This window comes from Rattus rattus, chromosome 12 (assembly GCF_011064425.1).
Source record: "Rattus rattus isolate New Zealand chromosome 12, Rrattus_CSIRO_v1, whole genome shotgun sequence".
NCBI classification, from domain to species: Eukaryota; Metazoa; Chordata; class Mammalia; order Rodentia; family Muridae; genus Rattus; species Rattus rattus.
The window spans coordinates 60,435,214-60,552,723 of NC_046165.1; the positions used below are offsets into that span (position 1 = coordinate 60,435,214).

The 117,510-nt window shown below is 46.5% G+C and overlaps 2 protein-coding genes across 2 annotated transcripts; both read right to left on the reverse strand.

Moving 5' to 3' along the window:
- Positions 1-21,276: 21,276 nt before the first annotated feature.
- Sox7 (SRY-box transcription factor 7) lies at positions 21,277-28,221 on the reverse strand. The gene is made up of 2 exons (XM_032917712.1): positions 27,903-28,221; positions 21,277-24,260 (listed from the first exon to the last, which is right to left on the reverse strand). Exons 1-2 carry the CDS (start codon positions 28,138-28,140, stop codon positions 23,347-23,349), a joined length of 1,152 nt encoding a protein of 383 aa, XP_032773603.1. The 5' UTR covers positions 28,141-28,221; the 3' UTR covers positions 21,277-23,346.
- A 23,021-nt stretch (positions 28,222-51,242) lies between these two features.
- On the reverse strand, positions 51,243-109,666 carry Pinx1 (PIN2 (TERF1) interacting telomerase inhibitor 1). The gene is given in 8 exon segments (XM_032918318.1): positions 51,243-51,728; positions 51,731-52,007; positions 92,045-92,121; positions 97,951-98,043; positions 101,756-101,834; positions 103,707-103,799; positions 105,674-105,783; positions 109,527-109,666. Coding segments are annotated over 8 exon segments (996 nt in total). The 5' UTR covers positions 109,546-109,666; the 3' UTR covers positions 51,243-51,480.
- Positions 109,667-117,510: the final 7,844 nt, after the last annotated feature.

The window sequence follows — 117,510 nt, forward strand, 5'->3', positions numbered from 1 at the left end:
ACAGCTGGGCAGGAGAAAGTAGTTCTCGAGGTCCCAAGTTGACAAAGCAGTGACAGAATATTTTAACTCTCTGGGGCTCCCTTCCCTCACCCAGAAAGAGCGGGGTTCCACTAGAGTTTCAGCCACACTTTAGGTGGGATGTTAAAGAATGGTGTGCAGCAATGGGGTTATTGCTCTGTTGGTAGAATGCTTGCCTAGTGTCTTAGGGCTTCTATTCCTGAACAAACATCATGACCAAGAAGCAGGTTGGGGAGGAAAGGGTTTATTCAGCTCACACTGCCACATTGCTGTTCATCACCAAAGGAAGTCAGGACTGGAATTCAAGAGGGTCAGGAAGCAGGATCTGATGCAGAGGCCATGAGGGATGTTTCTTACTGGCTTGCTTCCCCTGGCTTGATCAGCTTGCTTTCTTATAGAACCCAAGACCACCAGCCCAGGGACAGCACCACCCACCATGGGATGGGTCCTCCCCACTTGACCACTAGTTGAGAAAATGCCTTACAGCTGGGTCTCATGGAGGCATTTCCACATCTGAGGCTCCTCTTCTGTGATAACTCCAGCTTGTGTCAAGTTGACACACAAAACCAGCCAGTACACCTAGCATGCATGCGGCCCTAGGGTTGATTCCCAGCACTGTATAAACTGGGCATGGTGGTGCACACCTGCTATCCTGGCATTTGAGAGGCACAGACAGAAGACCAGAAGCTCGAGGTCATCCTTGGCTACCTAGAAAGTCTGAGGTCAGCCTTGGATACATGAAATCCTGTCTCATAAAAACAATGGATGGATGGGAGGAAGAAGGAATAAGATAAGAATCTTCCTTTGTCCCTAGAGATTGAGAAGGACATGGACCATTTTGAGGGCAAATGCTTTTCACCGTGGCCTGTGGTGAGCCAGTATCTTCATCACATCAGGGGAAGCTGTATCACTTTGCTCTGGAAGCTTCTTCTATATAAGTTTCATACTTGGGGGAGGGGACTGGCATGCCCACCCTGGCTGACTTCCACAGGCAAAGTAGGCACTAGGGATGGCATCTCTGAAGCAGGTTTCAGGTCCAGGTTCTTTCTGGACCTGTGATCAGAGCAAACAGAGGGCTTAGGTGTTAGATTCTGGCAATGGACCCCGAGTTTCCTGGGACGCAGCCCCAAGTAGGCTTTTCCAGCATGGTAGGTGGACACTTACCAGACAGTGGACCGAGGGCTTCCTCCCTGAGCACCACACACATGCAAAGTTGTGAGAAAGGAGCCTGAGAAAAGAGCTGCCCCATACCAGTATGAACCTGGAACAGTATCAGGGTCTGAGGATGGAGTGGTGACAGATTCCGCTTTGTTGGGGACAGTCCTGGGTGACAGCTGCTGGGCCAGCGTAGTGGAAGTCAGGAGATTTGCTTTAGAAGATGACAGGCTTGGTTTAGGAATCTTCTACCTGTTCCAGGTCCTGTCCCAGGTTCAGCCATCATATCCTTGGTGGAGGCATTGTTATGATCTAAATCTAGCCATGCCCCTTCCAGGCTTCTGTTATGAACTCTTGTTACCCAGGAAGTAGCACTAATTTAGAGGGGCTATGGAACCTTTGGGTAGCAGGGCCTCGGTGACAGAAGTATGTCCCTAGAGATAGGCTTTTAAACCAGATGTCTAGTCCCTGTTCCCGATTTGGCTTTCAGCATGCTGTCGTCACCATGACCTACACTGCTAAATAAACCTTACAACCCTGAAGTTGTCTTGCAGGTATATTTGGTCACCGTGGTGCAAGTAACTAACAGACGTGAGAGCATTCATGGCATGCAGTGAGTGAGCGCTCACCTGGTCTCAGTCTACATGAGAAAACACAGAAGGCCTCTCCTCCCAAGCCTTCCATAACTCAGTGGAGCTTCCATGGATAGAAGTACCTGAGGCCTCCCTGGCTTATCAAGAGCCAACACAGGCAAGCAAAGATATCCAGCTCCTCCCCCTTAGGGTGGAGCCCAGAGAAGGCTCAGGGGCCTTCCTCCTGCCAGCTGCTTAGTCCCCAAGCCACCGTGCATTGTAGGTGTGGGAAGCCACCAACCAGCAGGCTCCAGAGCCTGTGGGAAGGGTGGAGAGATGAGCCAGGTGCTTGTGTAGAAGGTGCAGACGTGGAAGGAAGGACTTGGCCCTGGACCAGGGTGGGGGTGGCATGATAAACCCACAGCCATCCACTTACCTCATTGTTTGCCATGACACTCGACTTTTCAGTAGAGTCTTTGGCAGCAAGAGATTTGACCAAAGAAGAACCCATGATTGGTTTTGAGTCAGAAACTCTAGGTGGCCCTAGCTATCCTGGGATTTCCTATGTAGACTAGGCTGTTCTCAAACTTGTGGTGATCCTCCTGCCTCAGTTCCTTGAATTCTGTAATTAGAGGCATTCTTCACCACGCCTAGTCCAAATGTGATTATCTCGTCTTGGCTTCTTTCTAGAAAGGTAGCGGCAATACCACAACAGGAACAAACAAACTGGGTATTAGGTACACCAGGAAAGCCACAACGATACCCACAGTACGGAACTTGGGGGTGCTAAGCTCCCAAAGAAAGCTCAGGCATCTCAGGAGGTCAGCAGGATTTTAAGGCCACCTGGAACTTGACATACAAGGAGCAAGTGACCACGGGGCGGCTCTGGAGTGACTCGCTCTCTGTGAATTCCTAAGATGTCTTATGCAAGCTGCTCAACGGACAGCACTGACCCAAAAGACCTTCACTCTTAGTCAAGGATGCCAGTTTTCTGTACTGGTAGCAGATTCAACAGAAAGCACAGGCAGCTCCAAGATCAGTTTTGTAGTTCCACAGAACCGAGGCAGAGCAGAGCCTCAGGGAGATTCATTCCACCGTATGTGGAATGCTTTCAGTACTGTGAACGGTGTCAGAAATTCAACCAAAGTCCAACATCCAGGGCTGCAGCAGATGGCTCGGTAAAGTGCTTATTGTACAAACGTGATATGAGGCTGAGTATGGCTTGTAATCTCAACACCAAGAAGGCAGAGACAGGAGGCTCCCTGGGGGTCCCTGGCCAGCCAGCCTAGTCTACTTGGTAAGTTTCAGGACAGTAGACACCCTGTCTCAAACCAACCAATCAACAGCCAATCAACCAACCACCCAACCAACCAAACAAACAAAAACCCCCAAACCAGAAGATGCCTGAGGCTGAAGTTGACCTCTGCTCTCCACAGGTACATGTATCCTACTCTACATACACAAACATGAACCCCCATTATATTTTATATAAATTCAGCATTTACTAATGATAAAAGCACTTGTTTTGGGATGTGCTCATCAGTTATAGCCACAGGAACAGAAAGTAGAATTAAGAGAGAAGAGGAGCCGGAAGCCGGAAGCTTCCAAAGACACTGGCAGAGGCTGTCTGCAGCCCCTCATCCTCTTCAGCAGTATTAACTGACCACTTATTACTGCCAGACACTTAGGGCCTGGGGAGTCAACAGTAAACAAACACAGCTTTCTTACTTTTGAGGGGCTTGAAGTCTAAAGCAGGAAATTAATGATTAAATTAGATTCCTGGAGGTGCCTGGGGCTGTTCACACTGTGGCAGATCAGGAAAGAGAGAAAGCAGGACCAAGGCTAAGCCCAGCAGCCAGGTCTCCTCTTCAAAGTTCAGCCTCTAGCAGCCAACTTCATCTAGCCAGGCCCTGCCTCCCAACAGCCGTAAACAGATACACACACCAGTGTAATCTTGGGTGTCTGTGTTCACAGCCAAGGCTGTTCAAGTCCTGCTGTATGCCAGACATTGGGGTGTGTCTTACACATAAACAGAAATGTCCCTAGGGGGGACGGTCACTGTAATGCTCGTGGGAGCTCTTCATCAAGGTTCCCCCTCCCACAGGATGAGAGAATTTCCCAAGTGGACCAGTCAAAATAGTCCACTACTGTGGGCCACAGTGATTGGACCAGGCAGGGGAACAGGACCCAAACTAGACCAATTAACAACACCTCATCCTCACCCAGCCACCATGCCACCAGACATGGTGATGGACCCAGAGATTCTGCTGCCTAAAACTGACAGGACACATTTCCTCTCAGTTGTGAGCCTGCGAGGATTGTAGGGCCAAGCTGGCTGGTGACTGAGACTCTAGCTGGAGAGAGGAAAGACAAGAGTCCAGGATGAGCAAGAGAGAGAAGGGAGAGCTCTGGCTGAGAGATTACATCTTTAATCCCCCACGCTGGGGGAAGTTCCACCCTGTTGCTCAGTGGTTTGGCTGTGTGAGCCAAGGCACACACACACCCATTATCTGACTGAGGTCAGTGGGAAGGGCTGGGAAGCATGCAACGGGGACAGATAAGGAAACTGAGGCTCACAGGTGAGATGATTGCTCAAAGTCACTTGGCTAATAGAGGGTGAAGCTCTGCAAGGAGCAGCCAAACCTCCCACTTGCCTGGATGACAGCTCCTGGGCTGCTGGCAGCCTCGCAAATGGGCCCTGTAACCAGGACCACCAGCCTCCCAACAGGAGCCATAGGCCCTATGGCAGGGACCATAGATTGTTTCTGTGGAAGTAGAAAACCATCCAGGCTCAGGGGCAGCTCCTCTCCTCTGGAACATGTGCACACAAAGTCGAAAGGAGGTCAGAACAAATGGAACAGGGTTTGTCTACACCCAGATAGCAGAGCTCATTCTCTAGCAAACACAGAAGTCCTAGCTTACGTGGACCGCTGATGTTCCTCACAGAGTCCCTGAGCAACGTCTAAGAAGTTCCCAACACTGTCTGAACGGTTCTTTTCTATCCCAAGAGGTGAAGCACAGCATCTATTGACAGTGCCCAGCCTTGAACTAAGGAGTTGGGGAACCCAGGTCTCTCCCAAAACTCCTCCTGCTCTGACATTTAAAGAACATGGTTCCCAGCCGTTGCTCCATGAGAACTGGGCCATGGGGTTTCTAAACCTCACCCAAGTCTCAGATATGATGACACTGTGGTATTCAGGCCCCACCATTTCAGAGCGGGCTCTTGGGTTGTCCTTCCTGTAGGTTTCAGATTTCAAGCAGAGCCTGGAAATACTGTTTCCGTTGGCCCTCCATACAGGAAGTGGCACAGCTGAGATTGCCCAGAGCCTAGTGCCTTTGTGACTCTCTCTCTCTCTCTCTCTCTCTCTCTCTCTCTCTCTCTCCTCTCTCCTGTGTGTGTGTGTGTGTGTGTGTGTGTGTGTGTGTGTGTGTGTGAGAGAGAGAGAGAGAGAGAGAGAGAGAGAGAGAGAGAGAGAGAGAGAGCGCAGCACTGGCTGTGTATTGCACTTTGTGTTCCCACCAGTGTTGCCTGGCAAACGATTCCAGACCTCAGTGGTTTTCAACAAGCATCATGACTACACAGTATAGTAGGAGTTAGTGTGCACAGCTTGCCTCTGCTCCCAACATCTGCCGGGACAGGTGAACAGGGGCCAAAGCATGCACTTCTGTTCTGTGTGGCTGATCTCAATAGCTGGCAAGGTGGGCAGCTTGTATTCCTATCCCTAGGGCTTCCTCACAGCATGGGGCTGGATTCCAGGAGGAGAAAGAGGTTAGCAGACTTTCCCTTGGGCAGAGGCAGGTACACACACACACACACACACACACACACACACACACACACACACACACACACACACACACACCCCTGCTTCTACAGAGCTTCATTCCTCTTAGTTGCTTTTGTCATTGCTATGCCAAAACACCCTGATGCAAGCAACTTAAGGAAGGGTCTATTTTGGCACACGGTTTAAGGGTCCATCAGGACAGAGAAACAGCGGCAGCAGCAGCAGAAGCAGCAGCAGCGGAGTGTGGCAGATCCACATTGGATCCACACTCAGGAAGCAGAAGAGCAGGTGTACTCAGCTAGCTTCGTCTCTTTTATTCACTCTGGGACCCCCAGCCCATGGAATGGCACCATCTACATTTTGGGTGTATCTTCCCACCTAAATCAACGTAATCCTGAAACTCCTTTTCCAGACATGCCCAGAGGTTTGTTTCTAAATCCCATTAAGCTGACAGTCCAGATGAACCATCCCAATTCCTGAAGTAGTTTCAGGCCAGCCAAGACTCAAGGGGGCAGGCAAACAGACACAGGCCTCAGTGCAGGGTGTGCCGATCATATCGAGCCATCTGTAATCTGCCAGGCTGGCACAGACACTGGATAAGCGAGGAAGCAAATTAGTAACCAATTGAGCAAGCAAATCTGTGAATGGGAGCCATGGAGGGTTCCATGCACGGCCTCCTCACTGAGCTCGTGTTCTGCTTGGACTCTTGGGCTTTAGTGCTAATTTGTTTAAGACCAGGCGATCTCCTTTTTTAAATCTCAGAATTAGGAAATATCAAAACTAAAGGGATCCTCAGGGTGTAGAAATTTACTTTCAGTCACCTCCTAGCTGAGTAAAATGAAGAGGGGAAAGGATTTGCCTAAGGCATCCATGGTGGCCGTTGGCCCATGTCTGGGATCCTACAAAGGCTTTCACCAGGAGTCTGTTGTTTACTGGAACACGGGAGTCTGCCCTACCAGTCCCTGGTGGAGATTCACTTCCAGAAATGTCCCTCAGTGCCCTGTTGGGAACAGTTATCGAAACATCTTTAGAACCCAAACACAGGAGAAGCCAAGGATGTCATGGATGGAGCTCAGAGCAGGAACTCATGAAGCCCCTCTGTTTGCAATGCTCTGCATTTATTCCAATGGTGGCCCACTTGGTTGCCAATCTCATAGCCACATGGCTTCAATAGTCAAACCTATGGTGACCACCCACGCACTGTGTTGTACCATGTTCCACAGTCCAGGGGCATTCGTTCGTTTGGGCCCATGAGCATCATGGGAAAATCATGTAATAAAAATAAGCTCTGGCTTACCTTGAGCGCCTACTAAGCAAGGTTCTGATTTAGCCTCCTCAATTTATCGATGACAAAACCAGATCCAGAGATGTTGGGTAATCCTGGCTCTGTCTCCTTAGTTAATACTTCATCTGTTGGGACCAAACCAGACCGCCTACTCCTTTCCCTCAATCAGCCAACCTGGATGTCCCAGTCTGCTCTACGAGGAGATCTCGGGGAGCTCTGATACCTTCCATTCGATCCATGAGGAGGCAGAGCTGAGGGAATGCTGGTCACAGAAGCAGGACTCTGAACAAGAGAGACGTAGTGAGCAGGGGTGGAAATGTCTGGGGGCTGAGGGGCTTGAGGGAAGGTTAGGAGGACCTGCATCGTGTGCAACCACATGCTGAGCCAGCCACATGCTGTTGTGAGGATTTCTGGAGAGATGTTCTAATCAGTCCAGATGGAAATGGCATTGACCAACAAAAGAAACGATGCCATTCAAGTTAGGTGAGCCCTTGAGTTTCCTTGAGTTATGTATAGGCACATACGGGCAAAGGGTTACGTGCAGGGATGTGGATGACTCAGAGGCAGCTTTTCCATTGGAAAAGCCACCCTAGCATGAGTGACCACACTAGAAAGCTGTGTCCCTGGAGCCTCCAGCTACACCACTGAAGTGTCTCCTCTCCCACAGCAACTATGTACTGTTTGTGGAAGCTCCGAGAGAACATTATAACCCTTAGAGATTTCTCAGGAGTTTTATGAGCCTTCTGGACCTTCTGTCCTCCAGGAAGGACTGTTTGAACCTAGGGGAAACAGCCACAAGACACAGGCTTGCTCTATGATGGATGGAGTAGAGAGTTCCGTGAAAGCTGGGTGGTGGAATCCAGGGGGAGCAGAATTTGTGACTGGGGAATTCTATATTCCAACTTCATGGTCCAGGGGATCCATCTGGAAGACCTACTCTTTTCCAACTCACACACTTCTGGAGGTGCCCTCTGACCCCTACCTAGGTTACTACAGGTGTCTAGGAGAAAAAATTCACATCCTACAAAGTCACAGTCCAGCTGGCAGACAGACAAGAGACACACAGGACAAGTACCCTGTACTGGCTGGTGTTGTGTGTCAACTTGACACAAGCTGGAGTTATCACAGAGAAAGGAGCCTCCCTTGAGGAAATGCCTCCATGAGATCCAGCTGTAAGGCATTTTCCCAATTCCCCAATCAAGGGGGAGGACCCAGCCCATTGTGGGTGGTGCCATCCCTGGGCTGGTAGTTTTGGGTTCTATAAGAAAGTAAGCTGAGCAAGCCAGGGGAAGCAAGCCAGTAAGTAATATCCCTTTCATGGCCTCTGCATCAGCTCCTGCTTCCTGACCTGCTTGAGTTCCAGTCCTGACTTCCTTTGGTGATGAGGCAGCAATGTGGAAGTGTAAGCTGAATAAACCCTTTCCTCCCCAACCTGCTTCTTGGTCATGATGTTTGTGCAGGAATAGAAACCCTGACTAAGACATACCCCATGTGGTTTACTGAAAACAGAGACACCTCCAAGCTCAGGAACCCCAGGGCCTTTGTTCCTCCTCCCAGGAAAAGAGGTTTCCATGTTAAGCAAGTTAGTACAAGTCAGAGGCTGAGCCTGGCCATCCTGGCCCAGGCTTATTCCCAGCACTGTGGGGCATTGGGGCCAAATTACTGACTCACCCTGCAACCCTCCACACAGTCACTTCCCTTCAGGGCAGTGGTCCAAGCTTGAAAGTGGGCATCCCTGCAGTCCCGGCCACTAGGGCCTAGGCCTGGAGCCCAGACAGGCCTTCCCAGCATTTCTGAACAGGACTGACTTGCTGCTGGCAATTGTGTTATATCCTGGCAGGAAAACTCCAGAACTTCTTGATGGTGGGAACCATTCAGGAAGTCTCCCAGAGGAGTCTATGCTAGTGAGAGCACTCGGCTAGAGGCTGAGAAAGGTGGCTAAGGTCCTGTGCTTGCCAGGGCTCTGCGGTAGAGGAAATAAGACCCGATTCCAGTTCCTTCAGCAGATCCAGGGCATCCTGGGATGCAGTGACATGGAAAAGAGCCTGTGGAAGGTTCACACTGCAGGGTGTCCAGTCACCACAGAAGTATAGGCAGTGGTGAGGAAGACACTCAGGCTCATATTCATTTAAAAGCAAGTTCCCAGCCTGCTCTGGGGACGCTGGGAATAAGCTGAAGACTGTGAGGCAGGCAGATCACAAATTCCAGGCTGTCCTGTGCCACAGTCTCAAAAAAGCCTATTTCCAAGAACTGGGATGTAGCTTAGTAGTAAAGAACTACCCCCCACCCCCAACTTGTGTGAAAAGCTCTGTGTTCAATCCCCAGAACCATCCAGAAATAAAGCAGCATGTCTCCAAAGAATCCCAACATTCTAAAAAGACATTGGGTGAGCATAACCTTTGACTGTAGAAACATCTAGAAGTAACATAGTGAAATATCAACAGACAGATCACTGCATATGGAGCTTATGGGGAGCTCCCCTGTCCCAAAGGCATCAATGGGAGAACAAGATTTAGAGACCTGAGAATGTGTGTATGTGTACATGCGTGTGTTATATGTGCATCTGTATCCATATGTGAATGTGTATGTGTGTGTGCATGCACATGTATATATGTGCATGTTTATATGTATATGTGCATTCATGTATACATATATGTAATGCATAATGTACGTGTGTATATTATATATAGCTATATGTATGTATGTGTGTATCTATATAATCTGTGTGCCTATGTGAATATACATATATATGTATAATGCATACATGTCTATATGTGTGTTTGTATATATGTGTGTATGCATATGTTTATATGTATGTGTATTCACATATACATATGTGTAATGCATGTATACATGTATGTATGTAAATTTTATGTAGAGGTATGTATATATGTATCTATATAATCTGTGTGTCTATGTGTATATGTATGTATATGTATAATGCATGTATGTGCAATATGTAGATACATGTATATATATTGTGTGTCTGTATATGTGTGTATGCATACATGTATATGCATGGGTGTGCATGTGTATGTGTGTCTGTCCCCATGTAGCATTTCCTGCCTGGCCATACCCTGGTGAGAACAGCATTCCAAAGCACTTTTACTCATGCATGATGCCAAGGTGGGGTGTGGCTTCAGCCAGGAAGGGACAGAATTCAGAATAGAATTAGATTGTTCCAGGATCATTAGAGGGTGACATTACTGGGAAGCTATTTCTTACCATGGCCCACACCAGCTACTCCAGCTGATTCTGTGCTACCTCTGCTGTCCAGAAATACCACCTTGCAGAGAGAAATATTGATATAAAGAAGTAAAGCCACTGGGCTAGGGTAGAGCACTGGACTGGGGTAGAGCTCTAAACTGGGATGAAACCCAGGTCCAAGGCAAAGCAACAGAACTCTCAGGCCGGAGCAGCTCTTATCCACTCTGCAACCAACACAGGGTGCCTTCTTTGTGCCTGCCACAGAGATCAATGCAATGCCCTTTCCAGATAAACACATTCCAAACTGCTGAGAAGAGACCCTTACAGAGAGGGCATCAACACAGTATACCGCCATGTGCAAAAGACTGTGGAAATCACAGACCTAGGGCCAGTCAGCTCCAGTGGGGACTGTGAGAGAGCAAGCCCTGGGGAGTGGAGGTCATGTTGATGATGCTTTCAAAGGTGGAAACATTTGAACCGGTGTCCTGACACATACTGGGAATCTTCTACGTGAGACGTGGAGGAGGGAAACTCAGCATGTGAGAACCACATATGCTAAGGTATGGGGTATGAAGGAACGAATGTCCTATTTGTACATTTGCTGTGGATCCCAGCTCTGGCTAAAAGAATTGGTGAGACCTCACAGAAATGACCCTCAGAGAGGGTCAAGCTTCATTTTGTTAGCAGAACTGAGTCAGCAGATGTTTAAAGGTAGAAAACTGCCTCCTAAGATTGTCTAAAATCTTCTGGCTAACGGGGAGAAGGAAAGGCCCGGGGCAACAGGAATAAGCAGGACAGAATCCAGATCAGAAGCCCAGGTCCCGCACAGCAGGAGGAGCTGTGGCCAGGATTCAGATCATCGAGGCCTCTTGTCCCATCCTGTTCAGCTGACCCAGGCTGGTGAGAGAATCAGATGTGGGCGAGGTGGGGCCCTGTTTGTGGGAGATGGGGGCCAGGCTGGTGGTGCATGGGAATAGAGCCAGGCCAGGTGTCTGGGGGACTCATGCCATGCCCTGGTGACAGAAGGCTGGGTGGCAGCCAGGATGCTGACTGAGCTGCACTCAGGGCTAGGACACAGCTACTCTGGTTCCAGCCCAGCTGCGTGTAGCTCCTAAGCCTCACATGGCTGAGCTCTTGCCCAGAGACCCCATGCCCCACCAGAGATCACCCTAATACAGAGGCCAGGGCAGAGCAGGGAGGGACCAGAGAGGGCTTCCCACAGCTCAGAAATCTCAGGTGTTTTAGCACCAGGACACTGTGAGTCCTGCCTCCTAATTTAGGGAGGCGCAGGAAGAATGAAACTGGTCCAAAGTCACACAGCAATTGGATGGCTGAGCTGGACTGGCAGAGCACTAAAGAAAAAGGCCTTGACCCTGCTCTGCCTCCCACACTAAAGAACTTGAGCTGTACTCTGGCCCTGTGCCATCCATCCGCCTTGTTTCCCAGGGAATTTCCCTCCTTCCTCTGGTAGCCCACCAGCTGCTTGAGAACCCAGGCTTTGCTACTTGGGAGGAGGCTCACTCCAGGATCAAAGTAGACCCAAAGCCAATGGAGCAGAGACTGGTAAAAAGGAGTGAGGGCCTGGCCTCCACTGCCCAGGGTCAGTCTACAGCCAGCTTTGTGGATGTGGCCCCCCGTTATCCAGCTGGGTGACATTCACAACCATCAGCACCATCTTCCCATCTGAGCAGGGCACACGGGTCATGATGGCTGGGTTGAAAAGACACCAGCAAGTGCAACAAGGTCCAGCACATACAACGGCACACACTCACCTCCTCACATGTGCACAAGACCAAGATGCAAATATGTCCCTTCAAGCTGAGCACACCTGCTCAGGGCAGTAAGCAAGCCTTATGGATGGTAGGGGAGGCACACACATGTGTATGTTCATGTATAGAGGAGTACATACTTGTACAAGAGGAGTATATGCAGAAGAACAGAGGACAGTCTCAGATGTCATTTTGCCATCCACTTGGTTTATTTTTTTTATTTAAAAGACTTGTTTATTGTATGTATATGAGTACACTGTATCTGTCTTCAGACACACCAGAAGAGGGGATCGGATCCCATTACAGATGGTTGAGAGCCACCAGGTGGTTGCTGGGAATTGAACTCAGGACCTCTGGGAGAGCAGCCAGTGCTCTTAACCACCAAGCCATCTCTCTAGCCCCTTGTTTTTATTATTTTAAACAGAATTCACTGGGTAGTCCAGGCTGGCCTGGAACTCACAAAGATCTACCTGCCTCTGTTTCCAGAATTCTGGGATTAAAGGCGCATGTCACAATACCCAGCCGCTTTTTGTTTTTAGATCAGATTGTTTACTGGCTTAGACCGCCACATGTAGGCTAGGCCAGGTGGCTAGTGAGCTCCAGGGATCCTCTGGCCTCTGCTTCCCCAGAACTAAGATTATAACCCTGTGCCACTGCCAAACATGTTTTTGACATGCGTTATGGGGAATTGAACTCAGGCCTTTCTGTCTCACGGACTCAGCCATCTTCCAAGTTCTTTGGCAAATCTTTTTTACAAGGAGTCAACTCTGAACCAGGAGAGGAGTGGTCAGGCTATAAGGATGAGAAACTCACCCACTCTGGGGAGATGTTCTAACCAGGAATGGGCCTGGGGAAGGAGGAGGGGTGTGAAACAGGAAGCTCACCTGGAAGTTTGTGAGCACAATGGCCTCAGCCCTCACAGAAACCAATCCTCCTTCATTCACTCTCCGCTGCGCTTTGAGCTGCAGGCCCTTCTCTATAGCTTATACTTATTGTACCCCTAAATGTCCTACTCCAAAGAGCAGAGACTGGTCTGGCACCACGGCAGGTGAGTAGGAGAAGGATCCAGTGTTTCCCCTGTAGGAAGAGGAGCTGGGGTCAGTCAGAGAGAACACTGGAAACAAGAGGCCCCTCCTCTGGTCACTCACCTGTCTGTTCTTCCTCAGGGTATGGGTTAGGGGGAGGCACTGAACAAGCATTCCTGCTGCTCCTGAAGGTGTCTCTCTCAAATCTAGCGAGGGGTTCGCTCCTAGAACCTTGTGGTTTGCTTTCTAAGAATAAAAGGCAGCTCAATGAAGGACGAGGCCAGACCACAGAGCTGTCAGATAAAGTGGGGCTACGAGCCTGCACCCAGAGCCCAAGGCTGCCTCTCCTGGGATATCCCTTGGAGATGACCAATTAGGAAGTTGGGGAGGACACAGGCTCCTGAAAAACTGAGCAGTATGAGTGGTTTCTGAGTCCCAAATTCCAGAAGTGGGGTCTGATTGGCTTCTTCTAGGGGAAACTCTGCCACCCTGAAAACAGTTGGCTCAGGGGACAGGCTTTCTGTTCTCTGGGGATACAGAAGGTGGGACCCCGAGACAGGCGGAGCCCCTAGGTGGGAGCCCTGGGTTTGCAGATCCCTGCATTTCCTGTGGCTGCTGGGGACACTCAGGCAGACAGAGAGGAAGGCACAGACCCCTGCTAATCTGGAGAAGAGATTTTCCTCCTAGGAGGCCCTTCCTTGGGCAGGGCTCTCTTGGTGGCGGCCGTGGCGGCTGGCCTGAAGGTGGTGGCCAGGCTCTATAGGGAGAGGCTGCCTTATCAGACAGGAAACACTGGGCTCTGGTCACTTCCTCCACTCCTGGTCACAGCAGTTCTCAAGGCAGGAAAAGCTCAGCAGCTACTACTACTCATTGGGTTCTCCTGCCTGCCCAACCCTCTGAGCTGTTCTCCAAGCATAAAAGAGGCTTACTGAGGTGCTGTGTGCCCCTGGTGCATGCACACTGTGTGTGTGTGTGTGTGTGTGTGTGTGTGTGTGTGTGTGTATGCTGTGTGCATGTTCAATGCACATGTATGTGTGCTAAATTCGTAGGCTCTGTGTGTGTTGCATGATGTATGTGCATGATGTATGTATGCTTTATGTATGTACCATGCCCATGCATGTCACATATGCATAGGCTCTATGTGTGTGCTGTATGCTGTATGTATACTGTTTATGTATGCTATGTACATGTACTCCTATGTGCTTTTTGTGTGCACATGTGCACGTGTGTGTTGCATGCTGTGTGTGTATATACATATACACTTGCTGTGTGGTGCTGCAGGTAGTGTGTACTGTGGTGTGTGTGTACATTTGCAATGTGGTGCTGCATGTGTAACTCTGTGCCGAGTGTGTTATGTGTGCTGTCTGTTGTGCATGCACTCTAATTACTGTGAGTGCTGTGTGTTCTGTTCAACTTCTCTGAGCCTCATCCCAGCCTAGAGCTCGGCATCTCGGCAACCCCCTGAACATATGTTTGATATGACCTCACCTCCTCTCACCTGCCTTGGGTCCCTTTTCCCAGGAGTCTGAACTACAGCCACTGCTATCTGCTGCCACCTCTGAGGCAGGAGCTCTTGCAAGGGGGTGTCCTGGAGACCTGTGTGGAACATCTAGGCATCTTCCCTCCCTCCAGCCCCTTGCCCTCTTTTCCTCTACCCTTCAGCTGCTCAGCCAGGGGATGTTTTTCCCAAGATTTCAGAGCTGGGGTGAGAGTTTCCTAATTTCAAGCCCCTTCCATTAAAAGTGCGATAGCAGCTTTAAGTGTAATAGCCAGAAACTGGAAACAACCCAGACACCCGTCAACTGAAGAGTACACAGAAAATGTGGCTCATTTACACCACAAAGTACTACTCAGCTACTAAATACAAGGGCATCGTGAAATTGGCAGGCAAACGGATAGAAGTAGAAAATACCATCCTGAGTGAGGTAACCCAGACCCAAAAAGGCATGCATGGTATATACTCACTTAGAAGTGGATATTGGGCCATAAAGGGCAGGAATACAATGCTGCACAGATCCAGAAAAGCTAAATAACAAGGAGGGCCCAAGGGAGAATGCTTGAATCTCACTGAGAAGGGGAAATGATTTTCCACTGGACTTAGAAAGATGGATGGAACTGAGTGGGGGAGGGGATGGTTAGTGGAAAGGGGGAATCAGATGTAAGGAGAGCTGGACAGAGAGGGCTGGGAGAGTGAATGGAGGTCAGTGGGGGAAGGCATCTCTAGGGCTTGCAAAAGACCCAGGATGGGGAGGCTCCAGGGAATCTATAAGGCTGACTCTAGCTGAGGCTCCTAGCAGTGGGGATATGGATCCTGAAGTGGCCACCTCCTATAGCCAGGCAAGACTCCCAATGGAGAGATAAGGACACCAACCCACCCACAAAACTTTCCACCCAAATTTGTCCTACCTACAAGAAGTGCAGGGACAAAGATATCACAGGGACTGAGGGAATGGCCAACCAGTGACTGGCCCAACTTGAAGTCCATCCCATGGGGAAGAACCAAGCCCTGACATTGTTGATGCTCTGTTATGTTTGCAGACAGGAGCCTAGGCATCACTGTCCTCCGAGAGGCCCCACCCAGCAGCTGACTGAAACAGATGGAACCCCACAGCCAAATGTTAGTCGGAGCTCAGCTGGGGAAGTCTTGCAGAAGATTTTGGGGAAAGATTGAGGGACCCAGAGGGGCTAGGAACTCCACAGGAAGACCAACAATCAACTAACCAGGACCCTTTGGGTCTCCCAGAGACTAAACCGCCAACCAAAGGACTGGGGCTGGGCCTAGGCCTCCTGCACATGTGTAGCATCTGCAGCTTGGTCTTCATATGGGTCTCCCAACTGGAGCAGGGGCTTGCACTGGTTCTGTTGCCTGCCTGTGGATCTCGTTCCCCTAACTGGGCTGTTTTTGGCTGGCCTCAGCAGGAGAGGATGTTCCTAGTCCTGCAGTTACTTGAGGTGTCAGGGTGAGTTGGTGCCCAAGGAGAACCTCACCCTTCTCAGACATGAAGGGGAGGGGGAAATGGGAGCAAGGGCCATGGAAGGGAAGGTCTGGGAGGGGAGTGACGCTGCAATTGGGATGTAAATCAGATTTAAAACTAATGAAAAAATTTTAAATAAAAAAATGTAATCACAGCCAGGCTTTGGCAATCAAGTGTTCCATATTGCAGACTTGGTTACTCAGACTGAAAGGACTCATACATAGTATCGCGGTTGTGAACTGTGCAGCTCTACCCAGGACAGTCACTCAGCACTGAGCCTGGGTATGCTTTGCTCTCAGTCATTTATTCATCATTCTCCAAAGACTGGCATAAAGAGGGGTTGCGTAGTAGAGCTTTCTGTTAGGTGTCATAAGTCATCTGACGTAAAATCTCTGAAGGTGTACTCAGGCCAACTGTGGACTGCACCCTTTTATATATCGAGCCTGAACACGGGGGATTTGAGTATCCACAGGGACGCCTATGCATACCAAGAGCTCTAAATTAAAATGGCTGAGGAGGGGGTTGGGGGTTTAGCTCGGTGGTAGAGCGCTTGCCTAGCAAGCGCAAGGTCCTGGGTTCGGTCCTCAGCTCCGAAAAAAAAAAAGGAAAAAAAAAAAAAAGAGAGAGAGAGAGAAGAAAGAACTACACAGTGAAACCCTGTCTCAAACAAATAAAATGGCTGAGGAGGTGACAGTGGGATGGAACACTTCTCCTCTCTTCTCTCTTGCACAGTTCAGAATGTTACATATGTTCTCTGGCCTTCCCAGCATCCTGAGATGGGGTGGCAGGACCGGTATCCCTGTCTTTCCAAAAATTAGATAGATGGATGGATAGATAGATAGATAGATAGATAGATAGATAGATAGATAGATAGATAGATAGATAGATGTTGCGGAAGTCCTGGTGCTGTTTGTATTTTGATGTTAATTCCACCTAGGACAAGGAGTGAATCACACACTCAGGTGACTTCCTGTGAACCTTCCCCTAATGAATAAAGATTTCTAGGAACCAATCACTTGGGCGAGGAGTAGGCGGGACCTCCGGGACAGAGAGGGGAAGAGGAGAAACAGAAAGAGATAGATAGATAGATAGATAGATAGATAGATAGATAGATAGATAGATAGTAGATAGATAGATAGATAGATAGATAGATAGATAGATAGATAGATAGCTTGCTTCTTGAGATCTGTTGGAGAGCTGTGAGATTTTCCCAGTTTCTGTGATAAGAACCAATGGGATAAAGAGACATGGGCAAGTGTACTTCTTTAGTCGCTCACCCTTGTGACCTTGAAGTCACCCCCTTACCATGCAGAACTAGCCTTCTTGGGGCCTCTGGAATGTCCATGGCATCTGAAAAGGAAGGCAGCAAGGGCCTGGTCACACAAAGCTGGTGAAAAAGGGGTTTCCAGTCTTCCCATAGGATCTGCTCTTCTTAGCGGGATCCACAGGAACATTTCAGATTCTTTGTACCAGGAACTGAAGGTGATGTCCAACTCAAGCTATACACTAGCAAGCATATCTATAAATGCAGGCCAATAGATAATCATAAAGCTACTTAAAATATTATAAATTGTTTTTGCGACTTTTTAAGGTCCTGAGGTATTGCTTTTGTAAATGACATTCTGCTTCAAGGTCAACAGGTTGAACAATCCAATTACAGGAGAATGATAGGGTGGCCAAGTGAAATATGTAAGCTGTGATGTCAGTTCACTGAAGTTCTGTGAAGCCACAGAGGAGGCCAATATGAAGACGTGTCATTGACCAACGCCTACCCTAGGGTGTTGAATGGAACAAGCTATTACCAGTAGGTTGTGTGTGTGTCCACATGATCACAACCACATACAACTGTATAAGCTGGGAAAGGACAGGAAATGCCACACATAAAAACGACCATAGGGAAGTAGGTACAGCAAGAAGGAAACTTCTTTCTCAATTTTTTTCTATGACTTTCTCCTTTTCTTTTTCTTTCTCTTACTGTTTCTTTCTCTCTTCTTCTCTCTTCTTTCTTCTTTTACCCAGAGTCTCACTGTGTAGTCTAGAATGGCATCAAACCTGTAATCTTCTGTCCTCCTGTCTCAGCCTTAGTGCTACTGGCTACCTGGAAGGGTGGATGATGCGCCGCATCCAAGGCTCTCAATGTTCTTATTAGGTTTTTATCAAGCAGGAAGAAAACAGCTTTTGTAGAAGAACTAAGCTAATGATATAGGGAAAGTTTAACAGTAAAAAGTAAAATAACTGTCGTAAAAGACATATGAAAATATATATCTAGAGGTTGGGGATTTAGCTCAGTGGTAGAGCGCTTGACTAGGAAGCGCAAGGCCCTGGGTTCGGTCCCCAGCTCCGAAAAAAAAAAAAAAGCCTGTACAAGCTTTATTACCTACATCCTCTAAATTTCTGTGACATAGCATAGAAACCATAAAAAAAAAAGAAAATATATATCTAGACCAAAAATGTTTAAAGCAAGATGAATATATGTCAAAAAAGACAAAATCAAAAAACCAACAACTCTAGTGATGACTCTAAGTTTTGGATGACAGATAACTTCTTTCCTTATGATATTATTTTCCTAAATTCGCTGTAAAGACTAAGTCTATATTTAGAATTAAAAAATAGATAACAGACTGACAGGAGGTTGAATAGGGGTGTGTGTATGTGTGTGTGTGTGTGTGTGTGTGTGTGTGTGTGTACAGATGAGTGAATGCAACAAATAGAGGAAGAGAGGAGACATAAAGGGAGAGAGAAATGGGAAAAGATGATACATACAGATCACATGGCTGATTGATAGATAATTGATAGATCACAGATTCTAGAAGATGGTGGGTGGATGGATGGATAGATAGATAGATAGATAGATAGATAGATAGATAGATAGATAGATGTTTGCTAGGTATTGTGATTTTATTGTTGTTGATGTTACTTTTCATCTTCTAGACTCAGATTAGAGTCACCTGGGAGGAGGGAACTTACAGTGAGGAATTGCCTATGGGTGTTTTCTTGATAAATGATTGATGTAGAAGGGCCCGGCCGGCTGTGGGTGCTACCACCCCGGGCAGGCGGTCCTAGGGTGTATAAGAAAGCAAACTAAGCAAGCTGTGCAAAGCAAGCCAATAAGTAACACTCCTCCATGGCTTCTGCTTCAGTTCCTGCCTCAAGGTCCCTGCTTTGATGGACTATGATGTTGGTGTGTAAGTCAAATAAACCCTTTTCTCCCCAAGCTACTTTTGGTCACTTTTTGCTCTGGGTCAGTCCCAGAAGCAAATGGGACAGAGTGAATATGTCCTTTTTCAGTTCTCTTCCTTTTCCATTGGGAAGAAAGCAGAAAAGGCTATTTATTCAGAAAGGAAGGCTCATGTTCCATCTCTGACCTATCTCTCCATTCCAGACTGCAGCAGATGCAGGCCAACCTCAGCCACAAGAACCCAAGAGGCACACACCCAGAGGTCTTAGGAACATAGTTCCAAGGAGGATGGACCCAGAAGATAGGGTCTTTCACCACCACTCAACCCAACTAGGGTTCTCAAACCGACTCTGGGTCTGGCAATGGAGAACACACAATCCAGCTGAATCCATTGCTGGCCAGTCACTGTAGCTACCAGGGTCCGTGGAAAATAAGGACCTACCATTTGGACATTGTATGAGGTCTCACAGGACAGGCAATAGTGTGAGGGTATCCAGAGAAGGTGCTGCCATGGTTAATCATGGATACATGGGAAGGACGGCATTCTCAGGGACCTGTAGGTATTCCTGCAGCAAGAGCCACTGGAAGAAAGGAGAAGCCAAGAGAGAAACTTCTGGAAAGAAGAGCATTGGCCATTGGGGAACTAACATTGGGCAGATGTGACAGGCCTGAGGTTTGCATAGTTGGCAGGAGATGTAGTGGTGGGGGTGTGTCTTAGAGAAAAGAACACACGTGTTTCCCTTTCTACAACATTTGTGAAAATAAAGACTGCCCTGGACAGAAGCAAGTGAGAGTTGACATACTGGGCTCCTCAGCCACAAGGTGAGTCTCCTTGACTGTTCACTGTTTAAGGAAGAGATCTGAAGGCAAAGAGTGACATGGGAATATCAGCATTTTAGAAAAACAACTTGTCATGCCTTGTCATCCTATGAGATGACATCACTCACATAGTAACCTGAGTACCGCGGGCAGAGTGTACAGCTGGCTGGAACCCACAGAGACCTTGGTTCCCACACTGTCCTACTTGGAGCAGAGCACCCTCCTGCCTGCTTCACGTCATCTCATGGGCATGGCCAGTGTAACCACACCGCGTGTTACAATAAGGCACGCCCATTTGGCAGTGCCATGGGGCACATCTTGACCAGATATTGCCAATTCAGAGCTCTGTATAGACGAGGATACTACTTCATTAGAGCCCTTCGTACTGCCACCACTGGCCAGGTGCAATGACAGGCCAGATCAGCACGGCTCTGTGTCATCTCAGTTGTTACCCACAATTCTTTTCATCTTCTTTGGCCTGAGATGGCCATGGATTGAGGAGCAGTTGATTCCATGCTCTAGTGAAGCACAGAAAACAGAACCCGGGAGGCTGAAGAAGGTCTCCACAAGTTCAAGGCTAGTCTGGGTTCTAGGCTACCTAGTGAGTTCTAGGTCAGTTTGAGCCACAACATGAGGACACATCTCGAACACCAAAACCAAAAAGGAGCAGCACTAAGCTCTTAGCCATGAATGCTACCATGTGAATGTGCCTCATGGGTACTGAGGCCATCTCCCACGCCATCTCCCACTGGGGACTTTAGTGTGCTTGGCTGTGTAATGATGTGGGAATGACTAGCCCCACGCTGTGGTGGGAAACAGTTCAGCAAGCTTCTGTCACACTCCCTGCAACTGTGCAGTGCTACTAAATAATGACTGTCAGTCATAGTCAGCAAAGAGGATGTGCAGAAGCGCAGGAGGGCCCTCCTAAGACCCCCTCGTTGGCCCAGAGGAGCATGGGAAGGAGCATGGCTATCTTTGACTTAAAAAGTTCCTTCTTTACATGAAGAGAGGCTAGCAGGAGGTGCCATACATGGGAGCTTTTCGACTGGGGGTGTGTCCTGGAATGTCCCGGCTGTCTCACCCTTGACTCCGGGCTGTGCACCTGCCTCCTGGACAACATGCTGCCTAGTCCAGAGGACCAGTGCGTACTGCTACACCACTCAAGTAGGGGAGAGAGCGAAATAGTCATTTGCTTAGACTTGGGAAGCATGCAGTTACTGAACAGGGGTAGGAAAACTGCTCACGTGGGTCGCCATGGATTTCCTCTTCCAATGTCAACAAAAACAGCGCCATTACTAACATGTGGAATCGAAGTTCATCTTTTCGGCATGACTCATAAAAAGATTTAAAACCATATATAACAGAAACTCCTTAAACTAAAAAAGTCGATTCAGAAAATAAATAAATAAAATACAAACAGTATTACAGGCAGCACTGAAACCTAGTATGAGAACTGTCTTCTCAAAACTACTTCAAAGGACAGAATGGTCAAGGTACAAAAAAATTTATTTAAATTAAACATTTTCAACAAATTGATATTCATAACTGTTCCATGCATATGACGTTTCCTTGAAAAAAAATGGAACAGAGTAGCTTAATGTCTGTGATACTGTTTCACGAGATTATTAATATACATCTGGGACTGGGCACCAGTCAATCATATCAACAATTCACTATTTATCACCAAATGGTATATACAGCAATAGCATAAAGATTAAGTATATCTTATAAGTGATTTTATAATAAGACTTCTTGGGTGGGGAATCTGTCAACAATACAAAATATAAGGTGGACATAATGGCAGAATATAAAAACACATTTCATAGAGGCAATAATACACACATGTCCAAGGACAGGCAAGAGCCTGTTAGCTCAGCGTTAGGCATCTTCCTTCAAAGGAGCTGCAGGGGATGGAAATGTCTGGGGTGGGACCAAAGCTCAGAGACATCTTTGGGTGTCACAGTATGTTTGTTTGGGACAGCCAAAGGGCAGTGGGGTAGGTGAATTGTTCTGCTGCATCCACTTGAGGAACAAGAACCAAGTTCCCTTCATGGCCAGGGGAATCATGTCTGGGATTCCGAGTGAAGGGCCCTTTGAATTAGGGGCCAGTTTGGACGGAGGGGCAGCAGACAGCGGGAAGGGAGTCATCCTTTGCATCTGTAGATAAGGGTGTGCTACAGAGAAATCAGCACACCCCAAAGATGCTGCTTTGTGGACAGACTTTTTAGGTTCCTAGCTCTTTAGTTCATCCTGCAGGGAGGTGGTGAGACATTGCTACAGTTGAGAAGACTCTAAATCAGGTTACCCACCTTGGGGCGTGGGAGCAGGGGCATGCCTGCATAAGGACATTTCTCCCACACTGTAGTCTCCTGAGATGTAACAAAAATAATGTATCTAAAGTATATATTTAAAAAATAATCCCATACTGGGCGGCGGTGGCCCTTGCCTTTAATCCCAGCGCCCAGGAGGCAGGGGCAGGCTTAAACTATGAGTTTGAGGTCAGCCTGATCTACACAGTGAGATCTAGGACAGCCAGGGCTACACAGAGAAACCCTGTCTCAGGACAAAAGAAAGCAAAACAACAAGTTTGAATCTAATTTGCTTTCAGTGATGCAGCTGAACATACTAATTAATTTCCTGAACCAGGGACCATGTTTTCCTTTGGAAAAAAAATTACATTTAGTGTGTGTGTGTGTGTGTGTGTGTGTGTGTGTGTGTGTGTGTGTGTGTGTGTGTGTGTAGGTTCAATCACACATATAATGTAGGGGCACACGTGCGTTCAGAGGTGAGAATACAACGTGCAGGAGTCAGTTCTCTTCTTCCACCACGTCGGTTCCAGGGACAGAGCGTAGGCCATCAGGCTAGGCAGCAGGCACTTTTACCCACTGAGCCATCCCACGCCATCTTGCCAGCCCAAAGGTGAATCCTTTTCTCAACTGGAGGAGTTCCTTTGGAATTCTAGAGTGGCTGTGGACGGGGTTATGGGAAAGCAGAAAACCCGGGTCCTTGGGCAGTTGGTTCACATGAAGTCCCTGCGAAGCTGCCCATTACTGAGGTCACACTTTCCTTGGCCTTGAGCAGGCTGTAACTTGGAGACCCATAGAGCAAGGGCTTGGCTATGAAGCCAGTCCTCACTGTATGGGAGATTCGAACAGTCAGGGCCAGTCAAGCCAGAATGGGGTTTTGCCCATTAGAGACTGAACAAAAGATGGACCCCAGGCCCAGGGTCCTTCTCACTGGGAGCACCACAGATCAGAAGCAGCTACACCAAAAGCAGGAGCTCCATTGCATTGGGCTTCTCCCTACCAGCTACACTGATGGTATAAAGTGTCTAGGAAACCCTACTGCAGACAGCCCCAAGGCTGTACTTCCTGGGTGAAGCCAACACATTTGAAGAGACAGAAGGGGTGCTGGATCCTGGCTTTGGACTGAAGACTCTGGGACAGCAGTTCTGACCTCCTGCCACCAAAGAGTGGTAACGCTACAGTTTCTGCTCTGCTCAGTGCTTCATAGGGAGGAGAGGGTGGAAAGGCTGGGCCAGCCTCCATTCCTCCAGCTCTATGACACGCTGTAGCTGTTGTAATACGTGGCTGTGGCATCAGCCAGGACGGAGATGAGGCTGGTCTCTGTAGGGCCTGTTGGAGTCCCCTGGGAGAGAGGGGCATGCCCAGTGAGGGTTCCAACCCCTGAAGTAGAGTCAGGGTGGCCAGGAGTGTTCAAATACTGGTCAAACTCATTGCGGTCCATGTCCCCCAGAAGTTCCACCTGGCTTAGCTGATCCAAGGTGTCAAAGCCAGGGTGCTCGGGGGGTGGGGACAGCTGGCCCAGGTGGGCCTGGAGGTTGGGGTGGAGAGGGTGGTAGGTGGCATGGGAGTAGTAGGCTGGAGATGGGGGACATCCAGGAACAGAGGACATCATAGAAACCCCTGGGGATTGACCAAGGGCCAAAGAACCTAGAGGGTGACTGCAGTGAAGGGGACTAGGTGTGAACTCAGGTGAGTAAGGGGGCCCTGGTAGATGGGGAATGTGATGGGGGTGGCCATGCTCCTCCTGACATGAGGACGAGAAGAAGGTCTGCTCCGGCTCCAGCGCATCCAGGGGCGACATCTCTGGGGGTGTGGGCAGCCCGTAGGGATATGTGTCCACACTGCCAGGGGCAGCAGCTGCACCTTCCCGGTAGCAGCTGTGCAGTCCAGGCAAGGTGGCACCTGGGGCGTACTCACCCCTGTCCTCCTTCTCCCCCAGGGGCCCCCTGCCAATGCTGTTTTTCTCAGGCAGCGTGTTCTGGTCACGAGAGAGGGAGCTCAGGAGGAAGCCAGGGTCCACGCGCTTGCAGAGACGCTTGCCTTGTTTCTTCCTGCGGGGTCGGTACTTGTAGTTGGGGTAATCCTGCATGTGCTGCAGGCGCAGCCGCTCTGCCTCATCCACATAGGGCCTCTTCTGTGACAGTGTCAGCGCCTTCCATGACTTTCCTGATTGCACAAACCAGAGAAAAGGCAAGGTCAGACCCCAAACTGCTGGTTCAGCCTCTGCACCTGCTTCAGCCTTGTGCTTCTTAGCATCCCATGTGCAAACACCTCTGACCACTGCCCCACCCACTGGACCCCTCTTACAGCCACAAAGGACACCGCTTGCCTCTAGTCTCCTTTCATCCCAGATCTCTCTCTCTCTCTCTCTCTCTCTCTCTCTCTCTCTCTCTCTCTCTCTCACACACACACACACACACACCACACCACACACACACACACACACACCACACCACACACCACACACACCACACACACACACACACACACACACACACACCCACACCACACACACACACACACACACACACACACACACCACACACCACACACACACACACACACACACACACACACCACACACACACACTTAAGGGGCTGAACAAACTTCCTGTTTGCACCACACCATGTTAGCATCATGGAGAAACGTGCTTAGAAATCATCTCATTCCAAACCACCGGACTGGCCAACCATTCCAACCGGTGAGAGTCCCAGGGAGGTTCCACCCGACCTAAGCATCAGCAACAGAGAAAGGAAATCTAAAGACTGAAACATTGGCTGGGGTTCTTATAGCCTTTAGGGTTCAGTTGTGTTTATTTGTGCCTTTTAATGAAAGTCCCCTGCCACTTATGAAGGGATATCACACTGTTTAGTAATGTCTGTCTCTCACAGCTCTCGTGGGAGGTAATCTAGCTCCAGCCAGAGTAGATTGAAGAATCTCATGTAGGCTCATAAATTCCTTACCTCTGAGGGTCAAATAGACACTACTATGAAAAGATGTAGATATGGCCTGCAAGCTAACATTTACACAGAGACAGACAGACAGAGACAGATGCACGCAAGTATGTGTGCACACTACCACTTTCTCTCATGGAATTAGGACCCTTCTTAATAGCAGGACAGTTGCTCAGCCATAACTTTCCACAGAGGCAAACTCCTTAACTTCCCTGGGTCGCCATCTTCCTTACTATTACATGTGCTGCTTCCAACTCAGGGCTAGGCTCTCTCCTTCTGTGTATCCTCTCTGTGCATCCCCATCGGTGCTAAAAATGCTACCTGCACTTGGCTTTCTACTCATCATTCCCTACCTGTCTGTTCCTTTGCAATTGCAAGCCACCTTGGTAGCCCTCTTCTAGCTTTCAGTGGACTGCAGTCCTGCTCCAGAGAGTTCCAAGGATGACTTCTGGAGCATTTAAATGGCTACTGGCTAAAATGGAGGTGGTCATCTGCAAATGTAGCATGCTCTCCTATGATTCTAATGTACCCTGAAGTTTCAGACCCTCTAGTGAAGAGGACAAGGCGTCTGGCTGTGTAAGCCCTGTAAAGGAAGAGACCTTGTCTCCCTACTGGGTACAATCCACTTGTGGCTAAGCACAGGGTTATGTATGCCCTGGCCCTGTTCCCACTGCCCTTGCCTTTGCCCACAGTGGCTGGCTCCACGGGTCAGGATATCATAGGCCACTGAAGGCTCAGAGGCAGAAACTATCACTATCCGCAATTGTTGCAATTAGCTGTCACTTAGAAGCATGTCTTGAAGAGTGTCCACAGCACCAGATGTAGAGATGACACTGGTTTCCAGCCTATGACCAAGGCTACCAGGCACTTGCAAGATATCCAGGATCCAGACACACCCCATACTCTATCCATGGCCTGACTATAAAATGTGTCTCTGGTCCCCAAATGTACACAGATGTCCTAGTCTTAATAAAACCTAATTTCCACTTTAAATGCTAACAAATGTCTAATTTGTGATATACTTTCTCATTCGTCATGTACTAGGCACGGCCCACTTAATGTATTCATGGTATACTAAAACACTTCACTTTCACCTGTGCTAAAAATCCTCTACCTGGGTTTTAAGGTTAAAGTTTGGGAAGACTATAGTGGCAAAAGTTGGGAGTCTCTCATCTATGCCTTCCTTCTCATGACCAGAAAGGGCAGAAAGTTCTCAGGAAGAAAGAGCACAGGGAGGCTGCAGCTGCCCCTGTTAGTGCCGCGGGGTCTCTAACAAGCAGGGAAGTGCTGCTGTTTCCCCCTCGTCTTCTGAGCTGTGCTTTTAAAGGAGAAAAGACAGTCTTCCGCAAGATGAACTGCACACTCTCCTAAAGCCTAGAGTTGTATCCCAGGTAGAATTAGTCCAAAGGAAGGTTTGTCTCCCACACCTCTGTCCCTGTCCTTACTCCCAAAACGGGTAGCCTGGATTCTTCTGTAGGCTCCCACCCTACTTCTCCTCCCACCCGGGCCGGCATCAGAAACCTGGCCAAAAGTAGGAACGTTCTCTCCCCAACTGGGACTGAGCCACAGATGTATTCATAAAATTCGTTTTAAAAAGAGAAAGCAATATAAGCTTTCAGATACAAAATTTGTTTCAGATATTAGTCTATTTCTTGTTATACTAACCAGGTGGGGAGTATACAGGGGTATTATTCAGTTCGGACGAAGGAGCCAACTGCAATGCTCACCAATACATGCTGGACACAGAGGGCACAAGGTTGGATAAGAGGTGCTTGGAACCCCACAACTCTCACCAACTGCTTTTTGGGGCCTTCAGACAGCCAGAGGGCTGGGCCATCTCTCTAGGCCCAGGCCTTTGACAAGCAGAAAGCCAGCCCTTGCTCTGTGACTCTGAAAAGGAAAGAGCCCAGGCTCCTACGGAAAAGGGAAGGGCTTCCATCCCAGCGGGGTGGGGTCGAGGGGCCTGTATGCCTCTCACGGCAGGCCTTGGTGCCCTCTGCAAACACAAAATATTTTGAAGGGATTTTATTGGTTAAAATAAATAAGAAACACGTTGAAGAGTAAAGAGATTTGAAGTAAGGTGAGGTTCAAAGTTGTTTGGCTTCAAGACTAGTGAGGAGGCGATTCAGTGGGTAAAGGCATTTGCCACCGAGCCTGAAGATGTGAACGTCTAATTCCTGGACCCCTCATGGTGGGAAGAAAGAATGTACTCCCCACCTTCCAGATGTCTTCTGATCCCTGCACACTCAGGCAGCACGCGCATGCATACATACATACACTAACACAAACACGTTTAATATATATGTATAAATATATGTATATATATAATATATATATTAGCCCACCCAACCCTGCTCCGAGAACTCGAGAGAATAGAAAAATCCAACAAAAACTCGGATTTCTTGGAACCGTTTTAGCATTTTCATCCCTAATTCTCTGGCCTGTCGGATTCCAGTCAGAATTATCTGCGGACAGCCTCAGTTGACGCACATTCGTTATCTTTCCCTCCGTGACAGTATCTCTTTCTGACTTTCCTAGTCTTACAACGTGGGGAGTGGAGTCTCCTCAGTCTTCCAGCAAAGGCCGGTTCCACCCAGGCTGAATGTATCCGCCCGTCTGAGTCCTTGAGCTCGAGTTCCAGTTTCCAGGACCCGCTTCGTGTCGCGCCCGCCCCTGGAACCCGGTATCTCTCCGCGACTCCGAGAAGGGACCAGTCCAGAGCCCCGCGCTGGTCCTACGGTTTTACTGTGGCTCGCTTGGGCCCCGGTGGTGTCAGTGCTCAAATCCCCCGCCCCCGGGACGGCGTTGTTACCCGCACCACCCTCGCACCAGCTTCGCGCCCCGTGCACTCACCCAGCATCTTGCTAAGCTCCGCGTTGTGCAGGTCCGGGTTCTGCACTGCCAGACGTTTCCTCTCATCCTTGGCCCACACCATGAAGGCATTCATGGGCCGCCGGATCCGGCTCTCTGAACCCTTGTCCCCTGAAGGTCGGGGGACGGCGGGCGGCGACAGCCCATCGGACAGCTCTGCTTCCAGGGCAGGACACTCCAGTCCCTCGGTCCACGGGTAAGCGCCCAGCAACGAGGCCATGGCCGAACGCGGGTCACTTGGCTTCGCCTCGTGGGGCCGGCGTTGACCTGGCCCTCACTCGGGTCGCGACGTCCAACTTGGCCAGCAGCCTCGGGCCGGGCCCTTATTTATCAGCTTCGGGCCACCGGGTCTGCCAATGACTCTCCGGGGCGGCGCGGCCCCTCCCGGCTGCCCCGCCGCGGCGTCCCCGCTGCGACCTGCCGGCAGGGGGAGGGAGGGGCCGGGCCTGTCCCGGTGCCCGCCCCCGTCCGCCCCTCCGCCTCCGGAGCCTGCCCCGGATCGGCGCTCGGATGCAGGTGCTGCAGGGCCAGGAGGAGCGCGCCCACGGCCCGCAGTCACCACTGCTTGGCGCAGGAGTCAGGTCCAGTCCATGTTCTGCTGTTGGGCCGCCCTCCGCGCTGGGACCAGACTCCACTAAAACTCCAGCAAGGGAAAACTGAACTCAAACAGCTTACGTCGGGATACCCGAGGAGGAAAGACACTATCAGTGTCCCTAGATCGGCCAATATGCTGTTGTGGACAGATCACACCTATGACTTGGGTCAGCTCGCCCCAATAAACGTGGGCGGCCACCAAGGGTCTTAGGTGGATGTGGGGTCCACCGGACTTCAGGGTCTGCCCAGTGACCTCCCTAAACTGGCACTCTGGATCTCTAGAGGGGCGTCAGTCTTCCGGTTCTTTGCTATCCGATTTTCCTCTTCTTGTCTATGCCCCAACCCACTCTTTGCCGCTGCCTCCCCGCAGTCGGAGTCTGCATCTTTTGCTAGTAGCCCTTTCTCAGAATTCATTCCTGCTGCTTCTTCCGACTCCAGAGAACGGCTTTTACGTTCCTATGTCCCCCAACTACTTCCTTGCAGTGGAGCCTTCTCCCTTTCCCGCACCCTGAACGAGCTGCGGCCCGGGAACTTGAGACCCTAATGCATACCGCGGCTGCTTTGGCTGAAACACCAGTGGCCACACACAGTAGGCATTCAAGAACTGTCGAACGAATGAATGAACTCACGAATGAAATAACGAGTCGATGTGGCTTGGACACACCCCACTGTAGAAACTACAGCGGGGGGTGGGGGCTAGTTCCCGGAATTAGACCCACAAATATTTATGGCGCGCCACCCCATGTGGAGGCTCCACAGAGGTGAGCTTCGAAAGAGGCAGTCTGAGCGGAAGGCAGTGGTGTTGGGTGTTAGACTCTGCCTTGAGTTACTGAAGGCGTGACAGCAGGTCCGGTATCTCCCAAGACCTTTCTTAATCCTAAAACACGACGACCGATAAGGCTGACCTCACAGGCGGTGATGAGGGAAATACAGTGAGCTCTGGCTGTGTAATCTTTGATGGAGATGCCTCTCTAGTCTCAAAGTCCCAGTGCGGTGACTGAATTCGCTTACAACGTGCGAGTCGGCCACCGCTGAGACGCTGTAAATGTCCGGAGAACTGCAACTTCTCCGAGTTTAAGACCTAATTTTGCCCTCCGGGACCCCAGATAAAATTCATCAGGGCATGAACTTTCGGCATAAAATAGACTGGCATTTCCCATCTCCTCGGGTCAGGGTCCAGCAGCAGCGCTCTAAGACTGGTGTCCCTTCAAGCCGGTGGTCTCTCCCCTCCCCCGCTCCTGTGCATTTGTGATTTTTTTTTCCGCAGCTGGGGACCGAACCCAGGGCTTTGCGCTTGCTAGGCAAGCGCTCTACCACTGAGCTAAATCCCCAAACACCCCCCCCCCCACCCGGGCTCCTGTGCAAAGCCAGGACAGCTACCAGCCAGGGGTGGTGCAGCGGGGAGCTGGTCTGGAAGGAGGTGTCCTGAGGTACAGGCAGTAGAGCCACCAGGCACCGGCACTAGACTGGGAGGCTTGATCAGAGTATCCACCATGGAGGCAGAAGTCCCCATGCGGCTGGGGGCTGGGGGTGGGGGCGCCAGGGCATTTGCAGTGCCGGGCTTCACTGACATGATTGCTCCCAGAAGTGCTTCTCCTTGAGTCTCCTTGAGAGGGATGACTCTTTGAGAAAATGGGATGGGTCCACAGCGGATCACTAGGGGGCCCTTAATTTGACCCTATCTCTGCTCTAGGGCCAGGTTGTTTTTAATGCAGCTTCAGAGAGGCCAGCATAGTACAGCGCTGGGAACCTCACTTGAAGGCCCTAGTCCTTCATTTCTCCCTAAGTGGAAATTGGGCAGCTGTGCATAGAGCACCTAGGAGCTGAGCGATGTGCCGGTTTGTGAAAATGCTGGGCTCGCAGTGGAGAGCCCTTCGGGGAGGCTGTAGATACATTCATTGGCAACCCTAGGGCAAAGAGAGATCTGGTTCAGAGAATACAGGTTGGGAACGTTGCTTCCAAGTGATTAGTTTCATTCATTGCTGTTGGTGATAGTTGTAAGTCTGGAGTGAGGCTCCATCAACGGCCCGACCCAACCCACAGCTTGGGAGCCATCTGTAGGCTGGAACCTGGGCTGGTTCGCTTGATCACTTTCGTTATTTCATCTTTGTATTAGTGAGGCTGCTGCTGCTGCTGTTGCTGCCCCCGTCCCTGCCCCTGCCCTGCCCCTGCCCCTGCCTCTGCCCCCTGCCCCCTGCCCCTGCCCCTGCTGCTTCTTCCTCTTCTTCTTCCTCCTCCTCCTCTTCCTCCTCTCCTTCTTAATTCACTTTATATCTCTAATCACAGCCCCCTCCCTCCTCTCTTCCCAGTCCTACCCTTACAAATCCCTCCCCTATTGTCCCCACCCCTTCTCTCCAGAGAAGGGGAACCCCCTTTGGGTACCACCCCACCCTGGGGCATCTAGTTCCAGCAGGTCTAGGCACATTCTCTCCCACTGAAGTTCATCCAGACAGTCCAAGTAGCAGGAAGAGACCCAGGAGCATGCTCTGCGGCCAGTGGGAAAGCTGGAAAAGGGTGGAGGAGATGCCAAAGGACACGGAGTTGCAGTGACCCTGTCCCTCTCAGGTCTCTGCAAAAGTCAGGCTTTGCAGAAGTATTGATCAGCCCTGGAGAGTCTAAAGACCACTGCACTACAGCAGCTACAGTGCCCCACCCACCCCAGGCATTCAGACGCCCGATTTTGCCAGTGCTGGCCCAGGCCGTGTCCATGTATTGGACTCCTGCGAGAGCTGCAAGTACTGACCTCCGGCAGGCAATACACCAGTGTCAAGGCACAGGAGCTGCAGCTGGTCATATTAGGGCATAAACCCAAAGTGGCAAGGGACCCCCGCTCCATGCAGGATATCAGAATCAAATATGCAGTGTCTGAGAGGTGACCTGGCACACTGGAGCCTGTGTGTGGACCATGCTTCAGGTTTATCTAACCAAAATCAGGGCCGACTCACACAGGCTAACCCTCCTCTCTGCTCATCTTAAATGACCTCTGCTTTTCCCTCTCCCCCTTCTTCTTTCCCTCTGCCTCTCTTCCTCACCCCCACCCTTTTCCTTCTCCCTCCATCTCTCTACGTTTTACCTCTCTAGTTCTCTAGCCCTGGTTTTTCGACATAACCTGACACAGAGACCCTGAGATTCAGTTTCTCGCGATGTGTCAGTGTTGTGTTCACTTGCTGGATTCCAGCCTGCGTGTCTCTATATGTAAACTGAAGACTAAACGGGGTTGCATGTGCACGTCAATGACCTGTGAAACAATAGAACGGACACATGGGGAACGTCTAAAAGGCTTAAAAGGTCAGGTCTTCAAAATGCTCCCCATTCCATGGCTCTGGGAGCCTGGGGAGAGGGAGACAGACAAAAAGGGCCGAAGCTGGCTCTCAGGTTCCCACTTCACCAAGGCAGCAGCGCCCACCATGAGCTGGCTGCAGAGACTGAGCAGGCGCTAAGCACAGCAGCTTCTCAGCCGGGACAGACAGGTGCTGGCGGCTGTGGTGCAGTCACTCAGAGCAAACGTCTCTTGTCGTTCCTTATCCCTTGATCTAAGCTAGAGGTGGAAATGATTCCTCAGCATCTTTGTTTACACTGATACGTCTGCATTTGATTGGCAGTTCCCAAGCTGGTTGCAGTTGTCTTGCCCCACTCTGCTTCCACACCACCTCTGGGAGGTCCACAATGAGCTTAGTACATTTCCTAGAGGAGGGAGGCCAGGCTGTGCCTACAAGGGAAGAAGCTGAGACCCCGCCTGGCATCTCTTGCTGTCTTACCTTAGCTCCCTGGTTCTCATCCACCCAGAGGAGGGCGTTTCACCAACCTCTGAGATTCACTCTCCTTGCCCCTTCCCCTTAGCTCCCTAACTTCAGGAAGTCTCAGCAGAACTTTTTTTCACAGTCACACCCAGAGGTCAAGCCTTGGATGCTGGAATCAAACAGGCCAAGAGCAGCTGGAGCTAGCCCAGTCCTACGTGCTTGCCATGCTCACCACTCATCTCTGGTGACTTCTAATTTCTCTTTTCCCTTTGTCCTTCTGTCTTCTCCCTTCCTTTCCTCTACCCCCATACCTCCTTCCTCCCTCTCCCATACTTTTCTCCATTCCCCTCAATGGGTTCCTCACCCGTAATTGGTCCAGAGTGAGCAGCCCCATTTCCCTACAATTCACTGCCCTAGAGAGTTCCTCCTTTTCAACCCATAGGAAATCTTTTCAAAGCCATTGATGATAAAGCCATCGAGGTTCCTAATTTAGAATAACTTTAGGGATGGAAACTAACAACTAGGATCTGAAACAGTCTGTAACTGAGCAGACTGGAGCAAGCAGAGCACAAGGTCACCCCTACGGATCTCACAGGTCATGGGATCAAAGGTCCTCTCCATGGAAAGGAATTGTTCCTGGGTGTGAATAAAGTGGACATTGATAACTCTTCTGTAATATAGTAGAATATCAAAACAATATGTTCTTAAAGTTCCAGACACCCCTGGTTCCTATGGCACCCCCCGCCACCCAGCCCCCAAGCATCAGCTCCAGTCACTTGCCTGACTAATCCTGCCTCCCAATAGATGCTGAGAGATGCACAGGAGGAGGATCGCCATGTACAACTGGCCACTGCTCGTTATAGACGTCTTAACCATGGAGCCTGGTTGGTTCCAGCCAGGTCCAGGGGCTCATCTGTGAGATGAAGAATCTCACAGACCCCTGAAATGAAGGCTCTTGTTCTGTGACTCTGCAGGTGGCTGAGGAGGATCAGGAGAGGCCCTGGACAGGAACTTTTTTTTTTATTTATTCATTTATTTCATATATATGAGTACACTGTAGCTGTCTTCAGACACACCAGAAGAGGGCATCAGATCCCATTACAGATGGTTGTGAGCCACCATGTGGTTGCTGGGAATTGAACTCAGGACCTCTGGAAGAACAACCAGTGCTCTTAACCACTGAGCCATCTCTCCAGCCCCATTTTTTTTTTAACTTAACCTGCTTCTTCCACTCAGGACGTTTGCTACTTCTTCCTGACAGACGCGTGCTGCCACACCGATCCCTGGAGATGCTGTACTTAACCGGTTACTACTAAACCCTTGAATTCTGACAAAGGCATCAACAAATCAGCTGGGTGTGGTGGCTCATGCATGTAATTCTAGCATTCCAAAGGCAGAGGCAGGAGGATCAGGAATTTGAGGCCAGCCTCAGCCACGTAGTGAGTTCAAGATTATTCTGAACTACAAGAAACTCAGAAGGAAGAGAGAGAGACCTGGAGCGAGAGCAAGAGAGCGAGAGAGTGAGAGAGCAAAACGTCATCCTGTTCAAAACGCCTAGATAGGGTGGAAGTGAGTAGGAATCGTGAAGTAATAACACAGCATGGAAAATAAGCGCTTGCTGAGGTAAGTACACCTGAGTCCTGGGTGAGGAGTGTCAGGCTGATGATGGCAATGGTGACATTCAGCCTGATAGAGATCTGATCTCAGAGCTTTGTCACCAGCCAGCAATCCCAGCTTGAGCCAGCTGAGGACACTTCTTGTTTGTTTAGCTTATGGGATTGCCTTAGTGGGTGGACTCAAAATTACTATTCTTTTGCATTCTGTTTTCTTTCTTTTTTTAATTGAGGCATTTCACATCTGCAGAAAGGTCGAGGTGCATGCTGACTGTTTCATAGGATGACCAAACCTCATGGTGTTCAGATTAGGAAATGTAAGGTTCCTAATCCTGCTGCTTTTAGTTGCCTGCCCGGCCCCCATCTTAAGATTGCCAGTTTCCATAGAATAAGGCCTTTCCTTCTGTTCCCACAGAGCCTGACAACCTGAGCTTGGTTCCTGAAGCACATGTGGTCAAAGGAGAGAACTGACACCACTGGTTTGTGTTCTCTCTCTCTCTCTCTCTCTCTCTCTCTCTCTCTCTCTCACACACACACACACACAGAGAGAGAGAGAGAGAGAGAGAGAGAGAGAGAGAGAGGCAAATGAACATTTACAATTCTTTAATAATACAGTGCTTAATAAAACATTTGAGCTATAGTAAAGCCATCAGTGCAGAAGACAGCTTGTTATTCTTGGTGAGGAGTGAAGGGAACATTATGCCAGGAAGAGTCTAGGGGAGGCCTTTGAAACCAAAGGAAGAATGGACTAGCTATGGGCAAGGGACTCCACCATCAACAAAGGAGGGAACAGGTAGGGGAAGTAGGCTCTAGGGTTGGGTAGTAGGAATGGTGTCTGGGCATAAGGAACTGTCCCTGTGTGCAGTGGGGGTGTGGATGGGGTGGGGGACCAGGTCCTGAGTTAATAAGGAGAGGTGGATAGTGACCTGGAGTGTGGGGGCTCACAAAGGAGGTGATTAAGATTGAGTTTGGGGAAGGTTTGCATATGAAACGTACGTCACGGGCAAGCTGTCTGTTCTCTCTAGGAATTAGCTAACTGTGGAATTGCTCCGGAATCTGCAAGGCCCTAGAACTCAAAGCATTCGTGTAAATGAAATGCAAAGTATATTAATATGCATCTATCTTTGGCTCCCTAGGGCCTAAAAGAACAATTTGCCATATGGGGACTGTGAAGGGAAGGTGGGAGGAAACAGTGAACAGTGGATGGGTCAAGTGGGTGAGAAGAGGGTTCTCTCAGTGGCCTTGCTTCCTGCTGCTGTTCATTTACCCAGAGCAAATCAAGGGCTTGCCTGAACCCTACTTCCGTCATACTTGCTGTGCACAGGGTTGCTAATCAGAAAGCCGGCTTCTTAGCAGTTTTAGAGGAGCCTTTACAGACAGACCCCATGGGAAATGCGTCCCTCACTCAACATGTCTGCTTAGACCACCTGCCTCGATTGGTCCTGGAACCATTTACTCCTCAGTTCTGCTGGGCCTAGCAGGGGCTTTGGAAGGGGTGCACTCCCGCTGTTTACCTCTGAACACAGTGGTACAGTGCTGCGATGGTGTCCACAGAAGCTTCTTTGCCCACATGTTTAGCACCAGTGTTTGCTCTGGGGCAGCCAGGCTGTACCTGCTGACTAGAGCGTCTGTGTGTAGATTCTCCCCGTGGAGAATCTTGCAGCATGGCTTCAGAGAAGATGGGATTCAGGAAGGAGTAAACGTGCGTGTGTATACACACACACACACACACACACACACACACACACACAGGCACAAGCAGCATGGCCTTTGCTGACAGGCTCAGAAAGCACCTGTTGTCACCACATACCTCCAAGCTGACCCCCTATCAGCTGAAGCAGTCCCAAGTCTGGCCAGATTTAGGGAAAGGAACACAGATCTTAAGTCTCCAAATGGCGTGTCAAAGTCATATAGACACTATGACTCTTCAATGGCGTGTGGGAGATGGCAGGATTCAGAAGATAGAAAGTCTGTGAAGCAGTACTGTGATACCTGGTGGGCTTCCCTACCCCCAGGCCAAGGTGAAGGCAGAGGAGAGTGTCCTCCTCCTCTTCACATCTGCCTTCCACTCACATTTAAGGCAACACTTCCCAGTGCTACACCTTTAAGTGGGGCTCAGAGGAGAACACTGATTCCGTCTTAAGGTGAAGGATATGCAGGTGACGAGGTTGCTGGAGAAAAGCGACAGCTGAATGCGGAAAAGACTCAGTGTTCCAAATGTCCGGTCACTGTCCAGTTCTTCACAGCACACAGGGCTGAATGCAGTGAGGCTTGATCCACTCAAACAACATCCTATAGAAAGACAGAATCCTCCTTCTGCCCATGATAAAGACTTGAAGACTTGAGGATCATAGCTATCCTCCTGCCTCACATGCCTACAGAGCTGGAAAAGAAATAAAGGAACAAAGGTCTTTCGCAACAGAGCACAGGATGCTAAAAGGGACACCCTCCTGTGCTACTGAGATTTCTAAGTGCAGCCTGGGGTGGGGGTGGGGGGCTGGAACCACAGAGACTAAGGGGCTCAGTGAGCTGAGAGGGTTTCCAGCCAGGAAAGGAGCCTAACCAGAGGCAGGCAGGGTTGAGGGCGTGGGGGTGGGATTTGAAGTTCTTCTGCAGTACCAGCTGAGCATGAATGCCAGTGTGTGTGTGTGTGTGTGTGTGTGTGTGTGTGTGTGTGTGTGTGTGTGTGTGTGTGGCGAGCACTGGAGAAGGCAGGAGAATGGTTGTTGGTCTCCTGAACTCTCACAGGGACAGAAAGGTTCTGCTCTCAGCAGCCAGACTAAGAAGGCCTCCTAAGACATGCAAGTAGCCTGAGGGGTAAAAACAAGAACACACAACCTACAGTCAGAAAAAACATCAATCAATAGAAACAACCAGAAATGGCAGGCCCGATGAGACTGATAACACTGAGCTCCTTGTCCTCCGGTTCCTTCCCCTCCTCCTCACTCCGGGAGGAAAGGGAGAACGTGAAGAGAGAGGAGGAAATCTTTAAAAGACCCAACGTGAAGACATAAAGCCACAAAGGCAGCGTGGAGAGACAAATACACAGGAGAGGAGCAGCAGTTGGCCGGATACCGCGGGAGGAGGCTATAGCAAGCCCAGGGTGAGCCAACACGAACTCTCCTAAGGGACAGACTACAAGCAAACAGGAACAGCAACCTTGAAGGCAACACCAAGTGCAGAACTTAAAAGCAGCCAGGGTCTCAGAAGAGAATAATGGCTGGAGACTTCTGAATGAAACAGAAGCACACAATTTCAAATAGTTCAAGATCCCCAACCAGAGGCAACACAAAGACAGCACACTGGGCACACCAGGCACACTGGCCAGGTTTCTGATAACTGTTTTACATATTAATTAATTCTGTTCTGTGTGTATATGCATAGGCGAGGGCAATGCTCCTGTGAGTATGTGGAGGCCTGAGGAGGGCATCGGGTGCCCTGCTTACTCCCTTGAGACAGGGTCTCTCACTGAATGGAGTGAGGTGGTGACAGCTATCCTCCTGTCTCCATCCCCACAGCACTGGGGTTACAGGCTCAGGTGCGTGGTTGTTTTTGTTTTTGTTTTTGTTTTTAAATAGGGTGTTGAGAACTTGAACTCAGATCCCCATGGTTGTACACCAAGCAGAGACTCTTTCTTACCTGCTGAGCCTTCTTGGCTGTTAGTATTCGAAAAGATTAAAAAAAACCATCTAGAAGCCCCGTGGCATATTAGTCCCATTGTAGAGGACGTTCAATGGCAGAGGATGTCCCATAGCAATGGTGTATATACAGTAGCGAGTGGCAGACTCTGAGGAGGCCGGACACGTGGGATGGCCTCTTTTCATACCATCTCCTTCTTGTAGTAACTAAGCCAGGCCCCTGAGACCTAACCCACTCCCGCAGGACGAGTTTATTCTGGGCACTGTTCTAATCGTTCACCTTGCCTCGCCTTTACTACAGGTCAAACTTCCAGCACATGAATCTTTGGGGGACATGACATACTCAATCCAGAGCACCCAGAAAAACTATCTTTTAAAATGCAGGCAAACAAAAGACTTTTCAACATGCGAAGGTTGAGGGAATGTCACTCAGCAGGCAAGCCCTGCATTGGATATTGAAGGAGGTTAGTCTCAAGGCCAAAGGATTTCACTGCCCTACAGACATCTGGGTCAACACAAAAGAATGGCAATATATGGGAGGCATAAGATATCACTGAAAGATAACTGTATAAAAATAAACCCAGCTTCCTATGGAATTGAAAACAACATTTAAGTAGAATGGCATGATAACAATACACAAAGACCAACTAGAGGGGCAAAAAAGTGCACTGTAAAGGCTTTTGAATGCTTGTATATGCAATGCGCAACTTTATTTCATGGGAGACACTGATCAGCAATGTAGACTATAAACACTATAGCAACCGCTTTAAAGAATAGGTAATTAATGTATGCCAAACTGAATAACGGAAAGTAGTGATTTTAACTTATCCAACACAGGAAAATGAAATGAAAAACAAGCAAGCAAACGAACAACAAAAACCAAAGGGCTGGTGGGGGGGAGTCACTTGGCAGACACAGAGCGTTAACCACAAAAGCCTGGCTACCTGAATCCAACCCCAAGGACCCAAGTGGAAGGAAAGAACCACTGGCTCTTCAAAGTTATTCTCTGAACACCACACGTACTCTGTGGCAAGCAAGTGCCTGTGCTTTCATACATACAACACACACACACACACACACACACACACACACACACACACACAATTTAAATAAAAACCAAAGCAGATGCATAAGACGAACCAGTAAGATGTTATATTAAATACAGCCACACTCGTAATCAAGTGAAATATTTATGGGAAAAAAAATCCAACCAGACTAGTTCCATAGAAATAGCCTATGAAATAGTGTTAGAAAGAAAGCCTTAGACTAAATGGAAAGAATAGAGGTCCTGAGTCAGGCTGGCATGCAGAGTACAGTAGGCACCAGAGTCAAACTCACTCAGGGAGGGCAAAGGCATTGGAATGACAAGAGTAGGGAATTCAATGACTACCACTGTAATGCTAAGAAAACAGAGATGGCCTTCAATGGCAGATAGCAACATTAGCAGAGAAATTATATTTCTAAGAAAAAATTCAGCAATTGGTAGACTGGACATGCTTAAGCCTGTGCCAGTGATCTCGAGAGTATGTCATACTAGTCTCCTAAACTATAGGAAAGGGGGGAGTGGGTCGAATGTCCAGGACTGTGGGGACAGCAAAAGGTGACTCACATAACCTGGGGAAAACGAAAGGTAAGACACGCATGGGGGAGGAGCAGAGGGAAAGGGAGAGGAATGGAAGCGTTGGAAGCAACGTGATAACTCCCAAGCCAAGGAGGCAGGAACCCAGAACACAGCAGCTAAACAGGACAGCAGCAGCGAACTGCAGAGAGCCAAACCGAGCCTCGTGAGAGAAGCTGAGGATCAGTCATCGCAGCATAGGAGGGGGCGGGCCCCAGGGTCTCTCCAGAATCTACACGAACCAGGAGACAGCAAGAGGAAACATTTCAGTGTGTTGAAAGTAAAAAAAAAAAAAAAATACAAAACTCAAACTAAACAACCCCTCCAATACAAAACCCAACCAAACAACAAAACTCGCAATTCTGTTTCAAGCACAGAAAAGACAGAGACAGAGACAGAGAAACAGAGACAGAGAGAGAGACAAAAAGAGACAGAAACTTTTCTGAATAAACAAAATTTGTTTGTGACCTACCCTGAAAGAAATGTTTGATAGAAGTTCTTCCGGGTCTGGAGAGATGTAGGCTCATCTGTCAAGAGTGATGGCTGCTGCTCTTGCAGACTTCCCAGTACCCACACCCTGAAACTCACAAACACCTACTAAACCTCCAACTCCAGATCCTATGCCCTCTCCTGACCTTCCCAGAACCAGCACATACATGTATGTGTAGGCATGTGAGCATGAGCAAACACGCACACACACACACACAAGAAATCTTCATTAAAAAAAATGTTCTTCAGAGAGAAGAAAATTCCATAGGTCAGCAACTTGGATCTATATAAAGAAAGGTCTTTAAAGAAGGGGAAAAAAGGACAAAATTTTTGTGTATAACCTGAAGAGGATGAACTCGGAGACTTGTGTGTATTTGTGTATTAGGCAAGTGCTAAATATGGTGCCACTGAATTACAGCTCTAGTCCAAAATGATTAATTGGTTTTTTATTATCCTTTGATACAAACAGTGCACTCAATCATAACTTATCCATAAGTAAAATGGATGACAGCGGAGGCAAGAAACTTGAGAGAGAAATCAGAGTGCGCTGGTACCAAGCACTTGCACTAGCTCTGATGTTGGACAGTGTTCTTTGGAAGCACACTTGAGTTAGTTGTAAAATGTATATTGTAAATCCTTGGGTGACTTCTAAAAGGGTAAAGAACTGATACGCTAATAACATGCTAAGAAAGGAGCACAATGGAATTTTAAAAGAATGCTCAATGAAGCTGTGTGGTAAAAAAGAAAGGAAAGAAAGAGAGAAAGGGAAGAGAGAAGTGATAGCGGACAGTGTGCATAATTCAGTTTCGCTATGACTGTCAGACTGTGTTTCCAGTATATGGGCTAAAGAGCCAAAGTCCGATGGATACATCCTAGGCCAAAGGTATAGAAAATATTTTTTTATATAATCATAGAAAGTCCTCAAGTCTAGGAAAAAAGGAGTCTCATTTGTGTACAAGATGTATACAGAACACCAAGTAGGAAAAGAAAAGAAACTCCCACATCATATCATCATGAAAACGCTAAACATGCAGAACAGAGAAAATACATTGAGAGATGGAAACCCCAAGAGAGTGGCTAAGTCATGCGGGAAGTACCCTCCTGCCCGGCTCCGGCAGCAGCTGACTTTTCAACGGAAACTTCAAAAGCCAGGCCTTGACTGAAGGTGAGGACAGCATGCAATGGAAGAGCATGCATCAGGAGTCCTGGGCTTTTACTTTTCCACGGAAGCACATAGTTTCAGTATTTTGCTCCAATCGGTTTGTCTTTTATAGCAATTAAAATATGACACAAGCATTTATTTTTAAAAAGTAAATGGTTAAAGAAAAGTGGTGGTATTAATCCAAAGAAATCTGAGCCAAGCCTGGTGGTGCACACCTATAATCTCAGCTGTGCGATTCAGTCAGACCCTGACTGAATGTGCAAAGAGGGCTGGGCCTCAGCTCCGAGGGAGAGCGCCCGCCTTCCTGCTCAGCTCAGCGTATAGGGGTCTGTGCTGACTACTTCCTCTTTTTCCTTCTATGCATCTATTTTCTTTATGCCTATGCGGGGATTAAATCTAACATTGAAAAGTTAGAATAATCTACCACAGACTGTTCTAACGTCAACCGCACAACAACACACAAAACTCCACGCCTTTACGGTTCCCATCTCTCTGTGTCGGAACTCACATCTCTATACAGTCTATATTCATTAATGTACACATAGCTGTTTTAATTAACTCACATGTATATGGTCTGTTCATTGCTTATTCATTAAAGTATAGATTGCCTATTCATTAAAGTAGATGTATCTATTTGATCAGTGTACATCTCTGTATATTCTTATTTTTTATGGTAGATGTAAATTTCTCATAATAAAGTTATCTTTCAAATTCCACACCAAGAGGTGGGGCTGCAAAGAAAGCCACAGCGATGCATTCTAAAGCTTATGCGATGGTAAGACTGTTTGCTTGCGTGTGTGCAGGTGAGCCGCGTGTGTGCAGCACCTTGTGGGGAAGAGGAGAGGGTTGGCCTCCCTAGAACTAGAGTTACAATAGCTCGTTAGCTGTCATGTGGGCACTGGGGTGCTGAGAGAGCCTGGGTCCTCTGCAAGAGGAGCAAGTCCTCTTAACCACAGAACCACTTTCTCTCCAGCCCGCTTTGCCCACATTTCAGGACTCAGGGAACATCTGGGAGGCTGTAGAGAATAGAAGGTGTAGTAACAACTTTGGAACCAGGTACACACGGGCTCCTGTCCTGGCTTCAGTGTTTGCTAGTTGAATGATCTTGAGGAACTGTCAACCAAGCAGTGTCCTGCTTTCCACATCTAGAATCAGAGTGGTCACAACCACCTGTGGGTGCCATGAGAATAAATGAAAATGTACTTACAGAGCATCGAGTCTACAGAGGGTGATGGTGAGACGGGTCGACTGTCTTTCTGGCAGCCATAACTTGGGCACAGAAGGCAGAACTGAAGTCCAAAGTATGATGATCGACGTGAGTGCAGAGAGCTGGCTTAGAGGGTATGAGTGTTCATCACGCAAGTATGAGAATCTAAGTTCAAATCCCTGGCACCTACAAAAACATCTGGGCATAGTGGCACATGCTTGTAACCATAGTACTGGGAGGATGGGGTGAAGACAGGTGGATTCTGAGAAGTTCCCTGGCCAGTAAGTCTAACAGAAATGGGAAGCTCTGTTCAGTGAGAGACCCTGTCTCAAAGGAATAAGGCAGGGCACAATAGTGGTACCCAACTTCTTTCTCTGGCCTACATATATGTGCATGGATGGGTTTGTGCAAACACACACACACACACAAAGAGAGAGAGAGAGAGAGAGAGAGAGAGAGAGAGAGAGAGAGAGAGAGAGAGAGAGAGAGAGAGAGGGGGGGGAGAGAGGGGGAGGGCATGAGAGGGAGAGAGAAGCTAGAAGATCCCAGTGTAGAAGAGGTCCCTCTCCAGTCTGTAGTGATCTTGCAACAAATTAACAAATTGTTGCCCTGACTTACACTTCTCTGTGAATTTTCACAGGTTTCTTCCATTTCTAGAATCCAGGACCCATGAAGGAAGTTCACACCAAAGCCTAGTTCCAGCGAAGGAGTTCAAGGTCTCCATTTCCATCAGAAGAGCACAAATCATGCTGGCACGGACGGCCTACTCCCACCTATTCACCTACACTGGCCCTACTGCCCAAGGTGCACACAGATACTCCTTGGCTTGCAAAATCTTTAAAGGTTGACAGCTTCCTCTTGACTCTGGATACACGAAATCAAGAACGCTCAATTTCTGTGATCCAGTTAACTGAACTGTGAGTATCCGAGGGCTGGGGCTAGGTCTCTGTCAGCATGTCTGCCATCTCTGGAAATGCTGTCTCCTGCAGCCTAGTGGAATGGCTAAGTAAGCACTGTGCTGGGATCATCTTCCCACAGTATTCTGCACTCCCCCCTTCCTTGTGAATGGAGCTGTGTTGGTATGCAAGCACTTGAACAGGAACCACAAAACAGGAACCTGTATAGTGAAGGCCAACAAAATATACCACAGGAATAAAGGAATATACCACAGGACTAAATTCAGTGATGAAAAATAAAAGCAAGGGGCTGAGATGATGGAGTGGGTGGAGTGGGCTGGAGGGTAGAGTGGGGAGGGGGAGGATGGTTTCCCAGCAAGCATGAGGCCCTGGGCTTGGATCCCCAACGCTCACATACCAAAGGCAGCACATCTGTGATCCATTGCTGGGGAGGTGGAGACAGACCAACCAGCCAGGCCAGGCGAACTGGTTAGTTCCAGGTTTGGTAAGAGACCCTGTCTCAAAGCATCAGGTGGAGAGCTGAAGAAGTGACCTAGTGGTTGAGAGTGCTAACCCTGCAGACACACGGAAACCAGAGTTTGGAGCCCTGAAAACGCTTGTAGCTTGGGCTTCTAGGGAGAGCGGAGACAGGAGGCTTCCTGAAGCTTGTGGCTTTCAGCCTTGCTGAGAAGGTAGGAGCCCTGGTTCAGAGAGAGGCCCTAACTCAAAGGAATGGGCAGCGAGTGGTAGAGGAAGGATGTTTAATGCTTTATTTTGGCCTCTGCACACACATACACACAAGTAGATAGATAGATAGATAGATAGATAGATAGATAGATAGATAGATAGATAGATCGATCTTTAAAGTAATAAGCCGGACAGTGATTGAATACACTCACGTACATATGCACCCACATAACTACATATATAATAATAGAAAAAAAACCTAAAACATAAAAAAACAAAGCATAGTGTCCTAAGTTTTCACACGCTCAGGAAGAGATGAGCGCCTGGGGACACAGTCTGTGTGACAGAGGCCACTTCAGGTACTGGTGGCCGCTGTCCTCATTTGTTGGGTGTGGAGTGAGCAGCTCTCATTTTAGGGCTGGAGTTGTGGACGGATCCTGATTTGGAAGATCCCCAGCTGTGTCTCTCCCTCTTCCAGCTCACTTAGCATCATTTGTTCGCCTCAGATGGGCAGAGCCTTGCCTCAGCACAGCAGAGTTTTGCAATCCCTCCCAGCTAAATTGCAACAACTTGCTCGACTTGGGGCTGCCTTGGAGTCCCTGGCAAGGTAAGGATCCCAAAGCATGTCACCTGAGAAGTCTGAGTCAATGTAAGCCCTTCCCAGCCCTGCCCCAGGGCCTGCTCACAGGTTACCACCTCCAGTGGCCAGCCCTAAGCCTTCCTGGGACTCGGCCGGCTTCAGGATGACCTGACCACGCCTTTCAGTGTCTCATGCTGAGCTTGTCAGGCCTGCAGGACCATCATCCGAGTTTGAGAGCTTGAGAGCCCTGGTAATGACCTAGCACTGTCCTGTTCTAGGCCTTGTGTGACGAGGGGATGGCTGCCACCTTGCCTGTGACTGGGCTCCCACGAGGAGTTTCTACTTTTAAAGATGGTTTTCTTAGAGCACAACTAAGTTCACAGAAAGTTTAAGAAGAAGGTAGGGATTTCCCATGTGTCCCTGCGCCCCTCGACCCCCTGCTCATCCCATTGCTCCCAGAATCCACTTCCTATACAGGGTGAGGTGGTGGCTACAGGAAGTGGATATCTCCTGGCGTCCACAGTGGATGTGGGATCCTCTCAGGGCTCACTCAGTCTTGCTTTAGATGGTGTGTGCTGTATCCTTGTCACAGTAAGCACTGGCCTTGCATTTTCTCCTTTGGCCAGTTGGAATAGAGAGTACCACCTTCCAGTACCAACTGTTGGGTATTTTGCTAGGCCCCTCTTACCCTTACTCTCTTCCCCCCCTGTGAAGAAAGGAGACTTGGAAGAAAAGGCCCTGTGAGGAGTGATATGAGGGTCTAGAGGTCAGGTGAGTCACAAGGAAGGTCCTCTGGGAGAGGTGGGTCTCATATGTACTGAGCGTATGTAAGTTACATGTCTACATGACCAAAGGCAATTTATATGCGAAGGTATTTGTTTTGGCTATGATTGTAGAGGGATAAAAGTTCATCATGGCACCAGGAACAGGAAGCTGAGAGGTTACATCTGGACTGCAAACAGGAAGCAGAGAGAACAAACCGGAGGTGGGGTGAGGCTGTAAACTCTCAATGTCCACCCCCAGTAACACACCTCCTCCAGCAAGGCTCCACGTCCTAAAGGTTTCATAATCCCCCAAGCAGCACTACCAACTGTGCTCAGACACATGAACCTATGGGGAACTTTTCTCATTCAAACTACCATAGCCAATTCCCTGGACCCCAGAGGTTCATGGCCATATCAATGCAAGACATTAGTCTATCTTCAAAAGTCCCCTTAGTCTTTCACAGTCTCAACACTGTTTAAACAGCCAGAGCCTCTTTTGAGAGTCAGGGCAATCTCTTAGCTGTAAGCCCATGTAAAAGAAAAACAAATTACATATTATCAACACACAATGGCACAAACCATGCTTTCTCATCCCAGAGGGGAAGAGGAGAGAGCACAGTGAGGAAACAGTGGACCAAAACAAGACAGGAGTCCATCAGGAAGGACACCAAGTCCTACAGCACCTTGCCCGTTGTCTGTGACTTTAATTTCAAAGGGTTTAAATGGTGTTGCAACATCAGCTTTGCTGAATATAACTTCCATTTATTTTGGGCTGGTTCCACTTCCTGGATACATCTCCCTTTGGTAGATCTCTCACAGCTCTGGATCTCCAAACATCTTGGGGTCTCCCCCAAAACTCAGGCTTCACTTTACAGCTTCCCACCCTGGTCTCTCTGGGCCTTCAGGCAGTGACTCCAGCCAGAACTAAGGCGCCATGGCCCAGGGGAGCATGTCCCAGAGATTTGAGAGTGGAAAGGAAGGCCAGATGCACGCAGGCAGTGCCCACAGGTACAGCGGTCCAGTAGGAGTGCTAAGCTATGAGTTCAAGGAGGACAGGCCTGCTTCATCCACACATTGTCTGACCATGGCCAGTGTTCAGATATATATGCCCATGGAGGACATATGTCAGGCTGGGAACTCAGGGAACCTTAGGGAGGGGGTACCTAGGGGTGAAACTTTATTCCTGTGGTGTATTTTGTTGGCCTCCACTATACAGGTTCCTGTTTCATTGTGGTCTGTTTGGTATTGATGAAGAATCCTGGAGTGGAGAGTATATCTCAGTGGTGAGGAACTTGCCTAGAATACACAAAGTCTGGGGTTCATTCCCAAACATTGCAAACAATTTATAATATTTGGGTTGTCAGGATGTCTTAGCAGGTAAGCATGCTTGCCACCCAACCTGAAGACCTGAGTTTCATCTTTGGGATCCACATGGTGGAGGGAGCGAAATGAGTGAAAATGCATCTTACTCATGCATACTCGAGATACATGTGTTCAAATGTGTAAACCTTAAAGAGCCCTCCTATACTACTGTGTTTAAGGCATCATCCTGGGTGTGACAAGGACACAGATAATCACCTTCAGAGCAGAATGGTGAAAGCAACACATAAATACAAATGGATTTTGTTGGGCGCGGAAGTATAACGACTAGAGATAGGAGACTGTCTTTGGAGTCTGGAACAGAAAGGGCTGCAGAAGTCATGGAGGCTTATGGGTAGAGAAGTCAAGCTCTTTGGGTTAAAAAGAAAGTCTGTAGCAGGCAGCCAGAGCTAAGGATCTCCAAGGCACAGGAAAGAATGTCCAGAGATCAGAATCGAAGGGAAGGCCAGATGCATGCAGGGCAGTGCCCATTGGTAGAGGGGTCTCGTAGGAGTGCTAAGCTGTGAGCCCTGGGAGGACAGGCCTGCTTCATTCACACTGGTGGGGACAGGGGAGAAAATCTCTGCACCTGAGTTGCTATCTGTGAGGGGCATGCGGTTCCCATGACAACAGCAGGTCCAAAGGGCAGCCAGGGAAGATGAGCTAGAGCTCCCCCTGATGACACCTAGGATTTGAGAAAGCCCCCTGGAGAGGCACTTGAAAGCTTGGTATCATGGAGGTGCAGACAGACCTGGGAACTATCCAGGATGCAGCAGAAACATACGTCAGGAGCATCAGTACAGAGGGAGAGGGAAGAAGAGCACAAGGTGGAGGGCAGGAAGAGCCAAGGAGTGGAGAGGAGACTGGGGAGGACATTATGGCATGGCTGGAGGAGAGGAGGTGAAGGAGAGTAGACACGTTTGTCACACTCCTTGGTCATGAGCTCCCAGACTAATCGCCACCTAACTGCATCACATTTTAAAGCTGAGTTGGACATTTTAACAGACCGTTCAGTGGTTGACTTGGTCCCTTCCGGGCTAAAGGGTTATCTCTGGCACTGAGTGGAGTAGGCTGTCTCCCCGGCTCCTTCCGTCTTTGTCCCCTCGGCAGACCTGCTATGGCACAGCCACTGGAGGGTAGCTGGCTCTGGCATTCACATGGCCTCCAGGGTGGGCAAAACCCACACCTATGGCAAAATGTGTGAAGGAACACATAGAGAACGATCAATCATCGATAGTTAATCGGCGAGAAATGCTGTTGATAGGGAGTGTGACAAATTCACTCTAGGATCAGGTTTAATAATGGGCTCGCAAAGAATTTTGGGAAGCTTCTGGCCCAACAGGAGCACTGACAAGGATGTTCTCAAGATGAAATAGTGGTTGGGTGGAGGGGAGGGGGCTTGAGCCTGGGCTCCTGCAAAGACAAACCGGGAACGTGGGTATATGTTCATGGGTCAGCTCTTCCCCCGTGAAGCCTAAGATTGGTGATCAAGACATGTTTTTACAATAACTGCTTTTTGGCATCTATGTTCACTTTCCCAAGGAAATCCAGTGTGGAAAATTCCAGATGTAATTAGTTACAAAGTCCTTCCCTCAGTTAAAGAACTCGCTGCAGGCTTCCTTACACGGTGACTGTTAACTTTACACGAAAATTTAACTCAGGCTCTCAGTCCATTCCCTGCAAGAATCAAGTATCACCTCTACATGAACTCTGGAGTGGCCCGCTTTCTCTAGTCCCTTCTCTACACAATGTCTCTGTCTGCCTTTCCCTCCTTTTGCTGGATCCAGAAGGGCTTGTGCGAGTCATTTTAATATATTCAGTATTTCCTAAACAGACTGCTTGTGTGCAAGGCTAGTCACCTCCTTTATTAGGACATGGTACTAATTTGCTCACAAATAACCGCACACCATAAAAGCACACACCGGGCACCCGATCTGACCTCTTCCACTCCATACCAGCACAACAGGCTCTAAACTGCAGCGGTTGCAGAAGCTGAGAGAGATAAACAGGGCGGCGGGTGGGGAGGAAGTTCTTACTCAAATCTAAATACAGCCGCTGCTTGCTGATCCAAGAGCTGAGATCACTGGGAGAGATTGCAAGGCAACTTCTCTGGTGCTGATTCTTCTGAGCAAACAGGTCTCGGCCTGCTCCTGCCACTCAAGGGACAGGTGAAGAGAGAAACAGAGGCATGGCCTGTGTACGAAAACAAATGCTAGTTTGGGTTTTATCTTCCAAAAGCATCGATATTTACTACAAAACAGAAGATTCTTTTAACCAGTCTCCAACACAGGTTGTAAGAAGCTGAGTTAGTCAAGTTCCCAACAACTGCAGGGCCAAGGTGGAGAGGAGGCCCCTTCGGGGATTTCCAACTCACCCAAGGGCACGTTCGTGTACAGGTAAGACCAACGTGGGTTAGCTGTAGAGCTTGCCAGCTGCTTCCCTGAGCAGGTAAGTAATCAAACTATGGGGCGATGCAACCCAAGGGCCTACAAGGCAGGGGAAGCTGGAATTGAGGGTCAAGGGGGCCCAGGGTGGTGTGGAGAGGGCGCTGGGGCATCATGGGGCTTTAGGGTAGCATAAATCTCCAGCCATCACAAAAGGCCCCTCTGTGAAGGGGAGAGGAATGAGGTTACCTCACAGGGCTGAATGACAATTTAACACGTTGATTTATTTAAAGTGCTTGGAATAGGGCCCAGCACATAAGACTGTGCTTAGTGATAATTGTCTATTAAAATCCACAGAAAGGGTTGCTGCAAGACAACACGGGGGCATCCTGTCAGAGGGCTGCTCTTCTTCTGGGAACCGAATGAGGCTGCCGAGGAAAGCAATGAAGGATGCAGCATTGCTGCATTTTTATCTGGTGGAGTAACCCAGGCAAAGGCGAGGCTTGTGTGCTAATGATTTTATAAGTATCCAGACGATCACACGCAGTTCCCTGTGTGCTTATCTTATTATTCCAACTTCCCCTCTGACCCACGGTCTCAGAGGGAGACCAGCAGGAAAACACGAAAACGGAGGCTTCTGGAGAAAGCGTTCTGTCTCTTTCAAGGCCAAGCGCCTCTCAGTTAATTAAGCACATGCCCTATCCCCCCAGCTACCTATTTAAGACCACTGAGTGGGGGTTACGAGGCATAGCAACTTGCTTTATCCTCAGCACACAAAGATCACCCAGCTCATTAAAACTACAATCATATTCTATATCCCTCTCTGGAGGGTGACCTGAGGCCACTTGCATGTGGCTGCTGGGGATTCATCTCCCCAGTTAGCCTAGATGGATCTCACAGGTTCCTGATCATGCAAACAAGTCTGTTCTCTTCTCTCCTCCCTCCTTCCCCTTACCGCAGGGATGGAGCCAGGCAAACTCTACCACTGAGCTCCAGCCCTTGCCTCTCCCATTTTACTAACCTAGGGAACTAAATTCAATATAACTGGGGCTGGAGAGCTGGCTCATCTGTTAAGAACACTTACTACTCTTGGTGAGAACCCCCTCTGGGTTCCCAGCATCTACATGGCAGCCCACAACCATCTATAACTTCAGGGGATATGATGCCCTCGTCTCACTTCTTTGGGCACCAGACACACACACAGAGTACATACACACATGCAGGGAAAACACCCATGCACATAAACAAATAAACAAGTCTTTAAACTCAATATCACAAAAGGTAAAAGAAGGTAGCCTACGTGTACTGTTAAGTTAGGGGTTCCTTAGCTTTCACACAGCTGTTCTCCGGTCTGCAAACAAGCAAACAAAGAAACCATGAAGAAAATGACTTTAAAAACCTTTGGGGCTTTATTGGCTTGGGATTCTAATATCCAGGGAACTGGATATTAGATACTATTTCAGGCTCCATGTCTAGGATCATCTCTGAGGTCCTAGTGGGCTGGCTGTCTTTTGAAGCCACTGACACTGTTCGATGTTCTTAGAGGCTAGATCTACTCCATGGATTATTTTTTATATCAAGACTTTCTGAACCAAATTTCCTATGTAACATGTGACCCCAGGAATTAAAATCAAGGGCAAAGTGTCACAGTGTGGGCATAGGCCTACTTGGGTGGTCCCTGCTATTAAACAGTTCTGTGAAAAATATGGCCATTAGCACAAGACTGCCCCAGAAGGATTCGAAACAAACAGGGAAACCAGGAACTAGAAATACAAGGAGAGCTAGAAAGAAGAAATGAAGGAAGGCAGAGGGGAAAAAGCAAAGTGGCAGAGAGACACAGGCTGAGGGATCAGGCTATACCACACACAGCAGGGCTGGCTGGCTCACAGAGGCACCTGGAAGGCGTGTGGATGTGTGGCTAGGGGAGGGAGTGTGGATATGAGGCAACAGCACCCGGCTTGAGTTTCTTGGATACCCACAAATATCTATACTTACAAAAACTTCCTTGTGGCAGTCCTAATGCAGAGCCTGCCTTTAAGGGGGCATAAGTTTTGTGCCTCAGTTTCTCCATCCATCCAACTTTCTGTGGACTTAATGATCATTATACACAAATAAGCCCACTCCAGGGGATTTGGTCAAGGAATATGAGACAGAAATAAGGCTGACGCTACACTGAGGAATCTCTGGTGACCTATGAGAGCTAGGGACTCACTGTCCCCAGTTGATGCTGTCATCAAGGGAGGCCTGTGATGCCTGGTGGCCAGCAGTCAGCAGAAGAAACAGCCACCCACCAACTGAAGCACAGTGTAGCAAAACACTCACTGGGGAATGCAGTCATGTAATTCCCACTTGGCAGAAATGTATGGCTGGCTACAGAACAAAAGGAACCATCTGCATCCAAGCCACTGCCTCTTAATCCCTTAATTAGACTAAGTCCTGCAGAAGGAAGCAGCAGTCAGTTACTGAAGGAAACCAGAGCAAACACACACACACACACACACACACACACACACACACACACACACACACACACACACACACACACACCTGTATTTGTATGGATATGAATAAATACTCATGTGAAAGGCTCAGAATTTAAAAAAGAATCTATTTGTTTATTAAAAGTTATTTTATTTATTGAAAGTCACGATCTGGAACATTCAAATCAGTTCTCCTAGGAAGGTGACTTGGGGGAGATGTGGTGCATAGAGCCAGCAACCTGTGGGCAGTTGAAAGATGCTGAGCTGCTGGGGCTCGCTGCGCTCGGACCAGGCCAGGGCGTTCTGCCCTGCGGTGTGCTGAGTGGTTGGAGACCCTGCTAGCCACTCGCTATCTGGAAACTTTCTTCTTCTTCCTCTTCACCGGTGCACTGTCCGGTGCAGTGTCTACTGCCACTCCTCCTGGCCTCTGCAGCGTCTTCTTTGCTCTTCTCTTCCTGGGCTTTGGGACATCATCCTGGGTGTCTGGTGTCTGCACACGATCCTCTGCAGCCTCCACAGAGGCATCAGAACACTCGTCCCCACTGGGGCCTCCAGGCTGCAGCTCGGCTTGGTCTCTCTTCTTGGCCGCAGGCCCCTCTCTGCTTCCACTCGCTTCTTCATTTTATGCCGCTTAGTCTTGTGTTGGGGAGAGTTCTCTACATCTGTGCCTGCTGCCTCTTTGGTTTTTTTCTTTCCCTTTTTCCATTCAATGGGGGTCTCTGAAAGGTCAGACCCTGGAGCTGCGGCCTGTGGCTTGCTCTTTAACTGGGCCATCCTCTTGGCAAAATATTCCTGGATGGTGAAGGCACTGGTTGTGGTCGTGGTCGTGGTCAGGGAGGTGTCCGCCTCATCCGCAGTGGAGTTGCTGCAGCCATCCTGGGGGACAAGAGTGAGAAGTGATTATTAACACTCATTCATCCCACGGAGCAGCCAGGAGGAGCCACCTGAACCCACTCACGATGAACTTGAGCTGCAGAACCTAGAACAAGGGGATCACAGAGAACCGTGTGGGAGAAGGCCAGACAGATCTCATCTGGTAAGTGGCTTCACAGACTTTGGAAGAAACATTCTCCTAGAAACAACAATACACATGAGGATTAATCCCAGAGTCTTCTGCAGACACAGGGACGCGCATGACCTAGAGCTCTGTGATTCTGCAGGTTCTTCTGTGCTCATCTAGAAACTTGGATGCTGTGCATTTCAGCACTCGTGGCTGGGCATGCTCTGCCACTGCAGTTCAATTACAAAGCAGCACATCGGACTCTACATTTTCCTGACACGGTAGCCCTCAGAACCTTCAGTGAAAGTAAAATGACTTCTGTTTGAAATTCTAGCAGAACCAACGTCCTCCTGAATGACGACTGGGCTTTGAGTTCCACTGCAGCTCAGAGCTCCATCACAGGGCATCAACTCCAGGGCGTATCAAATCAACACTGGCTGTACATTTGCCAGCCCATGGCTCAAAAACAAATCCATGCAGTTAACTTCGAGATTTAAAACAATAAAATTCAGAACTAATGAGATAAATGGTGGATAAGTTTAAATACTCTCGAGGGTGGCTAAGAAATCAACTCGGTTGCTGAACAAGCAGGAAGACCTTAGCTCAGAGCACAGCAGGCCAATTGTGTGCACCTGGAATTCCAGATGGGGACGTCAAAACAGGCCGACCACCCAATCAACGAGCTCCACGTCCAATGAGACCCTGGTTCAAACAATGACTGTGGAGAGCTACTGAAGAGGACACCTAACACTGACCTTCTAGTCTCCTTAAAGACCAGTGCTTCTCAACCTTCCTAATGCTTCGACTCTTTAACACAGTTCTTCATTGTGATGACCCCCAATTATAAAATTATTTTCATTGTGACTTCATAATTGCAAATTTTCCACTGTTATGATTTACAATATAAATATCTGATGATCTTGGGCAACCCCTGTGAAAATGCTGTTGGACACCCCCAAAGGAATTGCGACTCATAGGTAGAGAACTATAATAGACTAATACTGAAGGAAACCAGAGAGTGCATGTGCACACACACACACACACACACACACACACACACACACACACACACATACACACATGCATACACGTACACATGCATGCACGCACACACATATACATGTTCTCACACACACACATACACATGTTCTCACACACACATACACATGCATGCACACACACACACACACACACACACACACACACACACACACACAGACACCTGTCAGTCAGCAAATGCTGCTGGTATCTCATCAGGTTATTTGAAAATAAATAGAAATTAGCAGCCTTAGGTCTCCAAAATCAGGCCACTTAGTCTTTTTGTTTCTCAAATGTTGAGTGAGGACTGGAATTCTGCATGACAGAATGAAACACCTTCTTAAGGCTCTCAGTACTTGCCAATGCTAGACTGATGGACAAGAAAGATCTTGCCTCCCATGTAAGGGCACACACCCATAGCCATGCAGAGACACGGGCACTGGGAAGGTGGCCCACTAATGTAGCAGAGGTCTCATTGGTGGCTGGGTGCCAGGTTTGAGGTTGGGCCTTGTGTTCAGGTCGTATAACCCTGGCTCCCTGTCCTTTGGCTTATTACCTCAGAATTCCTGTTCTCAATAGGTTAATAGCAGGAACTGGCTGCTGGTATTAATCATCCTTAGTTATTAGGAAACATAGGCCATTTCTGAGTCACTTACTCAATCTCCCGGGTCTCTAATCCCCCGGAAGCACGGGCCTGAGCAATTCCTATGGTGGGGAGGTTCTGCGGACTCAGGCTCACCACTCAGCTCAGCAGGGGAGGAGAGAAGTGCTGAGTACCAGCACCCCCCCCCCCAGACAGGAGAGTGGACAAAGCTCCTGTGGGGAGAGCTGTCCAGCAGGAGGGCCTCCTTGCCTCATCATTGGAAAGCTACCTTTTGGTAAGGCTTTTCTTTCTAATAGCTGGCAATCTGATTCCTGAGGGAGCAATGCTCAGGACTCTCATTCTACACACTGACAAGCAGAAACCAGTTTCACTACAGTTTAACCCTAGTTCTGTAAAACACAAAAAACATATATACCTTTATAAGAAAATGAATATTTTCAAATCTTGTCTAATTTCAAAGCAAGCAGTTACCTTCTGAAAAAGCATTTAGAAACGTTTCTAATATATGATACAACCTCAAAGAAAATCTATCATACTTAAATGTGACTTTTCTACTCTGTACATGTGGAGAATGTCTTGGGTTCATAGCGGTGTCTTAGAAACTAGTAAAACCTGACACCTTCGGGTTTTATGTAAACATCACAATGGGAGGAATGACCAATAATTTTGCCAAACATTTCAGTTACATTCAAGGGTTTAGGATCTCTGTCTCTGTGTCTGTGTCTGTATCTGTCTCTCTCTGTCTCTCTGTCTCTGTCTCTCTGTCTCTGTCTCTCTGTCTCTGTCTCTGTCTCTGTCTCTGTCTCTGTCTCTCTCTCTCTCTCTCTCTCTCTCTCTCAAAGGCCTGTTGGGGTTTCAGCTACTAATCCTGTTGGGGGCGCTGAGGATGAGCTCCCAGGTCCCTTGTGTGCTGGCAGCTGCTCTGTGCAGAGTGCTGGGGCCAGACCAAAACCAGGAAGTTCACAGCAAACTTACTCTGACCACCAGATCAAGCCAGGCCAACAGGAAGGTCAGCTTAGTGCATCCATAGAACAAAACAAACAGATCCACCACCTCGGAGATGCATTCCTCATGACACACTGTCCTCAGAGGGCTACAAGAGCCACCCACACGCCAGGCCCTGGAGGGAATGGTACTATGCAGACACTCACAGATCTATTTTAACTCGGTGGAAAATAATCTCAAGGCTTTGTCTTCTAGGAACAGGCAAGAAGGTGGGAGCCTAGATTCCGATGGTCACTTCTGAGGTTCTCTTTGAGGAACAACGGCTTGGAAGTGTGTACCAATTCTTTGTATCCCTGAGGGTTTGTCCAAGAAGGGCAGGTTGTGGTGGGAAACTGTGGCGTCTGGAAGTGTGGCCAGCACTCTGAGTTGCAATGCAAGATTCTCACAGTTCCACTCTAACATCAGCAGCAGTAAAGACAAATGCAGGGAGATGTGTAAGCTTTCTCCTGGGCCCACGGAGGGAAAAGGTGGGAGAGCATGGGTATCTCCAGCTTTCTGCATGGCCACAAGCCTCCCTTATGTGGTTGTGGCTGAGCTTCTGTAATGGGCACATGTCCTGTGTAACTATTAAGGCAATTTTCTAAAGAAAGGGCTCAGGAGTGAGGGGATGGCCACAGAATTAACAGTCTGTCCATTGTCCCATCTTCTGTTTCATTGACTATTAGGAAGAAATGCCTGCACACAGGCCAGTGCAGAAGCCTGATGTTTTCTATGTATTTCTGAAGTGGCTTCTGTTTTTGAAATAGTGCATGAGGCAGGTTCCTGTTAACATGGATATTCACAGAGCCTCTGATTTTCTCACTTTGGTTAGAGGTGCTGAGTACAGTGTGTGTTTAAAAGCCCTAATGGCAGGTTTCCCCCAAGAATAACTAGGGTTTCACTTCTACCCAATCAATAGTGTACTGTGGGTCGGAGCAGACCACTCAGGGGAGCCTGCTCTTCACTTTATCAAGTTGAAAATTTAAGGACAAAAGAACTCTGTGAGATAGCTGCACTGACACACACGAGAGGAAATTGTAGCCAGAGTGCCCATATCCACTGAAGAGGGCAGCCACCTCAGTGTGCCAGACACTTAGCTCCATGAGTGGCTCACGGCATGATCAGAACAAGCTCTGTCCATTACAGGGGCCCAAGAGACTCGGGGCATAGGGACCCTATCAACAGGATGGAAGGAGTAGGATCCGATGCCATGCTATGGAGTGCTGAGCCCTTGCTCCCCACCACAGCGCCCCGACTTCTAACCTGCATAAGGGTCACGTGCTGTGTTAGCTTTTCTCTTCAGAATATCCTGACATTAAAGTATATCTACTGTTGTGTAACCTACAGACAAGGCTTCAAGCTCAGTTCCGAGGACAGATTATTAGCTGAGGCATCAGCTTACTGTAGAAAAACAAGCAAGCAAGCAAACAAACACTCATCTTTAAGATGAGGAAAACCTGATTATTAAGCTTACAGTTCACAAATATGATTTTGAAAAATGCCCTGAAGCCAGGCCTAATAGGATTGTAATTTGACAAATTAACATGTAAATTTCCTTTATAGAAGCTTCCCTTTATACTGGCTCTTGTTCAGGCTGGCTTTGAACTTGCTGTGTAGCCTGGGCTAGCCTTCAACTCCCAATTCTCCTGCCTTTCAGAAGTCCCGTCCTCACCTGGGCATCTGTGGAGCTGCCTAGTCCACATCAGTCAGCTTGTACTCTTGGTTTCCTCATCAGCAATGAGCAAATACAGGCACTCGAAGGGTGCACAGTGTGAGGACCTCAATGACATCAAAGAAAGGACAGCAATGCAAAGGACAGCAATGCAAAGGAAAATAAGAACCCTAACATGATCTACAGTGGGAGCTGTGAGTTGCCACCGTCTGCAGCCTGGAGCTGAAAAGTATGCGCACCAATCTGCTGTCATTCCTAGAACAGGTACCCTGCCGGAGGCCTGGTGGCTCAGTAGCCTCTGCAGAGCAGAAGCTCTACTGGACTATAAAGAACTCTGCTTGTGCACCACTTATACATGCACACTGAGATGGATGGCCAGGAAAATGCCCCAGAGAGTTTTCTTCTTAATACTCTCAAAATAGTCAGCTTGTTAGGGGGCAGGGAAAGCAAACAGTTGGAAGGGGACTTTGGGAGGTGTTTTGGAGTTGATGCTCTGGACGAACACCAGACACTACTGTGCAAAGATGTGTGTCAGAGGCAAACCTTTCAGCTCACCAACCCTTTTCACACATCATTGCTCACCTAAGTGACAGGAGGCCAGCATCTTTGGACTTGCCCGTTAAGACACAGGTCAGGTGCAACAGTAATCTCCAGCGAGCTTTTCTCACTGAAAAAGACATAGACCCCAGAGCTCAAGGGTAACAGACACTCAAGGGTAAGAGCCTATTACTTCATTGCTATTGCCCATGATAAACCAACTCTTGCTTCCACAACAGCCTGTCTGTCACCAACTTGTGCTGGATTAGTCTGTGGAAAGTTGAAGAGGCTTGGCAAGGGAGAGGTCTATAGAATCAGGACATCCTGTATGTCTCCCAGGCTCTTCCACACAATAAACCCACATGAGGTTGGAGTGGATCTCTGCAAGGCAGAAACCACATCTGTGCACTGTAGACAGAGATAAGCATGTAGGAAGTGACTCTGTGTGACTGCCCAGGATAAAGACAAGGCTGAGACCCACTGCATGTCACATAGGCTTCACGCCTTCCAACAGAAGGGGCAGAATGGACTGATTGGTTACTTGCTCCAGAGCCTAGATATGGTCTCTGCTCTACACAACTTAGAACTTCTAGGTCCCTCACAGCTACGTGTATCAAATCAGTGATGTGACCTAGAATCAGCACAGAGACAAATGTCCACAAGTACCTCTGAAGGATTATCTAGATTAGGTTAATTGAGGTGGGGAGATCCACTATAAATGTGGATAGTACAATTCTTTGCACTGGGATCTCCTTAATAAAAAGGAGAAATGAACCAAGCACAAACATTCATCATTATGCTTCTTGACTATGGGGGCAGTGTGACCAGCCACTTCCTGTTCTACCATGCATCTTCCCTGCTACATGGACTGTATCTGGTAGAGAACAAACCTTCCTTTAAGCTGCCCATTTTTTTTTCTGGTATTATCCAAGCAATAAAACAAAATAACTGTAGCCACTTCTCTGAAGGTCATGTGCAAGTCTCAGGCATGGCTGACCTCGCAGGGCTACCTCCTTGCTTATTACCCACACGAGCAACTAGGTGCTTTTATTTTTCATTTTTGATTACTTACTTGCTTTGTAAATATCTTGAGGAAATTCTAAGCTTCTTGACAATAGGGGCCATTTTTACTCTGCTTGTATTCTGCATACTCTCTACTGAGAAGGGCATGGACAGTGTTCAACAAAAGCATCAGATAAAAATACACTGCAGAGAGGTGGGGAAGAGCTTCTGTCACCACCCACCCACCTGTTGGGCAGGCTGGTACCAGAAGGGGCGTGAAAGGGCAGGAAGCAAAGGGACCAGCACTTGCAGAGCCCTGTCTTCCATCCTTTCAGTCAAAACCCTGCCCTACAATAAGCACTGCTTGTAAGGAACAAGGGTTCTGTCTGGTGCCGTGAACCAATTATGATGATCCTTAGCAATACACTGACCTCAGCTAAATGGCCTGAGTATTTCGCCCAGTGCTCCGTTATCTCAGGTTACCACTGCTACTTTCCAGGGGAAATGTCAATTGGGAAAATGAACAGTGGTATGGGAACTGTCACACTTCCTTTGGGATTAGCTGGACACATCAATGGCCTACCTGAACTGAACTGTTCTTGATGGAGTGTACAGCAAGAGATTCTAAAGCCCAAGAAAGCCAGCTCTTTGGACAGCAATTTAAGTTCCCTTACAGCCCCTGGCCTGAGACCAAGGGGTTGGAGAGGCAGCAATCCAAATAGCTTCAGCTCAAAGTAGGTACCAAGCTTCTGGGGCATCTCTGTGGTTTTATCCATCCCCTTCATGGTTTCAATGTAATTGAAAGAGTGCATTCACTTACAAAGAATTACTTTTGTACTCACAAAGCTTGTTCAAGCATAAAACCCTGTACTTTTTCTGTGTGACATCCATCACATACATTTAGAATTAGGCTAAACACATAAAGCCTCAGTAGCAGTTAGTCTAAGGAATTTGCTTAAAAACCTCAATCACTTTCAACATCAGGGAGTACATAAAGGAATCAGAACAACCCAAAAGCCTCTTATGGAAGATAAGTTTTGATATCAAGCAATGAAAACTTAGGGCTACCATTACTAGAATGGAAATTGTGCCATGACTTAACAGGCATGATGTATGTGCATGTGTGCAAAAAGGTATAGAACCCAGTCACAGGTAAGACGCCCGCTGTGCAGAGATTCCGAGACGGCGCTCCCTAAGACAGCGACTGAGAACTTACTCTTGTGGGCCTACATGTTCACCTCCTAGGGAGATTTATTTTCACGTTTCTGAGAAGTTGGGCAAGAGAATCAAATGAAGACTATTTCATAGCATGTGAAACTACATGAATTTCAAATGACTATAAAGCCTGAATCTCCTTCTCTTTCCTTACACAAGTACTACTTATGGGTGCTGACTGAACTCTGGCTAATGGAACATTTAAAATGCAATCTACTTCTACAACCACTGGGCTGACTGACAATTTCTGGGATTACCAGATGTTTTCTTTCTTTCTTTCTTTCTTTCTTTCTCCCTCCCTTCCTCCCCCCACCCACATATCCTCCCCTCTATCCTTGGTTTCTTCTTGGTATTAAGGTTTGAATGTGTTCCTTGACAGTTCACATGTTGGAAACTAAACCCTAAAATGCACAGCTTAAGAATATTTGGAGGCAGAGCCTTTGGAGGTAGTGAAGGGCGACAGGCTCAGATGAGTGACTGCTCTCCAAGAAGACTAAGAGACATGAGCTCACAGGTTTGCTCTGTGTGTGTGTGTGTGTGTGTGTGTGTGTGTGTGTGTGTGTGTGTGTGTGTGTGTGTGTGTGTGTGATACCTCCCAGACACAGGAGGAAGGCCCTCATCAGATACTGGTACCTTGCTATCAAAATTCCCAGCCTCTAGATCTCTAAGAGATAAATCTTTGTTCTTTATAATTTGCCTCAGGTATTCTGCTAAAATGGCAGAAAATAAACTAAGTGGAAAATTCTAGTAAATCACTTGCCATTCTGAATCAGTGAATGAAGCCTTGCCTATCTGCCTAGATCATGACTCATCCTTTGTCCAGTGAATCTATACTGTATATGCTGTCTGCACTTTCGTCATTTTAATGGCTGCCTGTGCAATCAGATGTTGTGATACTGTAGTACTGTGTTCAGGGATCCTCCTCCTCCTTCTCTTCTTTCTCCCTTTCTCTTCATTTTTCTTCTTGGGTAAGATCTCACGGAGTCTAGGTTGGCCTCCCTTCCTGTGAAACAGAGGGTAGCCTTGAACTTCTGATCCTCCTGCTTGCTGGAATTACCAGTGTGTACTACAATGTCGGGTTTATGTAATGGAGTGGGGGGTGTGGAGTCCAGGCGCTGTCTATTCTAAACAAGCACTCTAGCAACTGAGTTACATTCTCTAGCCCAGCCCCCTTGTTTCCTTCAATACTTCTCTGAATTTTAAAGTCTAAAGCACAGGAAAAGCAATGCTAGCAACTTGAGTATGCCAAAACTGTAAAGTGTATCCTCTAAGTGAAAGGCAGAAGAAGATGAATCATATGCTGGCGCTGCTAAGGTCTATAGTCAAATGAAACTTCTACCAAAATTGTGACTATGGAGAAAAAAAATTCATGGTAGTTTTCTGTTGCACTTTAGGCAGTAGGAATGACTCCTTCCACCCATGGTTGCAGGCACTTCCAAGGTCTCAGGAACACATCCACCGTGAGCCATGGGAGACAGCTGAAAAGGCTTGGAACTGGAGGGCTTTAGCTATTGTCCTTTGCTAATGACAAAGGCTAACCTTGCAGGACTGCTGGAAAATGCAGTGATCTGCCATGAAAGAGAACTCTGGACCCGCCTGGAGGCCTGCAGAGGTTTCTTTTGAGTTAGGCACTGAATTTCTCCTTGGAATTCATACACAGACAAACGACCCTCTGTGAGGTGATAGGAAGGAAGCAAACTGCAGACCGAGCTCCTCACGTGAACGCCAATGTTAACAAAGCTGCGCGTTCCTGTCTTTACTTCTTCCCCACTTGCCTGTCAGCTGCTTAGGCTACCTCTCATTAGGAAAAGCCAACATAAACATAAACATGTTTTAGAAGGACCATTCTCCATGGCAACAACTTTTCAAGTCATGACATCAGAATCACTGACAAGTCATGCCACCTCTGGGGAAAAGAAAGGAAGGAATAGAGCAGCTTCTGGCCTCCCTGAAAGGTCCTCAGGCGTAGAAACTGCAGTGACTCACATGGCAGCATCTCATCTCACACTGGCCACAAGATAAACGAGGCTCTTCCAGAGCAGACGTGATCAATGTGACATAGGCACCAACTTCTTTGAATGAACTCTAAAAATAATCCAAATTGACTGTTGTTTATAATTCTAGGTCAACTGGTTCTCCCCCAGAAGCAGGACACACAGCTTCCATTAACAGCTGTGTAGGGCTCCATCTCCAAAGCAGAGGCTTCCAGGGGTCCTGACTCCTCCATTTCTCCTCTACAGGAGACTGAAAAAGTCATGCAGAAATTTTGACAACTCAAATTTGGGTACTTTTTTCTAAAAAAGCAAAGTAGTTTAGAAAGACATTAGACTGTTGTAAAATATTTTAAAATCACCCCATAAGGTATCCGGACTTATTAAGGTACGAGACTCTTTAGAGAGCGGGGCCTTGAGAGCAAAGATCTTTGTAGAGTACAACACCTTCAAAGACGTAATTGGTCAGGGTGCTACTCAAGTATATTAGTTTAAGATAATAAAATTGAAAAGAGCCAAGGTCCTTCTCACTTCTTGTATACTATTTAAAGCTACGACCTTCATGGACTCTACTCTGTAGAAGCCAGTCTAGGGAATCATTTAAAAATATATTCTTAGGAATAAATGTGACACGGAAAAATCACTTAGAATTTACTAAAAATGGATTAAAATTTTGACTCCAGTTACTCTGACTAAGCGGACCATAGCTCCCTTCCCTTCTTGTAGGCAGCTGGGGCTCCTAGGGCACCACAGAACCCAACTGGAAAACAGCAGCTAAGCTTGACAGCCTAGACGATTTCACAGCCTTACAAGTATCTAAGAAGCTTTCAAGAAGAAAGCGGGATCTTTAAAATTATGTAGTAGGTACACCTTTGACGTTTATACAACCTGAACTTTAGGCAGATACTCATTAAAACTCTTCAAGCAATCACTTCTTCCAAAGACAGTAACACGTATCAACCCTTGACTCCTCAACACTCAAGTCTGAGGTTGCAAACCCATCGGAGGAGGAACTCAAGGCTGGGCTGCAGGGAGGACAGTGATGACCTATTAACCCTCCTCCCATCAGATGGCCATGCCAGCAGCATGTCCTCTCTGCCTGCTTTTCCCATGCTCTACAGGAAGGTTCCTGGTCACCCTATTTTTATGATGTCAGAGGCTGAAAATCTACGAGAGATGTCACAGCCGCCTTCCCAGCAGAGGTAAGGACAGAGGACACATGAGCTGGCATTTCACTCTTCTGCTCTGCCAACCAGGCCCTCTGGATGACACTTTCTCATTATCACAAAGGCCCTGAAAAACAGTTTGACTTATCAACAAACCCAAACTCAAATCTAATCCTTTCAGACTCAACCTGTGTCCTGACAAAGCTCTAACCAAAGCAATCCTTGACCTAGAGCATGGGCGCCTGGCGGGCCCTCCTCATGCTTGCTGCTTCCGTGTGCCTGTCTAAAGTGTTTTGCTGTGCAAAAGCTACATGTGCCCACCAGGAAGGCAGCTCCCTCCTCAGTGGCGCTGAGCAACTTTGCAGACGGCGGCTACAACCCACTTTCTCCTCCTAGGCTCCTCCAGAGTGAGGCCAGCCCAATCCTGTTTGAAGTTCTGGCTGCCAGGAGATGGCCGTTTATGTCCCCTGTCTGAGGACAGGAAAAGGACTGAGCCGTGTGCGAGGGAGAGATAAGAGCTGAGATTTCTGTCCTCAGCCCCTTATCAGCCCTTCCTGCAACTTTCCAGAGCAGACGGCAACATGACAGGCACTGAGCTGAGTTAGCTTGGAAGGCCTGGGCTCCCATAGCTTCTGATGAGGATCAAGGTAGGGAGGGCATGCAATGAGCTAAGAGAAAGTTTTTCCTTTATCTTAAAATAGTTTGGCTGAAACGAAATTGCCCTTTTCTCTGTTTAGACACACAGATATTGCATCTGCTTGTTAAAGTGCAGGACAGATATGGGTTTTCATAACTTCCTTTCCGGGTGGAATGAAGCATTGCTTTCCTTGTATAGATCCCTGCCCAGTTTTGTGTTACCAGCTCTTGGGCACGTAGCACAGGGCCAGTCCAGTGGGGATCCTCAGGCTGGTGCCTGTAAAGTCCTTGCTGCAGAGCCAATGTCTTCCACATGCGTGTGAGCCTCCCCACCCCCATCCTGGCTTTCTCTGGCCAGTACACACTTACAGAGGGCTGACAATTCCAGCCCCATGCTGAAACAGGCCTAATGAGGCCATGGGATACTGATCTGAAACACGTCACACCAACGATAACAAGGATTACACCCTTGGGACCTAGGCTTTCTGAGGAAAGATGGAAGTGCAACCATAGCTGATGAAGAGAAATCTAGATTAAGCAGTAAATATGCATAAACTGAATGGTTCCCTTGACTGAGTATTGTTGCTAAATCTTAAATTTTCCTATTTTGTTCACAGCGGCAGGTTCTTACCCAAGAACAATACACTACACAGAACACCAGGAGAAAAACAGCAGTGAGACCTGGTGTTGCACACAGCTGGCCGCTGGGAAGCCGTGGGGTAAGAACGCATCCCCAGTCACCCTGGCATTAGAAACGGGAGCATCTGTTCCCTGGCATAGCTGGAAAATCAATCCTCCACTGGAATGGAATGCAGCAGGGGACAGCATGTCAGGCAGACTGCCTAGAACCCGACCACCTTGAAGGACCTCGAGCAGGGAGCAGGTGCAGTTCATGCCACAGGCAGACAGCTACTGCAAAGACAAGAGATCGGGGTTGCCTTTCCCTTACAGCCTACTACAACTCCAAACTATGGAACAGTGAGTAAGAGACTGAAAAACCAGGAGAAACAGAGCAGACAAGCGGGAGTCAACAGATACAACTGATTTGATTTAAACAATTCTTAAAAATAAAATGAAGCAATCTTGATTCTGCAATCAGCTGTCTGAATGCTGCACATAAAGATTCTATATGACTTTAAATCATCGTGATTTGTACACACCCACAAAGTATTCTTTAAGATCAAGGAGTGCCCATCCCACCTTAGCAGCCCACCACTTGCCTTCTCACCTTTGGTACTCTGTGACACTGAACATGGGATGGGGGACAAGAGAAGGACAAGTTATATGGCACTGGGATGTGTGAGTAAAGATAAGAGATGACTAAGTACAAGTCCTTGAGTCCTAAATCTGAACAGGCAGTCCTATGATAAACTCTTATTTCAGCATAAAAACAAACAAAGCTTTAACATGTGACAAGAAGTTGAGGCTAGGATCTAGAACACACGATTACCAAAATCCCTGGACTGTGGTCCCCAAGCATCACTTAGGGAATCTGGACATGGGACAGCACATGTTCAAAATCTTAGGTCAGAATAAAAGGAAGCTACCCAGGACCACTTACTGCCATATAAAAGTACCAGGTCATTATCTTCATACAGAAACATCACAGATTTCCACATTGACTCTTCAACTTCGCTGAAATTTTTCATCTCAGTATTTTAGTGAAATCATTGGTGTTTTATACATATATATAGGCTATGTTATCGTCAAAGAGATAATTTTATTTCTCTTTCAGTTTGGAGCTTTCATTTCTTTTTCTTCTCTGAATGCCCTTGACAGGATTTCCAGCACTACGCTGAGCAGGTGTGATGATGGTGAGTGGGACAAGTGCCTGCACCAGACCTTAGAAGAGTGGTTCTCAACCGTGTGTGGGTCGAATACCAAATATTTACATTATGATTCATAACGGTAGACAAAATTACAGTTATGAAGTAGCAACAAAAATAATATTATGGTTTGGGGTCACCGCAACAGGAGAATGAAAGGGTGGTGGAGCCATTAAACTGTATTAGGAAGGTGGAGAGCCACTGTTTGAAGGTAAGGCTTTCTGTGCCTCCTGTTGACTGGTTTGTTAGCCATAGATTTTTTTCATAAATGGCTTTTTTTTAATATTGAGGAATTTTTCTCCTATTTCTAAACAATTGAAACTTTCCATCAAGAAAGGATGCAAGACTTTCTCAAGTGCCTTTTTTTCTTTTTGGAATCAACCAAGATGATCATATAATGTCTGCCTTCCCATCTGTTATTGGGCTATACCACACTGATTATTTAGTCTATGTTTAATAAATGGATCCAGAAAACTAGATTTCCATATGCAGTCTTCCTATCTTCCACAAAATAGGAAACTTAGAAATCATAAAATGTAGAAGATACACAAAAAAAGTGCTTTGTCTTTGGGCTTGACAGTGCTCTCTTGGACACTGTATTTTAAACTCAAGTTATAAAAGCAAAAACAAATGGGACTACAGCAAACTAAAAGCCCTCACACGGGAAAGAAGAGCCCCCCCCCCCAAGAGAGAAAAACACTGCAAACAATGCTAAACAGAAATGCAGTTTGTATCGTTTGAAGGAAAGAAAACACCACTTCATTACAACAGGCAAATACAAACAGATGCTTCTCTGAAAGGCCAGCATCTGTGCGACATCCACACAAAAGGTATCACTCATCATCAAGGAAAGGCAAATCCAAGGCTGCTATAAAATCGGACCTTAAAAAGATAGGAGATAACATCAGAGAGGAGTAAAGAAATAGTATGGCCATTCTGGAAGATGATATGAAGTAAAAATGACTACCATATGACCCATCAATCTTTCCATGAAGGAAATAAAGTCTTCATCTCAGAAGACCTGCATTCCAGTGTTCATTGCAAGATTATTAAGTCTTTCACTGAACATAACTCAAAAGACATTAGACTGTAAGAAAGACACTAAAATAGAAATACAGCATGTCCTCACTTATATGTAGATTTTTAAAAAAGCTAATATGGAGCTGAAAAGATGGTTTAGCAGCTAAGAGTACCAGCTGCTTTTGCAGCTCCCACTATCTGTTAACTTCAGTTTTAGGAGATCTGAAGCCATTTTCTGGTCTCCATGGGCACCAGGCATATGGTGCACTTTCATACATGCAAGAGGTACACATACATGCATGCAAGCAAACATTCACACACAAAAATAAAGCAAAAACATCTTTAAAGCAATGAAAACCTAAGATTCAGAAACAGAGAAAAAGTAAGGGTTACCTGGGATGTAATGAGGGAAATGAAGGCCCAAAGACACAGAGTAGCAGGCTGTGGGATGTTAAAGAGAGCTGTGAGGACCAGGTTAAGAATTAGACGGTGAGGCCTCCTGCTAAGTGACTCATAGCTGCTTTTGCCATGGAGGTGCATAACTGTGGCCCTGAGGAGGGCACTGATGACATGTTCACTTGCTTTACCATCAAAATCAGTTTGCTCCATATATGCATCACATAACACCACATCTACACTCTTCACATACCTCCAATAAAACGTGTTTACAATACAAGGAAGTACCTGGGAACTAACCTGGAAGGTTCTCATTAGGTAAAGACAGGAAGTTTGCTCATTAGCAAAGACGGTAGCTAAGACGTGCTGGTACAAATAAATGTATTCCAATGTGCGGATAATCCAGAACTGGAAAATCTGTCAGTTACCTTTGAGGGACTGGAGAACGCCATAATCATTCCAAAAGTTCCTAGATCAAGGAGCTGAACAAAAGATCCATCCTATTTTCCTATAGAAACAAGGCCTCAGGACACTCTAAAAGTAGACATATGAGAAATATTGATTCTAAAGGAGGTAGAAAAGAGATGTAGGCAGATTGCTCATATACAATTATTATCTACTTCTATACAGTATAAAAATGCTAATAGACTTACAGATTTCTATCCCTTCCTTTTATGTGTTTGTGTGTGTGCATGTCGGTATGTGTGTGCATGACCTGTGTCCACATAGGCCAGAGGAAAACTATCCACCTTTCCTTTTGTTGAGACAGGGTCGCTCACTGGCATGGGACTTGCCAAGAAAGCCAAGCTAGTGGCTATTAACACTCAAGGATCCTCTTCCTGCCACCCCAGCACTGAGATTACAGTACTGTAATACTACATCCACCCAGCTTTCTACATGGCTTCAGGTCCTCATACTTAGGAAACAAGTACTGTATCAACTGAAACATCACCCCGATGAGTCGTTATCTTTTAAGATAATTACTTAAGTGCTACAATATTTAGGGGTAAAATTTTGGTTTCTCAGATGGCTGCTTCAAAGCACCACATGGGGGGAAGTGTCACAGTCCTTGCCCCTCGATGGCCATGACCCAGGCATACCTTAATGGGTTTCCCTAAGGCCCTGCTTCTCCGGGTCTGTGTCTTTGCTGGTATGGTATTCTTTTCCTCTATAGGGTTCTCCAGCTGGCCAGCTCCTGTGACGACTCCATCCTTGGCCTCTGTGAGCCAAGTCTCTCCCAAACATACCTGCCAGAGCCCTTCAACATCACACTCCAGGCTTTTGTCCCAGCTGACAGTGTGTGCTTGGACTTCCTGACCATATTGTAAGTGGGACTATGTCTCACTCATTTCATAATCTGTCATCAACAGGGTTAGTGTGCGACAAGGAAAAAACATTTGAGAAAGAACTAGATGGAGGGAGGAATCTAGCTTGAAAGAAAATGATTACAGCAATGGTAAGAGAATGAAGAAGTAAAAAGATTATACGAAGACCACAAAAACTGCACAAAGCTTCTCATGGCCTATCACTGTGGTCTGAAATGCAAATGATTAGATAGTATGCCTGGTTTTGGCTCTCTGATAACATCAACATATAGAGCTGATTTTATTCATTAATTTAAAGAAAGTGCTCCAAATCTTACCCTAGAAGTTCTAAATCCACATTAGGACTGCCAAAATGAAGTCTGAAACAACTGGAACCGACAATGATACTGTGCCATGCACCATGATTAGTCCTATTCCACATAGCTGAAGTCCACACAGAACCAATCTGTCGGAGGCTGTGCTTCTGCCCCTACCCTAACATCTGCTTCTCCTAAGAGTGGGAGTGAGGTGCTCATATGAACTTAAAGCACTGATGTAACTCAATGAATAAAATCTCTTGAACTGTAGACATTATTCTTTGTTTACATGATCACAAGGAGGTAGCCTAAGACATTCAGGCTCAGAGTTTTTATGTTAAAACTTTTTAACAATTTAGGAATAAGACTTGTTCACAGGTCTAAAGCACACACTCTATTTATAAGGTTCAGCAATTCAGGACATAAAAGAAACTAACTCACTGCTTCCCAGCGTTACTCAGCCACTTCCTGTCCAGCTTTCCTGTGGAACGCTTGCTGACATTAGCACCCAGGCTGATGGTAAGTGGCTGTCAGCTTTTCTGTGGGTAGGCAGCAATCCCATGGCATCCATCTAATGCACTGAACTCAGTGTGATCTAAGCTCATGTAGTGATTAGAAAGCTACCGGGGCAGGGGGCAGAGTCAAGTCCACAATCCCTGCACTGGCACTACGAGGGCTGAGGCAGGAGAAATACCAGACTGTAGACTAAGATCCTGTCAAGAAACCCCAGTGGTTTGGAGTTCAGGTTCACAAACTGCTTCAAAGTCCAGCATGTGAAACCCGGGCTCAACGTCATGATGCTGTCACAATTAGAAGAACAGAAGGTCTGAACAACTCAGGACAGATGACCACAGCTGGACACCACTGCAGCTATTTTGTTCAGGAAAAATGTTCTGCTATGGCAAAGATGAGCCTGTCAAAAAGTGACAGCTCAAAGCAGTCCAAGCCACCTTAGCCCTGCTATTGCTCCAAGAGACTGACTCGGGGTGAACTCCCCAGACATTCAGTCTGCTCAGAAAGGAAGGAGCAGAAACGTCACAAACGGAAGACCCACCAGCCGTTTGGCTCCTAATAAAACAGACTTAAATCTTTCAGAGGAAGCAAGTTATGTGCTTCCTCTAACCTAAAACTTAACATTTGGAACAAGAGGTTTTAGGTTAAAGACCAAGTTTCAAACAAAGTTTTTTTCACTGTTATAAATTGGTTCTAATGAAACTGTGCAAGATTACAGCTTAAAGACTGATAGAAACCAAGAAGCACAAAGCCACACTCAAGGAGGTCTTATTAATTTAAGCTAAATTTAACCTGCTCCTAAACTATTCTGTGGAGGGAAATTATCAAGCAGGTCTCTCACGGAAATGCCTTACTTTAGAATGCAAACCTATGTAGGATGCTTAGACTCCACCTAACAGAGTCCAGGTGAGAAACTACCTAATGACTTAATTACAGTTTGAATCGTGAAGAACTCCTAAGGCAGAGGGGAGCTTCACTTACATCACTTAAAAGGAAGCTTTTCAGGTAGCTGTGAACAGTTTAATGACGCTTGCTTATGTACAAACATTTGCTGTACTAATTACAATCTGGTCTTAGAATAGCAATCCCACTGGGACAGTTTAAACAATAAGCTGGGGTTGAAGCTGTTTTTTCCTCTAGAGCAAAGGTTCTTAAACCCCAAACTCAGGTTAAAAGAAAAGCCTGAATACAAAGGCTTTCCAGGACAGTGACCAACACTGTCGAAGGACCTTCTGGAGTACCTGTTGTGAGTATGCGCAGTCCAGTGTGGGCAGGGTGCCTGTGCCTATAAATGTGTCTGTCTGTCTGTGTGCATGCACACGGTTTGCACTCTCCCTGGAATGGAAGGTGTCCAGCTGTTTCTGAAGCAATGAGCCAAAGATGGTTTTCTCTTCTTTAGTATTTAGGTTTGTTGCCATGAAAAATCAAACCAAACTCATGTCAGGATTGGCTACCATTTAGAACATTAATGGATTCTCTGTGACTAGCAAGATGAAGCAGTAACTTTTATTTCTGAAGGTGTCTAAGGTGTCTATCTCATATATATGTGGTTTGGTTCAGTCTTTTTTTTTTTTTAACATTTTCATTGATCCAAAAAGCCTTGTAAGCCTGTAGAATTATTTATAAAAATATGTTTGTACCTCTGTTAATGATCAATGATTCTCTAATCATTAAAGGTAACCTGGGAAGCTGAGCTTTGGTGATCTTCTGAAGTGACTATCACTTGTTGATAGGGTGAGTGTTTATTAATGTGTGCTAGGGAAAGAGAACCTTACAGTTAGGCAGACTGCTTGGGGCCATTAGACCTGATGACTGAATGCCAAGGCCCTATCTATAACGTGGGACCCAACTCTTCTCTCACATGGTCGGCTTTTGACTTCTGCTTCTATCACACACCAAACCGCTCTGCCTTCTTGGTAAACACAGGATCTGTGTTGTAAGGTAGGAAACAGTCTAGGCAAGAGGGGCCAGGGAAGTGTGAGCAGGGTGGTCCTCAGAAGAGATCCCGTCCTCCAGGTCTCTTGGCTTGCCCACCGCATGGACGGGCCGCCAGCCTGCTGCACTGGAGGTTTACTCACTAGAGCGCACACCGTTCAGCTGGCAGAGCTGTTTGGGAATAGACCCCTGGTAGAGGCCTGCTTCGATTCCTGGGGACAGGAACCACTGCGGGGACACAAGGGACAGGCTCATTTAGCTATCTGGCGAGTTCTGAAGAGCTTCCTGTGGAACCAGATGAGGACTTGTCTCCACAGCAGCCACTTCTCCCTGCCCAGTTATGCCTCCACCCTCCATCCCCATTACACTTTGGACTACACCATCTGGACGCATTCTGAGACCAACCAAGAGCCAGCTGCAACTAACTGTCCACCAGGGCGCGCAGCTAGATGCCGGACCTTCACCCCAGCCCCTTACTAATGAGGGCCTCACTGGCTCAGCACCAGGACCCAGTAAGTCCTTTCTACGCTGATCATAAGACTGGTAAAAAGGAATTATCTCTCAAAGCAACAGTCACTTTGCAAGTGTTTGTGGTGATGACAGAAGCAATACATATGTATAGCGGTGACAAAACTGTACAGATTTTAACACTTACCAATCATTACCTAAATGCTGTTAGTAAAAAAAAAAAAAAGAATCTAAAATATTAATTACTATGTGTGCGTGTGTATGGGTGTGCATGTGGAGGTCAGAAAAAGGGAACTGGTTTTCTTCCGTCATGTGGGTGCCACGAACCAATCTCAGGTCATCAGGCTTGGCAGTAAGCACCTTTACCCGCTGAGCCACCTCACTGGCCCCAGTTACATTATCTGACATTATTACTTCAGAAGAAACCATACCAGTTACTAGCTATCACCAGCTCTGATTACTTTTTCAGTTAATAGATGGCAAAGAGCCACATAAAGAAGATTAACAATAAATGGATATGACAGGGATGTTAGCTTGTGTCATGGGTTCAACATAGGATTTCTTCAGAAAGTAACGGTATTAAAGGGCACTATGGAGATGGACCCAACAAAATCCAGAATGTGGGGAATTCCTGAAGACAGAACCTTCACAGCCTTTAACAATCAATTCCAAAGGAAAGAGAAGACTATGACATCACCATCACTAAGCAGCTTACTCCAGCTGAACTATAGGCAGACTGTGCCCACCTGTCTTTGCCCCGTCTTTGCAGGAGTTCTGTGAATTAAAAATCCAGTCTTTATGCTTGCATGTGCAAGGGCTTTGACCACTGAGCAATCTCCCCACCCACACGTCTGTATCTTAATAGACATCAACAAGGAGCTATGGTATGTGGCCATAGCTTCAAATGATGAGGAGTGAGACAAGCTGTAAGGAGAGTGGCTAAGCTGGGGAATGTGGTATGCTACACATTACTCTCCCTCTGTGGCAGTGACCAGAGTCTGGTAGGACAGCACAGGGGAAGAAAGCACCATGGTGCCCACATCAAAGTTGCTCCTGGCCGTTGGACCTGTCAGTGTAGTGGACCCCAACCCTCTGAGGAGTACAGACACAGAAGAAAGAAGGCCTCTGGAGCCACCAGCACAAAGGTGGCCCCATCTGTGCGCTGACTCAGACAGGAACGGCGAGGCCGGTGGAGGACTACATTTCCGCTATGAGATCATGCACTGGCCACTGTAGCTTCAACTGAAGCCAGCCTGGGGGTTTTCCCTGAAAGAGTCACAATTCCTCTCCCCAGCAAAACAGGAACTGATCCTAACAGGAATATTATGTAATGCCAGGGAACCAGGAGACTGGGAAAAGCAAGGTTGGGGGAGAAGCACCACAGGATAAAGGCAGAGATGGGGTGGAAAAGCAGAGCCACTCTGAGCAGCCTTGGGGACAGGGGACAAGGGGCAGGAGACAGACCCAGTAGTCAGTCAGCCCCTTCCAGCTTAGTGGAGATACTTTCCAGGGGTAACCAGGTAACCTTCAGACAGTCAGAGCATGAAGGGGAAGTGAGCAAGGGCAGCATCTCCCCATCTGAGAGAGGGACTGCAAGGACCTGATAGAGAAGGCAGAGCTGACACTGGGGTAGCTGTGCTACACCACTGTGAGCCTTTGCATCCAGATCCATTGAGGTGCAAATATTGTAAATATTTAGGGTAAATAGGCATTTTACTCTATGTATATGCTGCAATGATGGCACTGCCCAGCTAGGTAGTAGCCTCACATAGCAGTGGTCTTGTGTGTGGTGAGGGCATGGCAAATTCTCACTGCAACACTTTACAGTGATGACAAGCACCAGGATGAACCTACTCATCTTATAACGTTGCCCAAGCTACCCAAGCTACAGTGGGCAAGCAAGGAACATGCTAGGGGTGGAGTCAAAAGAGCATGGGGAGCATAAAGAACATGTCTCAGCTCAGTGACAGAGCCTAGAGACAGATGTTCAACAGCGTGTCAGTGTTGACTCTACTTCTAGACAGACAGGTGCCCGCCATCACTGCTACACATGCCTGGTAATGCACCAACCTTCTTACCATTGTCTCTGCTATGGGCATCATGAAAATTTTTCTTCTTCTTTCTCATGAACTGGTACAGCTTGTGACTTTTCTAGGTGGACATTCACTGTTTTAATGGTATCAGAGTACTTGATATTAAGACTCGTAGAGAAGACCCAGTAAGTAGTTAGAAACCTGACACCAAGCCTGACAACCTGAGCTCAACTCTAGTAAGAAAGAACCAACTCCTGCAGGTTGTCATCTGACTTCTGTGCTTGTGGCATGGTGCTTGAACATGGTCATACATATGCACACACTCCCACACACAAAATAAATAAAAATACTATCAGTAGGGCTGAAGAACTGGCTCGTCGCTTACAAGTGCTCGCTGTTTTTCCAGAGCATTTGAAGTTCCCAGCACCCGCTGGGTGATTAGAACTGCCAGTAACTCTAGTCTCACACCATCTCCTGGACTCCACGGATAACTGCAAGCATGTGGCATTCATGCACAAACACACATGCATAAAATAATAATTAACACATGTATGCACACATACACAGAGTGAGACAAAGAGAGCAAAACATAAAACCCTACAAGCCTAAGAGCCATCCCCCTCTCCAGTGGACATCTGCCTTTAGGTGTAGGCAGTGGCAGGTGCCAACCCTTGTGCCTGGGCTGGCTAAAGGCAGCCGCTCCCTTCACCCCTCACACAGATACTGCTGGTATTGCACTTTCAGAAGGTTCCAGTGTCTCTCTCAATGTGTTCCCCCACTCAGCTCATGTCTTCAGGGGGCAACAAAGGTTACGTGATGTCTTTCAGCATGGCTCAGGACAGAAAAAAGTTCTCAAGTAAGACAGAGGTGGCTCACCTGGAAGACACAACACCATAAGAGAGGGCTCTGGCAGACATGGCCTTGTACAGGAAAACATTAGGAAAAGCCTCCCTTACCTTATCCTCAGTCAAGTGAAACGTAAAAATTCAAACTCAACAGCAAAGTCAACAGTCAACAAACATACTAGAACGACAGGCCAGCCGAGGTCCCCAAGCGCCTGGCAGTATGTTAGGAGGCTGAAGTTCCCTCCCGAGAGCCCCCACCTGTGTGCAATCGAGGCCCAGCTGCTATCAGTCAGGATCTCCCCAGGGTCCCCCAATTTGCTCTTTCTCCAACTCAGTGCTACAGCCTTGACTCAGGCTTCTAACACCTCTCTGGAATTTTCTTCTGCCTGTACCTTTAGCATTTTCTCTTCCCACTGCTGCAAACAAAAAACCTTCCTTAGATGCAAAACAATCATGCCATTCTGACACTTTAACCCCTCCATAGCTCCTTTACCTGCAAGCAAAGAAGGTGGTCTAAACTTCTTCACAGAAGTCTTACGTTTCTCCACAGCACCACTCTTCTCTTAGTGTCTACACTCACCTTGCAACACCCATTCCTATAGACAAAACTATGGGGAACAAGTGTAACAACAACCTTCCTCTCCAGGTCCCAAATCATATAGTGGATTCTCGTCCTTCTCACAGTATATGCAAAGTGCATACAGCCTTCTGGACAGCATCCAGCAGGTTCTGGTGGTGGTTACAGATGACCAGGCAGGGATATGAGGTGCTCCAGGCTCTAGCCAGCCATTCTGGGGGTTGAGATTAATATCTCAACACACCTACAATTCAACTCATGCCTGCTGTGCCAGCTGGCAAACTAGACCCAAGAATACAGGTGACTGGTGTCAGTCAAGTTACAGTTAGGATCCAGGCTTGAGGCTGATGCTGGAAACACTCTTCTTTTTAAAAAAGCTGAGAGCTATTTCTGCTCAGGAGGCCTTAGCTCCACTCCTGTGGTTGTCCCTGATGGGCTTAGGACCTGCTAGCCCCACATAACTCAAGTATAGGTTCTGAAACAAGGGAAGGGTGGTAGCACCTCTCTCTGGTACTGCCCAGGAAAAGGATCTCGCCTGGCCAGCTCTGTGCTGACAGCTCTGCCTAGGACCGTGTAAGTCTAGGTTGACTAGAAGATTCTAGCCTTTGGAGGCTCCATGGCTCTCATGGACACCTACCCTTTCCTCAGCTTCTACAACACAGGATTCTATAAATGCTGTTTTGTGGAGAAACTGCACTATCTACTCTGATACAACAACAGAAGGAGTACAGACACTGGCTAATATCTTCTCTTGTGGGTTGAGCTTCTGAATTAAGGCCAACTAACTTGGATACCTAGAAAATTAGACTTGGCAGATGCGTTCCATCCTTCCATGGCCTTTCCTGGTTCTCAGAACCTTGGGTGGGTAGACTTGGCCACTGCAGTCTCTTCAAGAATCTTTCTACTCTCTGATACACGGGGCTTTTGTTCTTTCTGGGTGGTCTGGAGCAATGCCTGCCTGTGAAGAAGGGGCCTGGACCCAAGCACTGTGGTATGGCAGCATGAGGGCTACTGTCTCATTGCATCTGGCAGCACCATGGCTTCTACCTCTTCTTGCTGGGCTCCTCACATTCCTGTAGAAAGCTGACATGATCCATGACATAGCCCAGTTTGGACCATCCAGGCAGCTTCATCCCCCATACAGCTGCCACATGTGCCTCCACCCTCACCTGCATCCTGGGTGCCCCCTGCATGCTGACATTTTGCTAGGGATAAGATAAAAGTGAGGATAATGATAGCAAGGCCTCTGCCCTTCAGAAACCTCTTAGTAGTTCCTGACCTCGCATCTGTACCTCAGAGTATCTGCCTGCACTGCTTTAATGAGCATGCACATTATTTACACACTCCTCTGTTAGCTGGTCTACAAGAGACTTTCCAATGAATTATTATCATGTCAAGAGCCAAAAGGTGGGGCTCTACGCTCAGTCTGCTTAACAGTTTTGTCCAGATCATTACCTTTTCTACTCAAAACTTCAAACAAGCTGATGCAAGGGAAAGGCTGCATGCGTCCTTTGGAGTAAAGGCGTCTATTTCCTTTCATTTGAATTGTGAAAGATCATTAGTATTAGCTATATCAGAAATAGCCAACTTTTAAAGGGGAAAGGAAGAATAGGGCCTAAGTCATTCAGCCTCGGGCATCACCCTCTCAGCAGTGCCATCTCATGGCAATGCCATGAACACAGTTAATGCCACTACAAGTCACTGGAACATGAGTCATGCATGGGCACTTTCTCTATATTCCTTATTACTTGTACAGATTTAGCTTCAGATAATCTTTAAACAAACATTATTGCAGTAAGTATCTGTAACAGATTCAGACGAAAACAGGTTCAAAAAAAAGAGGCAAATAACTCAGCTGGGTGTGTAAAGCAATCTGACAAAGAGAAGGTGACCAGAGTCAAAGACACAGGAATGGCTTTAAATCGGGGCAAATGAATGTAAGTTAAAAATGGAGACTGCATAGTTGCTTAGCAATTCTTTATTGATTTTCTCTTTGCGAGTGGGAAAGCTGTGCTGAGGAGATGGCTCAGTCAGTAAGACGCCTAACACGTAAGTAGAAGAAGCTGGGTTTGAATCTCTGTCATCAAGGAAGACACACAATGTACACACACACACACACACACACACACACACACACACACGAACACAAACTCAAATTCACACATGAATTGCAGACACAAACAAGTAAGCTCCTAAGAACTATGAATTTTCAACTCATGGTTATGTATCACAATTCACTGCTTATTATTTATTTTTCTAATAATTTAAATTTTAATTGTAAATATAACAAAATAAAGATTCTGGGTTGGCAAGATGGTCTGTGGCTAAGGGCACTTAGAGTTAGGCCTGAGGACCAAAGTATAATCCCCAGGAAATGAAGGAAGGAGAAAATCAACTCCTCCCAGTTCTCCTCTGAGCTCTACATCACACCACGGTTCCTGTGCCCTCACCACAAACAAACAAACGTAATGAACTGAAGAATTAAAATGAAGAGCCTCTGAATCCCCACACAGATGGCTCCTTTGGCCTACAAAGAGTGGTGCTATTCACAAAGTTAGCATTAGTCTAGGTAGACTCAGGGCTAAAACAATCAGAACATACAAAGAATGTTTCCGGTTGGTACAACCTTAAATTATTAGCATGTTGCCTTCAAATTGGACTTGGCAGTACAAGCCCTGATCTTAGTGCAACAACTTTGTAAAGATGGTGCTTTTTAACACCACCATATAAAAGGTGCTCTGAATTCTTCCCAGCAACAGAGACTGTTGTCTACTGTATTCATGGAGAAGCTTCCTGTCCAAGGCACAGGACTTCAACACCACTGAGGAGGGGTGGTGACAAAGAGGGGAAATAGACATGGAACATGTTTCTAGTTAACTCGCTGTGAAGACTGGTGCCCGTTAAATTAGGAAAATAAAATTCAAGAGTGTGTTGACTTCCTTTTCTTTCTTTCCTTCCTTCCTTCTTACTTTCTAAGATTTATCTGTTTATTCTAGGCATATGAATGCTCTATTTGCCTGTACACCTGCATGCCAGAGGAGGGCATTATCATATTACAGACGGTCGGAAGCCACTGCATACTTGCTTAGAATCGAACTCAGGACCTCTGGAAGAGCAGCCAGTGTCCTTAATCACTGAGCCATCTCTCCAGCTCACATGTTGAATTTCTAAATGTAAAACTCTAAGATTATGGACTAGTGAGATGGCTCAGCAGTTAGGGGAACTGGCTGCTCTTCCAGAGGACCTGAGTTCAATCCCCAGCAACCACATGATGGTTCTCAACCATCTGTAAGAAGATCAGATGCCCTCTTCTGGCCTGCAGATGTATACATTAAATAAATATAAATTGTTTTTTAAAAAACACAAAAAAAAAAAGATTTAGAAAACTCTTAAGATTAATTTGCTACAAAAAGTCATTTTGGCTAGGTGAAATTTTAATATAAAAAATCTATTGGATCTATAGGTGAAAAAACAAAACAAACAAACACAAACCCATACCTCAAGCCAAGCCTACACCTGGTGGTGCAATCAGGAGGCAAAGGATACCTGGGAGTGAGTTCCAGGCCAGACAGGGCCACACAGGAAACTTGCTTGTTGTTGATGCTTCTTAAATCTCTAGGGCTAAAGGTTATCGAACCTCCATCTCAAACAAGTAAGTGCAGACATTTCTCTAGCTTAGCTACAAAGGCTTGGCTCAGGTCCCACCCCAACACTCCTATAATCAAAGCAAAAGTGCCCTTCGGAAGCTATCAACCAAAATCTCCAGCAATTAATGTCACTTTATGGAAAACTAAGCATTTACCTCAGAACTTCATGACTTACTCGCTGCTTATAGGCAAACAAAATGAATCTCCAAGACTTGCAGCAAAACACACTGTGTCACTGAAGTTGGTCAGCATTAAAAATCAAAGTGACCTCACTTTTAATATTAAGGTCTACGCTAGAGAGTTCCAAATATGACAGCCACTGTGAACCAATAACCACAAAAAGGCTCTCACATGTCCCTCATGGTATCTAAGCTTCCACTCCATTCATCTGAACAAAGAATTTGTACAGTAAAGCCAAGCAGAACAATTGCTTTAAGTGCCTAAAGGAGGCTTACGATTAACTTTCAATGGCAGAAGAGTCTCAGGTTCTTTCAGAGGGAAGTAGCCGGGGATGCTGACAGCCCTGTGGTGGCAAAGCTGGAGTGGTAGAGTACCAGTAGCATCACTCGGGAATGTGATGAAGATGGGTGGAGCTGGAACTGGTTACAGAAGCACACAGTGACACACAGGAATGACTCATTTGCTTGGATGAGAGGCTTCTCTGCACTCTGGGGAAAACTTGAACAATGGGCAGTCTAGGAAGTCTTTGACTTCACCATGAAGTCAAAGAACCAAGGACTGAAGGCACAGGTCCCCCTAGGCCATGTAGAACACAAAGGAATTTTAACCAGGGTAGAGACTGATGTGCAAAACTCTGACATGAGCCCTGTACTGACTGATGACGCTGCATTTCCGCCTTTATCTCTTATTCAGGTGGCATCAGTCTGTCTTCTGGAGGACAGACTCACAAAAACCATGACAACAATTCTCTACTGTATGGATAACCCAGCTCACTAGGCATGCTTTCCAGATTGTTATTCTATTTCTTTAGTTCTAAAATTTCCTCAAACTATGTAAAATAATCTTCTTTCTTATGACTTCGGTTGATAAGTTTCCAAGCTTAAACTTCTAATAAGTGTGATAACATCTGACATAATTGGGACTGGACAGGAACTGTCTTTTTGTTCAGTCTGTTCATGGTACATATGCTGCTCACCTGCTAGTCACTGGTAATAACTTCTGTTATCTGATCAAATGCCTAGTGTTACAGCTCTTGTGTTTAAGGAACCCTTATTTTACTTAATAATGACTCTTAAGGATAGGCAGAGGGTTACAAATGTTACTTCAGGGCATGGAACCTGGGACAGACTATTCCAGGACTATCTGGCAATGCTGCAGTTCATAGAAGAAGGGCATAGTATACATTGCACAGGACTCAGTACTATTCAAGGTTTAAACCCACTGGTGTCCTAGAATATAGTCAGATATGGGGATGGCTGGACCACACAAGGATGTGGAAAGCTCTAGGAAACAAGTCAGCTTACTCCAGTCTTCGTCTGGCAAAGTTGCTCTGCCTGCATTTCTTTTTCTTGATCAGTGGTTTCTTCTTAGTCGTCCAGAACATCTGTCTACAATTCAATTCTAGGAGCCTAAATAAATAATAGGTTCCACACTCAGATAACTAACTGATGTTTAGGAGAAGGGCCATATTCATTAACACAGAAAAGGCTCTAAGAAGGCTGTAATATAGCTTTGCTAATTGACCGCATGCTTACAAATATCTATCATCCATAGGATACTTGGGGACTGGGTGGGGTGAAAGCCTGTCAAGGTTGACAGGAAGAACTAAAGTGACACTGACCACAATTTTAACTGAAGCTGATCATGGAGAAAAAGGAATTATTTTGAATTTGTGCCTCTGCAGTCACACTTCAGTTTCCTTGAAATTGGTTAAAAATGCCAACCAGTCCACTTAAAGCAGAGACTGAATATTTAAGTATCTTTAGTCATGAACTGGATGGAGGCAGTGAACCTTACTACTCAGTAGCTCCACCTGGTGTCAGCTTTCCAAAAGACACCCTAAACCACACAAGGACAAATGGCCTGTAGGAAACAGCCATCACCCACAAGGTCAAAGAGCCATCCTCTTTCCAGCAGGCCCTCCAGGGGAAGAACATTTTTACCTCTTACTTAGTGGTTATGATCAATGATGGCTCCACACTGCAGCTCACTCTGCCTCAAAAGATTCCCATGCAGTTCCCTCAACACCCACTTAGCTTTAACAGGAAGGAGATCGGAGGAAAAAGACTCCAGAGAAGGCAGAACAGGTGGCCAAATCCAAGGGAGAGCGCTTTACAGCTGTCTCTCTCAACTGTGCTTTACCAGACAAAAGTGAGACCCATGCATGTGATGAGGTACAGAAGCCTGTTACCTGCTACAGTCACAGCACACTTAGCAGGAGGCCAAGGGAAGACACTATTTTCCAAGACAGATGGGAACATGGGGCACAGAAACACTATTGGGTAAAGAAGTTTTCTCTGATTAGTGTGACTTTCTACCAATGCTTGAATGAGGACCTCAATCCCATTCCTGGGATAGTGTTTCTGGCTGACCAGTGAAGCTCAGAAGGGTTGAATTCCTGCTGGAAGTCACATGACTAGAAGGGCAGAGGACTTCATCGCAGGTCTGTGAAATGATAACAGCCCTACTTTTGCTCATTTCTGTTTGCTACTGCTGGTCTGTAAGATTCAGTTACCTGGTTTTTATTCGCTTTACCTTCTTCTACCTCTGCTGTCACTTCCATAAAGTGAGATCTTCCACAGGACTGGAACCTAGTAAAGGCCTGAAACACAGGATTTGGTGCTGCTCTGAGGGTTTGGTGACTGTAGACTGTAGACTGTAGACATAGAAACAAGCCTGTGCAGCTGAAGCATGCCAGTGTGATCCAAAGCCACCACAGGGTGTCACCCAGGGAGCACTGCTCCACTGTTCTTCTACTGAACCATTTACTAGGAACAGCTAACTATAACAGAATGGCATCAGTGTACACGATCTGGCTGAGAACCAGTAGGAATTTTTTTAGTGCTATGCTAGCCTCGAAAGCAAAGGGAACCACTCTCACCCCAGCCTTCCCACAGCCAAGAAAATGGACCCTGGTATAGGACCTGTACTACTCAGTGCAGGGACCACAGGCCTGGCCAAGGCTAAGTTTAATAAGACAACTGCATCTTATAGGATCCTAAGAAAGGTTTCTTCTTTGGATTTATTGTCTTTGCTTAGGAGGATTGAGATAATACATTTATAAAAACACTGCTTCTGAAAAATAGAACCCTAGAGTTAAAAACCCTTAGCAAGGACAGGCAGAGGTGTACACTTAAAATCTAGCACTCAGGAGGGGGAAAGCAAGGAGATTCCAAGTTTGAGGGCAGTCTAGGTTACATTATGAGCTCAAAGCTGGCATGAGTTGCATAGGGAGACCCTGACTCAAAAATAAATGGACAAATACACAACCCAAACTATGCTGGGATGTGGCTCACAGACAGATCCTCTGCCTAACACACAATTCTGCAGGGTGGGGAAAAGAAAGCAAATCCAGAACAACACTCAACTAAAACCCAAATAACTAAAGGGAGCCCCCCTCTCCCCCAAAAAAACAACAGCAACAGCAGCAGCAGCAACAACAGTGACTTCTTCCTAGATCATAAAGCAACCATGGCTCATCCTGCAGAGGAAAACAGCGCAGAGAACAAGCAAGAAAACCAGATAGTTCACTGAGGGTTTGCTAAGCACAGACTGAACTCACCTTGCCTCTACTAAAAGCAACTGATCAGGAGCCAGGCACTGGCTGAATAGCTAAAGGTTATGGTGAATCCTCACATCTACTTAGGCCTTAGGCTCCCTAAGTAAAGATGCAGAACCCAAAGCAATCTGTATAAGTTTTGGAAGCTATGTTTTTGTGCTTCTTACATATTCAGGTAATATGTAATCCCTTCTCAGATTTCTGGCAAGTTTGAAGACTAGTTATAGTCTCATAATTGAACTTAAGTTGTTTAGCATTAAAGAAGATGTTCTAGATTTGAAAGGATGGCTTTCAAATGGTAATGTAAGTGAATATCAAAACATAATTCAGGTATAGAATTGTAACCTCTTTAGGTTAGGATAGATGATAGAGTAATGTATCTAAATTGACAAAATTGAAAGACTGGATGTTATTAATGTATACCATACTTTATAGTTTACATAATTGTTATAATTCCATTCAATGTATATCTGAGAGAAAAGGCCTTTTTAATCGGACAAAAGGGGGAAATGTAGCGGCTTGTATTCTTATGCTAATTTGTTCCTCCCAAACCTGTTGGCAAGAGTATCTGCACTTAAGACACCAAGGAACCCTGCCTCAACCTCAGTTGGTTCTGATTGGTAAATAAAGATGTTGACAGCCAATGGCTGGGCAGGGCAGACAGAGGCGGGACTTTTAGCATTCTTGGGCTAGGGACAGGGAAAAAGAAAAAGATCTCCATGCAATGAAAGGGAGAGGAGAGCTGCCACGCCTGAGGAGAGTGGGGAAGGAGTCAGGAGAGTGCGGTCAGCTGGGCATCACTCTGGGTCCAGTGCAGTCAACATAGAATGTAGGATTTAGTAAGTAATAACTTGGATTATTGGTGGCAGTGGAGTAGAGGTGGGGGTGGATTAACCACATGGAGGTTAGAAAGTGGCCCAGCCATTGAGCTGATAAAGGCATAACAAAATATAAAGGCTGAGTGTGTGTCTTTCATTTGGGAACCCAGAACATTGGGGTGGGTAGTGAGGACCACGCTGCCCTGGGGTTTATTTAACTTTTAAAATGTTTCACATAGGGCTGGAGAGATGGCTCAGCCGTTAAAGGCTAGGCTCACAACCAAAAATATAAAATGTTTCACATAGAAGCACAGCCTAGAACTCTCAGTCCTCTTCATGGTGGACTAAACAAGTTTTGTCTCTCTGGACCTTGGCTTCCTTTGTCTGGAGGTGACTGCAGTTGTAAAACTGTCAATCACTCTGAGGACTAAGTGACATAATGGAGACTTGAGCTTGAGTCCCCAACTTATGCAATCTCCACTTGAAAGATGCTCCTAGATGAAGGTCAATGGGACAGTTTTGTCTCTGAGAAGCCCTACAGAGAGAGAGTTCCAGGTAGCACTCTACCTGCTGGGAACTGTTTCCGAGATTCCTGCCTGCTAAAAAAATGCATCTGCTGGAAGACACGGTACCTCAGCACTGGCCATGGCCGTGCTAGCCAGAGAGAAACAGCAGCAACACAAGACTCCACACTAGAACCATCTCAACGTGCACATGAACATCATGCCTCGAGGGGAAGTGAAGACATCGGTACCCTGCTGACGAACAAGTGCTCACCGGAGAGAACCCACAACTCCAAACAAAGGAGCAAATAAAAACAAAACTGTCGCCTGCACATCGATCTGTTCTTCCAGCTGGGCTTGCCTCAGTGGGAGAGGATGCGCTTAGTCTCAGAGACTGGAAGTACCAGGGTAGGGGGTACCCAAGGGGCCCCTACCTACTCAGAGGAGAAGGGGAGGGGGATGGTAGAACTGTGTGTGTGTGGAGGGGTGACTGGGAGGGGAGTGAGATGTAAAGTGAATAAATTTAAAGAGAAAAAGGCAAGATGGCACTGAATCCAGAAGCCTCTGGGGCAAGTGACAAACCACACCTTCTAGGGCACACACAGATGATTCAAGGTGAGGCTTCTCAAGCTACACACAGCTGGTTCCCTGGCAGAGGACACTCCATCTGTCATGTATATTATGCTATGCAGACACCAAAGACACTCAGCATGCTACCCCAGGCTACAGGAATTTTACTTGTATGGGGACAGTAATCGAACTCCAATATGCCAGGCAGAAAGAAGCTTTGCACTCCAAATGACAGCAAAAACCCTTTCAGTTACCAGAGTCTTGAGTCTGCATGCTCCTCCCCAGCCCTGACTACCCAGCAATGAGGAGAGGTGACAGCAGGTCCAGGAGGAACCAGGAGCTCCATTTCTTCCCCTCACTTCCCTCCTGTGTGCTCACGTGATGACTGAAAGGGGGGGGTCTTAGATCTTTAGAGATTCAAGGGTGCTCAGAGGAGTGGGCACTGGATTCCAGAGAGATCTAAAACATTTACTTCCTGCTAACATCCTGACTTCTACTCTCATTAATACACTGAGCAGAATGATTAAGAGTATCTTAGGAATGATGACATTTTAAATTTACACACAAAATAATTAAGCTGTCTTTGGTAGAGTGGAAAAAATGGTAAGGAACACGTCATTAAAATCTATTAAAAAAAAAAAGTTAGGCATGGTAACACATGCTTTTTTAATCCCTGCACTCAGAGAGGCAGACAGGTGGACTCCCGGATTTGAGAGGACTGGTCTACAGAGCTAGTTCAAAGACAGCTAGAGAAACCCTATCTCAAAGCAAAAACAAAAACAAACAAGCAAACAAAAACCTGTAAAAATTTTAATTTGTAAAATGTTCAAATATGCAAAAAAATTAATAAGGTCCCTGTGGTGATTTGAATGAAAATGGTCCCCATAGCAGGCTCATGGGGAGTGGCACTATTAAGAGGTATGGCGTTATTGGAGAAAGTGTGGGGGTGGACTTGGAGATTTCAAATGTTCAAGCCAGGCCCAGCGTCACTCTCTTTTCCTGTTGCCTGCCAATCTGCATGTAGACTTCTCAGCCACTTCTCCAGCACCAAGTCTGACTATGCAGCTCCATGCTTCTTGCCATGACAATAATGGACTAAACCTCTGAACTGTAAGCCAGTAAACTATGGTCATATCTCTCTTCACAGCAATAAAAACCCTAACTAAGGTATGTTCAAACTCTTTCCAAGAATTTTTAAAATTTTAAATGGTTGATCACTTACCTAGTATGCACAGGGTCCTGGGTTCGATGCCAGGCACCATAAACAAAAAGCAAACAATACACATCAGTAAGAAGCTGAAAAAACTCCTCAGACAATCACACCAATAGTACACCAAATAAAATGAAAATAAGCCTTTAAGACACATCAAGAACCAGACTTTAGTCAGCTTGTGTTTGGCCAAACGAAGTCTGGAACAAGCCTCCATAGACATATGGTTAGTACATTATATAGGGTCTCTCTCTACACAGCACTCTGTTTTTTCCACAACTTCATTTTCCCCTATATCATGGGCTTATCGTCAAAATTGTGTCAGTTGTCTTGAGCTGTATCCTATATTTTCGACTTCTGTTTCTTTCTTTATGAGGGCAGTAAGCCTGTAATTTCTCTAGTTTCTGTAACTGCAGACTACTTTCAGACTTCACTGGCTGTAAGTTCAATTTTCTTCAGGGACTTAGACTGTGTCACCTAGGAGCACATCAACACTGATCTGTGAGATAGAAGGCTCTTGATTAGCATCAGAAAATACCTTTCTTTCCCTTGAAATTACACCTACTATGTAAATTAATTTGAGTAGCTCTTAGTATGCATAACTGTGATGTTAATCGTCTATGTCAACCTGACAGGATTTAGAATTACTACGGAGATATACTTCCCTGTTGTCTCTAGGTTCTTCAAGAAAGGTTTAACTGAGGACAGACTTGAACGGGAACAGCACCATCCAATGGGCAACACTCAAACTGAATAAAAAAGGGAAAGTCGGGCCAGCAAGATGCCTCAGTGGGTAAGGGTGCTTGTTACCAAGTCTGGTAACTGGACCTCACCAAGCTATCTTACTTTCCTCTCTTCCTGACTATAGATGCAATGGGATCAGTTGCCTCACATTCTTGCTGCTATATAACCCTGGAACTAGAAGGCAAAGTTAAACCTTCTTTCCTTTCTTAAGCTGCTTTGCCAGCAACAGGAAAAGAAACCCATAGAATAAGCTTCACATTGAAGTTCAATCTATTGATCAATTTAATTATGCAACTACTTAAATGTTACCTAGCTATTCAGTGGGCAACTGCTAAAGATACTGAGTCAGAGCCACCTATGATCAGCTCTGTGTAGGTACCAGCATCTGAGAGGGTTGATCAGGGGCTGTACGATACAGCAAGGAAGCAGGCCCGAACAGGCAATGACAGAACCTGCTCCCTTTACTCCCCTACTCCACTGGTGGTCAGAATCTCTTGTCCTGGCTATTTTGTCTTTTAAATAGGAACGAATGTTCTGGTCTTTGTCACAGAATTGAGTGGGTAAGAGGGGTAACGTCAAGGATCAGCTATGCTCCAGCGAGAGGCAAGGACGAGAAGGCTAGGACTGCAGAGCCTTCCCAGTCCCCAGCATCTCCTCTCACCTTCCATCTCTGGAGGCTGTGCAAATTACCCGTATCTTTCCAGGATACTAAGAGAAGTATGTGCTTTAAGAATGGAAGAAACTGACCTGCATCGTGAGTAAAATTTATAAGGCAAATTTTATAAAAAAGGACGAACTCTCAATATAAGATTTTATTCCATAACACAAAGGTAAAGGAACTGAAGGTGCTGTGGGGTACAGGCAGGAGAGCGAGAACAGACAGAGTGTGGGGAATGCTCTTTCTCATCACGAGCTACTCCATGCATTAACATTTCCTCACCTATGGGCATTATCTATTTGTTAAATAGTACCGGACATTCGAAGAGTCCATTCTATGTGCTGGCCACTCCTGCAAATGCCACACTGGTGACCTCCCTCACCCTCACTGCTTATTGGCCCCATTTAAAGGTGAGAAAATGTGAGCTTGGAGAGGATAAGCCCCACCAACAACCACTTGGGCCTCAGACAGGACTTAGCCTCAGGCAGTGTGAGCCCCGGTCTGGAGGAAGGCAGGCAAGGAGAATCTCACAAATTATTATGTAGAAAGTGTTGGACTTCACCTATGAATAAGCCCAGACAGGAAAAAGCAATCAGCCTAACAGACGAGAGTAACTGGAGAGCACTTATTTTCTCATCTCTAAAATCCTTTACTTTTCTATCAACAACACAAAATGCTGCCTAAACAGCAAGGGCAGCAGAAAAGAAAAAGTTGGGAAAAAAATTGCAGTCACACAAACTGTAGTTAAAAAATGACTAAGTTTCCTTGATATATGAATTTGTTGGAAAACCATTTATCAACAGCCTGTTTCTCTCTAGCAGAGTCCCTCAAGCCGAGAGCCATGTCATTCCCCTTTGACTGATTAATTAGCCAATCAGGGGACATTTTTCATTGTGAGGCATGATGGTTTATTGCAGCTAATGTTTGGTCTCTAATGGCGACATATTAAAGCCAACTCGGCTATTTTAGCCCCGTGGAGTGACCAAAAGGAAAGGATAGGAGATAAATCAAGAGTGCCCTTCAGTTTCCCTTCAGTCCTTAACAAAACCCCCAAGGAGCAAATGGCTAGAAGTGAGCCCTACCAATAAAGGGAAAACAAATAAAAGAAAGGCACAACTGCCTTCAAGCCAAGGTAGTCCTTCCCGTCTCTGAGGCACAATAATTTATCCTCTGTGATTAACAGACCACTGATAGAACGGACACCTAAAAGTCAATAGCTTGCTCTTCGTCCTTTTATCAGAGGCTGGGCTCGATAGGAAAGGAAGCTCTGCAATGCTTCTTGCTCACTGCAACGATTCTCGTGCGCTCTGGATCCAGAGCAAGCAAGTACTCCCATGGCTGATTCCACCCCTACATTCTACTCCTGCCATACAAGCTCCCCTGAGCCACAAGGTGTAGGCGTCTCCTCCATCCTCAGGCCACTGGCAGGCACTGAAGCACAAGGAAGCACGTCCAAATGCAAAAGAGCACATATTGCTGTTCATATCCAGGAGACAGCATACTTAGTACATTGATGGATAGAGGAAGCAGCAGGCTATGCAATTTCACACACAAGTATGGAAAACTACCAGCCTTTCTGGCTTCCAAGGAAAGCCAAAGACACACCTAGCAGTCTATTAGAGCAGACACATAGATGCTTTGCTTGTCTGGAGTAGTTACAGCCATTCCCTTAGCATGCATCTTAACATCTTCACAGTTTCCTTCGGTCCCTGACTTAAAGACCACTCATCTAGTTACACTGGCAAGTAGGGACCCCAGAGGCACAGGAGTTTGGCTTCTTTTGTATACTGGAAGCACAGACGCCTTCAAAGCCTACCTCGATTCCTAGTTTCATGTAGCCTTGCCTGCTGTTAGCAAGGTCAAGGGCTCTCCAAGTGGGTGTTGGGTTTCTCAGTAGAGCATTCAAGGCAGATAGATGACTGCTCATCTCAAGGCTCCAGGCAATGACCTAGCTCATTCAGCTTCCAAAGCTCCACAGCATCCCCACAGCCAGTCTATCGGCTGCAAGCAAATCGAAGCCACCCAAGGTTGGGGAAGGGCAGCTGGAGGTGAAGAGGTAATAGGGAACCTGTAAGAGCATGTGGAACAGACGCACTGCCCAGGCCCTTGGTGGAAAACAGAACCTGCTACCAGAACACATAATTCAGCACTCTTATTTCATAGGTGAGAAACTGAGTTTACAGATAAACAAGGAATATCCAAGACCACCTAACCCTTGCCATCATCACTCTCTTCAACAACCACTTCAAGATCTTTTACATCCACTTCTTGGACAAAGAATGTTAATGGACGAATAAAAATTAAGTAATAAATGATGGCCGGTAGCTTAGTAAAACGTGACATACCTTGGGCACCAGCAGCAAGTCATACAGGTGATCTCGTGTGCTCATCCTCCAGAATCAAAGCTTAGGACTGACGACTCACAGCCTTTCCGTCACTCTTAGCTACACAAGACTTCCTGCTGGACATGGACCACAGTTGCATCTTTAGCTGCTGTTCAGTGGTCAGTCTGAATGGTTCACTCCCACAGCAGTGATCCCCAGGTTCCCCTTGGAGCTCTGCTTCCTCCCTTCACGGCTCACCTGTGAACCCAACTCTGTTGCCTGTTCCAGTGCACAGCACACATCTCAGAAGCCTTTTCCATGAATACTTCTCTGAACACACTCCTTTAAATACAGCATCTAACCTGAAGTCAGTCTGCTGGCGGCAAACAAGCAAAGGGCACAAGTTCTACAGAAGCACCAGCCCATATTTGGGCCAGTGGCATGCTACAAATCTTACCCTGGGTTAACCTGGGATCAAATTACATGCCCTATCCTCAAATGTAATGATTCAATGAAACTCTACACATCTCATCAATTCACCTTCAAAAGGTAAAAAAGTTTGGACCAAAAGTTCCAACTTAGATTATTTGAATCTGGATTCTTTATCAATGGCCAGACGATGACAAGTATGAAAATCATTATGGATGAAGAAGAATCAACTGTGGAATTCAAGTGTATCATACCGCATGTTTATGAAAACGGGCTAGATTTATTCTAACTAAAAGGTACTCAGCAGATCATAAACGCCTGTCTCTATGGTGCCCGGCTCTGCAGTGAGGACAGAGATGGAGGGCCACATCCTCTAATTACTCACCAATTCAACCCAGCTCACTAGCATGGAGTATTAGCATGGAAGTCTGGAAGGAATGGACAAAACCAAGCCTCCAACTCAAAGACATTTTAACTAAGAAATACTTTAACATTTTGAAGAAAAAAACTTTTTGTAATTGTCTTTCACAAAGGATTTAAAGTACTGCATCCAACTAGGAAAAGAAGGAACGGTCTAAAATGCCTCGTGAATTAACCTACCAAGCAGAAAGGGGTCTGCGTGGAAGCAGTGTTAGCTGGAATGTGAACAAGACATGGCAAAGTGGATGTGCAACATGAGATGAGAAAGGTGCCCAGACTCAAGCCATGCACAAAGAGCCATCGGTATCTCAAGTGTACACAAAAAAATGCAGCGTTCTAATTCGGTCGGGTCATATGGTGACAACACAGGCACTTACTTGCCAGGAGCCTATGCCAGAGGCTGTTGTCTAAAGAAACAAAGCGAGACTGTGAGGAACACATTTCCAGACCTCGATATGGTTTGGGGTATTTTCTCCAGTGATAAGGCTGAATCAGGAAATAAGCTGGATGGAGGAAGGAAACTGGGACGGTGGGGGAGGGAAAAAAAAATGAGAGGGGAGGCACACTAGAAAGTATCAGGAAGTTCACCCAGATAGGAACTATTGGAATTTGTTTTTTAGTGTCTTCCAACTTCAATCTGCAAACTGTGGGACACACACACACACACACACACACACACACACACACACACACGGAGAAATGACACTCTCCAACAGTGTCCCCCTCCTCCGCACCCCATTGAGAACATATACATAATTCCTAGAAGTAACAAGTAATTTCAACTCAGTATATTGGACCATTTCTTTGTCTTCATAGAGAATGCAGGTAGATCCAGTTTAGAGAGCACTCTGCTTCACTGTTTTCCAGCTAATGTAGAACCAAGTTGGAGAAAGATTAACTCAAAACCAGACAGGAAGAGCCATCCATCCCTGCACAGTGTAGTTTACTAACAATTCTGAGTAGTTGACAGTTTATGATGTTCCTTCACTCATTAAGCAATTTCTTCTGAAGAGCCAGATGCAGGCGGGAGCTATGCCCCTCCCAGCAGCCTCTCCAGCTGAAAGAAACGCTGAGCTCCGATAAAGTGAACAGAGAGGTCAGAGCCGAGGCCTGTGGCCCTGTGGGGACAGATGCCTTAAGTCCTGCAGCAATGAGAAACAGCAACAGCCAGGAAACTACTCTAGCCTGAGACAATGTCTGAAAGCCAATTTCTGACAAACTGTACTCATCTTTAAGAACATAAAGTATTACATGCAAGTGTTAATCCAATAATCTCCCCTCAAGAATGTTCTATGGACACCAGCAGATGGTGCCTGGCACTGAAGGCAGCTCGATGAGTACTTTTTAAAGAAGATATTAAATACCAGCCTCAAAGTTATGCAAGGTATCATTTAAGAAATAGTTAAAAGCTAAAGTCCACTTTTACAAGAGAATGCACAATTAAATTTCTATTTACTGAACCCCCTACCATGTGCCATACTGGATGGTGTACATATTAGGAACCCAGAACTGGATATAAAACAAGTTCTTTGTCTTTTAAGATGTTCGCTATCCTGCCAAAAGTACTTGACAGATGAAAAAGTCCACATGTACAATACAGTAGATGGATTTCTTCATTAGATACATTGAAATCATTAGGCACAATGTTTGGCAATGCAAAACATAAATTCAAGCCAATGTTGCTATGGGGGTCAAGGGAGGAAACACAATAGTCCAACTGAGAAGAGGAGCCAAACAAAACAAGTGTTTTCAAACCAATCTGATCAAAGGCCTTTTGCCCTTGCTGTGCAGACTGTTGTAAGTAACATGGTAAGGTTTCTTAGCAACACTATTTAAGGAAGGTGCAGCTGTACCTAGAACTCAAAAGCAAACCCAATGTATATCCAAGATAGGGAGACCTTTGCTTGCTGTCCTTAGCAGTTAGACAGGTTGTTTTCTGCATGCATGTGGCTATACACACGGACTCATCTCCTCACTATGCACATGGGCAGACTTCAGGATCTGCAGGCAAGCAGGCTCCACAGATGACCGTGTGGCACCTGGAGGTTTGTGAAGCCCAGCCACACAGTGACAGTGAATGGAGCAGCCATCAGTCTTAGCAGGCCCCTGGGAGCCCTAGGAAGCAGCTTCTTCCATGCTCACCCTGCTAAAGGAGTGGGGTAGAGAAGGGCTGGGCAACAGAGGAATCCAGTCCTAATTCACAAAGGAAATTATCCAACAACATCTCCCATCATAGATAATTCTCAAGTTTCTAAACATAACATTGAGTAACAAATATCTACTGTCCTGGAAAAAAAGACACCCGTCAGTCTGGAAAAATGCAGGAGATAATGAAAGGTGTCTTTGTTCCATGGTCACCACAGACCTTCACAGGAACCAACAAAAGAACACAGGCACAGCACACCAGATTCACGGACCAGATTAACTCCAGTTGTTAGCTGAAGTGAATTTTCATTCTCTCCATAAATCCAGCTAAAGTCTTTAGTTTTCACATCAGGATGACAGACAGTCTCTCGCATTTGGAAGTAACGCAAAAGTTCTGTGCAATATATAGCCTGATGGAATCAAACAGAATATGAATTATGGGATCATTTGTATCTTCCAGTTTTGAAACAAGCCAACATGTACAACAGAGGTGTATCCACTGTCCATCTCGTCCCCAGGATCTAGAGGTTTAGGGTAGGAGTGGAGTGAGTAGCTGTCTGTGCCGTTTTCATCCCCAGGGAAGAACAGAATGGGCCACACAGACAGCAGCACACCCACAGTGGGTACCTGAGCAAGCTTCTTGTTCCTCCTTTTTCCAAAAATACAATCCAGGTCGGTTTCGCTCCGAGAGGACAGGTCCTTCCCTAGAAACAACACAAAGCTTTTCAGTAAAGACCATTCGTTTGAGACGAGAAGCACAAGTATACAGATGTGACTCCTGAAGGAAAGGAGGTGACAGCACAGGCTCAGTCCTGACTCTGACCCCCACTTTACTACTACGATCATGACACTGACTGTCTTAGGACCAGAACTGTCCAGTCCCCTCCGTGCTGCAAACAACCTGGTACATGGCTGCACAGAAAGCTCCATTTTGAAGTGGCCTCCTGCCTGCTACGCCTTCAAGGTGGGACTTAGGTCTCTGGGTTCGCTTTCTGCAAAACAATCCCATTTTCTTCAAAGAGACAAAGGCAGAACTGAGGATACTGATAGGCACATAGCCTCAAACCATTTAAAATACTTACACATTCACTATTCTTTGACACACAAAATCTCAATAATAACTATGTGAAAATTTAAAAAAATAAAAGCAAATTAAAATGCTCTTACTTGTAACAGCTCTACCAATTAAATAGAAGGTTACATGGTGACTAGAAGGAAATAAATGGCTCTGGTTAGAGCAGTGTCCAAAGAATCTATGGTTCCTGTTTTAAAAACTCAACTAACTCAATTCCAAACCCCCAAACCACTAATTTAAAATTCACTTTGGAATTTCCACTTCTACCTAACAGTACCCTGTGAGCAGTCAGCCAAATCCACTGCCATCCATCAACGTCAAGGAAAGTGCATCTGAAAGCTGAATTCTCCATGTGAAGCCTACTAAACTGGGGAAGGGAGGTCAGGTCACACACAGGAATCTGGGTTTCTAGCTGGAAGCCAAGCTCCACACTCACCAGCTCAATGGTCTTGGTTTTCTGCAGAAAACTGACTTGACAAAGTAATGTCATGACCCAGAAAGTTCTGGTTCACTGATTAGCACTGGGGCATTCAAATATAACACTGCTCAGTGACTCCACAAAATTGAAAAAACAAAACACCCTTCAATTTGATGCAAAACCAGGTGCCAGAACCAGTTTCAGTGGCAGTGGTACCGGAAGAGACGGTACAGTTGGCACAACCTGTTCCTGAGGGATGGAAAGGTTCCCAGTGTTGCTCTCCTCCACCAAAAGCCAACACTAGCACCCCAGATTCAAAAGAACCCCTAGCCAAAAAACAAACCAACCAACCAAACGAAAACAAGGAGACTCTACATAAGAACAAAGTGATGTTTATCACAACAGTAGCACAGGAAATAAACCAGAGAGGTGGCAGAGACAACTCATGGTTGCAACACTGAGAGCTGCACAGCTTCTTGGGAGGCAGTGATCTATCCTCAGCTAACACCAGTGCAACCCATTTCTTAAATTTCTTCTTGGGAAGCAGTGATCTAGCCTCAGCTAACAACAGTGCAACCCATTTCTTAAAGCAAAGCACATTCACTTGTGGAAGCTGTATCTCAGAAAAGAGTCAGTTTAAGGTGGCTCAAAACGACCATCAGAAACCAAGCATGACAAGGCATGCTGTAACCTAAGCACACCGTAAGCAGAGGAAGAGGATCGGGCAGTCTAAGCCAGTGCGTGCCACACACTGGAAGAAAGCCCAAGTCAAAAACAAACAAGAATCCTCAAACCACTGACCAGCTCCCCCTAACCCAGCCCATAAAAGAGAGGAGCCATCTTCATTTACACCTCTTTTTATAGCAATTTCACAAAATGCAAAGGATCAAAGAAAAGAGAGAACACGGGGCTATAGTTCACAATTAGTATGTGAAGAAAGAAACACACCGAGACTCAGAACAAATCTCAGATTCAAAGGGAAGCTGCTAAGCCAGCAGCCAGTAATGCTCAATGGAGATGCTGAGGTTTCTAGAATTCTAATGATGGATTCTTGGGCCAGAAATTTTTACCCTCTAGCAAAGTTCACTTAAATGTAGAAACCAGGGCTGTACAGGACCTGCTCTGGATTTAATCTTAAAAAAAAAAAGAACACGAAGAAGAAATGAGAGTCAGAGTCCATAAGGAAGAAACTGTAAATGGGTAAAATGGGAAGATGGGTGTGACCTTGAAATCAGGAGTCATCTAACGGACAGTCCTGATTAAATCATTTATACATGTTATGAAATTACGGCCACTCTTGGATAAAATACACATAGTAAAACTCAGCTTTGAATGGATGGCAGCTCCAGTTCTGAACTATGGTAAAAATCACAACAAAAACTGCTGACAGAGTTAGATCTTTGACAAAATGACAAAGAGAAAACCTGAACAGGGCAGAAAACAGATGTTATACATCTGTGGCTATTATAGCTCAGCCACAGCTGCATCTGGAGAACCAGGAAGAAAGGCTACCAGGAGCCACAGACATAAGGAAGTCCATCCAGGCTGGGTGTAGGTTTTCGCAGAGGAACGCTACACCGAGGACAGCAATCGCAGCAATCAATCTGCCACTGTTTGGCTATCAATCACCATTGTCAGCTTTTCCACATCATCTTGGTGGTCACAGAGGAGTGTGACTCCCAGAGTGACAAATGCCAACTACACCCATAGTCTGGCACCCGAGGAGGAAATGGACTATAACACAGGTATAAGCTCAACGAGGTATTGATAGTCCTAACCCTAAAGAAAAGTTACCTTAGTATATATATTCATTAAATTAAAAAACAGGTTTATCTGGGTTGCTTCAAAATCAGTTACATGATTCAGTCAAGAAGAATACATTAACTATAAAGCCAATGCCCCTTACAACCAAGATCTTACTGTGAGATGTAGTGAGTTTTCATTTTTTTAAAAGCACAATTATGTTATATGAATATGTTTTTGTTTTCATCCCAGATGTGGGATATGGGCTGCTTTGGTTTGTCCTAGCCATTAGCTATAATTATCTCATGCTCTAGGAGGGCATGATCTTTGCCAGCTGCAGATTGTTTAATTCTGGGGACGCTGGAGAGAATATGAATGAGAGAGCCCTGAGAGGGCCTGTGGCGGCTGCTGCTCCACCTGTTTGCTGGATTGCTGGATTGCTGGATTGCTATTGCTGGATATTCTGATGATGAAGATTATTAGACTTGCCTGAAGGAATCTGACACCCCCTAATCAACAGGAAGTAGTCTAAAGAGGTCTAAGTCTCCCTTTCCTTCTAACCTTCTTTCTCTCCTACCTAGTGTTGGGGGTTGAGAGGGATGAGGGTGGAATAAGGGTTGCAGATATGATAGATATAAAAACCCAATGAAATAGCTAAAAGAATATGCAAACAATGGCAGGAGCTAGATTTCAAACAAATATAGATGATAGTAACTTAAAATTACACAATTAATTATTCCAAATCACCAAGTAGAAGCTACAAAAAGCAATTATGCATCAGCATAATTTAGGCAGCAGCAGCTATTACAGTACCATTTGCTCTGGCCAGGCATTTTGTAGTTTTCCTCTGATAAAATCTATGTAGCCCTGTAACTCTGTAGCCCTGGCAGGTCAGGAACTCACTATGTAGATGAGGCTGGCATTGGATGCAGAGACCTGCATGCCTCTATCTCCCACCACTGGGACGGAAGGTGTACACCACCACAATGGCTGGCCCTTGCTCTGGGAAGGTCTTCAGCAAGCCATAAGGAGGCATCGCCTCCCTACATTTTCGTTTCTGGACCACATAGGGGCTCCTGGTGTGACTCACCCTCACTAGCAAGGGAACTAGGAATGTTCATCATGAGCACTAAAGGCTGGAAGGGTGTGATTTCCATAGCAGGGTCACGTCTCACAGACACAGAACAGAGCTTAGATGAGCTGCACGGCAGCTTGTAAATACCTCCTCCTTACAGAAGAGGAAACAGAGTCTGAAGGAAGGGAAATGGTTTGGGATGTGTCTGGGAGAGCACCAGCCAGAAGTTTGCTTCCGCAGACCCAGACAGGATCCTTCAGGATAAGAACAGTTCATGGTTGTCATTCATACTGAGAGACAAGACCAACTGAAAAGAAACAGCTTTAAGGAAATTAAAAGAACTGTAACACTGACTCACTGGATGGTGCAGACGGTGGTTATCTGCTGTTTCCTGTACTACCTGGATTTCCACTCCTTTTTCCTCTTCCTTTCTTATTCCCAGCCTTTGGGTCCTCTATTTCCTGACACCTCCTCTCCCTCTAGCACAAAACACCTTTAGCTCTTTCTTCTTTGCACTCCAAGGCCTCCTTTCTTCATGAGCATAAATTTGCAAACCTCTCTGTGAGAGAGAAATGAAGGTATAACACACCAAACAGTGTGACAGGGTCACCAGCAAGGGAGTGGCTAAAGCAGAATAGAAAGCAGACACAGCCAGTATCCAACAGACAAAAGCAACTTAGAGAGGCTTATCCTAACTTCAGCAAGTGCTTCAAATGAAGTCAGGCATGCAGTCAGGTTCTAAATGACAATCAGAAGACTATGTACATTTAGAGGGAAGGGGCGAGGGGAGGGAGGATGCATGTCATCTAAGAGTGAACTCCATTTGTGTACTCTGCAACGCCCTTCTGCATTGTCTCTAGTCTCCCTATGGTGACTTCCTAATGAAATAAGAAGGGCTGTTTAAGGGACCAGGGACTAAGGGGCTACCATTCCTTACCTCCCAAGGACTAGAGGGACAGCAAAGTAGCTTTCTGGTCTATAATGGGTTATGGTGTGCTAGACATAAGTCTTGGTTAGAAGACTCAGAAGCCTCCAAAAAAAAAAGAAAGAAAAAAGAAAAGAAAAGAAAAATTGTTTGCCTGTGAAAAAGAAAGGGATAGCACAAAGAAGCCCCTTAAACCATACACGGGAACAAAGAGGACTGCAACTCTCTTCCCACAGAGCCTAGAAGTCACTCTTGTTCCCAAACCCCAGGCTCTGTCATGCCTTTCACTTCTTTCAAGCCCAGTTCTACCAACTGGCCCTGGAGGGAAGCTACTAGCAACAGTTTCCAGTCAAAAGTGTCTCCCACAGCTACTAAGGCAGGATCTGGGAGTTAAACAACCCCAAAATGCCAAGACCAAGGCAAAGAGATATGTTTTTCCTGGCATGGAGATGGGAACAGTCATTCAGTTTCCCAAAGAACAATCAAAGAGTGGATGGATACCACAGAACAGTAACCATCACACCTCGCACACACGAAGTACAGCATGTAAGAAATAGCTTGTGGCCGTTCTACAGAAACATCTGAGACTTGTTTATAGCACAGAAGAGGCTTCTCTTTGTACACGACTGCCATCTAATGGCTACAGAGAAATGCTGCACCCCCCCCCCCATGAGAAGCTACACAGGGAAGGTGGGAGTGGCCTAGGAAGGTGGTGATGAGCAAAGGAGGGTTTTTTGTTGCCCAATTTCCAACCACTGCATTATCTCGACACCACCCTGGCCATGACCAAGGGATGCCTACAGTGATACTCCATGAGATGGAAAACTTGTGGAGACAATTATAAGGGTCACCTTGGGACTATGTGTCATTACACTGTAGATTTTGATATAATTAATGATCCAAACTGCTAAATAACAGAAACTATCCTCCACAGTCATTAAGAACTAAAAAAGGTGTAAAAGCTGTAAGAATGAAGACCATCAAATTATTTTCTGATCTAGTTACATAGCACTGCCGTCTCTTCTAAACAAAGCACTGGTTTCCCCTCTCAGCCGACACAGGACTTACCCAGTCTGAAGCCTCCCCTGGGCTGTTCTTGGCACCACCACACCCCACTGTGCACTTGGGGAACTGGCCATCATGATGAGCCCCTGGTACCCGGGGCTGCTGCAGATCAGTCCCCCAGGCTGCCCAGACCTCCCATCCTGAACTTCAAACAGGCAGCCAGTGCTCAGTGCTGGACAAGAGTCACGGTGCCTCGGGAAACCCAGTGCCACAAGTGAATGCCAGCTCTCACCTTTGGTGAATTTCATATAATGAACCCGGTTTTTGGAGATTTTGGATTTTTCTTCAAGGCTAAAAGATTTCTTTTCCTTGTTGTCTGAGGAATCTTTAAAAAGAAGAAAAATATTAAACACTGTGTAATTCATTCTCTTCATGAAAGATGTTACTTACATAAATTTTTGAAGGAGTGTTAAAAACTTATTATTGAACTGTTACCAAAGAATTGGAACTTTTTGTAAGTGTAGATCAGGCAAGGTTTTCTCTAGGCAGTAAAGCCCTCAAGGAAGAGAAATGAAAATGTCTTCATACCAGAATCTACACATGACTACTCATGGTTTTATTCACAGGAGTACCATACCGAGGTAACCCAAAAGCCTCTCAACATGGCTGAGCTCACTGACACAGCCTGCTCCTAGAATATCACTTAATCACCTGCAGAAAGAGTGGTGCGTTGATTCCAACACGGCCACTGAGTCACATCTTAGGTAGCCATATTCCCTCAGGAGTTCCTAGTAATTTCAAAACCAGGCATGAAGCAGAGCAGGCTGGGAATGCCTTAGAGAAAGGTGCTTCCTTCCGCTTTCAGACAGGGCTCAGCACAAGTCACTAAAAGTGCTCCTTAAGCCATTGCACTGTCCCCCAGAGCTACTCTGTTTGTAAGGCACCTTCTGACCTGAGCCTGGACTGAGTCAGGGGACCACTTTATCTCTGGGAGTCCACAGGCAACCCTCCAAGCAGAGGGCCACAACCCACACAGCTCTCCTTCCCCACAGGCCCTTATACCACCTTAAGAGAGGCAGTTCTCTGGGATCAATGGGGAACCCAGATATAGGTAACAGGCCCTATCTTTTCATCAAAACCAGTCTTTCAACTTATCAAGACACAAGGCCAGAGGTTTTCCTGCTTTATTTATGAGTATTTACCAGAATTTATAATATGATTTCTGGTTATCCTAATAGTAACGCACTAGTTATGATGACAACACATAAGAAAGTATTTGTATTGAGTGTTGAGATCACAGGAAACAGTGCTTTATCTGTGTTGTGGTAGAGAAATGTAGCCAATTATAAAAGTGTTTACAGCTGGTTACAGTGGTACAAATTTATAATCACAGTACTTGGGAGAGTAAGGCAAGAGGATCATGACGAATGTGAGGCCAGGATGCACTACTTAACAATCCTAACTCAAAACACACAAAAAAATTTTTAAAAAATTAATAAACATATATTAGAATAAGATACACTGGTATACATGGGATGAAAATATTATTTCAGAAGAAAGAAATGATAAGATAGAGCCTTTCTGACAATTACAGAAGTGTGTGCTTACAGACTTTAAACAAATGACAGTGGGCATCAAACAAGATGGTCTTTGCTGTTCACCACAGGCATCTAGGACAGCTATAAAAGTGTTACGGCACACTTTCAAAATTCTTTTAGAGGATACCTGTAAAACATTTTTGAGGATGCTGCTTCAAACCACACCTTTGCATTTAATAACTTCTCAGGAACCTACTTTTAAATATTCCATCTCGAAATATTTAAAATAATGGCCAAATATCAGGTTAACGTGCAGTTACCATTGCGTGAGAAAGTGCCATTGAAATGCTAATGTGAACGAGTTATGCCTAAGCAGGAAGGACAGCTCTCCCCATGTGCACATGCACCCATATATGTATGTAGGGTTAGAAATTTGCTTGTGTGATGTCTGTGCGTGTGTGCGTGCATGCGTGAGAGAGAGTGCACATGCTTGTGGAGGCCAGAGCATGATGTTAGGTGTCTCTCTCCATCTTGCTTCACACTATTATTTTGAGACAGGGTCGTTCACTGAATCTGGAACTCACTGATTGGCTATGGAGGTTGGCCAATGAGCTCCAGGGATCCTCTTATCTCTCCTCCCCAGTGCTGGGGTTACAGTGACTGACTAGTCTTTTTTTTTTTTTTTTTGGCATGGCTGCTGGGGATCTGAACTCATGTCCTCACAACTGTGGTACAGGTACTTTATTGATTGTCCCACCTTTTCTGTTTGTGTAACATGGGTTGACCGTGAAATGACAATTTACATGAGGCTAACACTGAACTGATTCTCCCAAGTGCTGGGACTGTAAACACACTACCACACCCAAGTGTGTGAAAAAGGTAACTTCTTAAAATGAAATTTAAAAAAACATCTGACTCTTGTGCTCTATGAGAGAACAACACAAAAGGTCTGCTTAGCTAGAAAACAAACAGTTTGAATTTACTAAGGGATCGAAACAACAGAAAAGAATGCTAGCTAGCTTCCTATGTTATCTACCATTGAATACAAGCAATGCATGACTATGGTAAAAAAAAAAATCACGTGGATGAAGACATTACATTCAAAAAAGATGGCACCGCAGGAAAACAGGCTCTCAGGTCTGTCCTGGGAACAGGCTTTCCCTAAAAGGAATCTTCTGAAAGCACTTCTAGTTCTGGGTGGCAGTAGAGCCACAGACAAGCTTCTCTAAATGCATAATCCAGACAGCAGGGCTATTGGCCCCCTCTAGTGGCCAGGACAGGAACTATCTACAGGTTGGTAGCTGCATGCAGCTTTGACACCGTTTAAAATACTACCAGGTTTGGGCACCAAGGGAAATGAAGCCCATGCAGACTAACCCTGGAGGATGAAGAAGGCCAACTATCATTTGTAAAGTCAATCACAGCCTTCCTAACAGACAGCTCAGTTCCCTGGGTCCTTCAGAACACCCACTACCTGCCCTTGCTTAAACACGCCAGGAGGGGCTGTTGCAGTACCCAGCCAGCCTTGGCCATCAGTGTGGGACAAGGTGGGGCCTGTCCTGAGTGAGCCAGGGTCCCAACAACTGAATGGCACCTCTCGCTTAGAAAATGGTGATTATGACACATCAGACTGAGGAAAATGGGACTTTCCAGATAACCCCTGCAAATCTGAAAAACGAAACGCCTCACCTCTATCCACAGAGCCCATCCCTGGTCTCCCTTCTCTGTAGGACCTTGGAGCAGGTCAGTTCTTAGAATTCTGTGGCCTGACAGTTATGAGCACTCTCAGAGGCACTAAGCACTCTGTGGCAGTAACAAGGCCAAACCCAGTACAGGTCAGTTTTCCCTGATTAAGAATAAGGGTGTGGATGACTCTGAGAAAAGGATCCCGGGTTCAAAGGTCCATGACAACACTAGTGGCAAATGCATCTCAGGCCTGAGTGATGTCCTAGTCATGACACTTTGATGTCACCAGATTCTCATTAAGGTGTAATTTGTGGTAGCCAAAGGTTTAGCAGATTTTCATTTTAGTCTTTACATGCATTAATTTCATATGGTGTATTTCACTTTAAGTACTCCAGAAAGAGTCAAGAAATGTTCACAATTCTTTTTATCACAACATGTGCACAACATATGATATATTTAAAACCTGTACAGTTGAAGAATTATAAAGTGAACCCCCTTATCACTACTTCCAGGGTCAGACCACAAGCACTATCAGTATCTAGAAGCATCCATATGCCCCTTCTGAATATGCCCTGCTGTTTCCTCCAGGAAAACTAAGCATTCTTTGCTGTGAGTCACAGCTGTTTTTGCTGCAGAACACTTAGTTATGGTCCTGGCATTACCAGATACAAGTAACATGTCCACAGCTGTGACAAGTGAAAATGTTGCTAGGACAAGCAAGATTCATCAGCAAGCAAAAGCTCATTTAGTGACAGCACCGTTAAAATAGAAAAAGAACCAAATATCAGGTCCATCAGCAACTCAGGTCTGAAGGGCCTACAGCAGGAGTGTGACTCTGATGGGAGGAGCAGCAAGTAGTACTAATGTCCTTACCTGCTGTTTCCTGACCATGGCAGGTGTTGAGTGCTGCCAAAAGCTGGTTGAAGTCATCCTGGTGAGCAATCCAGTTGTCCTGGAAGCACCAGAAAGTATGAGAGGCAAGCCTGAAACCTGCTATAATGCTGACACGGACATGTAACAAAAATCTGGATGTTAATATGAAATTGTACATTCATTAAAATGTTATTTAATAAATTTAACTGGACTCGCAAAATAGATTAAACTTGAAATAAGATTTAAGCAGATCCATATCAAAGGGGGAGCATCTAGGGCAAAGCTCAATAGGAGTCCTTGGCTTGCATGTGTAAGGTCTCAGGTTTGGTTCCCAGCACCAAAAAGTCAACAAAATATGTACGCATATTTAGAGGAAGCTGCTTAGGAGCTCAAGCTTGTACCTCAAATGTGGATGACCCATTGACAGTTAAATCAGAGCAAACACAAAACAAAGGCAAATTTTAGAGTATTACACTAGAGCAATATAAAAATAGTGTTTTCTCACACAGAGAGACTACTGGGAGCTGGTTATATGACTCAGCAGATAAGCACACTGGTTGCTCATAGAGAGGACACAGGTTCAATTTCTGTTGTCCCCTCCACCCCGACCCCAACATGGCGGCTCATATCTGTCTGTAATTCCAGTCCCAGGTGATCCCACACCCTCTCTGGCATTCATGGTACTGCAAGTATGTGGTACCAACACATATGCACTAGAAAAACACCCATACCCATTAAAATAAGCTAAACCTTGGAGGTGGGAGGCGGGCACGTGCTATGAACATGAAAAGACAGGAGAGCAGAGCCTTCTCTTTGCTCAACAGAACTTGGACTGCTCTAATGACTGCTAACTGCTGCCTCAGCACAGTGGGAGGAGACCTCTCCTCTGTGGGAGGAGACCCTCACTTTGAGTCAGTGAGATTCAACTGTAAGGTGTTCACTCAGCATGACCTCCAAACAATGAGAACCAGTTGGCAGCAGGGTTTCTGAGCAGGAACCTGCCCCATGCACTACACACAAGCATTTCTTATTAAGAAAGTTTAAGCAGGCTGTGGTGGCACATACCTTTTATCCCAGCACTCGGGAGGCAGAGGCAAGCAGATATCTGTGAGTCTGGGGCCAGCTAATCTACAAAGTGATTTCCCAGGACAGCCAGGACTATTACACAGAGAAACTCAGTTTTGAAAAAAAATCCAAAAAAGGGGAAAAAAAGACAGCTGGAAAGTTAAAGTATGCACACAGTTTTACAGAGCACATGCTTCTCCTAAGAATGTACATACAACACACTTTGTGTTTCTCAAAACAACATTCACAGTCAACATTATAAAACATTTTCTTTAGTGACTAACATTTTAGCTGTTCTAGCCAGAGATACCAAATTACTGAAGCAATCAGTTTACATAAAGTAATTGTCTCAGTGTTCAACTGGGTTCTGTTAGCTACAAGAGTTCAGGAAGAAAGCTCCCAGGCCCGGCTCTGAATGGAAAGTGATAGGTGGTGCTGAACTTGGAACACAGGCAGCTGTGCCATGCAAAGTCTGTTCAAGAAAGACATAACCAACTGTGGAACACCAACAGTCGGAAACAAGACAGCTTTCACTCCCCACTCCCAAAGCCACCCATGTTAACAAGACAAACTAATATTAGGATGCAGGTAAAGACAAAAATTGAACTTATCCTGAAATGAACATTTCTCTGAAAAGACGTTTTACAAAGTTCAGCTATAAAATAGGAGTGCCTCTCGGGGCCACTGACTAAGTACAGGACCAGGAGGAGGAGGCAAGGTGGTGGACGCACCACACAGGATGAGGACCAGCTCAGCCATGTGCTCTTGTGTCTTTCTTCAGCCAGAGGAGGAACCACACTCTTGACTAAAAACCATCCCATTGCATGATCCCAATGTTTATGTTGTCATAAACCAACTATGCAAAAAGAGACCAGAAATTGCTCACTTCATTATTGTTTGTAGCTCCAAGTCCCAGGTGGTTATTTTTAACTTTAACTTTAATATGTTCTGTGGCTCCTTGCTCCTGAGCCCCCAAACCCTGTGGAGATTAAACAGAAAGAGATTAAATACAGCTTTATCAGCTAGAAAGAGAAATTACCTCTTTCTTTACCCCTATTCAGAAAGGACACATCCTCAGGTAGCAGTTCTCAACCTCTGGGTAGTGACCCCAAATCCTTTCACAGGAGTCACATCAGATACGCTGTACCTCAGATATTTACAGAACAATTCATAACAGTAGCAAAATTACAGTAATGGGTTAGAAATGAAAATAATTTTATGGTTGGGGGTCACCACAACATGAAGAGCTGTAATAAAGGATCACAGTGTCAGGAAGGTTGAGAACGAGATCCACTGGCCTAGAGAGTTCTGGAAGATAATGTCTGCAGCACCAAGGAGGCATTCTTAATTGTCAGTGCTGATTCTTGAACCTAAGGACCAATACACAGTCCATGAAGACACTGCATAGAACACAGAGCCTACACATGTTCTGGAGCAGGCCACTGTTACAGCAAGTGGCAGACCTCCACAGGAGCATGTGGACCATATTGCATTCTCTGTTACTTAGTGCTGCACCATGACATCAAGAAAGAAGGCGGAGCACTCCAGGCCCTGGGCTCACTTAGCTCTTACACCTCAGGTTGTAGAACACATCAAGAGCAAGTGCAGAGAATGCAACTGAGAAAGAACCTCACAGAACCGTGAAAGTTAGGGCAGAGGTATAGATTCTAATCCTTGGAAACAATGTTCAATAAGGGAGCAACATGATCAGTTCAGCTTGAAAGGCTCTCCTGCTTCGTGTATGGTGAAATGGACAGAGGAGGAAAGAAGGGAAATGGGGAGGCAGCACTGTTTGAATGAGGGATAAACACCATTTTTAAAAATCAGGAAAGCTTAGAAAGAAGACTTGAGGGCATAAGAGGTTTATATTAAGAACTGATCTTGACAGGGCCACTCAAGTGCCACAGCCAGGAGATCTAATTCAATGCCTGGTAATGCATAAGATCACCTGAGCAGAGTATGCAAAAAGTGGCTTCACAGTGACCTTTTAATACAGTCCTCATGCTGTGCTGACCCCAACCATAAAATTATTTTTGTTGCTATTTCATAATTGTAATATTGTTGTTATGAATTGTAATATAAATATCTGTGCTTTCTGATGGTCTTAGGTGACCCCTGTGAAAGGGTCATCTGACCCCAAAGGAGTTGTGGCCTACAGATTGAAAACTACTGGTCTAGACAAAGAAGATGGCTGTGAGTTAGAGATGGATAACGACATAAAAAACAAGGCAAGAAAAAGAATGGTAAGGCTACCACAACAGAGTTCAACAAAGCAGCCACTACTCAGAAACTGCTGGGTAAGGTGATACAAGGATACCATATGCCCACTGGATTCAAACACAAGAGCCCTGCAACCCTGAGAGAAGCAGGATGTATAGTTTCACAGTAGAAGCCCCTCTGCAGATAGGAGTAAGGAGAATATAAGAAACTCAAGAAAGCATGTGTCTACTACAAGAGAAAATTAAGTACCACTCTTAGAAACACAAAACTCTGGGGCTTAAGTATGAATCCATGTGTAATGAATTAAAAGATATCTAGAAAGATACCAATCACAGCAGCTGAACTGATAAACCAGAGGACCTGGTATTTATGTTTGAGTCTAATTTACCACTTGGCCACAATTTATTTCTCCAAAATTGATTAAGTTGATTTAATAGAAAGAAAGAGAGGAAGAAAGAAAGAAAGAAAGAAAGAAAGAAAGAAAGAAAGAAAGAAAGGAAGGAAGGAAGGAAGGAAGGAAGAAAGGAAGAAAGAAAGAGAGAAAGAAAGCCAGCCAGCCTGATCTAAAGCACAAAGTTCTTCCAGATTCTAACCTCCTGACATGGTGTGGACACTTTAGAGTAGATACAATACCTTTCCTTTAGACCACCCCATCTTCTCAAGCATCTTCTGGCCAAACTTGGAATCATCATTACTCCACGCAGTATTTCTGGGATCCACAGCCCATTTCTGCTTCCGCCGACCTACAAATAAAAAGGTATCTCATTAGCACTCTGTCTTTGCCTGGAAGAGCACATGCCAATCAAGCACATGCTCCCCCATACATCAGGACACATTCAGTGTCCAAGGGGCTAATAGACGGAACCTTTTCCTGGTATTCTCAGGAACTATATATTCCTGACATAAAAACTGGCCCTGTTAAATTTAAAGTAAACTATTCCCTCTAAGAGACGAAAAGCAAAATACTTGATAGACATTATTTGAGCCTTCTCTATCCAGTCACTGGCAGCAACCAAAGCCTCTCTGGTGAACACCTTCACAGCAGCAGGGGTAGTCACCATGACGGTCACTGTTGCATGTTACAGGCCAAATGTTACACATATATTAGACTCAACTCCCACAGTATCTCAATGAAGAGAAATAGTCTTACCTTTCTGATAAGAAAACCCAAGGCAACACAGTGGAGCTGGCCCAGATGACAAAGGCATGGATGAGCCATCCCTGAGGGTGAGAGAGCGGGAGAGCTGTCCTAGCCCTCACAAGCTGCAGCACTTAGGAGAAAGGGTCCTCACACCTTGACTTGGCAGCACAGTGGAGCTGGCTCTGGGGTGTGGGTGTGAGTGAGCCAGGCCAAGGGTGTGAGAGCAGGAGAGCTGACTCTGCCTCCTGATGACTGGCGGCCTTGGATGGGCTAGCTGGAGCAGTGCTGGGGAGCTCACCTGCCCTGGTGGTGTGGATAAGTGAAAGCCAAGCTGACCAGCTCAGCTACCTGCCTGGCTCATATCCAGGGCTCTGAATTTGGTCACCCCAAAATCTTTATCATCTGTGAATAGTTGGGACCATTCAAAGCTGCAGGATCTCCATGACACAGGGCAACAACAGGATAACCAGGAGAAGTCCGATAAGGATCAAGTTTTGATGGTGTCACAGAAGCCAGAGATCTAGAACCAGACCACTAACTCATTGCAGTGAACATTTGCAAGTGAAGATGTGTGGACAGTGAGATACACTGGGAATACAATGTGACACACTATTGCTTCCACAATGAGATGTTTGCTTTGCTTTGCTTTTGTTGTTTGTGTGTGTTTGATTTTGTGGGGGGAGGTCGCAAGGGCAAAGGGGGTATATGAGGGGACAGGAGATGAGCGGGAAGGACTGGGATGTGTGATGTGAAACTCACTAAGAATCAATAAGAAGTTAAAAGAAAGAAAGAAAGGAAGGAAGGAGGGGAGGGAGGGAGAGAGAGAGAGAGAGAGAGAGAGAGAGAGAGAGAGAGAGAGAACCTGAGTCTAGGAGAATAAAATCTGCCTGATGTCCCCAAGTAAAGCCCAAACCTTTTATACAAACCAAAGTCCCACAAAGGTCAACATTTACTATTTAAGGCACTGTTAAGATGGAGACTCACGTAGCACCCAAGTTAACCTGAAATTTGCTATGTAGTGGGCTGGAGAAATGGTTTAGCAGTTAAGAGTACTGCCTGTTATTCCAGAGGACCAGGGTTCAATTCCCAGTACCCATATGGCAGCTCAAAACTGTTTGCAACTATAGTTCCAGAGGATTTGACACCCTCATACAGGCAAAACATCAATGCACATAAAATAAAATTTTTTTCAACTAAAAAAAATTGCTACATAGCTAAAGATGACCTTCAACTTCTGATCCTACTGCCTCTACCTCCCAAGTACTGACATTAATGGTGCGTACCACCATGCCCAGATCAACTTATATTCTTTTTTTTTTTAAATTTATTCATTTATTATATATTAGTACACTGTAGCTGTCTTCAGATACACCAGAAGAGGGCATTGGATCTCTTTACAGATGGTTGTGAGCCACCATGTAGTTGCTGGGAATTGAACTCAGAACCTTTGGAAGAGCAGTCGGGTGCTCTTAACCGCTGACCCATCTCTCCAGCCCAACTTATATTCTTAATTCACAATACATAAGTCACTATGACCTAGGGAGAGTCAACTGTACATCATGAGGGTACCTCCCTTCTTATTCAACACCATAATGGATTCACTCAGCCTCGAGAACCATCTGTGGTACTTCACACCCCACTGCACTGTGGTGTTTATACCCCTCCTTCATGAGTCCTGATCCTCCACACCCCTTACACGTCATATTCAATCCTTCATCCTTATACTTCATTCAGGAGGAAGATAAAAAGCACTCTGTCCATAGTGGCACCTGATAACAGTGTATGGAGACATGAAGGAGAGAAGTAAAGGAAGACAGGAGAAAGGAGCGAATAGCTGAAATAAGGGAACTGCCCTGGTGTCGCAGGAAGCTTTCTCTGAAATGAACCTACATAAGTGATCCCTAAGAACTCAAGTTTATCGCTGGCATTCATCTAAGCACACTAACATCAATGGCCTCAAAACTGAAAAATAACACAACCTCCAGTCAAAAGAGCTCACTGTGTTAATGTAAAATCAATAGGGACCTTTATGCATGCATACCCCAGCAAAACCACAAAACCCTTTACAAGCATGCAGGCAGGAAAACAAAAACAAAGCAAACTGAGTTGGACTCAAGTTTGCAGTGCTATGCCTGGGGGAAAAAGCCGATCCACCCAGCTCAACAACCTGGTATATATTCATGCGCACAGCAAAGAGAGCCAGTGTTCTACAAGTGTGTGTCAGACCCATGTCTGGAGTGTGAGCAAGGTTTGTAAGGAGCCCACCTTTCCCCTAAGAAAATCTCTGCCACATACTTACACAAGATGCACTGCCATGCTGGGTAAGGAACTGGCTGCCAGGTCACTTGTTCAGCCCTGTCTACCATTGACATTCCAAGCTGTGTTCGTGCAATCACCTCATTAAGATTTTTAAGCCTGGCTGAGGCGGAGACTAGTTCATTTTCATGGAAGTAGAGACCAGGTGAACTGCCAGGAAGAGGGATCTACCTAGAAAGGGCAGTTTTCAGTCTATAACCTATTAAGCTGCCTGCAGGATGTGCAGTGTGCTCCACTAAAACATACTTTGTTCTAAAATGACACAATTATCTTTTAAAAAGGAAATGATTTGTTTATGTTCTTTGATAGCTACACAACTTCCAGGAAAAGTTAAAAGCCAGCTTTTGGTGATCATCACACGACTGCCAACTGGTGGCAAGAATCCATAGCTACATGTCGTCTCCTTTAGAAGTAAAGTAGCTTCTGGGGAGGGAATTTGTGCACTTCAGAGTTCGTTCGTTCTCTCTCGTTCTCTCTCGTTCTCTCTCTCTCTCTCTCTCTCTCTCTCTCTCTCTCTCTCTCTCTCTCTCTCTCTCTCTCTCTCTCTCTCTCTTTCTCTCGGGAATTAGTGCACTTCAGAGTTCCCTCTCCCCCCCCCCTCGCTTAGAACCATTCATCAGCCTGCACTCCCGCCAGAGATTTATCATTGGCTGACACCTGTAATCCTTCTGCTTTTCTTCTCTGGGTCTAATACATTTTGGACAGTTGGGATTCGTGGCCTGAAGTGATGCTATGGTTCCTGTCTTTGTGGAACCCCAGGATGCTGTTTTGAGCCCGAGAAGTGAAAGATTCCTCCCAGCTGGCCACGATGGCCAGCGCAAGGGACAACAGTCTGAGACCGGGTGTCCTGAATGTCGGAACACCACGCGTGCGCGCATGCCCCAAGCTTTTAGTTCTAAGAAGCGAGCCTGCGGGACATAGATGATCTGTCCCTCGCGGGCCCGGCAGTCACTGCTGTCCCCAGTCGGGCCCGGATACCCGCGCTCCCGTCACCCCTTCACCCGGTCGTCCAGCTTGGCGGACACTCACGCTCCGCTAGCATCGACATTGTCGCAAGTCTGTCGAGCGCTGCCTCTGGTCTGGCGCCCAGCGGTTATGAGGAGCCTGAAGTGCAGTTAGGGAAGAAGCCGGCTCATAGAGCACGCCGGGTCCAGAGTTTCACTCGGGCGCATACTACTGACGTCACCAAGCGCGACTCGCTACGGACTACGTAAAGCCGAGGGGCCGACCCACCTTGCGGGACTGGTACACAAATTCATTCTAGGGCTGGGGCAGAGCTCTCGTTGGACGCAAGCAGTTCGCAGTTTAACGCAGAAAGCGGGTATGCAAGCAACCTTAAAGTTGTTCGGAGTTCTGTGAACCATAGGTACCTTCAAAGAGCTGGCGAGATGGCCAAAGAGGAAGGTATTGGCACTGTGGAGCGGGGGCCCACTTTCCTAACACTCTACCTCTTCTCATTGGGGATGCTGAGAGAGGAGGGAGGTAGGGAGGGAGAGAAGGCAGAAACAGCCACGTAGCTGTCAAAGTCAAACGAAACACCAGATTTTTGTTCTTAACGGTCGAGAAATGTTAACACTTCCGTGGTCTTCGCTGTGACAGACTTAAATCCCAAAGGCCTTTCCCAATTCCATCGCTCAACATGCTATACCTGGCATTTGCTGAATGCATCCTGACACATTCTGTTGCCCTCTTTTTGCTGTCTTTTCTCCTCCATTTGTGTGACCTCAGCAATTTCCCAAGCTGTTTACTTGCCTCCCCACCCCCCACCCCCCACCCCCGGCCACAGCCTCTCCCTTCAACGTCCCTTTCTTTGTCAAGGCTTTGGCTTCCAATCTAGACCTTAGCTTTCCTCAAATCTTTGTTGTAGCTGTGCCCTCAGCACTGGCCAGTGCCCTGACCTTCCAGAGGCTCTCCTTCCTCGTTTTGTCTTTTTATGGAAGGTAACATCCACTTTTCACCAGACCCAACAAGATTCCATGTAGACCCCCATGGCAGTCAGTGCAACCCTTCTAGGATGCAGTGTGCTGGTAAAATATGGCTGTGTTGGAGGAAGAGCTCGGGATTGGGAGTGGACAGACCTGAGAATCAGGCATGACTGTCACTTACCTACCTGTAAGATGAGAGCACCCAGCCAAGAATGATTGTGTGCTTGACCACGAATTATTAACAAGAAAGAAGAGGCAGTAATGTGACTGTGTGGTGATGAGGCTGAGTCTGACCAAATCACCCGCTTAGGACATCTGAGCTTTGCCCCAAACCCTTTCCAGATTTCCGTTTCCCTGGGCCACGTTTCCTAATCTGGATCACTAAGCCCAGGTACAGCAGCCAGAAGGGCACACAGAAGCATTTTCTCACATTCAGTGAGGATACCAGCTTTGACCTCACTCCTCTAAAAGTTCTTTATAGGACAAGGAGGAGTGACCAATGAGAGCATTCCCGGCGAGTGTTCTTGGATCACAGCATCAGCTACCTTTGAAAGTCTTTGTCATTTGTCTGAAGACGTCTTTGGGGGACATTGTAAACTTCTACTGTCCACTAACTGCAGTTTGAGAAGAATTGGAGTATGGAGAGGACAGAAAAGAAAGTATGGAATCCATGCAGCCCTGGAGTCTGAAGCAAGTTTATTAGGGCATGTAGGGAACTCCTTTCTATCCTGGCTTTGGCTAGAGCAGAAACTATTCTTGGTAATTAAAAAAAAAGTAAGCTAATAATTTAATTAATCATTGTAGAAATAAGAAGTAACAGGAAAAGTTCCTGAGATAGTCTGTGAGAAAGTTTAGCATGCATTATGTAAAAATATTCTGTTGCTGTGAGAGTGAAACTCCTGCTCTCTGCTAAATCCTGATTGATTCTCCAGGAAGAGAGCAGGTTAACATGATTCATTTGTGCCTTACATTGTCATTCCTCTGTCATTATTAATATTGGCTAATGGAGCTCGGAACTCATCCACGTGTAGCCTGAACTTGACTGAGCAAGGGGTTGCCTTATCCTTTCCTGTAACTAGCCCGGGTGTGCTGTTCCCAGGAAGAAAGACTGTGCTGAGTAGAATTCCCGAATCGAGGTGGCTTTTTTTGAAACATCAGAGGTCACAGTTCAAAATAGAAAAAGAAAGATGGATGAAGGGAGAGGGAGGACAGAAAAGGGAATGAATGGCTCAATCACTGCTTGTCTTGTCATCAGAAAAGTATGCTTGTGCATGCTTCTTCATTACACAAAACGGCCAGGTGCTGATAAGAGCTCAGTAACCTCCTAGGGGTGGGGTGTGTGGCAGCAGTTCACCTTGGTAGCTGCAGAAATTGCTGGCAGTAGTCCCTCCCACAACCTCAACTGGCAGGGACAAGGAAGCTCAGACCTACTATAATGAGATTAACTCCTGTGCTGAAACCTTCACCCCCAAGGAGATTGCATGAGGAGGTGGTGTCTTTAAGGGGGAGGGGCTGCGCATGATCATGAAAGAGGAGCCTCAGGATGGGATTGGTGCTTTTCAGAGAGAGAGAATCCAGATGTCCTTCTCTCTCACATGCTCTGAGAATGCAACATGACAGTCTTGGGAACCAGGAATCAGCCCTCATAGAAACAAAATCTGGCAGCCATTCGACCTTGGACTTAGCCTGTAGGACTTTGAAGGATAATTTTCTGTTATTTTAAGCCACTTTAAGTATTTTGTTACAACAGCTCAAATGAACTAAGACAGGCAAAATTACACACTGACACAGAGAGACAGTCTTAAATTCCAGACCCATATTTCCAAAGAGCAATAACAGAGGAAAGTATCCCCTGCCGTTTCCTTGGATGCAGATGTTTATGAGGGTGAATTTTAGTTTACGGACACCAGTACAGGCCTCTCACATCTGTTTCAGATCCCAGCCCCTCTCTAAACATCTGAAAATGCTGTAAGTCAAAAATTGCCACCAGTGAAGAAGAATTTTAGAAAACTACCAGAGGGAATCCCTGTGAATTTTCTAGTACATATGTTTTCAAATTTGCCCCTTTATAGGACTAATATGTATTTTATATTATTGACAACTGATTCATTTCTAAATTATTGACTTGAACCATAAAACAGTTTAGTCATTAGCCCCCCTGGACAAGGGTCACATGTTTTTGTTTTTTGTTTTATTGTTTTTGTTTTGTTTAATACAAAAGATGGATAAGAGATTCAAAAGCAAAGGCAGGCTTCTTCTTTTAGTGTTCCGCCTAGAAAAGACAGGGATGTGGGAAGGGGAGCATAGAGAGACAGACATAAGGATAGGGCTGGAGCTGGCTCAGTAGTTAATCCTTGCTTTTGCAGAAGACCCAGTTTTCAATTCCTGGCACTCATGTAAGGCAGCTCACAATTGCCTGTAACTCCAGCTCCAGAAACCCAGCAGGTGCCCTCTCCTGACTTATGTAAGCACCTGCACTCTTTAAAAATAACCAAAAAATGAAGCTTTTTAAAAGGTTGTATGTGTAGAAAGTTGTGGGTACCCGGGAAAATAGGATATCAAGGGATATGGACCAATTGTTGAGACTTGTGTATGGCTCTCTGAGTCCTGGACTGCTGGGTCTGATCAAAGCACTCATTTTACACCGTTCTCTGTGTCTCTAGCTCACTCTCCCTCTTCTCCAAGGAGAGGATGACACCCTGACTTTGACGTGGATTTCTCTATAACTATGTGCTTCCCTTTTTCCTGAGACTGCACAGTTTGAAAATGAACCACGTTCGTGCATGCAAGGGAGAGTAGAGAATTAGGTCCATGATTCTTGTTACTGCCACCTGTTTGCTGCACATGCTTTAAAAACAGTTGCAGTCCCAAGGATACATCTTTCCTCCCCTCCTGCCCTGCTTCCTTGCTTACTCCACCCACCTCCACCTTCCAGCAAAAGACGTAAAAATGGAGTATGATTAAATCCCATTTTGTGTTTTGCCTGACATCACAATAAAATGCTAGATTAGGGATTGGGAGATGGCTCAGAGAGTAAAGTATTTGCCTTTCAAGTATGAGGATCTGAGTTCAAACCTCCAGAACCCACATGAAAGGTGGGTATAGTTGTACATGCTTATGATCCCATCCACAGCAAGATAGAATGTGGAGACAGCCAGATCCCTAGAGTTTACTAGCCACTAGCTTAGCATATTTGGTGAGGGTCTAGGTCAATGACAGACCTCCCTCGAACAAAAGGTAGAAGACACAGAGGAACAACATTTGAGGTTGTTCTCCAAAGTCAATCAACATGAATATGGGCATACATTCAACAAGGCGTCCTAACAGAGGCATAAGAGCCCTTTTCGCTGCGTGCCCCTGGGTTGCTCTGAAGGCATTTTACTTCAACGAGTCACCTGCAGGATTTTTAACATTAGGAAAGAACAGTTTGTGTCCAGAAAACACAATCCAGAACTTTTTAGTCCCCACCCCTACCCCACTTACCCTTATTTTTAATACGGAGTCTTCCTCTCCAACTTCTCAGTTTAGTGTCTCTGGGTTTCCCTTGCAAGGTCAGAGGGGAAGCCAATATGAGGTAGAGCACAGTTGGGTCAGAGTTACCCAGGAGGCCACCACTTACCTCCACACTTCCTTGCTTCAACATCTTTTCCTGTCCCAAAGGCACCAGCTCCTAACTCAGAAGCTTTTGGTGCAGGGGAGGTCTCCGTCCGCTCACACTAAAGCCAGTCAACACTCCTTTCTCCCACCCCAGGAGTGTTTATCCCACCCCAACTATACATAAAAGGAAAAGGCACACACGTGTTATTAAAATGAACTGTTTATATTATCTCAGTTGAGTCAATACATTATAATGTATTAAAATGGAAAGGTACAAAATTGAAATAAATACTTTCTGATTCATGTATAAATCTTTTTTTTTTTGTCAAGATGACTTTTATCGTCAGTACATGTCACAAGAAAACATTTAAAACGACACCAAAACAATCTCTGAAATCATGGTGCATGGAGGAAAAAGGTGAAGAAAACAACTGTTGGCTTGTTTTGGCATGAGACCTTGATACAATTTGGGTTCCCCAAAACCACGTGAAGGGTGATAAAATAGAAATGCTCAAAACTGACTTAAAAAAATAAACAGGCTTTACAAAACCCTCTTTTTTTTTCTGAACCCAGCCACTTCTCTACATGGTCTGCACTTACAGTAGATACATTCATTATTGTCCAAGGGAAGACAGCCACTGCCTTTCACTTAAAGAGCTTGGTGGAGAGGCTGAAGGGATACGCTGCAGCCGAAGGTGAGTAGAATGTTCCACAGAACAGAAAACTACATGGTAACAGCACTGAGCATGATGGGGCAAAGGGTCTCTGGGCAGGAGGTGGAGGATAGGGAGGAGTCCAGATCTGAAGCAGTGGAGACCAAAGGATGGAGTAGGGTCAGCGGTGGCCGCCATGGGCACTGGGCATCTCTCAGCCTGAGCAGTCCTGGGTTCCTCCTTAGCCTAGGAACACTGCTCTGTCAGTGAGAGGTGGGCCCTGGAGTTTGGAGAGGGAGTGTGGTCTCCTTTCAGGCACAGCAGCATGGAGGGGGTAGGCAGGCTTCCAACATATGCCACGGGAGGGACTTCTCGCCTGGTTCTGACTGTTTGGTAGATGATCATTAAGGCAATAAGGACTTTAGCAAACTAGAAGTTAAGGGCAGCTAAATTCAGCCAGGTCAAAGGTGAACAAAAGGTGAGAAGGGGGCCCTTTCTCAGCTACTTTCCCCAAGCTCAGCAAACCTCAGCTCCTGGAGCACAGGTTTACAGTACACAATAGCAGAGGGCTTGCCCTTTGGGAGGCTCCATGGAAAGAAGGCTCATCCAAGACTTGGGGCAACCTAACCAGTTTCTATTCTCCAGACTGTTTCCTGTGGTCACTTTCTGGTGAGTGGCAGGTGGAAGCACCAAGGTTCATGCAGAAGTTAGGTCAAGACCCCAGCTGTCATCTTGCTGGTCTATCTCAGTGGCCTTGAACACCATAGATCCTGGAAAACCAGGCCAGATGCTTGCATGCACCATAAGACCTACACTCAGCTGGAGAGTGGGCTCCCTCCCCTGAGCAGGTGGAAGGATAGTTATGAAGGCCATGGAACTATGAGGTCACATGGCCTCTGGGGAGTGGAAAAACAGCTCTTGTGGTTTGAATCTACTCAGAGGGAGACATGCAGAAGATAAAGGAGAGCAGAACTATTCTCTTTCTCCATGCTCTGAACAAAGGAGACAAACCTTATAATGCTATGGGAAAGGTGACCTCAACCAGCTACCTGTTTTTCTGGGCTAACTTCTGGCAAGAGGCTGGGTGGTCTGACTGCTAAGGCTCTGGAGTAGAAGAAGGGGAAGCGGGACAGTTTCTGCCAAAGGGCACAGCTACCTCCCTGCATACGAACCAAGTATGACCTGGGTAAATCAGGCCACCCCCCTTCCTCCAGCATGCGATAGCAAGCCAGAAAAGGCTCTTTATGAGATACCTTGGGCCTGCAGGTATAGCAGCTTGGAGATGCTAGAAGTAAATTATTTAGGAGCTCCCTAAGGGACCTTGGTGGGGATGAGACATTTATATGAGAAAACACCATAATGGCCAGTTGTCTGGGGCTAGATCCAGGCCTGGCCCCTCTGTGGTAGAAGTTGTCTTAGTCAGACCCTAAGAAAAGTGGGTAACAGGACTGTAAGGATTATGGCAATAAACCATCGACAAAAACATGTGACAAGCATGCTGTAGGAATATGGACAAAACAAGATGGGCAGCAAGTTATCTGGTCATTGCTAAGGAGGACTGGTAGATGACTTCCTTGTCTAAACCTACTTTAGTGCACAATTGAACCTATCTTCTAAGTAGTGCACAGTACAAGCCAAATCCTCTAAGAAGCAATCTAGGTTATCTCTTCCTTTCCCTGACAGAATATTCAAAGCCACTTGGGAAGGGGCTACAGAGCCATTTTTCTACAGCCACTGGGACATTGCAGTCACCTTTATAGTTTCTCTGGCTCTGGTCATACCATGCCGAGAAGCAGGCAACACTCTTTAGAACTCCTGCCTACAAGCTCGGGAACATAAAATTCATGGCAGGCACCTTGTTGCCTTGCTAGCCCTGCAGGTATCCTTCTGAGGAACCTGCTGAGCTCAGTGGAGCAGCATCCTCGGGCTGGAGGATTACTGTGAACAGCGGCTGGGGTGTGGCATCAGCTGCTGGCTGGGTAGTGTGCTTGCTCACCGGCCCTGCCTCTTGGAAGAGTTTAAGAATATGGGAACAGAGAAAGAAAAGTGTAACAGAAAAAAATGGAAGGTTTTCTAGGAATGAGAGACTGCTCATATACAAGGATGATATCTGAAGGTGCACAGGGAAGCCATTTTAAGATAGTGAGATTATGAAAGAATGTTTGCAAATTTGATTGTTTCCTAGCTTTTTAAACAGAGAAAATAATGATAATTATAGCCAATATCAAGCATATCAATTTTAGGGCTTATGCTCCTAATTTGGAGAAGTGGCAGCTTCTTTTCTTGATGGAACAGGTGGCTGTGTCACTGGCCATATAAAATCACCTTTTCCCCACAGAGCCACAAGAGGGCCTCCTGTGGCCATAGAATTCAAGAAAGAACCTTGAACCTTAACATTTGACCCATACCTTGCAGGGGGTTGTGACAAATCTCAGAGAACACTACAAGGATGCCCAGGGTCCTTTCCTTCAGCTGCCTGGAGGGAGTTGGGGGACTTGGTTGGGGGCAGGAAGCTGCCCCTTGGGAATAGGCTGTAAAGGGCTGGAACAGCATTCTTTGAAGGTATAAAGCCCTTTAAAAATCTCCAACTCAGGAATTTGATCTCTTTCAAGAACAACCTCCAGTCTAACTGGAATAAAAAACATTTTTCAACGTAATATGACAAAGGAAAACAAAGACTTTTAAGACCTGGAGTCTGTGGCCAGTGAGCCAAGCCTCATGGCCTTCTCCATGGTAATGCAGTAAAAATGAAGGGGCTTCAGCAGCAGGCTGTGGACTGTGTTCCAAAAATGGGTACAAAAGCACATTCTAGGTTAGATCTTTATAAGCTGTAGGGAC

What these genes read in the sequence shown, in the direction of transcription:
- Sox7 (XM_032917712.1), bottom strand. Translation starts at nt 28,140, where the DNA reads ATGGCCTCGTTGCTGGGCGCTTACCCGTGGACCGAGGGACTGGAGTGT. An exon ending in GGAGCTTAGCAAGATGCTGG is followed by an intron (nt 24,261 to 27,902) that starts GTGAGTGCACGG and finishes TTGTGCAATCAG; the next exon opens with GAAAGTCATGGAAGGCGCTG.